Here is a 125992-nt window from a genome sequence, read left to right as displayed (position 1 = left end):
ACCGCTCTATTCCTGACTCTGAACTCTTCTTCCTTTTTGTCATCCTTCCGCCGATCGAGATTGTCCTTGAACTTTCTGTTCAACGCGAGGAGGCAAATGCCATTGCTGGAAGCGATTCTGCTCATGGCGATGCAAAGGTTGATGACTTTGCTGAAAGTCTGGATAATCTGCTCTGGTTTGGTCTCATGGTGGTGTCTATATGCAAATAGTGGAAGATCAGAGGACCGGTGAGCAAAGAGAGTTCAAATTGCTGGTTGGAGGCATAAAACTTTGGGTTTGATTTGTGGGGTTGAGGGGAATAAAAGGTGTCTTAAAGGGAAGGGATTTGTCGGCCGGAGAAAAAGAGAGCGGGGAGGGAGATGTCGACCGGAGAAAAAAGGGAAGACAACGAGGAAGAGGGGAGTGAGAGAGTGGGAAGGAAGAAGAAAACAAAAATGGTAGAAGTTTCGGGAAGAGATTGGAAAAGATAAATTAATAATATAATATTAATTTATACAAATTAAATAATATAATATTTATTATAAATAAAAAAATACTAATATTTTATTGTCTATTGCCAAGGTTATTCAAATGCAACGGTGGAGATGCAAAAGGCAGTTACTGTTCATTGGGTTGATTAAATAGTGAATAGCCTGGGGGAGGGTTTCCAACGATAGAACTACTCTAAGGGAGGGTAGTACTAGACTAGGGTTTGGTAATTGGGCTTTAAAAAGAATGAGTTTGGGCTTTCACAAAGGCCATGTATTGTTAAAAAAGTATATATATTTATAAATATATCGGTTTAGTCTGAACCGAACTCCAAAAGCCTGTTTCGTTTTGTTTTGGTTAACTCGATTTTCTTCAATTTTTTTTAGGAATAGGTTCCTTTCTAGATTCTCTTTGTAAGATTCGAAAAATCAATCAATCATATTAGTTCACCGAATATCGTGCTGTTAGAAATCTTTTTAAATTTTAAATTTAGAATCGAATCTCTACAAGAGAGGCTCCTCGTCCATTTTTTTAGTCTCAATTCAGTTCGGTTCGAGTTAACCAATGTGGGCCGGCCGAGGCGACTCACCCAAAAACCCCGAGTCAACCCACTTGGTCAGTAAAGAAAAAAACTCGGGAAAAAAAAAAGAAAAAAGAAAAGGGAAACGAAGCAAAACGTCGCTTTCGGACTGGGTTGTCGTCACGCAGGCGGCTATCTTCCCCTCAAAACCCCCAATCCCCAACTCCTCTCCCTCTTTTGTCTCTTCACTTCTCTCTCTCTCCAGAGAAGTGAAAATTCCTGAGAAAATCACCTCTTATTTTCTCGGTATCCAAACAGAAAATAAAAATTCAGAAACAGTAAGAAAAATCAAAAAAAATGTCGCACGCTGTGTTCCAGACGGCTCAAATTATGCCGATAAACACGCAGCTCCCGACGAAGCCGATGCTGGCGGTTCCGGCCCAGCTTCGGATGATGGAGCGGAGGGGCCTGGTGCTGAAGGCGAATTGCGCGCCGCCTCCGTCTACTTCCGATGCTGTTGACGGAGACTCCATGGCTATGCTGGAGCGCTGCTTCGTGGGGCCGTCGGTTCCCGGAGGGTTTGGTCCGGTTATGAAGGGACAGTACGGTGCGTTCGGTGCGGTTACTCTTGAGAAGGGCAAGCTCGATATGTCTCAGAAGCAATCCAAGTCTAGCCCCGAGGTCAGTCCCGCAGTGAAATTTTGAATGTTTCTTGCTTTTTTTGAGTTGATTGAGTTGTTTGGTTGGTGAAAAAATGTGGGAAATGGAAAAGAAACTCCCTTTAGAAATCTTTGACCTAGGTGCTGCATACTGGAGTAATCTAGAGATTGTAAACGAGATACGATTTTTTTAGGAGAATGAACGAAATTGCTTTTATCAAAATCAGGTGTAGTGTAGTATGCCTCCTCGCTAATTCATAGTTTTCGCAACGAAATTGGGAGTGGGGGATTGAGCTAAGCCACACACTGGGCCAACCATAATTTGATATCGAACTCGCCATTCATGGGAATCGAACCTAAAATCTCTCATGTACAAGTTAAGAAGAACACTACTAGACCATAGTGCTAGTGGCGAAATTGAGTGAATTTGGGTGTTTAAAGTGTTGGAAACATTGAACGAGCTAATATATGAAAATAGGATCCTAAAAGTTATACTAAGTTTCTATATGTTAAGCAATCTTCAACTTTTCCAAGATTTTGGTTGTTTTCTTGTGTATCAGAATTTTTTATTTTATTTTCTTTTATCATTCTTGTGTGTGAAATTGCAACTGATTTCATTTCATAATATTTTGATCATGCAAGTAGAAATGTATTAGAATTTGTAAATCGGATGCAGATTATGCATAAACACCTAATGAAATATGTCATTGTACCCTAAGAAAATATCAATATCAAGAAAACTGATTCTTAGACCAGAAATTGTTCTAAGGTTTCCTAACCATTCAAGTGCTACCAAGTTAGACAGTTGTAAATTCTTGACTCTCGTTCTGGCCTCTGATTACAATCAAGCAAGCCTGGCCATATAAGTTGGCATGTTATTGTTTAATTCCATTTAGTCTGTTCAGTATTTTGTGCTAATGCTAATAACTGAAATTGCAGACTGCTGTTGGGGGAGGTGGTGGAGATATTGGAAAGAGAATAAATAATGGTGGTGGTGATGGAGGTGATGATGATGGCGATGATGATGATTATTTTGATGACTTCGATGATGGCGACGAGGGAGATGAAGGTGGTCTGTTTAGAAGGAGGATGTTTCTTGAAGAGGTTGGGAATATCCTTTATTGACATAAACATTTTTGCATATTCGTTGAAAGATTTTTCTCTTTGGGTTATGTTAATTTGAAATTTATGGGTGTACTGATCATTTATGATATTTTCTGCAGCTCTTTGATCGAAAATTTGTGGATGCAGTATTGAATGAGTGGCAAAGGACAATGATGGATTTACCTGCTGGGTTCCGGCAAGCTTATGAAATGGTGCATGTTTTGTTTGAAGTCTTTCATTTAGATATTATGAACCGAAAAGACACAAATAAGGAGGAAACAGAACACTTTTGGCTTGATACTAACCGAAATATTGTCTTCAGGGATTGATCAGCTCTGCTCAAATGGTTAGATTTTTAGCGACCAATGCAAGGCCAACCACTACTAGGTTTATTTCTCGTGCGCTTCCTGATGGAATATCAAGAGCATTCATTGGCAGGTGATTTTATTTATTTTCAGAGCAGTTTCTTAAGTCTCAAGTCTATCCTTTTGCTAATTATGACCTACTGGACTTTCCTAATGCATACTATTTTTAGCATCTTTCAATAAACTTTTATTAATTATTTTGGTATTAAGCTTCCAATCTCATACCGATTAGTGTTTCCATACAGGACACTGTTTTTAGTGGTGGGAGCTGGAATATAAAACTGTAGAAAACTTTATCTGCAAACATCAAGACATTTTCATGACACCAATGCGGTGATAGATTAGATGTTAGCAGGCTATTAAGAAATCGAGTCTCTAAGATCCATTGAAGTACGGAGGTATCTTGTCATATTGTTGAAGTAACTCATTTTATCTGGGTGGTTTTTAAGAAAATAGCAAGAGAATGAAACACATTGACTGTAATCCTTGACGGATTTTACTTACATTAATCATAATTCCTATCGGATTTAGTGGATGAGTATCATGTCACAACTGTGAACTACCTATTAAAAAAGGTAACCAATTTTTATATTCCTAAATATTATAATAAATTTTATTCTTAAACATACCTGCGAGTTGGGGTTTAGGTGATACATATCCAGCTTGTTACATTCTTCTAAATAAAATAAAAAACTACAAAAATATAAAGAAGCTAAGAACACAAAACAAAAAACACGGAAGTACACTGGATTCTGCTTATGCTGCCCTAAATGGCTCAGCCATGCAACCTTGAATTAATGAAATTTAACAGCTCAACACGAGTAACCTCGTCTGATTAAGCAGCAGTGGACCAACATTTAAGCACCATAGCCGCCAAATATAACAAACAGCAGTTTCAGTAATGATCTTGTTGAACACCTGCAAGGAAAACGAAACATGTATCACACCAAGGGAATTTTTCCTGCAAAGGCCATGGTGGAAAACACAACAAAAATGAAGAGACAGAAATGAAAGTTAGTAATAATTGTATGAAGAATCAGATATCTAACGATACAAGAAAAGCAGCTATGGATAGATGGATATGATGTAATTCAGTGACAGTGCATATTCATATACCTTCCCTTGGAGATATATTTTGGTGTCATTGAATATTTAATAATGACGCTGATGGTTATTTGTATCCTTAGTATTGATGTGTATTATAATTTGTTGTGCAGAATGCTGGCAGATCCTGCTTTCTTATATAGGTTTCTTTTAGAGCAGGCTGCAACAATTGGTTCTTCAGTTTGGTGGGAGTTAAAGAATCGCAAGGGCAGGTGTGTGTCCATGTTATGACAAAAGCATGAAAATTTTCTGAAGCATTTTATTTATTAGACTCATTGATGTTGTTTTTTACTCTAAGAACAGGATAAAGAAAGAATGGGATTTGGCGCTTATAAACGTACTCACAGTAACAGCATGCAATGCTATTGTTGTTTGGTCACTTGCTCCTTGTCGTTCATACGGGAACACGTTCAAGTTTGATTTGCAAAATACGTTACAGAAGCTCCCCAACAATATATTTGAGAAGAGCTACCCACTAAGGGAATTTGACCTGCAAAAGAGAGTTCACTCTTTCTTCTACAAGGCTGCTGAGTTGTGTATGGTTGGACTAACTGCTGGAGCCGTGCAAGGTTCTTTAGCAAATTTTTTGGCCCATAAAAAAGAAGGAAGGTGAGCATTGTAATGTTAACCTGTTTTTGTTATCTCTACATCGATCATTAAAAGAACCATGAGTCCTATCCTATTTGTCTATGAACCCTTAGTCCATTTCCTAAAGCTTTAACAATTTCAGAATACTTTTGTCTGTCTTTTCTCCTTTTACTTTTTCTTAGGCACTTAATATTAATTACACACTAAGCAGGTGTAAGTAGGTGTTAGAGACGGATAATATCTTGTTAAAGTTGTTTGATTTAATGAAAGCTTCTTTGCAACATTATTGAATTATAAGTCACCTAGTAATAAAATATAAGTATGTTTTTATGATTTTGTGATTTAATATTTGTATATGATTTTGTGATTTAAGCTAGTCAATAACTTCATTATACAAAATTACAAATGACGTGCAATGTATTATTTTTTACTACAAGATCTTTATTTATTAAAATCATTTAGTGGAATAACTCTTTCTCCTTTTATTTTTCCCTCCTGTGTTTCTGTTCATATTCTTGCATCTGTTTTAGAATTTTCTCACCCTCATAAGAAAGTGTCATTATTCAGCACTAATTTGGATGTACCACTTTTTTGTGTTTTGGTAATTGAGTTCTGTTATCTGTGTTACTTAAACAGGAGAGTAGAACTATTAATTTAGTATTAAAGATGGATTTCTGAACAATAGGACTTGAGATAAATTTGATGGTTATAATTTGGTAATTGTCTTTTGCCATAAGAAGAGACATTTTCCCTCTCCCCTCTCCTATTATTAGTTCCAACTAATTTAATTCCTGTGCTAGCTCAAACAATTTAGTTCCTAGGTTTGTTGAAACATTTTCGTTCCTATTCAATTGTTAACTTGTTTGGCAGGTTATCTGTGACGATCCCATCTGTCAAAGCAAATGCACTTGGTTATGGTGCCTTCCTTGGACTATATGCGAACCTGAGATATCAGCTATTATGTGGATTTGACAGAGCAATGATGAATCATTTTGATGTTATTGGAGTGGCCCTATTTTTTAGCACGACACTGAGGTATGTTTTTCATTCTATTTGGGCACTTGTATTCAAATCATACACTGCTAAATTGCTTATACAAAGGCTTAGAAAGTTTTCCTTTCATGGTCATACATTCTTACAGTTATTACATATGAATCCTTCTTGTATTTAGTCTTTACATATGATAACTCGTTTCCCTTCTGTCCCTTTCTACCTTCCTCATTCTTCTCTGGCCACGTGTATTCCTTCTGCACTTAAAACTAAGCATTTAACCGAAAACGTAATTTCTGCCCTTAATACATCTAAAATGTTAAATCCAGAATCAAAAAATGTTTTAGCTCTGTCAGCTTTTGGGTTCGCTGGTGCCTGTTGGGGCCAGCATAGTGCCCCTTGTTTTCAAATTTAATCACACAATTCTGAGATCAATGAGAATCCCATGGAATAGGGTCTGCCCCTTTATCCAGATTTGTGGAGCAATCCCCAGTTTTTCTGAAGCTCTTAATCATGATCGCCTGAATCCCACCACCACTTCTTATTGACTTGGTACAGTAGTTAGTATGAGTACCTGGACCATTCCAGTGGGCTTTCTTTGGTCCTGAATGTCCTTCTCACCAGGGAATTCCCATGGCACATAACAAAAAGCTGCATAACATGAAAAACTCAAATTATCGCCGTAGTTCTGTAGAAATATAAAGATAACCTGAAAAGGGTAATTAATATGTCAATCATGGATGCCGTATTCTGTTCTTTCTAATCTGTAGTGTTGCTTTGCTTTAGAATTGGTTGAAATCTCACATATGGATTCCTAGTCAATAATATCCATGGTGCAGCAACATAGCAATTATTACCTTTTTGCACTGCAACTCCCCAAAGAAATGAAATTTGTGATTTTGTAACTCTCTTCAGAACAAAATGCTGCCTTGCAAGTAGAAATTTCAAAGAAAAACAGAATCATTTATACTCTTTTAGTTTTTCTGTATGTCAATCTAAGGGTTATTAGGGAAAAATAATAATCGATGTTTTTGAGACGTTAAATGCTAAGTTTAAAGTATAATTAGTACATGCTGCAGTGAGATAGCTAGTATTTCTCTTTTAAGTTGTACCTGTAACTTTGCATCTCTCGGTTCTGGTGGCATCATCCAGAGACATTTGGATTTCCTTCTTCCCTTTTCAGGACAGATTTATCTGTCATCATTATACCGAGGTCGTATTCGCATAATTCTTCTAGGTCTTGCTTTTTGTTGGGTAGATCTTACGTCTTGCTTTAAATAGTAAAATTGCTCCATCTAGAGCGATTCTTTGACTCTTAAATTGGAATGTGGACAGGATTTTGAATGTGCAATTAGGAGAGCGGTCGAGGTTGGCTTGGCTTGGGGTGGAGGCTGATCCCCTGGTTCACTCTGATGATCTTTTGAAGGTTTACAGTAGGCCTTCTGAAAATCTTGATCAGCCCTCGTCAAAATGGTTTATATCAAAGAACGCCATTGTTTCTGGCCTTGGACTCCTCGGCATCAAACAGGGGACTGTGGGCTCTGCCGACGGGGAAACATCAACCCCTAAGACACGCAGAAAGAGGATTGTCCGGAAGAAGGTGACTGCAAGTTCAGCGTAGTTTAATCGAATGTAATCACCAACAGAGTCCAATTTTGTTGCCCGACGGAGATACAACTGGCTCGCGAAACCGTTACATGGGAGGATCTTGAGAGGTGTTTTGTGCAGAAATTTCTGGCATCTCTGGAAAGAGGATTGCTGAATAACAAATTTAAGGAGAAGATTTCCATTTTTCAGCTTTTATATAGCTTTCCGCTTACCTTGATTGCAAGTGTATTGTACTGACAGATCTTGAAATTTTAGTAAATTAGAAGCTTTCATTTTTTGGAACGTTGCTTATATTTTAGTCCAGTTCTATATTTCTCCAAGTAGAGGGTGAGCCTTGGAGCACATAAAGGTTTCGAGTCATGGAAATAGTCTTCCTATAAATCAAGGGGTAAGGCTACGTATGATAGACATTCCTTCCGACCCTCTAAAAAGCGGAAAGCATAGTTAGCTTGCGGTCGCTCTTTTATATATCCAGTGAGTGGGTGGGACCTAGGTGCATGTATGTCGTGACATTTACTTTGTAGTTCTTTTAATACAAATGAAATTTCTATTCTAAACTACACTAAGAGGAGGGAGAATGATTTGAAACCAGAACACAATAAATTGAAGAGAACTGCGTTGACCAGCAAGGCAATTGACCACTTAGAGAAATGGAGAAAGAACAAAATAGGAGACTAATATTAATACGGTCAGTCGTCTACACGTGTGCCCTTGCAGGATACTTCACTGTTGATCAGTGTAGGATGAATTTGTCGATCAGTGTGGGATGAAAATTCGTTAGGCTGATTTGAGATCAGAACCAATGGTTAATTAGACTGATTTCATTGTTTGGTCCTGTAGTTTCTCTAAAGACAATCAACTTGGCAAGTGTTCTAATTCTCACTGGTGGTAGTAAATACAAAAAAATGGAGACGTGAGACTGGATTGTTGCAGACTTTGAATGAGTACGACATTGCACTAGACACACATCAACTTCAATCATTGACTGACAAGAGCACCAAAGATGACAAGGCAGAATTTGAGAGATGGACTACAGCTAACAAGGTGGCACTTTCCACATTGAGTGGCATGAAGGACACTCTGAGAGGAGGCATCAAAAAGCATGACCTAGCTGTGTATTATCGGAGAGCTATTGAAAACAAGTTCAAGGAGCCTGAGAAAGCTGAGATCAGTCACTGGATGAATGTCTTGACCACTTTCAAGTTTGATGTCACTGGTTTAATCGATACCATATGATGAAATCGATAAATGTTGCTGAGAAGTCGAACTCAATGGATGTAAATATCAGTGATAAGCAACTGGTTTTCATGATATTGCAAGCACGGCCGCCAAAATATAGGCAACTCAAAGTGTCATGCAACACTCAAAATAATAACTGGACTGTTGATGAACTCGTTTCTCAATGTGTTCAGAAGGAAAACAGGGAGAAGCAAGAAAATGGCAAGGAAGTGGATGCAGTGAACTTGTTGCATGCTGAAAGAGGCAAGAAAGGGACAGGGACCAATGGTGCTTCTGGTAAGAGTTCTAATTCTTCTAAGAACTCTTCTAAATCTGCCAAAACTACTGAATCCTCTAAGACACTGATAATCTTGAAGTTAAAATAAGGACATATATAACCAAACTCAAATGTTTCTGGTGCAAAACTAAAGGTCACTAAGAAAGATTGTGCAGTATTTAAGGACTGGCTTGAGAGTAAGGGTAAAACAGATATCTATGTGTGTGTGGAGTCTGATTGAAATTCCTGCAAATTCATGGTAGTTTGATATTGGTTGTTCTCTTCGCTTCACAAATACATTGCATGTTTTGAAAGAAATACTTACAATGTTTTTATTGGGGAGGGAACTAAGGTTGCAGTTGATGCCTATAAATATGATGACCTCTGCTCTCACAAAACCACGGTCTTATTGAATCGAAAGCCTATTGTCGGTTGAGCACGTATGAGTTTTGATAGAGAGGAGGAGGACTTTCATTGGATTTCAATCGTGGCTTCATCTTCTTCAAGTCCTGCAGGTATGGTTCTTGATTCTTGGTTAGTTTAGCATGTAATCGAATAAACATGAATGCGTTCTATTTGATTATATTGAATAGGCATGACAGAACTTTTACAAAAACTACAAATGGAGGTTTGTTATGTACATTATTAGCAAGAAACATGAACCTTTGCACAAACAAGTAATTATAGAAATAGATAATTACATGAATTGTGATGCACGAACTGCCTTCATAGAATATTTCAGTATACGACGAAATTCGTATATGTCAATACGAAACAATTACAATTGAAGACCCAGAGATTCCAAAGAGATTGCTTCATACAAAGAAAAATTGAAACAAATAACATTACAAAGATTGATAGTTCATTCTTTAAAACAAAAACCAAGAGAAAACGTAAATGGGAAACAATGTAAAATAATGAACCATTTACACTCATGGTCGTTTGGGGCTACACAAGTCTCCATTGTTTCCTAATAGCAATTGATGCCTTCACTCTCCTTTTCATAGGTCTCCACCATTTCTTAAGTCTAGGGTTTTCCTGTTAGACTCTCTAATTCTTCATCTAGTAGGGTTTTGGTTTTTTAGTTTATTTGGATATTAAATTTAAGGGTATTTGTGTCTACTTAACTGAGATTTTGTATATATTTGGCATAAACACAAATATCCTTAATTTCAAAAATGTCAGTTTTTATAAAAAATTTCAAATATAATTCAAATTTTTTTATAAAAACTGACATTTTAAGTACAAACAGACACTTATTTATACAATATATAATAAATTTACTTAAATCCGCTTAATCTGCCTAGGCCACTGCCTAGCTGCCTAAGCACTAGGCCCCTAACTCACTGCCCAATTATTGTCTAGCATCTTTTAGAAACTTGATGTAAACTCTATCAACTCATCGCACCTTTTACCCTCATATAAGTAGGTCTCATAAAACACCGAGCATGAATAATTATTAATTGAAATCTGCATACTTGATGGTATTTATCCACTAACCAATGTTTCATCTGTCTAGAGTGAATCATTCTCCTCTTCCGAACGCTACGAGTCCCTAACCAATAACCCCTATCCTCCAAATTTGCCGTCATTCACAACTACAAATAACAAATTCAGATCTCTCGTCCTTCTCGCAATCTCAGATCGCCATCTTTCTCGATTTTTCAAAGACTAAAACTCGAATGAGAACCTAATACTTTAAGACATGGACCACGACAATGTTGACCTATTATATTCCTGAACTCTGCCATATATCTACCAGTTGCCGAGTTTCTTCTTTTTCCATCTTCCTTCTTTTCAAGCGTCATTGAATTTCCAAGTTCAAATCTAATCGGACCATTAATTCAATAGTCCACTGTATCGTAGAAATCTTCTTATAGAAGAACAACAAAAAAGTAGTCCTGAGTCCCGACTCATGACCCGTAACGTTCCAAAATTAAATAGGGGAACGGGTGCTGGCTAGATCAAGAAATTACTTCGTATATTATGGTTGAGCTGAAGTTGTTAACAAGAAGCCCACATGATGACACTGACTTTAATTCTTTAGACATTAATTTTGTTAGTTTTGAATTGGTGAGATGGATTTGTTGGATGCATAGGGTTTCGTTCATAAAATGGGCACAACCGAGAGCTATCTATAGAAATCAAATTACGCAAAAGTAGAAGTAGAAAAGGTACGAATGCATTCCACATACAGGTGCAAAATGGTGTATTAATGCATGAAAATTACTCACACTCAACTAAGTGTCCAGTGTCAACCACTACATTAACATGTGAGAGGGTGAGAGGGTGAGAGAGTGAGAGATCACCCCTCCTCCCCCCTAACTCATTAAAAGCTAGAGGAAAGTCGGTAAATTTGGAACTACTAGCTACTTCCTCATGCGCCATCCCATCTTTATTTTACATGGTGGAAAAACTGGTTAGCTAGCTAGGGTTTTGCAATTGTCACATGCAGAAATAAATGGACTTCAGAGAGAGAGAGAGAGAGAAGTCGGTTCAGGGTTTTTGACTACAGGTTTCTACTGCAGCAAGCTTGCAGAGCTTCCACCTGCATTGGTGGGCCCTACTTTTGAAATGATGGTTATATTTTTGCCTCCTTAGAAATCCTCATCGCCCATTTGCTTCCCGCACTCCAAGACACAGACACTCCACTCCTCCCCGAAACCTACTTCCAGGGTCTCAACACTTTCTCCTCTCCTTCCTTGTTTGGTCTCATTCACTACTGTGTTAGGGCACCACCGTCACCGTCACCGTCACCTCTACTACTCGACAGACGGCCGAGGGCGGAAACTGGACCTCAACATGAACATCAACATCTCAAGTACCTTCCAGTATTGGTTGGTGAAGCACCCAGTGATCCTCCACTTCTCATGGAGCCCTGGAGAAACGCCGGCCTCCACCCCGCTTTTTCTCATTCTCACCATTATTTCCTACCTTGCCCTCACTTTCCTGCTCTCCCACCTCCCTCTCCCGCTCATCAAACCCCGCCGCCTCAAACCTATCACCGCCTTCCACAACCTCAACCTCCTCCTCCTCTCCCTCGTCATGGCCGTCGGTTCCTTGGTCACCATCTTCTCCTACGCGCCCTACCCCTTCTGGATCATCTGCTTCCCGCCTAAAACCCCGCCAACCGGGCCTCTCTTCTTCTGGGCGTACATTTTCTACCTCTCCAAAATCTACGAGTTCGTGGACACGTTCCTTATCATCCTCAGCGGGAGTTTCCAGCGGCTGACATTCCTCCACGTTTACCACCACACCATGGTGCTGGTCATGTGCTACATTTGGCTCCACACATCGCAGTCTCTGTTCCCGGCAGTGATCGTAGCAAATGCGACGGTTCACGTGGTGATGTATACCTACTACTTGTTGGCCGCGCTAGGGGCGAGGCCAAAGTGGAAGAGAAGGGTGACGGAGTTTCAGATATTTCAGTTCATGTCAAGCTTTGTTGGGTTGGTCTGGATGCTCATCTACCATTTCAATGGCTCTGGTTGCTGTGGGATCTGGGGTTGGTGCTTCAACATTTTTTTCTATGTTTCCCTTTTGGCTTTGTTCATGGACTTCCATCAGAAGAGTTATGGAAGCTCCAAGAAAGAGCTGTGATCATGATGATGAAGATGTGGATCTTCGAATCTACGGTGGATTATGATAATTATTTGATCCATCAAGACTCGAGACAGTAGTGCCCTCGATTTTATCCCTTTTAAGACTTTAAGTTATTGATTACATTAATGCAGGTTAAGTTGCATCAATTGCTTTCTGTTTCTCATATTTGAGAAATTTTTAATTTTTAATTAATAGAAAGTCGTTGGATGCCACATGTTATGCTATTCTCATCCTTTTTTGAAGAGAGAGGATCCTCGTCAGATCTCCTGAGATTCTCCAATCATATCCGTTTATCGTACATCGTGCGGCTAGTTTTCGTCAAATACTGTTTATCTTCAATTTTAAATAAAAAAATTTACAATAATTTCTAACCGCACGATATACGATGAACGAATAACAAAGATGAGCCGGCGAGGATCCTCATTCTTTTTTTAATATGTTTAGTGCATGATTATTGTTCAATATTAACAACAATTTTACTTAAGCCGCCTAATTATACGACCTAGCAGTACTCTTTCACTTATAAGTGAGAATTCTTATTGTTGGAACTAAATTTGTGTACCGTTGTGAGTGGTGGAGATGCTCAAACTCGTTAACCTATAAAAGAACGCACACAATTGTGAGTAAGCCAAAGACTAGGGGTGTGCCAGTCAAAGCCAAAGACCAGAGTTGTGCCGGTCAAAGGTTCGCCGATAGTCAAGTAAGTAAGTAATATTAAGACTTAAGCAGTGGGCAAGAGAATAAGTGTGCATATATTATGTTATCAAAGATGAACTCCAGAAGGACGTATTTATACCAGCTAAGGAGAGGGCCTTTTAGGATAGTAGAATCCTTATTATACCGAGAGAATCCCATAGAATATTTAGAAAGTAGATATTGCATCCTCCTAGGAGTATGATTACTTGTGACGCATGTTAATCCTTAGATTGTAAGGACTCCAAGATTATAGGAAACCTGCTGATTCCTTGTTGGATTAAATAGGTTCCCGAATCTTGCGGAACAAGCATGGTCTATCTCAACGAAGTCGTCGAACTTTGTCCATTGATTATGGAACATGATAATAGTGACATCACTGTTTCGTTTAGTCAGCTCTACATCAGAGGTTGTTGAGTCTACGATCGGACTTCTAAGGTATGCATATTCCGATCCATTTTAGTTTGGCCTGAAAATCATGGTCCCAGACTTATTTTCAGTACTAACGGACCCATGAAGGTAAGTGATGCAGCTACCCACACTTAGATGGAGAAATTGTGCTTGCAAGTACCAATGTATAGGAACAAACTACCCCAAAATGTTGTTTGTTAACATATCCAGCCCCCACAAGTACTCGTTAAAGAAACTTACCATTTACCCCAAAACTTACTATTCTTCTGATATCCATTAAGCAGGGAATGTCATATTTCAAAACACTAGATATATAGAGGTTAATTATAACATTATTGCAATCTCTCAATAACATTCAAACTTTAACATTTTATACCTAACTATATAACTTCATCAACTTTTTAACGCCCCCACTTAGACAAAATTCTAGGTCCGTTACTGATGTTTAAATCTCGTAAATGGTGAATCTAATATAAATTTGTTCTCCTAATTCATTAGTGTAAATATGCCGTTGTATCAATTCATTAATCTTTATATGAAGATCATCATTACAAAAAAAAAAAAATCATTCGAATCGAAAATCATTTAGTCATCTAAATGTACCACAAAAATAGATAATTCATCATGAATGTGTTACTTGGTACTCACACCGTTTGTTCATTACAAAAAGAATATCATGTAAATCGAAAATCATTTAGGCATCCAATTTACAAATTAAACGTTAAAATTGACTCAAAATATATGGACATAAAGATAACTTTCACCACCGCTTTTGGAGTCAAAGGATGACATATACATATCAACACAATCATCTAATAATTCACATAATCATTAATTGTATGTCGTTTAAGGTATTAATCTTCTATTTCTCCCTCTCTAAACCAAGCAGCCACTTTCTTGCAAGCTAAACCGACTCCAACTATCTCTTATGGACTTACCAGATACGTCCCTTTCATTATATAGAGGAATGACTTGTGGGAATTTGTTGATGGGTGTCACCTATTCCCCAGTCTCTGATTTTCTGAACGTATTCTTTCTGTGGTTGTTAGTCAATCCTCTTCCATGGCAAGCTATTTGGGACTGTTTGAATCGGCGCTCCTTATCTGCACTTAGAATAAATCAGTAGATAGCAAACACACCAATTATTTTGCATGTTAACTCATAGCAAAAGTTGCAAGTGGTGGATTGCCTTGGTCGTTAGAACCATTTTCAACCCAATGAATCATGGATTCAAGCTCTCATTCCGTCTCTTAGTGTAAATTAATGTACAATATTGCTCGTACTAAAAATAAATAAATAAACTCATAGCGGAAATGATTCACTAATAATTAAGTGATAAATGAGCATGGGTGAGTTGTCAAGCATCAAAGGTTAATTGTATGTCGTTTAGGTATTAATCTTCTATTTCTCCCTCTCTAAACCAAGTAGCCACTTTCTTGCAAGCTAAACCGACTCCAACTATCTCTTATGGACTTACCAGATACGTCCCTTTCATTATATAGAGGAATGACATGTGGAAATTTGTTGATGGGTGTCACCCATTCCCCAGTCTCTGATTCTCTGAACCTATTCTTTCTGTGGTTGTTAGTCAATCCTCTTCCATGGCATGCTATTTGGGATTGTTTGAATAGGCGCTCCTTATCTGCACTTAGAATAAATCAGTAGATAGCAAGCACACCAATTATTTTGCATGTTTACTCATAGGGAGAAGTTGCAAGTGTGGATTGCCTGGTCATTAGGACTTTCTTCAACCCAATGAATCATGGGTTTAAACTCTCATTCCGTCTCTTAGTGTAAATTAATGTAGAATATTGCTCATACAAAAAATAAATAAATAAACTCATAGCAGAAGTGATTCACTAATAATTAAGTGATAAATGAGCATGGGTGAGTTGGCAAGCATCAAAGGTTCAAATGTCTCGTGTAGTCATCAAACTACTGAACGAACAAAGATTTCTTATTTGTGCATATTTATATATGGAGCGGATCTGTTACACAACTATATAAATATATATATAATTTTTTTTTTTTACACAAGTTTTATGTGGCTTAGTCTATAATGTATTTTAACGATTTGAATTGCCTAACTTTTAGAATATAATCTGTAGATCATCTTTGCAAAAAATTAGACAAATCCAAAACTATTAAGACATTCATTTGTAGTGAAGAAAATAGACAAATGCGTTTCTACAAAGAAGCCCTAAACCCTTAATCCAACGGTCATATGGTTTCAGAGTTAGGTGATTTTTGTAAACATGATTTTTGAGAGAATACCTAAAAGATGGACCGTTCGAATTGTTGAAATGCATCAGAGAGTAGATCCTATAAAAACGCATGTAAAAAATTATATCACATATCGATGCCCCATATATATATATATATTTATCTGTATATGGTTAGAATGCAATGCAAAAAGCACATGATATGCATCATATCTACACGAGAAGAACTTACATAGAATAAGCTGAAAATCAAAATACGCATAACAATCTAACAAATTAATGAACAAATATACTATAAATGAATGTAATTTTATTAACTGAAAAAAAAAAAAAAAAAAAAAACGTCACGAAGGCTACAAACCAAGGGACTACATTCTGATCAACTAACTTATTTGTCAAAATATTATTACAGGCTATATTTATGGAGATCTAAGCCTAAGAAACTATAATACATAAAATATCAAATACCCAAACAATAGAATAAACCTTAAGTACTAATATTTTTCAACCGAATATGTTTATAGTCATCGTGGCGTTCCAATCCATCAATACAATATCATGTGTAAGTTTTTCTATAAAGGTAACGCTATTCACACACTCACTTTTATTTCTCATACATTTATCTCAATTTTCGATCATCGGATCAAACTTATTAAAGAAGATTAATGATAAAAAATTAATACTCTAAAAATAAAAATGAACGTGTGAATATCATTATTCTTTATTTACATGAACATTATATTATTAAATTAAAATTTCGCGGAAACCTGTTGTATGTATCTGGATCAAAAGAGTTGCCTTTCTTCTTCACAGTCTGATCAGATGAAGGTACGTGGCTGCAGAGGTCTTAAATGTTGGGTGGTGAGGAGTAGCAGCAGGCAGCTGTAGCTAATTATCGTTTATGGCCCGACTCCTGACATATCCTGTTTCTTGGTTTCCTTATTGTCATCCTGCAGTATCTTTTAAGACGTCATGATTATCCATCTACATGCTTATTTTAAGCATTAATGAAATGGTCCTGCTAATTTTTTTTTTAACTCTAGATAGTCGGGGTAAAAATCGAAAAATGAAGAAAAAAAAATTACTGTGAGAGATATTTTACAGTAAGAAAGACAAAGAAGTTTGAATTCGGAATACGGTGGATTGAAGATGAGAATCTTAACCGTCAGAGTTGAAAAGATAGAATCTATTCCACATATATAGTGAGAAATTACAGAATATATTATAAAATCTTAAATAAAAAAGTTCATCAAACCCTAGTAATTGTGATGAATCTTAAAAAATAAGGGCTCAAATCCTAGTAAATGCAATGACTGTGTAGTTAAGATATTATCTTGTTGGAAGTTGAAAGAGGATCTGATGAATCTAAACTCATGAGACTTGGGGGTTGTGGAGTGGTTGGGGGGAAATGGTAGGGGAAGGAGGGCTGCTTTAATTCTCCGGTAAGAGCAACTACACTCCTATAAATTGTCCTAACCTATAACCTATTAGGTGATTGTATTCCCCAACCCCTTCAAAATCTGCTCCAGCCCAAGTCAATTGCCCCACCTATTGAGTGGGCCCATCTCCCACTGAGCAAGCAGTCGTACGAGAATGGCTTGAGATCTTGCCTGAGGCTATCTGACGTCAATCATGGTTTATTTTATTCATTTATTTATTTATTTTGTGTCAGGCATGTGGTCCTCACGTGCGAGTGAGGGAGAGTGATCGACTTTGGATTTCTTAGTTCCGACAGTCAACATTAGTCTTCCTTTTTTAATTCAGAAAAAAATAAAATAAAAGAAAAGAGTCTGAAAAAGGGTAGAGCTCACGTAGCTAAACCTGGGGGTGTTGGATTGCAAAAAATTGTAATCCAATGGTCTATATTATTCATTTAGAAAAAAAATTAAAAAAAATATAAGAAAATGCAGAAAAATGAAAAAAAAAATTAAGAGAATTTGAAATTAAAAATATTATTAAGTTTTTTAATGGCAATTGTCCAGACAATTCATTTTCAAGAGATGCTTTCAGACAATTACTGCTCACTAAGACAATAATTGAAAATTACTCACTAGCCTAGGCGTCGCCTTAAGGGGTGGAGTTGCTCTAATGGTTAAGCAGTTATATATATTTATTGTACCAGTAAAGGCCAACACCACCCTCTTAACAAATTTGACAAAGACAATCCATGTTGCCTAGGGCTAGGGTTTGGTTATTATTATCGTTTCTGAAATAGCAAAATATTATTGAGACCAAGTGCGCCTACGATTAACGTTGATAGATATCCTATAAGCCTTTTAGGGCCTCAAACAGAATAGCATGAATAAATACACATGCAAAAACAAATAAACGGTTTGCCATAAGGATGCTACTTGTTATCAAAATCGTTGATTGGTTTAACACATATGGATTACTAGATGATCGTCAAATAAAATATTTTTTTGCAGATATATGAATTTTAGATGATGATAAAAAGAATGAACAGTTCCGATTATGATGTTCAAACGATAAAAGTTCATTAATTGTAAGTGGAGACAAGTGATTAAGTCCATGGCACACAAGCATTATCCTATATTATTATGGGAGTTTTAACAAAACACTCCTGGTACTGTACACTTTTAATGAAAAACCACATTTTTACCTTTTCTGGTATTATTCACTTACATCTTTATTTGTCATTTTTCATTAAAACTAAAGTTTTTTAGAACTTTTCGTTAGTTTTTCTTATTATAAAAGATGTTGATTGTGGGCAAAGTATTTAATTTCTAACAAATCATCCACCCTTTACATATACAGATTGGATGAGAAAATTTAACACTACAAAGGATTCAAAATGATGGAATTTGAAATTAAAAAATTTTGTTTTCTATTTGTGATTTTGTTTTTTTGTTTGGCTAGTTTAAAAAAACAATGAAATTCAAATCACGAATGTAATGTCTAGAGTCACTAATATAAAAATAAGAGAAATAGTCAAGAAATGTGACTATGGTGGTAGTGGTGACGATGATGGTGGTAGGTGGTGGCAATGGTAATGTTGGTGGGTGGAGGTGGCGGTGGAGATGGTGATGATGATGGTGCATGGGTGGTGACAGCGGCGGTAATGATGGTGGGTGAAGGTGGTGGCGCAGTGGTGACGATGGTAGGTGTGGTGGTACTGGCAACATTGGGGGTGACAATGGTGGGTGGTGGCGGCAACGATAGCATTGGTGGTGGTGGTGGGTGGTGGGTGGTGGTGGCAACGACGGTGATGATGGTGAGTGGTAGTGGTGATGTCAATGATGACTGTGGGATTGGTGGCAACAACAACAATGATGATGATGATGAATGGTTGTGGCGGCGTCAGTGATGATGATGGGTAAAAGTGGCGACAGTGATGAAGGGAGGTGGTGGTAGCAGGGGCAATAATGATGATGGTGGGTGGAGGCGGCAGCAATGATGGTAATGATGATGGTGGGTGGCGAGGTGGCAGCAATGGCGCTAATGATAAGTGATGGTGGTGGGTGGAGCGAGCGGTTGTGAAGGTGATGATGTTAAGTAGATGTTGGTCGCTGCATCCGTGATGACTGTAGGTTGTGGTGGTGGCGGCAATGGTCGTAATGGTGATGGCTGATAAATGTAATATGATCTCTCTCTATCACAAAACTCTTAATCACATTATTAGAGCACGGATGATGAATCAAACCCTAGTCCTAATGAGATTCTAATAACTCATGAGTCATTTAAGTTAATTGAGAAACTTTCTTCCCTCAATCATACTTAATACTTTAGCTTAAGATTTCAGAATCACATCTTAGAGTATTTTACCTTCACATATTGAAAGCTAGAGATTTCTTCTTGTATACTTATATGCCTCTATAAATAACTCCATTAACCTAAAGATACATTTGTCATGCCCAAACCGAAGCATGCCATGTTGCATTATCAAATTATAAAAGACCTATCGATAAGACAACTACAATGTCTCAAGTTTGAGAATTACTTGCATTATTGAAAATACTATAGAGTTACTTGCTTGACAAGTAGTAAAATACTCCATACGAGAACTCTTGTTTGATCACGTTGAATGTACTCCCCAACTATCGAGACACTACGCATGGAGTGTTTCTTGTTCATCCGGAGAAAACAATCTAAATCCCCTTCACTGTATTTCGTTCATGCGGCATTGTCAGATGATGAATGCTTACTAAGTTTATGATTTTGTGCCTCCATTCTCTCTTTTGTTTCTTTTGTGCACCGGCTTTGCATTCATTTAGTCAGATCTACTCGAATCAAACCACCCAACTGAGTGAATAAGAAATATATTGACACTAAATGGTTTCCAATTTTTGTACAATAATACAACAACGACAACAAAGCCTTATCCCACTAAGTGGGTCGGATGTATGAATCCTAGAACGCCATTGCGCACAGTTCAATTTCTGTACAAATAATGTAACGAGAAAACTCTAGTCGTATTTTTTTTCTCCAGAACTGAGATAGTATATGATTTAATTTGTGAAACTACCACATATACGCCTACAAGAATCTATACAGAACTGCTGCTGCCAAGGCTTCTTTCTGACTTTTCTGGGTCCTTGCTTTCCTTTGTATTCGGTTTTGGTGCTCGCTCCTCACTTCCAAAAGGCAATACAACTACAGGGGCTGCAGGCACTCTGTCCCAACGCTCCTTCAAGAGTTTCATAAACCTTTTAACCATTTCCCTCCTGAACTCAAGCTCCCGTGTGAACAGATCGAAGATAAAAAAGGCAAGAACATATTTGAAGGGGAAAATGAGGAGAATGGTTGCAGAAGATAACAACACCAGCGCAACCTCAGTCGTTATCTGATAAAAGTTTAAACAGATAAGATTACTTCTTGTTCAGCCCGAAGTAACTGCAAACTAAGCCATGAGATGACCATTTTTTTCCATAATTGTACGAATTTAAGCAATGAATACATACCTGAGGCTGACCAGAAAGGAAAACTGTATGTATTTTCAGAAGAGTGACATTCAGATTCTGTAAATAACTTTCCACATCGTGCATGGCATCTTTTACGGCTATAATTTTCTCAATGGTATTTGAAGGAGGCTGGTCACGGATAGTAATTTTTCCAAATGATCGTCCAAGGCGGCCTTGCTCCTTTAGCCCCTTCAATGTCAGCATGACAGCTGCCAAAATTATCAATGCCGTTGGGAATACATATGACAGCAAATTCCTGGCAAAGTAATCTCAACAGATTAGCCTATGGTAAGATCAAAGTGTGGAAATTTTAGGGAGTTAAAAAATAGAAGGTTCGGATCATTGAAGTTCAATGTGGAGTGGGTCAGACAGCAAATCCCCAATTTTTTTTGAAAAAAAAAATTGGGGATCCTTTCCCTTAAAGGCCCTAGTTAAAACAAAATGAAAAGTTCTCGATGCGAAAACATTGCCAAGGCACAAGGATGTATTTAAGGAGAGTGTTTAATAACTTAGTCATCTCCCAGTCAGTGTTCTTGTAAAGAAAATACAGACCAATATCTCTTTAACAAGCAATGCAACCATATCCATCAGTCAACTTTTTAGGGGTAACTTATACAATAACTGAACAAATTATAGCATCCAACAGAAAGCCAAAAGGCAATAGGTGGAGATGTATACTGCAATTCAAGCTTTACAATCCCATTGTGACACATAGACTCCTCATCTCAAGTTCTCAACACACACCCCTTACTTATGTTTGTAGGTTTTAACGCGGATTGTCTGATCCATTCCATTACCTAGTGGCAATCAGTGGAAAGGCCTAAGACATCATATACATTGCAATTTGCAACACAAGGATTTACATTCCTTTTGTGGGATATACTCTCAACAATAACTCTACCAGAAATGAACCTACCTGAAGATGACTGTATAGGCAAAGGCAAGAAAAGAAACGGTCGAATATGGCTCCTCCCAGCGCCTAAGTTTTTCGAAATTTCTCACAGTTATGGTCAGGGGAAACAGAAGTTCCTGCACAGGCAAAATGGCACCAGCATTGGTTACACTACGCTTCAAACAAATGATATAAGAAACTAAATGAAATGTTTAGTAAAACAAAGCCATTGAAGAAAAAAGCATGCTCACTGTGCAGTGAAGAAAGTAATAGAAAGTAGAGATTGCATTCATGGAGAAGCAATTTATAACCAACCTTGAATAGATCAATGTTACTTGGTATTCCCTTAAGCGTTGCAGCATCAATTGTGGCTTGAGTTGTTTCAGCTTCCTGCCATTTTTGTTTGCATGTTCTTGTTGCCCTTTCAACAAGGGACACATCGGCAACAACAAGATTTTTACTTAAAACTAGCCCCTGTCTTGTTGAAGTGTTCTTCCAAAAGGTAACAGAAGCACTTGAAGCCCAACATGGAGATCTCTTCCACTTGTGCAAGTAAACACTGCCATCCATGTCAAACACATGATTGCTGCTGCTTTCAATCATTTCATTAGAAGCCCTCACTCCTTGAGCTGGCTGGTAGTCCGTCTCTAAATACTTTGATATCAATGGTCCACCCCAATAATTTACTGCTAGAGTCTGAGAAACTACCTCACCAAATGGTGCATACTGTAAATATGTAAACTGAACAAGTTTGGTGGGATCATCCAACAACTTCCCCATAAATTGAAGAGCCTGTAGTCTGGCTATACTATTAATGGCAGTGGCCATAGCTCTTTCCTTCCCTTTGTGAGCACCATAAACATGAAATATGGATTCATCATCTTCCTCTGGTCCATAATCACTGATAAACTTGTGTACAGCATTAATTTCACTAATAAAAGCATGCCACACGTCTCGCCTCATTTCTCCACCTAAGTCCACAAATTCAAGCACCCATGTTTCTGATCTGTATAGTTTTATCTCAGAGATGAGCTTCTTAAGAAACATCAAATGAACAAAAAAGCATTTGTACAGAAAATTAGAGATAGCTTTTACAGTCATCGCTAACATGATTAATAGATCCTGAACGTGTCTTACATAAATTCAAACTCAGAAGATTTAAACTGAATGATATCAAAGAATTTATTAAGATGATCTTATAATGTGCGGTAGTGAAGCTTTAAACAATTTTTAGTATTTATTTCTTTTGTTTCTAACGGAGTCTGACTATCCAAAGTGAATATTCATAAACAACAATTTTTGAAATGTTTTCATATTTCATGCAAAAATGGTGACGAGATATAAAATGAAACATAGATGGTTAAGCACTCAGTAGAATAGAAAAACAAGAACAGGGAGTCTGACTGTCAAGAAGCTTACTCACTTGGGACCATATGATATAGAGACGGCAGAGTCGAAGAGACCAGAACCAAAAGGTCCAACTTTTGCTTTCTTAATCTGTAATCCTTGTTTTGTAAGATCCAATCTTATAGAATCCTTTTGCCCAGCAAGGCCAACGGCCTGCAGTATCAAATGAAAAATAAGACTGATTTGAGGCTAGCAATGCCACAACTCAACAAAAAGTTTAGAAAGAAGAAAACATAAACAGAAACATCTAGTTCGATTTGCAATGAAAGTATATCGTTTTCTAATTGATGAAATAAGAATGAATTGAGACCAGCGATGCCCAACTGGACAAATATGAGAAGGGAGAACCAGGCAATACTACTTCACAACACGAAAAGGGAAAACCAAACATAAATCAAGGAAGAACAAAAGTACAGTTACGAGTCTCAGGAAATGACCACTTAAGAAACTGCTATTTTACAATACATCATAAAGCATCTAAAAGCAATACCCTAAAGTACTAGCTATATTGGTTTTCGCTCGAAGAAACATCACAACATGAATTTTCAACCTGTTCCAAGTATCAAAACACTGCTAATTTACTAGCTCTACACTGGCTAACCAAAATCTCTACACCTCATACCATCAAAATTTAGGCGTAAAAGAGTAACAAGCACGAAGAGCCATAGTGCTTTCTTCTTATTTTTTGTTGAAGAGCCATAGTGCTTCCTTCTTTTTTGTCGAAGTGCCATAGTGCTTATACAGTTTACATTTTACCAATAACCCAATGGACTTAAATGGAAGAGGACATGAAGTTACCCCTCAAATTCCAATTCAACAATTTGATATTAAATGTCAGTGTAAAAAAATAAAACTCATAAACAGATTAGTTACCTCAAAATAAATTGCTTTATCCGTTAATGTAACTTTTCCTGGCCATGCCATATTGTTCTCCCATTTTAGGACAGGCCGCTTCCTGCTGGAACCAATGCATAAAATTCTCTCCTTAGAAACGTTGGAACTTGGTTGAGTCTGGTATGATTTTCTTCCTTCGTGAATCCTACACAAATAAGACTAGTTCAACTTGAGCTTCCTTCGTGAATCCTACACAATGAGGCATGAGCATAAACCTATAATGAAAATGTAATACCTGAGACATTCGTACACAATGTATGGAAATTAAAAGCAGGAAAAATGAAAAATTTGGAAAAGCATGACAAAGGTCATCTTGATCAAGCCATAGTTATGAATCTTCTGACCATGGCAGAGGGCTCCAGTTGTATCCCTGATTCCCTTGACCAACCCTTAGGCAGCTCCCTAGTACTTAAGGTTCTAAGGAGACTACTGGGGAATCTTCTCCACTGACATGGCAAGTGACTGGCAGACACAAATTCTCGTGCCAAACTAGGCGCATTCTATACATTGTTCGGGATGAGGAGGCCTGTACCATGAGTTGGAAACCATTCTAAAGCCTATTTTACAAATCAGTAAAGCAATCAACAGCTTTCAACTCTTCCTATCAAAACCATCAAAGGAATAGAAGAAAATTGATGTTAGGTACTTTTGTTCAAGACATTATGTAAATAAAAAAAAGCTCACTTTCACTGAAAGGTTTTTTCAATGGTTATATGTACGGAATTTTAATCTAGTTGCAGCTCACGATCATAAGTATATTGATTAATTGCTCTACTTGTCATAGTTATCAGAAGACTTATATGTTGTTAGTAAAATAACAGAAGTACGAAACTCACTTGAGAAGTTCATGAACATAAGTCAACCATGTGCTCAGAGAGATGCCCTGTTCATCACCGGCAAGGGCCTTAAATAGATTATGCGCTGTTGACCTATCAGCCACACCAGAAATAGCAGGAGCCATTCGAACAAAAGCCTCTTCTCTGACAAGCTTTCTCTGCTAACCAGAAATAAATAAATTTACTTTAACTGACCACTGTCGTCAAAACAATGTGAGCTTGTAAGTTTAACCATTTTCACAGGCTAGAACCATGTAGGTTTAACCATTTAGCCTTATTAAAGTAATTCCCTAGCATGTTCTCAGAGATGACATTTGTTATCCTAATTATCTCGTAGAGAATGATATCAATCATATCGTCCATGCCAAATTTGGCGCACCCCACTATGTTCATCTAACTCATGATAGTCACAATCAAAATTTCAGTTGTAACTCAAAGTGTGATGTAAGTATTTATTTGTTAACCATATTTGAAAGAAATTTCACTAGTTTCAAACGCTGGTTTATATAATTATATAAATAAATAGATATCTGAAGAATGAACCTGAAAGGAAGCCTTCTCCGAACCATTAGCAAGATCTTCTCGATAAGGATTCTCCCATGCAAGCATAGTTATAAATATAAGTCTTTGGAATGGAGGTTCCTGTAGATGCACCAACATTTTAGAGAAACAAGGACCAAATTACTACTTGTGCGAGATACTAATCTCAAAAGGGAAATTTTGCCGAACAGAATAAGAAAATAAAATAAGCTTCAACTACCATATCACCAAATTCAAAATTCCAAAATTCTAAAGACAACATCAGGTTTCTATGTTCAACACGCAAAAAAATAAATTAATACACATAAAGATGGTTACTATATGCACAATTCTTATACAGCATCGTAGTACCATTGAGGTCATCCATCATACTACATTAAACCTTTTATTCCAAGAATATCGCTTGCAAAATTGCTAAACAGTTGAAACAAGAGGACAAAAATAAAACAAAGGAAAACAAGTAATACTCGCGCAGATTGTAATATTATTCGCTCTATTTCATAACAAAAATGGTTAGACTTTAAACAGGTTAGTGAATTATATGTACTTCTAGATGGAAACACTCTAACAAAAGACTCCAATCTTTCCCTTCACCATACAACAGTAAGAATCTAAAAACTGGAATAGAGGCAACGAAATCAACGTATGAGATATTCAAGAAAGCAACATATGGATAAACAAATTCTTATTCTAGAGCGATGATAAATGAGTTTCACTTGCACTAAGTACTACTAACCTTGAGGGAAGGATGAATATCAGAATTATCCCTTGACAGAAACCTGAAGCAGCAATATTCTACCAAATTGCGAGCATCATTGTATGTAGACTCAGGAACAAGTGCTTTAAATATTTTCTGCATCTTCTGCCCCGTCAATCCATTCATCCTGCATATCTTAAGAGTCAAATGATAATTCTTCTGTCAGTTTGATACCTTGATAAGCCTATAAAACCAAGGAAGCTTTTGCATAGTGGATTTAAAACTTTCCCCAGTCAAGGCAATATGGGAATAAACCATATTAGAGTGCACAGGGCAGGAAAATTGAAAGCAAAACTGTCTCTGACATTTATACAAATTGGAGGCCAGTTTAATGCAGTAAGATGGTTTGTTGATGCATTGCAGTAGGATACTTCTTCCTTTTTAAAAATCCCTTACTTTCTTGGAGTAAAAAGTTTTTCATACCAAAAAAGAAAAAATACAGGTAATGTTAAAGCAGTTCATCTCACGGGCAAAATTTCATATTGCAAATAAAAAACCACGTCACAATGGAGACAGATGTAAAAACTTGAAGCCAAATATTTTGACTGACAAAGAAATTCGAACCAACAAATTCACCTGCTAAATTGCTCTATAGATACAACAGCAGCTAAAGAGAGAATTCCATTTGGTGTTCTGCTATTAATTGTCTGTTCTGCCATAAATATGTCCTCCATATCTTGTGTCTCTGAAGCATCTCTAGTGACAGGCTTTTTAGTCTGATCAGTTCTTGCCAATGGAGACGTGGACGCCACTTCATTTAAAAAACTTTGCGTCTTTACCAGCCATGAATTCAACTTTTCTTGTACTGCATCTGTCAAAATACGAAAATACAATAGTTTTAGACAGACAAAACTAGAAACAAGATAACAGAGACTATTTTTAAAAGTGTTTAACCTAGAGCTTATGATATCAATCATATCATAACCCTAAACAAGCAGTAGGTAACTATGCATTGTTTTCCTTATACTTTCACTTTCCGCATTGCAGACGTACTAATTGTTTGTACTTTTCTCTTTTATCCACCCTTAAAATTTCAAAATGAGAAGATTTTTAGATCATTCAGGAGTCTTATTATATTTCCCACAACAGAGAAATGATAAAGGCTACCATTTGCTATATTATACTTTACGAGACCAGAAGGTTCATGAGGCCTTTCCTTTGAAGATCAGAAAGGGACAACGGCGGAGAAATTATTTTTTGCCATTGCCTGCAAACTCATATGATTTCTCATAAGTTCAATCATTCTCTTGAGCATTCTAATTGAATGAATGAGACACTTATGACTCAAGAGCTAGCCAATGGTATTTTTTTTTCTCTTTCTTTTTCCATAAATTGGAAAGCTTTCCAACGAATTCGAGTTCAACCACACTTAAAACAAACATTTAGGAACCGTTCGATAACCAATTACGCAAAAGCTTTGGGACATAAAATTGCACTATATGAGATTATCAGTAGATCAAGAAACACATGGATTTTGTTCAATATGTGGTTTATGATATCCATAACTATCACCTAACCAAGTGAATCCCACAATTTAACTTCAATCAATGAAACATGAAGAATCAAGAAAACTAATGGAAACAATAATAAACAAGCAGACTCACTTGCATCAAAGTCATTGAGCTTCCACCTATCCCCGAGAGACTGCCCCACAATCCTGAACCGCAACTTGTTACGCTTTGAAGAATTCCCGGCACAATATCCAAGCCTAGGACGATTCCCACGCCATGAAAATCCAGAAACGGGTGCAGCAGGTGATGTTTTCAACTGGGTAACTGAGATTTTGGACAGCATCTTCTTCCTTTTCTCTCAAAATTTTCAGGATTCGAGCTCTGAAACCGAGTAAGCAGGAACTTGGTTGCTGTGGAAGCGTAGGAGAAAAACTTAGTGGACGAGTGGGCAGACAGAGAGAGAAACGGAAAGTGAGTGGCAGGCTAAGCTTATTCAGCATGCTAATCACTCCATGTGATATGGCTGATGAATGAGCAGATATCTCCAAGCTTCCGACATAAACATTAACAATTACTCGGAGGTAAATAGCTTCCTACCTTCCAAACAAACCACACACTTTTTTTCTTGGTTATATCCATTTTACCGTCCTCAAGTTTTCAATTTTCAGCTTTTCGTAGCCATAGTTTTTTTTTTCATCTCAATTTCGTACGGTCATTATTTTTTTTTTTTTTGAAAATTTTAACGGAAAATTCACGGTATTATTCATTTTAACGAAAAATCATATTTATACACTAAAAGTCAATCATGGTACTATTTATTTACTTTTTATTTTGTCCTTATCGTTAAAACTCAAAGTTTTTAAACCTTTTTCATTAGTTTTTTTTTTTTTTAAGACTTTTGTTAGTTAATTTGTTAAGTCTTGTGATTGCATGGTAGACCCTTAGCCGACCAAAAAAACTCTAAATTATTTTTAAAACTCATATTTTGTTTATGTAATTTTCACTTTATTGTCATAAGTTTCGCCAAAATCACATTTTATTGTACTTACTTTTTTGTCTTGCTTTTATAACTAAATTTGATTTTTCTGCCATTTTTAGACTTTCTTTAGACTTTCTGTTAGGAGTAAGCACGAGTCGAGCCGGATTTATTTTTAATGGATCAGAACTCGCCTTGTTTCTTTTTTGTAAATGAGTCTTAGCCGGTCATAGCTTCTGTATTTTTATTAGTAGAACCGGCTAGTTTGGATCCGTCTAATACGATCCAATTCCGTTTTCTATCATGTCGTACAACAAAATAACAATATAAAAACAATCTCTGCGTGCTTTTGTTAAGAAAGAATTACATCTAACAAAGTCAATAATACCAACAAATGTTCTAAAGGAAGACGCTTGTTCATCTTTTTACTTAGGGTTAGGTAGATATAAAATTATGGATCATGGGCTTCATTGTGGACCATTTATAAAATGACAAGTGCTAAGACAACCATTAAACAATCTGTGCCAAGTAACCTGCACATAAAAAGTTAAAAGTAAGAATAATATGGTTTTACATCGGGTTGGATAATACAATCCGAATCTAGGGTCCAAAGACCCGGATTTCCACCCCTATTTTTTGTCAAGTGTTTCGTTAATTGATGACATGACATAATTTTGACCTACCAAATTTGCCACGTAAAGCAACATATTAAATAGATATTAAAAATAATTAATTAATGGAAAAAAAAAGGGTCAAAATATATGTCAAAATAAAACCATAGCTAATTTAATAGGTAAAAGATGTACAAAATATACTCTTAAATATCAACATAACAATTTTTTCCGTTAAATTAGCTAATTTAAATGGTAAAAGCGTAGCTTTGACCCACTAAATTTGTCACATAAAACGATATATTGTTTTCCGTTATTATCAAATGAAAATTACATGTATTACAATTTTCGAAAGAGAAATTTAAAAGTCTTGAGTGTTTATTTTATATATATATATATATATATATATATATATATATATATATATATATGTCCAATACCCTAACTCGATGAAAATCCTAATCCTATATATACCTCCAAAACCCTACCTCGATGACAATTTGAAACCCGTATCATCATGATAAATGAAGAATATAATCACAGCTGCTTAGCTTTCCAATACTCTTCATTTATTCATGCCAATATAAAGAAATTAAAATCTTGCTTTGATTCGCAATTAGTTTTAGTGTTTCAAATTCTAATAGTTTTAATATATCAGTGTCTTATTAAAAAATATGGAACCATCACGAATAACAAACATCATTTTCTTCAAACATATTCCAGATGTGACCCAACGATTATTGGGCCGAGTTTAACTAGGAAAGCTGCTTACTTGGTGTATGATGTATCCGAAGGAATTGGAGTACAATAATAAGAATAATACTTGGCTACTTAAAGATAAATAGAAATTCTTACTCAAAATTCTTAGTGTTTTAATTGCAGAGCTTTGTGCTTATGATCAGAACCGTTCATATTATGAATCACATTGTAAATATTATCTCTACAAAAAAATAAATTAAAACTAAGGTCGTTTAGTCGGTCTATTGTAGTAAATACATAGATGATTTGTAATGTTTTTACCAATACCGTTCATTTGTTTGTAAATAGTTTAAAGACTAAGCGATCTTAGTTTTAATTGATTTTTCGCAGATGTGATCTTTATATAGTGATTTATAATAAGAGCAGTTCTGATTATAAACACGAAACTTCATAAATTGACAACGAACAATTTTGAGAAATTTTAAATAGAAATTCTTATTCATCTTTAAGTAGTCAAGTATTGTTGTAATAATAACGGCAAAAGTGCGATATGAGGATCGTATGTTTACTTGTACTGTTTACAAAAATTATTTTACCGCTTACATTGGGAGGGGCATCTGCTCACGCTTCTGCACGGAGGATTCACCATACACCAAATAATTTTCAATGAAGAAAAGTATTTGGTTGATGCTCTTAAAGGAATCAAACGGGTTAGAATCCGCGGTTTATGAAAGACATTAAATGTTCGTTTGGATGTGCTTTTAAAATAATTAAAAGCGTTTTTTGTGAAAGTATTTTTAAAACTCATTTTTAGTAAAGATGCAAGTAAATCCTGGAAAAGTACTTAAAGTGCTTTCTAGAAGAAGCAAATAACTGGTGTTTCTTGCAGAAAGCATTTTAAGTGCTTTTGGAACCCAAAAAAATTTCCCTAAAAATACTTTCAGTTATTTTAAAAGTACATATAAATGAGCCTTAAACAGTTGGAACTCAAATTCTATCTTGCAGTATAAATGAGAGAAATATAGCCACTGTTTGTGTGATTAAAGGTTTGAGGCAGTCATCACAGTTCTTCGATATTAAAAGAGAGTATTTAAACTAAAAATTATATCCTTCATATTGTTGGAATAACCTGCTAACATTGCCAGCCAAAATTGAAGAAAATCACGTGTTAAGACAATTTATTTCCTTGTGTAATCTTCTTCTTAAAGATGAATAGAGCTGAAAATTAAACTCTTGGAATTAATCTAATGGTTAAAAACATGTGTAAAAATATGTGTTAACAAGTTTGTTTTTTATCCTAACCCTATATAATATCTCTAAAAACCTACCTCGATGAAAATTTCAAAGCTGCTTAGCTTTCCAATATTCTTCATGTATTCATACCCTGATGAATCTTAATTCATTGCATCATGTCGATATAAATAAGGTACAAATGTATCTTGATTCGTTTTATCACATGATCAATTGTACTTTATATATACTACAAGGTTTGTGCCCAAGATTTATCATTGAGGCTCATCAAATTCTTCTCAACTTCTGCTTCATGTTTTCATCTTCTCTTGAATAATACTTTATGATAACCAGAGCCTTATGACTTATCGTCAATTTTTTTTTTTTAGCTTCTATCATTCATAGATGTTTTCCAATTCTACTTCTCTATTGCTTCCTCTGGTTCCTTTGATTCTGCCTTCCTGTATGTTTCTCATGCCATCACCATCAACCTCAATCAAACCAATTACCCTCTATGGATTGCACAAATTCTTCCTATTCTCAAAAGTCATTGGTTGATGACTTACATCGACGGTCCATGCCAACCTTGATGAAGTTTTGAAAGACGACAAAGAAAACTGTGAAGTCTAGACTTTTATGTTTGATTTTTTTTCGTCAAATCTTGTAAATGGTACCACACGTGCACTAGTTAGATTTAGGGGTTCAAAGGTTCAATGTCTCTATGGGATCATACTGTTGGAAACTATCAGACCATCACTTCAAAGGGTTGTTCATGCATATGCATTTCACGCCTAAATTCATACTGCATTTTGTCTAGTGATGTTGTCTAGTCAGAATTACTCTTTGTTGTCCAGCTAGCTGGGCATGCAATTTAAGACAGTCCACATGGGCTGACTGACAGTTTTTGTTCGAAGTTGAATTTTCAACCTTTGATATGCACAGATTGTTCTCTGTAATGACGAGTGTCCCTTTTCCTTGTTGCTGAAAATAAACATCCCATTTTTGCTTAAAACCTAGCTACTCTCATTTTGCTTTTTGGCTAGGAAATTTATATATTTTCTAGAGAGTGCTTTTATAGCCTTGGGGAGTACGTCTTGTGTTCATCATCAAAAACCCTAGCCACGAAACCATCTTCATTCATTAAACACCTAATCATTGCAAAATTATCTTAAGTTTCAAATCTATATATTGACACGTTTTTTTATTCTCGTTAGTTTCTTCTTTCAACTGTTTGATTGGAGAAATTGACTGATCATTGAATCCAGATTTTCATATTTTCATCATAACATCATTTGCATTAGTTGATTTGGTTTCGGTGCCACAAGGAGAAAAGTTCAAGGTAGGAGTTGCCTCCTCGTGAAGATCGAAGGGATCCTCATCTCATGCAAAGTAAGGTTGCACAAAGGTAAAACTGCTTTGTAGGACCGTAAATTAGGTCTAGGAATTGAGTTGTGCGTGGTAATTTGTAAGAACCTTATTCGTACTAGTGGATTGGACGCAGTGGAGAGTCCTTGGTTTTTTTAACCAAGAAGTAGGGTTTTCCAGCCAAAAACTCCATGTGTTGTTTATTGTTTTTCTAGTTACATATCTTACTCCTTGTAGATATATGACTACTATGATTTGCAAATAGATATGTCCATGCAACTAAATTTATCAAAGTTAGAATGTGCATTGAGTTGGACCTTAGTTAACTGGGAACACTTTAGTAAACCAAGTTGTTAATTGATTAATTCCGTTGTTGGTACACTTAACACATGATCTTAGTTGACTGGTGTTGCTAACTAGCCAGTCAAGCATATATATAAAAAATTTAATTGCAAGTTATTCCATGAATTGTGAGAGCTACTGGTATAGGGTGAATCTCACCATGAATTGTGATTGTGTTGCCCTCTCTTAAGACATTTACTTTTCCATTGCCAAATATTGCTTGTATAAAAGGACTATGTGTTTCAGAGATGAAAGAAGTGGGGAAGTGAAACACATGTCAAAAAAGGCTTTACCTAACCACCAAAGTATTCTTACCATTTTTCTAATAGAGATGAGATCCACATGTGTTGGTATGCCTTACTTCTATTAGAGAAATAATACAAATGATGATACAAATAAAAAAGACAGTCACTGAGAGTATGCATTAGATGCATGATTGATACTCTCTTTTACCACAAGGACTAAATTGACAAAATTGAAACCACGTCTAGGTTTTACCTTTGTAAACTACATGTAGCATTTAACTGGTTGCTTGCTTACCAAGCCATCCTGGCAAGCTCCTCCAGTTCGATTATTATTCTTGATTTGACCTATTATTACAAAAACTACTCACTATCAAAATGAAAGACGACCGATTATCTACCCAAGAAGATAAGAGAGTCCCACATAGGAGAAAAGGTCGATTTTAGTCTACTATAATATAAAAGAACACACTTTCAGGCTACAATGTATTGCAAATGGGGTAGGAGGTCAAAACCAACAAAGCCCCCGAGTTAAGCCGATTAGAATTCCTACAGATATTGTAATTTACACCCTAAACCGATGAAATTGTCCACCTTCCGATCAAGCTAATTCGACCTATATTAGTTTGTATATAATCTAAAGCGGAAAATTTACAAGCTCAAACCAAATTGTCTCGGTGCTTTCAAACACGACAACAAAAAACAGGCAACTATTAGAGCTCCCCTTTGCTAAAGGTCCGTAAGCTTAAGGATCTTCAGGTTCTTCATCCTTGTCTTCCGCATTGTCCCACCACCTAACAGGGCCAAGACCATCATAATCAATTGATCCCTGCAAAATACGAAACTTTACTTGGCGGCTCATAGAATTCATCGCAATCTACTTGCCAAAAGAGAACACCCAACTTAATTTGAACAAAGATTTAGAGCAACTAGACAATGGAACTAGAGTTACTCTATACTTGGTAATTAAATGGCCCGACCCCAAGCCAACAAGACTCTCTGCTTTGCGAGGGTCGGGGGATGAACATCTATTGTATGCAGCCTTACCCTTGTTTTGCAAAGAGGTTGTTTCCATGACTCGAACCCGTGACCTTTTGGTCACAAAGGCAACCTTTCCATTGTGCCAAGGCCAGCCCTCATACGTAGTAATTATCACATTTTATTAACGAAATGAAAAGTCTCATAAAGCTAGTTCATTGCCTTTGGAAAATTGTAAACAGAGATCAAGTGATGCTACAGCTAGATGCACAACCAGTCATGATAAGGTTCAGCACATAAACTTACAGTAACCACCATAGGAGCAAATGGTTTCGCGTCTTCCGGCTGCTCAATTGGAATTGGTGGATAGGTCACACTTTGAACTTGGAATCTTATCTGCTATTCGAAACTAAAAGTTAGCATGCATGTAGGCACCAGAAACTTATGTAGCCATAGATAAATCAAATCCTAACAATATGCACCTCATCCGTCCACTCAACAGCAAGATCATCTGCATCAGGACACTTCCATATCCAAATGACGTTGTTCCTGTATATCTCAGTAATATTAAAACCAAATATCCAACAGTAATTCAAACAATGAACCAATAAACAAGAATCCATCAACACAGACATGGAAGGGACATTCACCTCTTTTCTGGGTCAGGCTCGGAGCAAGATGGAGATGGCAAAAGATGTACTGGTACATAAATATCATCAAAAAATCCAAGCGACACTGCCAATTAAAGATTAAATTAGACTATGGACAAGAAATAGAGCCTGTCAATGTATTACTGCACAGTGGTGCATCTGTAGTGAGAATTACTTGCACAAAGACAACCTAAGAAGGAAAAAACTAATTGAAACCCAAGAACAGACTACAGTTAGTTCATATCATTAGAATACATACAGCGCAAACCATTTGCAGTAGATTCTTTAAGTTTTGCCGAAATTATCTCTCCCACAAATGGACGAAACATAATTAGTGTGAACTCCACCTGCAAATTGATAGGACATGATTGTCAACTTGTTGTATGAATTAGGAGTCTGAAAATACAACATGCTAATGGTTGAAAGAGAAACAGATGAGGAAATTAGAAATGAAGAAGAAGAAGTAACATTGCATAGCATACATAATTGGCCGTCGCATACTGAGCAACTGAACTGGAAATGAATTGAGGTATTTAGAAACTGAATAACGAACATAATACCAACAAGAAATATAAAACCGAAGGAGTACAGCAATTAACGCGAACATAACAACTTTGTATTCAAGAAAACAAAACAAGGTTAGAATATATACCCTAAAAGTTGGATGACCATCATTAGGTAGGATAAATCCATCTTTAATGGATTGAATACTGTGGACAGAAATGCAGAGCCCCAATTTGGCAATAACCTACATTCGAAGATTAGCGCAGTTAAAGAAAGCTCAACATTGTGAGTAAGAAACAAGGGCTCTATTCAAAATACATATTAAGAAACAATATAGAGAAGGCCATAAACCTTATCTAGGAAAATCTTCTCGATCTCTCCCTTAACCGCATCTTCTAGACGAAGGCTGAGCAGATGAGGTGGAAGACGGAGTGTGTGCTCAATTCGGCTGAGGTAGAACATCTGGGGTGCTCTACACAATTTGTATTCCAGAACCAAGTATGTAATTAACAAATTTTAGTTTGATTTTTCATCGACTAAAGAAGAAGATTCACAAATAGCTAGGTTTTCATAGTGGTGTGCGAGTACTAATTCAAATTTCAAAGTCAGAGGATTTGTGCAGACAATTCAATTTATAAAAAATAAAAATAAATAAAAAAAGCCTAACCAAGCAACATACAATTGGTATGCAAATGTAATTCTTTCTTACTTAGTGTTTTCAAAAGTGTAGCCCAACTGTTTCTTGAACTGCTCCAAAGATTAAGGTTTTCTGCCGATAGGCAGAAAACCCAATTCAGCGACTCTAAGATAAGGAGGACACAAACGTAAATAATCTTGCAGCACTGGGGGCGGTTGGGATGGTGTGTTGAGGGATGGAGGGCTCGTTTGGTGGGCCGGATGGGATTGGACTTGGTATTTAGGAAGGTTAGGATTGGATTGGCTAGGATGGCACTCTTGTCAAGTGTTTCGTGCAGACAACTAATTTGGACTGGTTCTGAATTAATCTACTTGTAAATAAATCCAAATTACACAATCCAAGAACACTGTCTGCAGACAGGTGCAGATTGGTGGTACTGAGATACGACCCCGCAACGCTGGTTCTTCAGAACAGCCACGCATTGTTGCTGAACAAGTACATTACGTCTTAGTTTCAAAGAAGCTCCAAGGAGACAGTTAGCACGGTTTGGAAGAAAATACGGATTAGAATGGAGGCGGAGAGATTGAGATGGGTTCCTAAAATAGTTGCTAGGTTGGCGGGATGTTATCTGAACGGTGTTCATCCTCGGAAAATAACCTTCGGGTGCCTTCTAACTCTCACATGAAGCGCTTCAAACTTCTCAACTCGCATCCTTTAAAGTGTCATTTAACAATTAGCCCGTATGAATTTGTCGAAAAATACGAAAACTAATTACAGAACCGGATAGTATAGCCCAATTACACATTAATCAGAAACAATGCAACAAAACCAATTAAACATCAAATAAACTCTGGATTGTGACGAAAATCGCAAAGGGTCGTGAATATTTAGGGGAAATGGTGGCTTTTATGGGTTCTAAAAATCCAACCAAAAAATTGGAAACGCATGAATTCACCAGAAAGCATTGAAAAAATTGAAGATTTTCAGATTACAATCCAAAAAGAAAGCAAAATGAGAGAGCAAATTTATGGTACTAATCTCCATGAACACAGAAAGCTGAGAGGAGGATATCGTACCCTGCTGCGTCGAGTTGTAAACTGTAGATTGTGATGAAGGAGGAGGGGCACAAAGGAGATGAACCCTTAAACCATCGGTTCTGAGTCGCCTTCTTCGTCGTAACCTCCTCTTTACGATTCTGGTTTTGGATTTGTTTGGGTTGATTGGCGGCAGAGATGAAGGACTGCAGTCTCAAAAACTGCTGAGACAGATACGATTTGGGGGTCGTCTTGGGATTGTGGGTTCTTCTTCAGATTCAGAGATTGACTGTGATTGGGTTGATGGGATTGATAAGGATGATTAGTTTATTTACGGGTTCATTGGAAGGACTGCAGGGATGGAGAGGCTGTTAGGTTTTTGCAGTGTCCTTTCAATTTTTTTTTTTATATAATTAAATTAATAGTGTTAAATTAAAGTTAAGTGAAGAAACATCTGTCAAAAAACTAACGAAGAGACATGGAGGAGACACATAATTAGGGGACAGCAAACCCTCAGCCTCCGTTGAGATGTGTCTCTTTCACATTTTTCTCTAAATAAAACAACTTTTTAGTGACGGAATAGTTATTTAGAAATAGTCAATAAAGTTATGAACTTGTTTACAGACAAAAAATCATTTGAAGGTGTAACCAAAAATCCTTCGCTATCATCATTATTTGAAAAAAAAAAAAGAAAAAAAAAAGGGGGGGGGGGGGGGGGATGGGGTGAACAACTAGCAACAAATCATAATTATATCTATTCTCGAAGCCGGGAAAACTCACAAAGACATTTCACCTTCCCTTTGGCCACAAGTTTGGCTTTCAGACTAGCAAACGATAATATCTACACTAAGGAGGATGAGGGTGAACTTAGCCTCACAATGGACTAGCAATAATTTAGTTCAAACTCGCATTTGGTTAGAATCGAACTTAAGACCATTTTATATTTTCTCTTTGTAAATTTTAGGATTAAGTAAAAAAATTTCTCCAACATTTAGTGCCATTCAAAATTAGTTTAATTTTTTTTAAATATTCCAACAAGTATCTAACATATTAAAAATGTCACATTCATTAAGCCAATTAAATTTCTGTTAAATAACTAGGGCATACTTCATCTCTAAAATCAATAGAAGGTCATGGAAGCATGGCTTCCGCAGCTCCGCTAACTAACAATCATGGAGACTGCTAAAATGGTATGGACACCATCTTCACCAATCACAAAGAAGAATTGGAAGCTGAAACAATTGACAGATTTTGAATATAAAGGTTGGGACGGGGTTTCGTTGGTCGTAGGTTCAGCTTGAAGGTGGCGGGGGTTTGATATATTCCGATATTTAATTTTGTTTTCCATTTTATTTGTGAATTTATTTATTTATTTTTTTTATTCATCTTCATTTTTTTTTTAAGTTATTTTAATTATTATTTTAATGTCCAAGTAACCTAAAAAGTGGGACTCATTGTTAGCAATACATTTACCGAAAAATTCAACTAGGAATTAACAGATATAACATTTTCTAAAAGTTAAGTACTTGTTTAGAATGTTTAAAAATATTGAAACCAATTTGAAATGACACTAAAAGGTTAAAGGGTTTTAGGTACTTAATCCTTAAGTTTTACTTTTCAAAGTTCTAATAAGCATACAGTTGCTAGCAGCAAACGGCACCGTATCAGGCTATCAGCCAATAGAATTCAAATTTCAAGAGCGGAAGCGGCACTCGAAAGAAATGGCGAAATAAAAAACGAGCAGAAGCAGCTGCAAGAGCAGAAAGACCAGTCCAACTGGGAATACGATGATTCCGATTAGTTTCTCCGAGTTGGAAAAGAACACAGCTTCTCGTAAGCTAGCAGCAGCAGCAGCAGCACCACCCCCCCCCCCCCCCCTCTCCAACCACCAGCGGTGTAAGCTATAACAATTCCCGGATACCCAGCTAACTGATGAACCCACTCTCCATTGCACCAAACAAATATAATGATGAGAATAAAACGCAGTAAAACTAGGGATCGACAAAAAATGACATGACATGATGTTGTGAACTTGCTTGTGCACAACTTCGGGGACCAACTAAGGTTAAATCCAAATGACACACAGCCTAGCGAAAAATATAATCGATGTAAAAAAAACGTGCGTAAAAGTGCCTTCCACATATATAAAACCTGAAATCCTGAAATTATTTACTCCACTAAATCATGATCTAAGTTAGCAGCTGACCAAAAGGACAAGTCACAGCTTCAGGAACTTGGTAAAACTGCTTCAATGCTCAAGATGGAATACATATTCTGTCAAGCTCTGCAATTTACTCACATCCAGTTTCTGCTCCTTGACAATAGGCTGCTTCTTCACAGTAACCATTTGCGAAGCAGGGTCCACAACCCAACCTTGCTGTAGTACATCTGCATACGACAACCATATCTCAGGAGTTTGAAACAAATGATGACGGGCCTATAAGTACGCAATTAAAAAACAAGTCCTAGCATATATTACTATCTCCGATACAAGGAGTCTTCATCAAAGACTTGGAAACTTTTTCAAGCAAAAACAACTGTTTTCGAGGTGAAAATAAGAAAATGAACGGAAAAATGTATTAAATAAGGGGTTCCTCCTAAGTTTCTTCTACAAGACTTACAAAAAAACTCTCATAGGCAGGACACCTTTTTTTTCTTCTAACTTAATTTACCCATCCGTATACACCTTTTGTTCAGTGACATTCGACCAAAAAATGCTACTCTTACCACATTCGTACCAACTCTCTTGTAGAGATGGAACCCACATGTGTTGGTGGGCTCTACTTGTATTAGAGAAGTGGAACAGATGTGTTATGAAAATTGTTAAGTGTATCATTAGTCGACATTCAACTCGTTTTTTATTCTTGATATCCTTTTACGTTTGTAAATCTCAACAAATAATCCTCCCACACTCTTTAAAGCAGCAGAACCTTTTTTTTCTTCCAGAAAACCTACTTATTCAGGATTAATAGACTTCAAAAAGGCTCATACCTCCAAAGCTGTTAAATGGTTACTTTCCCAAAGATCACTAAAAAGCAATGATAAAGATTTTATTTTCATTTTTTTTCGAAAAGGAAAATTAACCCTGAGGAATTTGGTAACAGATGAATTTGTGAAGACAGAAGCTTACAAGTTGTGACGTCATCCTCACTCATTCCCAAGAAGAGAGCTGTGTCTTGGATGCTTATTGTAGAATAAGCAGACTGCAGGAGCTGAAACATTTTCTTTGTGTAAAGATCTGCACGAAGTTAAGAAGACAATTAATGATGACCTTACTAAACATAAGAATTAGTACCCTATAAGCTCCGTTAAACACCAGAAAATAATGAAAGGAATCATTCGAGTGTTGACCGTTCAAAAGTACTCTACTCTCATCAGAATCAACCATAATTAAAGCCAATTACAAATGACACCTTACCAGCACAGCAATTTAGGTTTATGAAGGATGTGATCACAACAAACTTCGACAAATTGTTCAGCATTCTTTGACTATTGAACAATATCACTCACTTTTTAACGGATATATTTTTCGTAAATCTTCAAATTGAAGTATCACATGCGTGCAAAACATAAAGAATACAATTTTTGATCTAGTAAAACTTGCCTGAGAAGGCTGCAACAAGACCTTCAGCATCCTGACTCCATTCATATCCACGAATAGCTTCATACACACCCCCGAAGTCCCGCACCCACAACTTCTGACCAATTTTCCAAGCAGCAATGACTTCTGGATTGGTCTCTTTGACTGCAACAGGCATCGATTTCCAAAGAAACCGCGCACTATTACTGCATCATCATCACCCCACATATTAATTCCAAATAACAGAAAACCAACAACAAAGACAAACTCAGATTTAAGTCAGGATTCACCCCAAACGCCCAAACAACAATAATAGTAAAACGCGGAATCGTAAAACAACAAGTAATCAAAACCAAGAATACAAAAAGCATTGCTACGATACAGTAGATTGAGCTAAAAGAGAACAAATTCAACAAATTCAACAAAAAAAAAAAAAAAAAAACATAACTTCAAATACTTATTAGCTTCCAACGAATTGTCTTACTCGTTCTACTTAAACTCATCAACATGAACAGATTCAAAAGGCAGAATAAAATTAAACGAAAATTATGAAAATTAAAAACATACATATCACCAGCGTATATGAGAGCGAGAAGATGAATGGCGTAGGGCCAGTCGTCCTAAAAAGAAACGCCCTCCGCTGCGACCTGTGCGATCAGAGAGAGTGAGAGAAAGAGAGAGAGTGAGAAAACAAACGAAAGTTTTGAAATTTGAATGGATTGAAAGCGAAATGTAACCTGAAGCATGAGTTGGTCGCAGATATCGGCGAGCTTTCCATAGGATTTGGAGGCCAAGGCGTCTGAAAGGGGAGATAAATCCATGGCTGCTTTCTCTGCTATACGATTCGGAAGGAGAAGGACCTCTCCGTATGCTTAAACCCAGAGAGTCAGAGACCCAGAGGTGGAAAAGGAAAACCCACCCGTGTTACGCCCAAAAAAAAAAATTAACATAAAAGGAAAGGCCACCCTCGGCATTGGGCTGGTTTGGGTTGAATTGGGCTGGGTTGTAACCCAATAAAAGTTTGTATTTTCGAAAGCAGTTTACACTCTATTATTATTATTATTTTTTTTTTTTAAAAGAGGGACAACTGGTGGATTGTCCACCTTTTTCGGGGGCAGGAAGATTTATAGAAGTATTTTAACCTCTTCCTGACCACAAGTTTGGTTTTCACACCAACAACGGTTTTCAAACCCTAGACCTCCAATTTTTAGTTTTAAGAAAACCTCGTAATCCGTCATTTACCACTGGGGCACCAGCTCGTGGTTAGTTTCCACTCAATTAGATTTTGGTGTAATTAGATCAATTAATTTTATTTTGTATATAGATTGATTTGACTCATTTTGTTTTGTCGTTTTAACTTATTATTTTGATGTCTTAATTTATTTATACTTTCTATATTTTTAATTTATTTTATTTTGTATTGTCGTAGGATAATGGTGCTAACACTAAACAATCACCGACGGTTTCGTTTTTTATTAAAGCCCACTTGTTTTTTGTTTTTAATTCCTCGGTGATACATTTCGGGCAAACGTATTTTTTGTAAGATACAATTTTTGTTCCCAATATTCACGTAGGGTTTTCGAGCTGCGTATAGTTCGGTGAACTTTTTTACATGTTTGTGTGAAGTTTGATGAGGGGTGTAATACGGCTGCCGTATGGTCATTAGAGACATCTTGAATGCGAACCCAAAAACTAAAAACACAAAGTAGACATAATGCACGAGAAAATTAGCCAATAGGATGTAAAGGGTGGCATCTACACGTTCATTTGTACCTCTCACACACCCCACTCAATTTCCTGTCGTTAAATAGAATAAACTAAAAAAAAAAAAAAAAGCAATGGACAAAAATTAAAAAGATGACGTAAAAAAGGTGTGAATAGCACTACCAGACAGAAATTGCATTACAAATGCGCTAGTTTTTACACTTTACGCGCAGTCGTTGTTAGCAGCTTTAATTTAATTACCCTCCAAAAACTCCAAGTCATGAAAAACCAACGCCTAAAAATTGGGCAAAATCTTAGATAGAGAACCCTTTTCCTTCCTCTTTTGGTATTAAACTCTCTACTACTTCCCCTTTCACTTGGGGGAGCGGGGGCTTTCTTTGTTTTTACCCCTCCTCTTTACTTTTTACCTTCTTTTTTTTCATTTCTCTCCCAATTTGAAGAGTGAAAATCACAAGGGAAACAAAAATAAGCGACTCGAAAGTTACCGACAAGAAAGTTAAGTGAGCTGAGGGAGGAGCGTTTACACACTCAATCCATCAAATCCACACTGCTTGTATGTGAGAGACTGCTTCCTTGGACTTATGACAATTGCACAATCCACGGACACCTGCATTTCCCCACCATCACCACACACTTTCAGCCTTACTTCCAACCAAAATAATAGTGAACAAAAAAGGACAACAAAAACATACATAAGAAGAAAAGCATAACAAACAAGTCCTGAGTCCCTCGATTCAATCGTTGATTGCACTAAGTTCATCGGAATCAATCAACACTTAAATGCGTTAATTTCACCATACATATAGCGTTATCAATAACCAACCATAGTCTATGACATCACGTGACGTGGGACTTTAGACTAAATATATAATAAAATATAAAAAAAAGGGTCCTATGAACTCTCGGGCTGGGTTGGAGCATGAGGGCATGTTAAGATTTCTTCGTGCCTAAGTTATGGTGCTTTAATGGCACGACACAGCCAGAGAGACACACATTGTAGTAGTGTTACTAGTGATATGTAAAAGGCATTTGGAAGGGAAGAATCCATGAGGAAAGGTATCCAACCTGGCACCTATTTTTAACACCTATAAAAATCATAACTTCATTTTTGTACTTAAAAGAGGACCAGCCGATGGCCAAGCGACGACAATTCATCCTTCCAAGACAAAAAGACTTATTGAAACATTTCAGCATTTTCTTGACCACGATTATGTGATTCATCAGAATTAAAAATCTAACTCAGAATAAGCCGTGTGAAATACCTGCATAAAATTTGACTCTAACTAGGCCACCCGTGGTGGTTTATAAAAATCATAACGAAAAAAACAATAATTAGCTGACCCCACCACCGAAGTTTCCCACAAAAGTTTTTCAATTTTTAATAAATAGATAATTCTAGATTTATATTGTGCATCACCTCTCCCAGTTGTCCCAATGCAGCACAAACATATGGGCCCACCCACAAGGCCCACGCAAAGCCCTACTCACATGGCGGGCCCGGAAAGCTTTTTACTACCCCGTGAAGGGCAAATTAGTTTAGCCCCTGCCTTAACTATTTTTGCTTGCTTTCTTTCTTTTGTTCTAAGTTTTTGTTCCTAAAAGTATAAAAGTTATTTTCGTACACTCGTTGTCATAAACGTAACTGAAGTACCCAAATACGATGCGAAGAATTACCCAAAAATACATAATAAATGTAGTGAAAAATAAAGGGTAACAAATGTTTTTGAGACAGTAAAAGTTTTTAACGCAAAAGAATCAAACGCCTGTGAACCAAATGGTTCCATGGTGTAGTGGTTAGCACTCTGGACTTTGAATCCAGCGACCTGGGTTCGACTCCCGGTGGGACCTCCATTGAGAATTATTTTTAATTTTTTATTACTTTATTACTTTTTTTTCTTTTCTTTTCTTTTTTTTTTGAAACATTTTACTTCTTCTGTTTGACAAGAAGTAATTTGAACAAATGGCACAAATATAAAAATGGACACCGGCCCAAATATCCAGGAACATGCTCACTCAAACCAAAAACCAAATGGCACGCCTAATTCTCAGTTGCAACCACATGGACACATTGACAATTTTCGCATTAATATTTTTGTTGACAATCCTCACGTGATGGTCGCGGTGATTATCCTAATTAAATCATTCGATGAGTTTAAATTTCGAGAATTGTGTAGTAGATAAACACAAATTTCAAAATTAAAACTCATCTAACAATGATAAATAAGATGTTGAACATTACCACCACTTGAGGATGGTGAGCAAAAACGCACACAATGATACTAATGGTAACTAATGGGCAATGATATTTCATTAGAGAACTAAAATAATCTTAGAGTGAACAAAAACAAACACGTTGGCATGCCAACGTTCCTAACTTGCATTTTTACGCCCACCATAATATATGAATATATGGTTAAATAAAATTTGAACTTGAGTACAAGAAAACATACACGGCATGACCAACGAACCTAACTCCCGTATATGTTTGTTTAAATTATGGCTAATCAAAAGTAGAAGTAGCTCTTCTATAATTGGTGCGGCGTAAAGGGAACGCAATTACCACAACCATTAATATCGAAAGTCAAGCTTTATTGCCATTTCTCTCTAACCTTACCTTTTTCATTTATCCTTTTTCTAACAAACCAGATCACAGAATTCATTCAAAAATTGCAAACAAAGTAAAATGTAATTTGGAATTTTGGACCCGATCCAAGAACACAGGCAAATGTTGAAAATGCTGAGAAATGGAAGGGCATGAATGCAAAAAACGAAAAGAAAATCCTTTTCTCAACACAAAACCTATCTGGGTCTGCCAAGCGTAATATCATCAACTTATAGCGGGTTTCTGTGATTTTCTTAGTAGCCAAACAGAATTTAAGGGAAAATTGGGAAGTGGGTTTTAATCTAGGAAGCAAAATTGCGTATGGGTGGTGAGAAAAATTTAAATTGGGTGAGAGACTACTGACCTGAACGCCAGGGGAATCGAAGTTCAAGACGCGGATCTTGGCGCCAACGTCACCCAAGACCCTGAGCTCGACTCGGTCGTTGAGGGAAGCGTCTCGGACTAAATCGGCGGCGTCGGCTTGGAGCAAATTGACCCGATCGACGGCGATGGTGGCGACGACTTGGCGGACAGTGTGGGCGTCCTGGTAGAAGCCGGGGATGGAGGCCTTGCCCAATGGGATCCCGCGGTACATGACAGTGAACCTGGACTCGCCGTACTTGATCCCGACCTTGTTGGGGTTAGCAGCGGAGAAGAGCATGCGAATGTTGAGGGAGAGTGAGGCAGAGGTAGGGTTTTGGTTGGGGTCGGCGGTTGCGGTGGGATTGGGTGAGTTGATGCCCATGTACTGGACGCCGACTTGCTGGAGATCAAACTGCGGCTTCTTCGGCTTGATGGCGAGGACGATGACGAGGACGACGGCGAGGACGAGGAGGGCTAGGAAGGAGAAGAGTAAGAAAAGGCAGCAGCAGCAGCCCTTGAAGGAAGCGGAGGAGGAGGAGGAGGAGTATGACGACCTCGTCGGGTAGTAGTGGTGGTGGTTGCTGCTGCTGCGGGGGTTTGAGGAGGAGGAAGACGACGGCGGCGGTCGTGGCGGTGGGACGCGGGGTCTGTGGTCTCCGTTTGGGGTTGGGTTGTCTCTTGATGTCATTTTATTTTTGGGTTGCTTGCTTATTCACTCACGCACACTCTCTGTCCTCTGAGTGAGTGTGGAAGTGGCCTCTGTTTCTTCCTTCTTCTTCAGTGTGTCGCTTGATATTTGAAGAGAGAGAGAGAGAGAGAGAGAGAGAGAGAGGGAGGGAGCGAGAGCCGCTTTCGGTGACTTTGCTTGAGAGAAAGATAAAAAGGAGCACTTGATGATGGAGAAATTTTTTATTGTAACGAAGGTTACATCAAGTGTTTTTACGTAAATGGGGGAAAATTTTATTTTTTAAGTTATTAACATTTTCATATAAATTTTATCATTTATATTTATATAATGATATGTGATGTACTACTTTATGTGTCAATCACACTGAAAAATCTCTCGATTACGAGGATTAATGTTGCAGGATCTCTCGATGATGGGGATTAATGTTGCAGGACGTACTGCACTTTTTTGTATTTTGATTATTTTTTCGGCACTGTTTTATTTAGAAAAGATTACATCTAATCACTGCAAGTTCTATTCACATGATATGTTCGTGTTTAATTTTTACTGTTGATAAATTGCACGATGCAATTAAGAAAGGCTGAATGAATGATTAAAAAAAATTCTGCCTTGATGATGAAAAAAAGAGTATATGATATGGTGAGAGAATGATTGAAAAAAAAAAGAACAATGCTAGCAACCACCTTTGGGATGAGAGATATTTTTACATTTGGGATAAGAGATATTTTTAAGGGTGTGATATCCATGTATTTTATTTTACTTCTTACATATTTTTTTTAATTTTCGATCATCGGATCAGATGAATTAAAGAAGAACAACGGACAGAAATTATCAGAGGGTGTGTGAGAAACTAAATGAAGTATGTAGATAGCACACCTCTATTTTTAGTGTGTTTGGTACATGAGCACATACTCATATATTATTATACAAGCGAAATGATACTTGAAAGAAAATTTTTTTTCTATTTGTATAATAACATATCACGTATTGTTTCGTTTTCGAATAGATTAAGGACGCGTTTACGGAACTGTAATTGGAATCAAAACACGAAATTGAATTCTAATTATGGAGTATAACTTTGTTTACTAAACTTGGGATGTAAAAGAAAAGATGGGACCCACACAAAATTTTCGAATTCAATTCCAAGATTTGGAGGATTTGGATCCCTTAGATTAACATAGTATTTGGATTCCTAATTGCTTGGGCAATCGAAATGATAATTTTGTTTCCTTTATGCCCTTACTTACTTTTTTTTATTTCCAAGACTATCCTTTATAAACTCATTAACACTAGTTTAATTATGCACAACTTCTTACCCTTTTTTATTTCAATGCTCATTCATATTACGCACAACTCTATGCTCATTCATATTATGCACAACCTCATACATATGCCGAAGAGAATGATCTAACTTGACGAGAAAATTTAAATATTAAAGTAAATACTTAAATTTATAAAAAATAAAAAATAAACAAAAGCATTTTAGTGTGTCCATGAAATAAAAAAGTAATTTAATTTTTTTCTTACTATTATATATTATATCAAATTTTATTAAAAAAATTATACATATAATATTTGATTTGGGACAAGGGCATTTTAGTAATCATAATGGTTTATATTCTGATTCTGCTGAATTAGTAAACAACTTTATAAAATTAGTGTCATTTCTATTCCGATTTCAGAATATTTAAATAAACAGCTCCGATTCTAGCTTCTCCTCATCCCAACTCCTCCTCAATTCAATTCCACCTATTTTCATTACGGTTACGTAAATACATTATAAAAAAACCTCACCTCCTATAGGTCAGTTGCTAGCACACGCTGCGTATGTAATCGGCACGTGGCTTGCTTGTTTAAAAGCAAAAGATGGTATAATTTGTCTCTTGAAATCAACTTACTATTATACCCCCATTTTCTTTCTCCTCGGGTTTTCATTTCTTTTTCCGGAGGACAAGAAAGTAAATTTCTGGTTTGTTTAATGAAAACCAGCAAAATCACACACACACTGTTGAAAAAAAAAATATATTTTTAGTTTTTTTAAATATTTGTTTTTTAGTTTTTTTTTTTATGAGAGAAGTTATTTATTTTTAACAACTGGCAGACACCTAGCTGTGAGGTTTAGAATAAAAAACATTAATGATCACATTATTTTCTTTTCTAATATCTTCTTTCAATTTTGTATTAAAGGGTATAGTAGTAATTTTATTAGGTTTTGGTTGACAAAAATATGTAGTTTAGATGAAAACCATGTATAAATTTGGGAAAACAAGTGTTTTATTTGGAAAATAAAGAGAATGAAGTGTTTGTCTTGGACAGATATGGAAAACTAATATACAATCAAAATCCACACCATCAACTCCTTCCCTCACCGGCAACTCCCTTCCCCAACTCCTCTGTCGCCGGCGTCGGTGCCGTTTCGCCGACAACTCACTGCCCCCAATCCTCGACCTCCCTTACACCTTAAGCCCTAACCCAACACCAATCTACGAGATCCATTACCACACCGTCTTACTTGCTTTATGTTTCAAATAAGAAGAAACGAAAGAGCATTACCTAACTTGAGCTTCCTTAAATTCGGCAGAAATGCAACATATGCTTCATTCAAATTCAAAATATGCAGTAACAAATATCTGTTACTAGTATTCTTCAGCAACTACACTAAATAATTCAAATACACACGCGTGCTAAAGGGCGGGATGAAAAATAAGTTGACTCAAAAAGCGATACATAAATAGACACCGAGAAGAAACTGCATGACAGAAGGCTAACTAAATCAACTATAGATTTAGAGTATTCCAAGGAGACTCCAGCTTTGAAGAACAGGTGTGACGGGTGGCTAATCTCAACGCTACTCAACAGTATCTGCGTTTGGACTGGTATTACCTGCATCCGGTTTAGCTATTGCATCGCCCCTTCGATTGTTATCATCAACGTCAAGCACATCATCAATCATGTAGTCCTCTGCTACGTTAATATCTTCCACATCATCCTCATCTTCGTTGTTGCTTCCATCAGGGATGTTTCTTTTCTTGGGACCATGCTCAAGCCTGTGTGTGTCTAATTCTTTGTCCATTGTTTCCTGTAAGTTCATCACATCGTTGTTCGCTTTCCTTGGTTTCCTTGCATTTTGCCACCTTTCTAACTCCTTTTCAACATTGGCAATATACTGCTCCCCAATCTGCTTCTGATACTCGGTCAGTTCCTCTCTTCGTGCAGCTTTCCATGCTAGATACTCCTGATACAGTTTTGTACAGGAAGAATCAAGCAAAATAGACATATAAATGAAGATGTAATACATAACTGGTCCTGATGTATCGCAAGAGGGGCACCCCTCAAGCGCAAAACTGTAATCTCATTATCCTTGCTGCCGAGTTCTTACACTTATAAGCGGATATTTAAATTTAGTGCCCAATCAAATTTCCAGTTTTACTTAATTAGCAGCTTCACAGAACCACATTTTTTGTGAGACATTAGAAAAGACATTGGCTTCCATTGAAACCATAAGCCAGTGTCTCCAGGTATTCAGAAACAACGTGACAAGTCACAAGGAACTCACCTTTTCTTTTCGCTGTTCAGCTAGCGCAGCATCCTCTTCCAATGGTTTCTTGGGCAGATAATATATTGGAGGCTCTGCTTTAGTCCTAAAATCGAACAAATTTCCAACCAATCAAACATGAGTGAGAAACTAATATAGAAGAAAGCACTAATTAATTCTACCTAAAACCCCACAATAACGCATAAACATCCAGTCATCAGGTTGCTTCAACACTAATATTCGCATGAATAGAAACTTATCTTTGTCCCAATAAAATGTGAATATGGACACTTTTTTGGACCAAAATTAAAAATAACCTGCAAAAGAAAAAAACGACAGAGAATTACTTTTTAGAACATTTTTTTTGTGACAACCGTTTAAGTAAATTGACAGTTAGAAACCTTATACCTTATAAAATTCCCAAGTCTTTTATTATGCTCACTCCACTGAAGAAAAAGAAGTTCCAATTTCTTTTCTTCCGTCTTGGCATTAACGCGTGCCCGAAGAGTCTACAAAATAAGTGCAGGGATTAGCCAATAAGGATTAACGTGTTCCTCAAACAAAAAGTCATTTCTAGGCTACACTAATGTAGGTCAAAGTATTATTATCAGGAACTTAACAACGAACCAGATCTCTCCTCCGCTTTTCCGCAATTTGTTCACGCTCTTGTAGCCTAAGTCTTTCACTTTCTTCTCGTGCTCTTTGTTCAGCCTAGATATATTACAAAAAGCATTACAAGTTTCATCATTAAACTCACAATACTTTATAAATGAAAAGAAAAGAACAAAAATTCATGGAAAAAAGTGCTTGCAATGAGCATTAACGAGCGTCTCTATATGTCATATAAACAAAGTATTATTAAGAAAAAGTACAAAACAAAGGAAAATATGCCGACTCTACAAGACTACAATCCCTCCATGGCCAGAAAGTACAAACAATTTCAGTATTGCGCAAATATCCGTTTCATATAGAATTTCCCAAAATTACTAGCACCTTTCAGTAACTATATTCAGGCAATTTTATCTATTTAGTAACTCCCCAAAAATCCAGGAGACAAGAATCAAGCTAGATATGGTCTTCATATATTGATGCTCCAAGTGTACACATTTAGACTTTCATATAGCATAATATTTTTCAAAACAAGAGCAACCCAGATAAGAATAACAAAATGCACAACATCATTTGTTCTTTACTTCTTTTCATATTCCCTGTTCGCTCCCATTGACCTAGTTGAGTACCTTCCACTCCAGTACGAGAAAGGCCTTGTGTAAAGGGAGGATGATTAGCATGTAAGTGTTAAAGTGGGAGTGCCAGATATTAGTGGGTGAATAAATCGTCATCTTTTGCGTTAAAGTGGGAATGCCAGATTTTAGCATGTAAGTCCTGAAACTTCCAGCATGCCGACATTCATATAGAAATATTATTTTGCGCCATGGATATACACTAAAATAGGTACGTATTAAAGAAATCATTTATATACTCACCCTCTGTAAAGAATCTGATCTCCGCATGAATGCCTCTGTCCCTGAAAGTTGCAAGTCCTCTTTCCTGAATTTCTGCAACAGTTTCACCACCAGAGAAAATAAATAAGCATATGGAATTACAATATATAACTGTCATTAGAAAACATGTTGAGGGAAAAAAATTCAGCCTATGAAATATGATAGTTTTACACCTTAAGCAGACCATATGATATATTGTGCTTAATTAATATTGTAAGTGTTCAGAAATCTCTAAAATGCAAAATTGATTACAGTGGATGCCTAAGAATATCAACCAGTGGCTTCCCCTGTAGCAAGAGGTTCGTTTTGAAAAACATTTCATTTTAAGCATGTGGTTGTCACTTTTGTATTAGTGACAGAGGGGGAATACATGGGGCAAAGGAGGTATAAATAAGAGTAGATGAAAGATGGTGTGAGAGATATAAAAGAAAGCTTTAAGGAAAGGCACAGAAAATGAAAACCAGAAACCAAAAACTTTTTTGAGTGGTTTTCACTTTAAAAATTTTGTTTGAATTCGTTTTCAAAATTTTACGTCATTCTTCTTTATTTCTTCCCTACTCTTCCCACACCCTTCTTCATCCCTCCTTTCCCCATATACGTTCCTAATATATCAAGCAGTGAAAACTAAAAACGAAATGGTTATCAAATGGGCCCTAAGAAGGGCAACTAGTGATTTCCTCTTCAATATTTGGCACTTGTGAAGTGTTATGAAACATCCCTAATGCATATTGTGAAGTCCTATATAACCCTCAAGCGCTTAAAATAATATTCTCTAGACTACAGAGCCATGGAAAAATTCTATACACCTCAAAATTTGTTCACATTTTATGTATTCCTACATCAGAGTATGGATTGAATTAATACTAGCAAGTACCGCTTCGAGTGGCTTGACCTCAATTTGCACACAAACATAAAATGGTGACCACTCAAAAGACGAGAATTTGGTCAGTTAAAACAAAATTTCTTCTAATAATTTTGATGTTTACAAGAAGTATATTTTAGTTGTAACAATATAAATCAGTTTTAATCACTTGTTGCTTATGAAACCAATAGACTAAACTGCACATACCTCTAGAGTCCCCAAAAGTTGTCCTAGCATTCTTTTGTTCCTATTAACCAAGCTGGGGTCTTGTTCTTTTGGCAATACTCTCGGAACATGATCTGCTGCTGGAATTTCAAAATCCTAACCACAAAACAACAATCAAATTCAATAGAGATTTATGGTTTCAGAGCAACAATCCTCAGGAAAACGAGAAAGACGTAAAGTTACCTTCTTTGCTACTCCGTGATTTCCTTCCCTCCTTGACCAGCCACTTTGTTGGGAATTTGCCAACTTCCTATCACTCTGATCAGCCGTAGCTTCTACAGCTGAATCATTCATCTTCACATCCTTGGCCTCTTCAGCAGTTTCAGTGATTTCTCCATCCTCGACCTTTATCCAAAATCAAGAAATACGATTTTCAAACTGTTTTAGGAATACAAAGTTAACAACGCCGTCCTCAATAGTACCAAAATGTACCTCTTTTCTCAATTGACGCAGAATAATTATATCTATTACATACAATCATTACTTTTTCTTCCTTCCTAATTTCTCAGACTTCAAACGGAGGGTAAGATTAAGACCAATTACAATTAGCTCAAGTTAATCTAAACCACAACAGCCAGAGAAGAATTAGTTTATACAAAATGCAAGGGGTCTTACCTTGACAACCGCTGATGAAAGCCGGCGTTTTGCAGGACGTTGATCCTCTGCATCAGCTCTATCCGCCTGAAAATTACAATGGCCAATCACAACTCTAAATCAAAAAATAATGATTGTAAACTTATAAGTGACCTAATTTTATCAACACAAACGCAAAAATTCCCAAGAAATTTTCGCTGCGATTCGTTCCATGGAAACAAAAGATGAATTGAAACAAGCCAGCAAGTGGGTAAATTACAGGTCGAGTAAATCCACGCGGACGAACACCAGCACCATTGGCTGCAAAATTGCGAGGACCAGCGGCTACCAAGCCTCCCTTCCGGAGTCCCCTAGGGTCTCGAAGCCGTTCCGTAATCTGAAGATTAAGAAACAAGCACATATGAATTATATGTATATCTATATATATGTTTGTGTGTGTATATACATATAGAGAGGGAGAAGCAGACCTCGCGCTGTTGGCGTTGGAGTTCATCGATCTCCTTACGGAGCTCCTCCTGCGTTTTCTCAACTGCGGCGCTTCCCATGAGTCGATGAAGAAACCGAAAAGAGAATAAGAAGAATAGTGTGTTCACCAAAACCCTCGACCCGCGTCTTGTCTCGCTTTCCCCAAATTTTTATCATTCTAAAGCATGGTGGCACAAGCCATCACTTAATATTATGGTTTTGTAAGAGATTTTAAGTTCGACATATTATTATAACTAGTTCAGTGTGATATTCTTTTCTTTATCTTTTAAATGTAGATAATATCGTTTATTTAAAAAAAATGTTGCATAATTACCATCACCGGGTGACATAATGGTTGGGATAAATTTCAGACCCGTATTCAATATGTTCTGCGTTCGATTTCTGGTGCTGCTAAATTGCAAGATGGTGGTTGGAAGGCTCTTAGCTCCAGAAAAGGTAAACAACGTGCCGAAGCCACCAGCTGGTACCCTTTTTATATAATAATAAATAAATAAAACATGTAGCATAATAATGTTCTAGAGAGTAGGTAATAATATACGAAACCAGTATAATACATGTAAGTATGTACATGTATTATTTGACAACTTTATTAAAAATTTACATTTTCAATCTAATATTTATTTATTTAAATTAATTAATCACTTTTATTTCTTGAAAATATGTTAAAATACATGGAGTCAATTAAACTCCACTAGAATTCTATCAAACCTCATGGATTTATAACTTTTTTAAAAGTTGGGTATTCTGATGAGGAACTTTAAGGCTGTTTTGATATTGTTGTGCTTTGAAAAAAAACTGCTTATGTTGTGCTGTGAGAATAAGCTCATTCTTGCTGCTTCACATTTTCAGCTTTTTTTTAACCCAAAACTGTGAAAATAAGTTTTTTTTAAGTGTTTACCAAACACCTTTTTTAGCTTAGCTTTTTTTTTTATACCCACTTTTTATAAAAGCACCACAGTACCAAACCAGTACTTAATCCTCTTTCTTTAAGCATGTAGGCTCTGAAATTGTTGACAGGATCCCTAATGACTGCCTTGAGTCGTTCTTCACGATCTGTTGGGCTATATGGGGCTTAGAAATGGCAAACTCTGGAATGGAATTTGTGATTCTTCGGATGTGGTTGTTGCTCGCTACATCAAAATATAAATGTGATTCGCTTGAAAGGGGTTATCAAAATATTCTGTTTGAATGTGATTCACTTCAAATTGTGGATTCATTGAAGGGTCATTCTATTAATCTCTATTTCATTGGATAAATTATAGAGGATATTAAGGCTTTGCTTCCATCAGTCACTGGAGCTTCTTTTATCCACGTTTACCGCCAAGCTAACGGAACTGCCCACGGACTTGCTTGTCTCGATCTTACTATCATTTCCTTAAAAGAAAAAAACATCTCTCAATTGAAGACATCCCCTAGATGTGTATATGGGTGGGCAAACGGGTATAGGAATTGTGGGTCGAGGTAGATAATCAAGGTTCGAGGTGGGTACGGGCTGCTTCCTAATTTTTAAAAAGAGAAACAAGGGCGAGGCTTTGGAATTTTAGGGGTGGGCCGGGTCTATAAGTAGAAAAAAAAAAAAGGGTACCTAGACCAACTTGTTCATGTAACATCCCACTTCCTTTTGTTCCTCCCTATGACAGTTCTCACTTTCGAGAACATTGTCTCCTTGTCTCCATCTCTCTTATCTCGATGCACTTTCATCTTCGAGAACAAACACACACACACACCCCACTTCCCCGTGTTTCCCCCTTCCCCAATCTCTCAAACCTTCTCCCTCATTCCTCTCCTTGTTTTTTCTCCTCCATCTCTGCAACTCTCATTCCCGGAGCAAACACACCACATCCACACCCACACTCCACCGCGACCTCTACCACAGTGTTTCACACTTTCTCGAAGACTATTTTCTCCTCGGTCTCCTCCCTCTCGATCTCTCTCTCCCTTAGTCTATTTCTCTCCCCCGAAGCCTCTGTCTCCGATTTCTCACTCCTTTCGGATCTGTCGATTCTCAACCTCTTCCTTCTCGATCTTTCTCCCCAGTCTCTCTCTTTCTATCTCGATGCCTCTGTCTCCGATCTGCGCAACTTCACCGGTTTTCGTTCCCTCCCGAACCGAAGATCGTCCAAAGGGATCTCGATCGAGAGGTTTCGGATGCGGTGGAACAAGCAGAGGATCTGGGCGGGCGAATTCTGAGCAGGACTAGATCGGGTCGGGCTTGGCCAAGACGAGGTCTTGAAGCGATTTGAGGATGGAGTCTTACGACTACTTCTTCAAGTACATCATCATTGGCGACACATGTCTCAATTCCTCAAATCCACAGCCTTCTGATTTTTCTTGATTTTTTTTTTTGTTTGGTTGGTTTGAGAATTGAGTTTTTAAAACAATTGGGTTTTTGGTTTGGATTTGTAGGTGTCAGAAAATCTTGCTTGCTGTTGCAATTCAAGGATAAGAGGTTCCAACCTGTGCATGATTTTACCATCGGCGTCGAGTTCGAAGCTCCAATGGTCACCATCGATGGTCGTCCCTTCTTGTTTTCTGTTTGGCTACTGAGAAAATAGAATTTTCATGGTGAATTGGTTTTATGGTTTTGTACCAGATTTGGAAACGGCGCGGCAAGCAAATGTGGATCTTAATGTAGGAAACCGAGTTGAAGATCTGGAAAATGGCGAGTCTGGGAGGCAGTCAAAACTAGAAAAAAAAAAAAAAAAAGTAAGAAGGACCCATCCGGTTCCAGTGGTCAGATTTGCAACACCTAGCCCAGCTTGTCCCGTTTCCATTTTAAATGGATCGACCCAGAACTGGAACACCATTTCAGCTCTTATGACATTTTTGGTTATCAAAGCAAGACTACCATCAAAGACAAATTTGGTGGAGGATTATGGCGGGAAAGGTGGAGGTGAGGCTTCCTCTCAATCTTCATTGGGAACTTCAGCTCTACCTCTCCCGCCAAATAATTTTATACTAATTGTTTGCTTGTGGCATTTGGTACGCTATTTACGGCTTGAGAAACCTTGTCCTCCATTAATTTGGAGTGAGTAAGAAGAGGGTATGGAGTTCACTTGTGAAGCGGATGCTAGAAACTTCTACAGTGCATACGCTAGAAAAACCGGAATTGGTGTTCGTGCGAACTCACTATTGTTCGATGATTACATCTTAGACCGTTTTGTTATTCAAAACAAGGCTTGTGAACGTCATATTTGGAAATAATCTAGATCGCAAAGTCACCAAATTCAACATAAGTCAGTTACAGAGTCATTCCACCAACTCCTCATTCATTCAAATTCACGACCAAGTATCTACAATGCATACACTAAACAAATCCGAATTAGGGTACGGACTTGTCCCAATCTGCTAGGCGTTGTCCCAATCTACAACACACACAACAAACCGGAATTAGGGGATGGACTTGTCCGAATCTGCTAGGTGTTGTATCCACTGGATCCGAGCAATGAATGAGCCAGTGCATATTGGGATAACGACTGTCACGGCCGAAAACCCTAGAGGGAGGTGAGGGCCTTTAGGACCGTTTGAAAGACAATGTCGGAGCTGCAGAACAACATTCCAGGACTGAGGTTGGGACGGGGGGTGGAGCAGGTTGTCCTCGCGGAGAAGGAGCGTCTGGTCATCGTCCGATTTGGCCGCGTTGGGTTCGAGACTTGTACTTGTACGGAGGTGGCAACTTGAAACCCACACTAGATTTTATATTTATTTATTTGTTCATTTATCTTACTGATGACAGACATTTCACATTTTGAATCACTGTATGAGATGCGTTCTAATCACCAGGTCCCAGTTTTTCTCTACTTTTTCCAAGACAAGCAGCTTACTTGTATCAATAGTGATTTTGTCGTCACTCCAAAATTCTATTGGTTTTGGTAGGACGTAGATGGATTCATTGCCTTTGGTTAACCTTGTGTACCAGTTGGCAAGCAATGTTGCTTAATAGTTAGTTCGTTTCCAAACTTTTGTTAGATAATCTGATAGAAAGAAAGAGAACAATATTAACACTACTAGAAAAAGGGCTGTAGGACACCCTTCTTTACACACTAATGAAGATTCGTGCCTTTCTTAACTCTATATTCACCGAAGTTTATTATCAGTGGACTTTGAAATAGGGCCACTGACAATCGGTGTGGCTTATAGAAATATGATTAACAATTGGAATTTTGGCAATTTTTTACCTTCCTCTTCCGTGACAATTTCAAATAGATGGGTTGGAGTTTGTGCATCAGTGCCAAACTTGTCTATACAAATCTTTTTTTTTATTCTTTTGTTTTATCTCTTTAGATATTTTTTAAGTTTCTTTATTTCTTTATTCTCTCTCTCCTCCCTCCCACCTTCATTCTCTCTCTCCTCCCTTCGGTATCCTCTCTCTTCCTCTTCTCTCTCATGCAACAGCGCCACCGTCCCCCGTCACCAACGACCGTTAAATTCTACCTCTAGAATCCTCTTCCCTTCCTCTTTCCAACCCCCAAGTTAATTTCTACAAATTCGAAGCCGAATTTCCTCACAAACTAAGAGCATAAAATATGCTTGCTTAATATTGTTCTCTTTCTATTGGCTTATCTAACAAAAGTTTGAAAACGAACTAACTGTTAAGTCGCATTGCTTGCCAACTAGTAAACGAGGTTTGCCAATGCAATGAATCCATCTACGTCCTCCCAAAACCAATAGAATTTTGGAGTGATGACAAAATCACCGTTATAAAAAATAAGCTGCTTGTCTATGAAAAAGTAGAGAAAAACTGGGACTGGGCAATTAGAACGTACCTCATACCGTGATTCAAAATGTGGAACGTCTTCGATATCAGTGCAATACATTACAGCAATGTCTCGAAGGCTCTGAGCAGCAGACGTGATCATTGTATCAGCGTAATAGGTACGTACGTAATAGACAACCAAGAGAATAGGAAGGAAGACATTCAAATAAAGGTTTGCAAACCAAAAATACAGTAAAATGAACAAATTAAAAGGACTTTTTTCGCAACAAACAATATAAATTCAGAGGCGCGATTCCCTCGCCCCTAAGGTTTCTAACTTCAAAAACAAGGGAAAAGCTATCTTTAATCGGATTCTACTAAATTGGACATGTGCAATCGCTATGGATCAAGAGATTATTGATCTTGTGTATGTCGACCTATCCTTAAGGTCATTGCCAAATATCATACACGTCGTGAGACTAACTTTGGACAAGTGAGACCTACATTTGTATCACCTCTCAAATAGAGATGAGACCTACATTTGTAGATGAGCCCTATCTCTAATAAAAAGACAATACAAATGTAATATGAAAAATGTGATAAGTGTAACATTATTCATGCACATATGCATGATCAACTGTTCATCAAGTTTATTCATATGGGTGCTTTAAAGATGATGAATAATAATTGCATTTACAATAATCCATTACATAGTATATATTCCTAAGTAAATGGAACCAAATGGAGAAAGATAATGGCACATAATATTTTATGTGATTACCCATAAATTTCCCTTTGCACAAATGGATTTTTTTTTTTTGGTAATCTTGCACAAATGGATTATTAATTAAGAATATTACGTACAATTTAAAAGAACAAAAAAAACAAAAAAAAAAGGAAAAACATTAAGAAGAGGATTATTCTGAGGTGTTTTTGCGAATGAGCTTACCGTTGGATGAGAGATAATATTCATCAATAGCCCGAAGGTTGCTAGTAGATGAACTACCGTTGTTGTCTCCATGATCTCTTGGGGCAATAGCATTCGGCGCAGGATGACTAGTTGTTGTATGATTGTCTTTGTTAATAAGGGATGTGATAGCAGCTGCAACAGCAACCCTAAATTTGGGATCTGAAGCAATGGCACTTACATTTTCAGCCATGGACATATTTTCTTCCCCTGATCTCCAGTTACCTTTCTGATCGTCCCCTAGCGCCACTCTGGTTGATCTACTGCCGTTAGCCAAAGGACGGTTGGTGAGACTAGTACTGCTAGGGTAATTTGCAGATCTGCTGCTAGTGCTGTTCATCAACCAATTAGTACTAAAACCTGGAGGTACAGATGACGAGCTGCCACCCATGGTGTCATAGAAGTTGTTTGTGAGGTCAAGAACAAGTCCTTTGGAAGGGTCATGAGGATCGAAGCTTCGCAAGTTTGACGAGGGATGAGATGAAGGGTTCATGTTCATCATATGATGGTAAGGGAGGGATGCTTGGGTGTAAGTAGAGGGTGTGCCATCTGCTAAATGAAGATTACTTGAATCTAGTAACATGAAGGAAGCTGCAGCAGCAGCTGTTGAAGCCATGGCTGTTGCACCCATGGCCGTCGCACCAACTGGAAGAGGATGGTTGTGTGTTCCTTCATAAGTTGTTATAAGTATGGACATGTCCTCTTGGCATCTTTGGACCTACAACATATGCCATCCAAAACATCAACGTATATAGATTAGCCTACAAACCCTTTAAAATAAATGACATCGATACCCCTTAATCGAACAATGTTCGTGCATAACATCCTACCAGCACCTTTGCTTTTATATGATAATGTAGAATTTCCCCTATATATATACCTGTTTTCTGACAGGGCATCCCGCGACTACTGTGCAACGATAATAGGCTCGTGGGCAAGGGTTTCCTTTTGAGATTTTCTGCCCATATTTCCTCCAACTGCACCCATCATTTATCTGAAATATAGCTTAAAACATTAGCGATTAATAGATACTCTTACTTACTATATAGTCTATATTGTATGCATGAAGTTAAACTGAACGTAATATGCACAGAAGTTATCTTAAGAAATTGAGTAGTGCTTAATTAGTAGTAGTTGCAAATGGAACGTAGTGCTCACTGCGGCCGATTCACATCTTGATCTAACCGAAACCCTAGCTTTTCGATTGGGTTGGGAGCCACCGTGGCTTGTAGTTCCGGCCAATTCCGGCCGCTGTAACTTGTTTTGCAGTTGCACTGACGATGATGTAAGACTAGTAGTCCTCGTCAATCCTTCCTTGTTATTGATCTCTTCTTTATCATCATGATCTTCTTCTTCTTCTCTTCCCCTTAATTGACTGGCAGTAGTAGCAGAGCTGGTCAGCCTCAGTGACAACCCTAGTTGACTCTCATCATCACGTTTCGGTGACAGTGGAGACCTATGGCGAATATCTGACATCTTGGTAATCTTCCTGGGTCCTTGAACTGCGTTGGGATCGTTACCAGCAAGTGATAGAAAGGTTTGAGGATCCTAAATTAACGAAATTAAGATATGATTAATTAACAAAACTCTAATTCATTAATATTATTTCTTGTGGAAATACAAAACACGCAACTCGAGCAATAAAAAAGAAACTGTAATTATTCATCTAATTAAAAGGAAAAAAAAGAGAGGAGGATGTTAATAACAAAATTAAAATTGGATTAAACTAATTAAGTACCTTGTTTTGGCTACTTTGATGGAGAACCGTAAATTTCATTTGAAGATCATAATAATCTTTCATGGTTTGCTCTACGACCTTCCTCAAAGCCTTGTTTTCTTCTTTCATACGGCTCATCTCCATTTGTAAAACGCTTAACTAGTAAAACAACACATATGACAGTAATTTAGTTAATTAATTGGTTAATAAATTATCACAATTAAACTAAAACTTCTAATTTACCAAAAAAATATAGAACTACAAAACTTTTCTAATGCATCTCATATAGGTTTGCTGTATGTATAATTCTACCAGTACCTCCTGATCCGTCTTCATATTATTCTCCTGCACCGATGTTTCGACTACTGAGTCATCATCGTATTCCACTTCACCGGCCCCGGTTTCTGTTGTTTTTCGCCTCTTATTCTGCACTCCTGGTCCTTGCTCATCCTCCTTTTCTTCTGCTGCTGCTGCTTCAACGCCATCGTTGACGCGATAAGCATCTTCTTCTTCTTTTTCTTCCTCGCCGCCTACACCTTCTTCTTGGTTTTCTTCTTTGGCATCAATTTTGAGTGAGAGATCAACATCCAAGTCTTTCTCCTTGTCTCCATTCCCCATTGAGGTAAGACAAAGTTGCAGAATCTCTTCCCCTCTCTCTATCCTTCTGTTTTGATGCTCCTTTTTTGACACCGAAGTCAAATCTTCCGTCTCAACGACGTATTATTAGACGAACAAGGACCCATCTAAGCTTTGACTTTAATTGGGCCCTTGATTAATTAAGCTCCATTTATCAAAGACTAATGGAATCACATTACATTTTAATACTACCACTGACTTGGACACCCCACGCATATAAAAATGGAAAGGCGCTCATCATGGCGCAATGCCGATTCAGTCCTTCCCCATCTAAGTCCCAACTATACTCTTTCTTTTGTCCGCCCGCTTCGGCTTAGTTACTACGTGGCACTTAGTATTATGGGTGTTTTAGTTTTTTATTTTAAACAACTGTTAGATATTTTATTTTCAATTTCATCCATTCATTTTCAGCATCACCCAATGTTACATACCGTTTGAAGAAAAATTGCTTTCTTTTTATGAATATAATTAACATCGTAATTTGCTCTCTTAAAAAGAAAACAAAAATACTAGGTTAGTTGGCTTTCTTCGTGGCATGTTATATTAAATCCAGAGCAAAGCCATCTACTAGCTAGCCAATATACTCTTTTGGAAGTCAAAAAGACTTACAGAAACATTTCAACTTTCCTTTAGTAACCATCATACTATTCACACATTCAATTTTATATTATCTTATTTTAATAATCCGCCTACACAATACTTAAATGAGCTGCAATAGTAGTGCAGTTGCAACAGAACGAAAAAAAGGTACAGATATAACCTATATATGGACTTGGAAAGCCGTTAACCCTAATACTTAGGCAGCAGCCTAAGACACACACACACACACAGTTTGAATATAATAACGCCGTTCTGGCCGTGCACGCGTGGACATAATACATACAACTTCTACAACCCCAATTGTTATGCATTCATGCATGCAAGAATTTTCTTTCATCTTCCAGTTCCTCCTAACAAAAACCCTAAATGAGGACAAAACTAATTCAAAGTCTAATACGAACTTATTCGTTTGTTTTTAACTAATCCTAGTTATAAACAATTAAACCATTTAATTGTACTTACTTAACTTCATTGTATTTTTCAATTTTTACTTTACACAGTGTATGATCCATTAGGTTCTAATAGCGAGGCAGTAGACAATTAAAACTCTTACTAATCGATTGTATGTGGATTGAAACTATCTTTCAATTCTCCCTTTAATAAAGATTAGTGATTACTAATTTTCAGAGTTTCCATATGCCATGAATGACACCTAACAATCTGTGATGGCTAAACAGAAAATGCGGAGAACTTAATATATTTATTGTAAATATCTTTTATGAAGAAGACAATATATAGTATTTTTTTTAAACAAACAATATTATCTATAAAAGGGGAGGAGATTCCTCACAATTGGCTAGCAATAATATAGTTTAAATTCATTTTTAGCGAGAATCAAATATAAGACATCTCACATACAAACTAAGTGGCGACAATATATAGTGAATTATTTTATAACTACAAAATTTAGCCATGAACGAACTTTTATGAAGACGACCCCGAGCTTATTTAATTAGCATGAGACGTTTTATGTAACATATTAAAATGCTCGTTAGCTGATACTTAGTACCAGGCCTAATTAGCATGAAATATTATGATGAATTTAATACAAAATTATTATAACCGACCTGCGATGTAATTTATCATAAATCTCTCACATCTCCGAGAAAAAAAAATCTGCCTGTTAACAGGATCATCAAAATTGACGATCAAGAACTCGTGATCGATCCCTAAACACTGTATTTTGGGGCACTATTATATAGTTGCAATTAAAACTAGATCCAAATTGATACTTTTTAATTGAAAAACCAATTTAAAATATTGACATCATCTTCCTCTGTGCAACACGATCGCCCGGACGAAATCCTAAAAAACAAGAGAAACCTTGGGATCAGATCTTGAATTTGTCAACAAGAAGACCTCCCACATCCCCCGATAGACTGTTATATGTTTATAAACAATTATTTCTTATTTTACTTTTAACGTATCCGATCCCACTACCTCACACGTTAACTACGAAGACTTAAATATATACTAGCCTCTTCATACGCGTTCATGCACAAACGAGAGATATTTTTTTCATCACGGACGCTATACGTTCCTAAAAATGTGTTGGTTTAGTTGTTTTCATATTTGCCCATTCAAAGTTTTTGATTTTGAATGACTAACACTCATTTTTCCAACGAATTTGTGAGAGGCCAACATCCATAGTTTAACCCATTTTTTAATAGACACCTTCAACGTGCGAGAGACATTTTCTAGTCACAGGCGCATATATAACACCTCCAAAGATGTGTTTTCCTTAGTTGCTTTTCTTTGTAATTGTTAAGAAAGACTTCTTCATTGTCATGCACGATCGATATAAATATTTGTCAATTTTTTGTTTTCACTTTGCGTAAAATAATATTTTATTTTACATATATTCTTCCACTCTCCCTTGCGAGAGACTTTTTTTAATTATTGGCACTACGCGTTTTAATTGCGGTGGTGGTTTTTCATTGAAGTAGCCCTTCTGGTCCCGTCGGAAGTTATGGCTGCTCAGCCTGCTGTTTGGTTTCTGGGTTCCTACTTCCTGCTGCTGCAGTAGTGTTTTAAATTTTTTTTTTTTTTTTGTTTTGTTTAGAATATTCATAACCAAATGGTGCTGTTTCATTTAGGTGATTAAAAAATAAATTAAAGTGGGGACCATTGGTTCCCCCGTTACCACTGCCTTCACGCCATTAAGTCACTCCATTCCCTTTTGAAAACTAATTAATATAAATAATTAATATAGAATCATAATTATTGATTATTGATATTAATTAATTGAATTGAATTTTGGTTTATTGTATAGCTTATATGATTAGGAAACTGTTATTAACATTTCAAAAATCTCATTCTACACTCCTCATAAATATATTTTTCTTTCTAATTTTAGAAAGTTTGGAGTGCCAGCAATAACAATTCCCTATGATTAATGGTATTGATTAATTGAATTGTTGGTTTAATTAGTTAGTTGTCATATATTATATTTTACTCTAGGGTTAAGAGTCTAAGACTCTTTTTTTCTTATTATACAGTGACACAATAAAACGGTAATATGAAACAATGCTTAAATCATTCTTCAAATATTCCGGCCAGTTCTCCTTTGAATATTTTGGCTAGTCCTCCTTCGAATATTTCGACTAATCCTCTTTTGAATGTTTTGAATAGTTCTACTTTGAATATTCCTGATATTCTTTCTTCAAGTATTCTAGGTAGTTCCCAACAAATTGAGGTCACTGAGTTTACATAGATAAAGATGTATTTATTTTTATTGATAATGATCTATTATGCGACGTTTTCATGACATGAAACCTCACCGGCAACAATTGTAATTTGTTTGTATTGATAAATTATGAAAGACATTACCATATAAAAGGATTTAATTGTTGCCATTTTTTTGAACCTTGCACTCTTAAGTTTGCCCCTCCCCTCAACAATTCTTGACTTCGCCACTGGTTAGGATGTACCATTTACGTAAAGTCCAAAGCCGAGCTAACTCCTTTTCATTCTTTGTTTTATTCACGTTTTAAATATTTGAATATCGCATTGGCTTCCTCTGAATTTGAGGACCAAGCAAACTTCTTGTTTTTGTTAGTTTTTTTGTCTAACGTTTCAAATATACTGAATTGCTTAACTATTCTTCTCTAAGACCAAACTAACTTCTTGGTTTCAATTTTTTTCCTTTTTTTAGTATTTCTTATCCACATGCAGTGCATCTCACAAACATATGCGGGGAAAAAAATGAAGAGGAAAGAAAACCTAACAAAGAGGAAGTTTTTTTTTATAATACATCCATGAAAACTAAAGAAAACCTTATAATATGTTTCCAAGACATGTTGTAGTTACCAACATTAAAAATTAAATAAATAAATCCATCCATGAGTTAAAGTTTCATGCAACATCAACGTCATGGTTGCCACCCATTTGTCTTCACATGATGCTTCAAGTTTCATTGCGAATCTACAAACAATGAGAAAATTAGAAGTCTGACCATAAAAAAACAAAGCATCATTATATTAGTTGAGAGCAGTAGTAATACATGTACCTTTAAATTAGACAATTTACCTACAACAACACTTTTACTCCAATATGTTCCCTAATTTTTTTTATTTTATTATTTTTAAACTACCCCACCCTTTCATCTCGCACGGCTGCACGCTCTTTAGCACAAGATTTTGAGTTTCGCGTGTCTACCATTTCACCACCAAGGCATCTTGAAAGTGAATCGTATCCCATGAATATGATACCTATCCAGTGCGATGTATGAAATATATGACAAAGGTGGAGTGTTAGAGTATATCTATTGATAAGTCATGTCATATAGGCCCGAGTCGGACATCCAATTGATTTGATTTGAATTATCCAGATGATGCCTTAAATATATTATATCAAAAAAATGAAAAATATATTATTATATCAAAAAGATGGACAATCAAACCAATTTCTCAATTCAATAGAAGCCCAAAGAGGTGAGGTGAATAGGGTCCCATCCCAAATAACGAGAGATATGTAAAATGCAGGTCCAATACACCTATTCCTAATCCTAAATGGAATGTAACGATGTAGGGATCCATATGTAAACATAGTACCTATTTAGATACGCTCGAATGACCCATTCTCATAATTAGAATGTATATAACCTTATTCCGGTCTGGTCTGGTCCGGTATGGAATGAACTTATAATCATGGAATCGACTTGATCATCAGATTATAGATTATAAGTTCATAACCCTAACCCATTCCCATTTTGGGCGGAACAGATCTACAAATTATTTGATTCCATTTAGTAAGAAGGATCCTGAACTAAGAAATAGATTCTAGAAGCTAAAAAAAGGTATCCTAAGCAATTTCAATAATCAGGTTCATTGATATTCCTGGTATAGTAGATGTTATCACACATACAATCATACTCAATTCGATGGAATTGTTTGATCTTAAAGGGGATCTTCTATAATTTCGCACATGAGGGGTTATTTCTTGGTTTCGTTCAGTCATTAATAACTTGATTATTTTTAGATAATAGTAGATAGAAACAACGCTCATAAGGAGTCGTATTGAAATCAAGAAATATAGGCATGCCTGCCATCCACACCAGAATAAATGAAGTTTTCCAAAAAAACCTGCAAGTGGAGGAAAACCTCCTAAGGATAAGAGACATAGGGCTAAAGAGAGAGCCAAAAAAGGATACTTTGTGTATAATCCTGCATAATCTCGAATGTTATTAGTTCCGGTATGTAGACCAAATGATACAATGCAAGCAAAAGTTCCTAGATTCATGGAGATATAGAACAACATAAAAGTTATTATGTTGCATATCCATGAGTCTCCAACAATTATTCCAATAATTACATATCCAATTTGACCTATGTACGAATACACAAGTACACGTTTCATGCTTGTTTGAGTAACAGCAATGAGATTCCCCAATATCATGCTAAGAATAGCTTGGATTTCTAGAAGAAGATGTCATTCGTTTGATGAGAAATAAGAAGGAATATAAAAAATTTGAGTGGCTGAAGCTGAAGCAGCTACTTTTGAAGTAATAGAAATAAAAGCAACAACTGGAGCAGGAGAGTTAGAGTCGAAAAGAGGATTCCTCACTTCTTTCTCTCATTCAAAATCATGCACGAGACTTTTATCTCACACGGCTCCTAAGTGATAAAAGAAAGAAGAACTCATCTTCTTTCTTTTTTCCTTCTTTTTAGTATTTCTTATCCACATGCAATGCATCCCACAAACATATGCGGGGGGAAAAAATGAAAAGGAAAGAAAACCTAACAAAGAGGAAATTTTTTATAATACATCCATGAAAACTAAAGAAAACCTTATAATATGTTTCCAAGACACGTTTGTAGTTACCAACATTAAAAATTAAATAAATAAATAAATCCATCCATGAGTTAAAGTTTCATGCAACATCAACGCCATGGTTGCCATTCATTTGTCGCCACATGATGCTTAAAGTTTTCATTGCGAATCTACAAACAACGAGAAAATTAGAAGTCTGACTATAAAAAAACAAACCATCATTATATTAGTTGAGAGTAGTAGTAATACATGTACCTTTAAATTAGACAATTGACCTACAACAACACTTTTACTCCAATATGTTCCCTAGACTACCCCACACCTTACCCATACCCTCACCACTAGGCTAGCCCTAGTGGCTTGCAATATGTTCCCTGATAGTTGAATAAAAACATGAAGAAAGTAAAGTGTTAGAAATAATTCTTAAACGAAGAATAATAGGATACACTAAACTACGGTACAAAAGAAACAGTATTTCTAATAAAATCATCCTCCAGCTCTCAAAAGAATGCAGGAAAAAATCCATGAATATAGCCAAATAAATTAAGTACGCATCAAACCGCACTTCCTTTAAGTTCTGTTAGTAATCAAGTGTTCTGAGTTCTTCTATGACTTGATGCAAGGCTACCTTTTAATTAAGAGAATCTTAATGAAACATTTTTGGTATTGTTCACTTTTAACGTTAAAGATATTTTTACCTTGAAAAGTCACTTCTGATACTATTCACTTGCATCTTTATTTTGTCATTTTCGTTAAAAACTAAATTTTTTGAAGATTTTTCATTAGTTTTCTTTTTAATTAATGGCCATTATTGCGATTATTTAATTTGTGAAGTTGTGATTTTTATAGAAGCCTTAACACATTGGTATCACGTTTATGGCTAATTTCATTAGCAAGATTGCAAGAATATACATTTTATTGGAGAAGTACCTTAACACATTGGTATCACGTTTATGGGTTAATAGAAGACAAAATACCATGGCAACTCAGTTTCCAACAATAATCATTCCATAGATATCCCTATTAGAAGAAATTGAGCAAAGAAATAAGAAAAATATTCCAATTAAAATGCTTATTGTGTTGTAGCTTTTGCACCGCAAAGAACAATATGTATGAGAGAACAATAAAGAAACGATTAAATAGCAATGCAAAATGAAGGAATTTCTATGAAAAAATATGAATGCGTTTTCAAAAGCCTTCCTCACCTTTGATGCAGGGCGGACAACAGAAACATTATGTATGGATTAATGTCTTCAACTTCAATCACCTAATTCATATCACAAATCCATACATTTCTAAGAACGAGTACTCCCACCGCCATAGCTTTGTTGCTTTGGTATGTGTTTTCACTGAGAAGAAAATGAAATAGCATCATGAAACTAAATCAAAGGTTATCTTCGAATAAAAATAAAAAAAAGGAAAAACATTAATAAGAAAAATTCACATGTTATTACCTTACACTGGAGTAAAATTTACTCACCCATTATTGTTTCATCACACCAAAACAAAAATAAAGGAAGACTTCTAATCCCATAAATTAGCAAAAACTCTGCTATCCTAATCCCATTTGACTTTGCCGCCCCACACCTAATGTGCCTTGTCTCCTATTAGAGTAAATTGTAACAATGGTCCCTTAATTGAAAATTCATTACCATTGGTCCCTCAACTCATGAAAATGTGTAGCTAGCTATGGTCATTTTCGTCAACTTCGTTAGAATTTTGTCAAAATAAGTTGTGTTAAAAGGACCATTGCGACAATTGGGGTCCCTCAACTCATTAAAACGTGTAGCTATGATCATTTTCGTCAACTTCGTCAGAATTTTGTCAAAATGAGTTATGTTGGAAGGACCATTACTACAATTGGGTTAAAGTTGGGGGACCATTGCTCCAATTGGGTTAAAGGTGAGAGACCAATAGTAATGAATTTTTAGTTGAAGGACTATAACTGTACGTTTTGATGAGTTGAGGAACCAATGATGACGGATTTTTAGTTGAAGGACCATTACTCCAATTGAGTTAAAGTTAAAGAACCTTTGCTACAATTTACTCTATCCCATTATAACTGAAACACCCCAAATCACACCAGCCAGCCATACAAAGTCACCGCCCGCATCAAATATGAGGGCACGATTCAGGCAACAAATTCAAAGAACGGAGTTCAGATAACGAAATTCAAAGAACACGATACATATATAAACTTTAAAAACAGGATCCAGAGGATTTGAACCATATTGAGTTGAAAACTTATCGAAGAACGATGGTTCCAGGGCGGTGGCGGTGAGGCTCAACCTATACAAAATTAAAACAAACAGCCACTTAGATCCAATAATCTGATTTTTTTGATCTCGGCAAAAATCGCTTGCAATTATCAATTTCTAATTTTCTAGACATTGGAAACCCAAACGAAACAGTAAACACACCTTGGTGGCAAGTGCCTTCCTCGAAGCCTTACCCTGGTGGATTTCCAACCAGTTTGCTTCGTAGGACCCATTTCTTCACAAATGAATGACAAAAAATGCAAAGAATCTCAAGTAAGAGAGATGAAGAATCATCACAACTCAGAGGTTGCGAACACAACCGAGCAGATTGGTGGGCAAAAGTATTAACCGGCTATAGGGTGTTCAACCATATCGAATCCGGATCCCCGCCCGAACTCTAATGAGAGCCCTTGGATGATCAAAGGTGTTACGTGCAGCACAATATTCGAAGCTAGTGGAGCATCGTCATCATCATTGCAAAGTCAAGAAATTCATCACTGCAAAATTAGAAATTCAAATTGCAGTATAATAAATAATACAGTACATTAAATCAGGCAAAAAAGACAAACAAAAATAAACCGTACCCGACACCAATGGGGCCACCGGTCTCAGCGATAATGAAACTGAAGCCGCCAATATCCGGTTGGACGAAAGCTCAAGAATTTTGGCGGTTGAAGGTTTTTTGTAAAGATTGAGGAGAGAGACCGATATCAATGCAGAAATTGGCACTGTAAAACATTACCAACTACAGTAAAACAGAAACAACAACTGGTAAATGAGTAATTTCAGTAACTCCTATAAGTGTCTCTGTGCAACCGCTGCAACTGCTGGTCAAGAGTGTTTCGATTCTATTTGGAGTAGTTGTACATCGATTATCGTTTTTTCATATGGAGCAGTAACTGTATGCTTAGGGGAGAGTGTATTCAATTGATATTTTAAGAGATTTTAATTCTTTTAATAAATCTAGAGGTATTCAATCAGGATTTTCAGTTCAATTAGAATTTTAAGATAGTTTATTAAAATCCTTAGAAATCCGGATATATTCGATTAGTATTTTAAAGAAGTTTATAACATTCCAGGTGTATTCAATTAGAAATTGATTTTAAAGAATTTGATAAAGTTGAGGAATTAGAGGGAATTGGAGAGATTTCGTAGTGTATTTTAAGCATTCACAAATCTCACCTCTCCCCATGAGATTTCGAGGGAATTGAATCAAAATTTTATATGGAATCTCTACAAATCAATTAAACTCCATAAAAATCTATGGATTTATAAATCCAATAAAGTCTCTCAAATTCTCAATTGAATACACTCCCCTTAATCTAATGGATGAAAACTAATTTAAAGTGCAGGTGTTTTCATCCAATGGTCGAAATCATTGTTGAGATGGAATTTCATATTTTTACGTTTTTGACCCTATTTTATGGGCAGTTATGCATTGGTCATGCGTATGAAATGAGGATATTTTTGGCATTTCGGAATATGAAGTGAGGACATTTTTGGCATTTCGGAATGTTTCATCATTTTAGGGCTCTCATTATATATATATATATATATATATATATGATGTGAGGACATTTTTGGCATTTCAGATTGTTTCACCATTTGAGGGCTCTCAGAAAACATTGAAACTTTATCTTAACAATTAAATAAGGAAATGATTTCGGATTGAATTGAATTTTAACAAGAATAATCTATGCATTGAGACTTACAAAATAGACAATTCATATAGTTGAAGTTCAATATGAAGATGAGTCTCACAACTAATTACCATTAAGATGGGGAAACTTGATATAGGTCCAATTTTTTGAGTCAATAGTAGAAATAGTCCAATTTATTAAAATAAATCCAATTCCTTAAATCTTATTATTTTATTATCAATAATTATCTCTTAAATGATAAGATTTATTATAAAAATCAAATTTCTTCCTAATTATCTCTTTGATTATTTATTTATTTATGTTATTTCTTGTTCTTTATCCCGTTTTAAACCCCATTTATAGATTTTATTTTTTATTTTTATAATCAACCTATATCACAGGTTAATTATATTTATCTACCTATATGATAGATTCTTTTTTATAATCAAGTAAGATTCATGTGTCTTGCTTGTATATATATTATGTTTTCTTCTACCTTTTAGTTAAGTTTCATATCTTACTTATATGTATGATAAAAATTCATATATTTGTTACTTGAGTTAGGGTAGAATGATTTGCAGATAGATTTATGTCAATATATATATATATATATTTTTGTTATAAGATATTAATTATATTTTTTGGGGTTGAAAATTCATGATATTAGAAGATTTTAATTGATTTTTAATATTTTTAGAAAATATAAAATGAGCATTAAAAAAATAAATACATATAATTACGTAATTGGACTCACTCCTAAAAATCATCTATGTTTTTGGACTTGGATCTAAAAGCCCCTTTTTTTCTTTTTTTTTTTTTTAATGGAGATCATTTCCTAAGAGCTTGTGTGTGTGTGTGTGTGTATGGTGTGTGCCATTCTTTTTTTCTTTCTATTTCCATCTTTCAGATGCATGCATGTATATATTATACAGTCCACTATTACTATAAGGGAAAGTTTAAACTTTTTAGACTGAAGAGAAATTCAGTGCAAATGGATGGGAAAGTTTTTTAAAATGCATTGTAGAGACGAAAGATAAAACCTAGGTGGTAGTAGTCTTTGATTTGGCTGTAGAATGTTTCAAAAGTGACTCACATGAATTCAGTATGCTACTTAATTATGGATATCGCAATTTTGGTGGCATGCCTTTGTTGTAAAAGCCATTTTATTGAAAATATCATGTAATTACCTGAAAATTTCCATTATTCATGTAGCAAAAGAATTTTCATTGAAAAATATCAGATAACGTGAAAGTTTCCATTGTTTGATCCAAATGAAGTTTGATGCTTAACTACGTAATATTGGTGGCTTCACACACACACACACACAAATTATCTTAGCTAGGCTTCCATGCACTGAGGCCGTTCCATTGTTTCCATTTTTGGTTGGAAGTTGTCTACTTGGAGCGAAGAACTTGTATAGCACTGGTACGCTACCATGGTGATAGTTTATGTCAATAAAATAAAGAAAAGGGTAAGTTTTTATTTACATGTTCTTATTTTATTGATACGAAACATGACATAAAGTCGATAACGTTTCTTACTATTTGTGGCTAGAAGCTGTGTTGATTCGATCACTTATTACCTATTACCATATGGTGAGGGCGATGGTACATCCACAATAATCTGACATCGAATTCTTCATATGAAAGGCAAACTTATGACCATCCATTTGGAAGTGGAGAAGAATATAAACTCGTAGTAGACCGTACTTCATAGTATTAAATAGATTTATGAGGTTAGATCAAATATTAACAAATAAATAAATAAGTGAATTTTGTGAGCTTAAATATATAAATAGAAATTATGACAGTATTTTCAGGATAGTTTCATAAATATCCTCTTCCTACGTGGGTCGACTTTGAACCTTGCCACAATTCTACTAAATTTTTTTTTTATAAGAAATGAAAGCACAGGCTGGAAAGTTCTCCCAAACTTGTTTCCTAAGTATCTTCTAGCGGCATGTACATTTTTACTCTTGCCCTTAGATTAATTTAGAAGTTGTAATTGTACGTTTCCTTCATATTTTTTAGTCTCTCTCTAGGCGAATATTTTTCTCACCTATTTATTACGAGTTTAAATTTTGAGATCTGTATAGTGGAGTAGTTGGACTGTTTTCAGCATTCATGTGATAGATATAAATATCAAAATTTAAACTCATCCAATAATAATAAATAACATTGTTCTAAAAATTCCTGCTACCGCATGCGCCAAGTGGCATGCCACCTCCCCAATTAACTCCTAGTCCTAAGCATTTGAAACTTGAGAAAGAGCAAGTTTAGGCGCCTGTCTAGCCCACCTAGACTCGCCTAGGTGTCTGCTTAGGTCACAAATCTCACTTAAACAAAAAATAGATAATTTTCATTTTGTATTTTATGTTTTCAATAAATTGTAAAATACTTGTAATAAATATTTGAATAAACACTCATTCTATGTTTGTTCTCATGTTTTCAATATTTTCTAATACTTTATAATCTATAAGTTATTTTATTTTACAATTATGTATTTTTTTAAGTACAAGTAGACATTTATTTATATATTATATAATTTAATTAAAATTTTAAAAAAATGCATAAGCCGCTGCTAGGCGCTAAGCTCCTGCTCACCGCCCAATTAGCGTCTAACACGTTTTTGAACCTTAATAAATATGTGGTGAGCATTGCCATCACTTCAAGATGGTGAGCAAAATGCACCCCTCCACACACACACACACACCCCTATACACTTAGGGTGTGTTTGTTTCACCTTCTTAAGTGAGATTGGACTGGCTAGGATTATTGTCCCATGTTTGGTATGCTTGGGGACTAACTTAAATGAGACTAGCCCAGACTTGTGTGGACTCCGAGCCTCGTTAAGTCATCCAAATTAGTCCAGCATTGAACCATGGGATTGCTAAGAACTCATTCCTCACAACGTTGTCTCATTCGTCGTTCCTCATCTCTCTGTCTCTCCCTCTCCCTCTCTCTCTCTGCTCTTGCATCCTGTCTTTGTTCTTGTTCTTTCACTAATGCTTGCGTCCTTTCCCTCTCTCCTCGCCTCGAACCCAGATCACATCCTTTTCCTCTCTCTCCTCGTCCTGCTAGATGCCAAGCTGATCTGCACGACCCAACCCAGATCACATCCTCTCCATCTCTTTCTCGTCATGCTCGAATCAGAGTGTCGTTGCGTATACAAGGAACGCAATTGCGATTTCGATTTCAATTGAAATTGAGTTTCTGATTGTTTGTGTTTTGGGAGCTTTATCGATTCAAATGGAGGAGAAAGATGTGGTTGCAAGTAGTGAAATTTGGATGGAGAGCTTTATCAATTGAAATGAAGGAAAAGCCGTGATTGGAATCTATGAAGTTTGGACAGAAAAAAAAAAGGAGAGGGAAGAAAGGTTTCAGGTAAGAAAAAGAAATAGAAATAGAAAAAGAAAAAAAAGAATTATTTTTATTATTTTTATTATCCTACTTCTAGTTCGATACTGCACCAAATGTTTTACTAAGTTAGTCATACTTAGTCTAGTCTAAGTCAGTCCATCTTAATCCCTAAAGCTAATTCAGTCCGAAATAGTTCGATGCAACAAACGCACCCTTAGAAGCCAAATATATATATTCAGAAGGACTTGGAAATTTGGAGCTGTAGCTGTCCAAACGAGGAGATGATGAATCGAGGACAAGTGTCAGTGGAGACTGAAGACTCGTGCAATGTCAACAAGTTTTCATCCATCATTTGCAGATCGTATAATTTATTAGTTATTTTTGGTTTTGGTAAAGTCTTAAATTTCTATTTAATTTGTATGGAATTTATGAATTTCAACGTTTGTTCCAATTTCACATGTCATGACATGAGAAGAGAGGTTGTAGAATAAAAGAAGAAATTATGGGCTTCGAAGAAAAAGGAATATTCAATTCACTGTTTAGTTAAATATGATATAATTAGTACCCTTTCATAGAGTTAAACAGCCTTATTTGGACAGGGGATTAGTATTCTACTAAAAAATGCACAGGGTCTGGCTTTTGATATGGAAATCATTCCCTCTGTCAACAACATTATATTAATTTTTTGGAATCTGGAACGTAGTGGATTGCAAAAGAAAACACTGTGAACTAGGACAATTCATTACCTCCGAATTCATCTAATCTAAGAGAATTTACACCCTGCTAAGGCAATAATTGCCCGGTCAATTGAGCAAATGTAATTATTGTCTTAGTGAATGGTAATTGTTCCAGTGCATCCATACCCCGTAAATGAATTGTTCGGGCAATTGACATTTAAAATTTATTTTAAAATAAAAAAACCTATGTTTAATTTTGAATATGACTTTTTAACCAATACCTTCACACCACTTGTTATTATTTGAAATTACAATCTCATCTCAGTCACGCTACGGTTCATATTCTTTTTTTTTTTTTTTTCTGTATTTATAACTTTTAAATTTTTTTTAATAACAAATTTAATATGGGCCATTGGATAATATATATATATATATATTGCAATCCAAGCGTCTAGGTTGTGCCATGTAGACAAAATGTGGCACAAGAAGTCTTTTTCAAATATTTATTGTTTATTTTTGAAAATTAGGACTAAACACGGACCCTCGGATTTGCGAAATCCAACAGCCCATATTCGCATCAATCCTGACAGCTTGCATTGCGGGGCCCGCTACCTGCATTTTATATGACCACTTGCGCTCTTGCTCACGTGCGTCGCAAAAATGTTTATAATGTGGGTAAGACGTCACACGGCCTTACCACTGAGCAGTTGAACCCTGCTTCCTTTCACTGTAGCCCGATTGATTGGGTTTAAGGTGGAGAAGATTTTGTGAGTTTTGAGGGATTCAATCACTCGTATGCTTGAGCAATTGAGATGAGTGGACTTCCTCTAAACCAATAAGCTTTTATAGGACGAGTGATTTCCAACCGTTGACACAACACGAAGTTAGTAAAGATTACAAGCATAAATCATTGAAGAATAAAAGTTTGAAATCCACCAGTTTGATAGAAATCCCAAAGGATAATCTGATTAATTGATTGAAAATATGATTACAATAGAAGCCATCCCATGGCTTAAATAATCAGATTACAACCCCTGGGGTATCTCAAAGGGTAGGTAATTAAAACGAAAGCAAATGACATAATCGGACAAAAAACCAAAAGTCTGATTTTATGACAAACATTAAAATGCTGTGCTGGAAGCTTAAACAATAGTTTTTGGCCTTAAACGCATCGGGCTTATGACATGCCATGAGTCTTGTTCGGCTCATGATTCTCTTCAAAATCAACATATTACAAGCCCAATTCTGACACCAAAATATTTCTTGCTACCTTTTATGTTTCGATATCGATTTAATGAGATATTTTCCAACTTTAATTCTTCTTTTCTAAAATTTGAAAACACTTTATTTTCTTCATTTTTGTTTGTTCGAATAGACCCGTATCTTGTCATACATCAACCGAAAAAATCTCGAACTGACCCGAAAATTGCTTGGCCTTCAAGTCACTTAACAAAAAACAAAAGAAAATGATTATCCAATTGGAATTGGGCAAGAACAAAGCACAATCATATTGGGCTTAAGAGAAACCCATTTGCAATTTGATAACAACCCATCACCACCACCCTCTCCATGACGTCCAGGAACCTCGTTGCTCCTCCTTCCCTGTAAATTTGCCACTCTTTTCTCCATCCAACTTCTCCAAAAATGGAACCCCAACAAACTTCCTGCAAATCGGAGCACCACCACCAAAACCCCAAGTCCCCAGAATCTCCACCATCTTCCATCACCACCATCGCCACCGCCATTTCCACACCAACCTGCTGTAAATGCGGAGCCCCAACCCCCATGGCCGCTCCCCCACCCTCCTTCTCCGACATCTCCCCTCCCCCAAACTACCGCCCAATCCGAGCTCCCGCCATCAACCTCCCTCCAAACTCCAACTCCCAACAGGCCATCATCCTCACCCCTGTACCCCAACCCCTCTCTGTCCCCCAAATCTCCTCTCCCTTCCACTTCCAATCCCCCTCCAAAGTCATCCAGTCCCCCGACGACCTCCGCCGCTTCCACGACTCCTTCTCCGGCAAACACTTCGTCGGATTCGTCGCCGCCCTCTCTGAGTCCATCCGCGCCAAGAAAATCTCCGACTCCTGTCACCAATCCGACACCGTCAACACCATCGTCTCCATTCTAGAAACCCTAATTCAATGGGTCGACGAAATCCCACCCACCCAGCAAGCCGGCCGATACGGCAACGTTTCATTCCGCTCCTGGCACGAACGATTGTCCGAAACCAGCCACTCCCTCATGCTGCAGTTCCTCCCCGAGCATCTCCACCCTTCTACCATCGAGATGGTTCCGTATTTCACTGATAGCTTCGGGAACCCGAGCCGAATTGATTACGGTACAGGGCACGAGACCAACTTCGCTGCTTGGCTCTACTGCCTGGCGAGAATGGGGGTGATTAATGAAGAAGATTATCCGGCCGTCGTGGCTCGAGTCTTCGTCAAGTACTTGGACTTGATGAGGAAGCTGCAGTTGGTGTATTGCTTGGAGCCGGCGGGGTCTCACGGCGTTTGGGGCCTCGATGACTACCATTTCCTGCCTTTTATTTTCGGGGCGTCGCAGTTGATTGAGCATAAATATATGAAGCCTAAGTCAATTCACAATGATGATATCGTGGAGAATTTTTCGAAAGAATATTTGTATCTCTCGTGCATTCAGTTTGTGAAGAAGGTGAAGAAGGGTCCATTTTCGGAGCACTCGCCATTGTTGGATGATATCAGTGGAGTACCTAATTGGAACAAAGTGAATAGTGGGTTGCTTAAGATGTATAAGGCTGAGGTGTTGGGGAAGGTTCCGATTATGCAGCATTTTCTGTTTGGCTGGCTCATCAAGTGGTATGATCCTTGCCCATTTCCCTCTCTGTAAATGGTTTGAATATGATTGCTAGTTTCTGCAAATGTGGAAAGATATTTAGTAAATTTTTCATTTTACTGTGTAATCTAGTGATTGTTGATAGTTTAGCAAACTTAGGTTCGTAGGAACCACGCTTACGCTTGGCAGAATGTTGAAGCTAGTTTTCCTTACTTGGATGAACCACACTTAAACTACTAGGTCAGGTACTCGGTGTTGTGCAGCGTGCTTGGTTAAGCTTAGTAACTTGTTTTGGTTTGATTAAAAAATTTGTATGGAGGATGCTTCGAATTGGTCTATTTATTTCTACAACATTAGGCGAATGTCTAGCAGTTGTGGTAGTCCTTTATTTAATGTTATTGAATTACCTCCAATGGCTCATTTTTCACATTAGGTTGCATCCAAATTGTGCCTCTTTATGTTATTAACCTTCTTGTGTCAAATCAACGAGATTCCTGCTAGAGCAATTTTGGAGCAGGTTTAGCTGATCACATCAACTATTTCATCATTGTTAGCGGGGTGTTATTTTGGTTATCATATTCTAGTTATGATTTTCAAGTTACCTTTATGCTATTGATTGCACAACCCTTAAGAATGGTGACATTCTGTTTACCTTAAGTTTCAGAAATGGGAAATTCCAGTGTTGTTGTTTTTATTTTTTATTTTTTATTTTTTTTTATGTACTGTTAAGACAAAAAATGCAATTTATTAGGTGTTTCAGAGTTTCCTTTTTGAATACAAACATACTGGAATCCTGTTTTGATCACAGTCACGACAGGTTTTATGTGAATAAGATCTCTATTGCCATGAGAGAGACATCATTTACTAGGTCTTAAGTCTTAACTTGAGTTGGTTTCTCTCGTACCTTTTGATAGAACTGGGACATGCTAAACTGAGATTGATTGCCTAGTTGTGAGTGTATTGGGGATCATGGTACCCGCCAACAACCAGTCATTATTTGATGATTAAATAAAATATGGACTACATATCCCTCGAGGGTGCTTTCTGGGCTATATGCAGGCAGGAAAAAAAAGATTTTGAAGGTGAATTTGTTAGCAATGTGAAGTTGAGACTTGGTGGAATGGTATGGCTTGCACCAATGACCTGATTCGCTAAACAATCTAAGTTCCACTGCACTACTCTGTCCTACGTCACAACCTCTTGGGAAATAGGAGTGTCTGTGTCCATCTTGCTTCCCCAATACTGTGTGTTGGCAGGAGCCTTCACTTAGTTGTGATTATGAGCAATCTCATGTTGCAGTTAAATAGATTTATTTTCATAAGCCAGTAATGCTTAAAGGTGGCTTAAAGCTATACCAGGGAACATGATATGATCATTTCACTTTTCGTTAAACATAGGATAACCATCTGAAGTTCCTATGAAAAGGGGATAACTGCCAAAACAATATAATACCGTTCACCTTGGTTGACCTAAAGATGTTTTGTATCAGTAGTATTCATAATTTGTTTGCGTTTCCTGTTATCTTAGACTTTTCATTGGTTGATCTAAACGGAGATGTTAATTTCTGATACTGAATGTATCAATCGTGATTCGACAGTTAACTATCTAGACGGTCTTTTTAATTCAGCATTGTACATTTCAACTGTTGGAAGGCATATTTTCTTTGATAGCGTGACGATCAAATTGCAATTATATCCCTCCATCCCGCCCTGCGCGGATGGGTATTTGCAGCTTATTCTGTTTGTTAAGTGATTCATTTCCCAAATATTTTCTTCACAGGGAGTAGAAACATCGTGTCAGGTCTACCGGAGGCATCTGTTGTAGAAGAAAGAAGTCAAATTTCTAACAGGTTATAACCCATTATAAGAGCAGAATGTTACTAGATTGGAAGCGAATACTCGTCGTTTCTTATTTGTCTACTTGTTTTTGTTCTTTCAATGGTTACTGAGTATGCAGTCTTGGTGTCATGTTACTGCACTTTTCTTCTTTTGATGTTAGCATCTCGCTTTGACTGAAAATTGATTCCAAAAGAAGAAAAAGGCCCATAAAAAAAAGTGTAAATTAAATTTTGCCCCTCGGATTTTGTGGTCGGTTGAAATGAATAATAAATAAATGTATGCGGTTAAAATGTTTTAAAGATCTTGTATAAAATTGCAATTAACTCTAAACCTCAGAATGTGGGCTATTTGAATGTGGTCAGAGTGGGCTGAAATGTCTTCCCATTGAGAATTGGTCTTACCCTTCGAGATGTGGGAATACTTCACGCTTACTTCTTTTTTTTTAGCTAAGGCGAGCATGATGCTTATACAACAAATGATAAGAGAAAAAGAAGGTTACGTGTCATTGAAACAAGAATGAAAAAAGGGATGTGCTATCTACACATCTCATTTTACTTCTCACACACTCTGATAATTTCTGTCTGTTAATCTTCTTCAATTCATCCGATCCGACGGTCGAAAATTAAAAGGGTGTGTGAGAAGTAAAATAGGGTATGTGGATATCACATCCCTAAAAAAAGCCAACAGGATCCTATCTGTATCATTGTGAGGATCATGGAAATTCGTAAATCGTGTCCGTTCATCTTGCATTGTACGGTTAATTTTTGTTAGGTATTGTTTGTATTTAATTTTAAATAAAAAAATATTTAAAATGATTTTTGATCGCATGATGTATGATGAACTGATATGATTTACGGATTCTCGAATCCTCACAAAGAGGATCCGGCAAAGATCCATATTCTAAAAAAAGTAGATAGATTTCATATTATTATGACAAATCCATTTCTAAGGCGAAGTTGATCTATATTATTATGATAATCTCATTGCATATGCTTAGTTCACTCTCTCATTAGCATATATACTATCATTTGTTAAAACAATAATAATAATAATAATAATAATAATAATATTGCAAAACATCTATTTTTAATGATTGTACGAAACCGGTACATTCGAGAGACAGAAGAGATGGCAGGACAGGACGGGGGAGAGAGTGAGGGGAGGGTGAAGTGGAGAAATCTAGGCAAGAGGAAGGGTTTCAATTTATTTTATTTGTATTTTATTTTAAGTAATTTGGTTAAAATAGAAGAAATTGTTATAACAGTTTATATATCTTATTTTGCACTTTAAAATTTATATATATTTCAAAAGAAAAATACATTAAAAAAATATAAAATAAAATTATTGAAATGCAGTCCCTAAATAAATGACAAAATAGGAAAAAAAAAAAATGCCAAAGTCCAAATGACAAGCAAGACTCTTAAAATCCCCTTTTGTACATTTGATGAGGGGAAAGACAAAAATAGTAAAACTTTTTGTGCAAAGTTATTTTAATGCCCACAATTTTTTATTTTTGATGTGTTAACTCACATCCCTTTTATCAGGTACAATATTAAAAATATAAAATAGTCGATTTTTAGTTTGATATTGAACTAAATGCCTGATTATATAGTCAATACTATTATATGGATAGATTAGTCTATTTGACAAAAATAGCCAATACAATTTGACGTACCAAACGAGGCCTTAAGTAATTTATCGTATACCTTACTCACAAATACACTCCATCTTAATGGATTAGCTGACAAAACTTAGCACCACAACTAGAAATGTAACTTACATAGAATGAGTTAGCCTTCTATCACAAAAAAAAAAAAAAAAAATGATGGGCAATAATGTAAATTTACAGGTCCAAATTTTACTGTGTTTTATTGAAACTTCACCTACAAGTAATGTTAAAATACCTCTAATATTTATATTAAAAAAAAGAAACTAAAAACAAAAACCTTCCACTCCGTCATGTTCTCTCGCTCTCTCTCACTCTCTCCTCATTTTCTAAAATAATATGTTCATACATAAAAATGGGTAGGCAAATGGTATTGAATAAGAATCCCACGTGACCGTGAATCCATTTCATTTAACGTCCTCCACAAGAAGGCGTCAAAGGTGCCGCCAAGTGTCAGCGTTTTAGCTCTTTCTCTCTCGCTCTCTGATTGAAATTGAAATGTACCAGAACCGCGTTAGAGCGCCACTGGACAGCAGAAGCTAGAAAACAAAGCCGACCGTGAATGGCCTCCACACTTCCAACCCTCCAAGCTTCCAACTTGATACTTTGATGCTGCATAGCATATACCATACTATACTTGACGAAGAAGAAGAAGAAGAAGAAGCAGCATCGGCAGCAAATCATGGACGCCGCCAAGCAATCCGAACGTCCGAAACCCAAACTCGAACGCCGGAACGCCAGCAAGAACATCGACTACGACGCCTCTACCTCCTCCCTTTCCTCTTATTCTCCTTTCTACTCCTCCTCGCACGGCCGTCAGTCCCCTCTCTCCGACCAAACCAGCTTCCGTGTCAGAGGCATTGACGGCGAATTCGAACTCATCTGCCGCAGCCTTGGCCTTTCCGGCCCCGAAGACTTCGCCATCCCAATCGCAGCGTGGGAGGCCCAGCGGGCCCGCATAACCCCTCGCTCTCGCCTCCGCGAGCAGAATCATCATCCTCAGTTGCGAGACAGAGCAAACGTTGACGTTTTGGAGAAGAAGTCCGAAGCTAGGGTTAGGCAGCTCGACAGTGAAATTAAGGCTTCGAGTTTGGCGGAATTTGGGGGAAATGTGAAAAATGGTAGTGCTGGTGGAGGAATTAAAGGTCCCCGCCCGCCTCCGGTTGTTTTGAAATCTTTTCCCCCCTTGGAGGACCACATTGGTGTAAATTCGCCGATTTGCGTTGGCGATATGAGGTCGGATGAAGAGGAGCTTGCAGTTAAAGTAAATGGCGAGAGGGAAGCAGTAAACGAAGCAAATGACGAGTGTTTGTCATCCAACTCATCTCCATCCAATTACAGTAATGATGATCAAAATGCAGATGCCAGTGTTGGTTTTGTTGGCATTGTAAGATTGAACCCGGAGCCAATCCATAGTATTTTTTCTCCGAATGGGAAATTCAGGCGGAGTGTTTCGTCATCGTGGCAAAAGGGTCAGCTTTTGGGAAGTGGTTCTTATGGGACTGTGTATGAAGGCTTTACTGAGTAAGTGATCATCTTCCACCTCCATTTATCCAAAATGTTTTTTAATATTTACTCTAGCTTCCAAAACTTTATCAATTTTTGTTCCTGCCTTGTTGTACTTGTTGGTGATTAGCACTATGTTTGATTTAAACCCAATCTGAACAAGATTACTTTGAATTTGAAACAAAAATGAAAAAGAAATAACTATAATTTGGTAGGAGACTGGGAATTCGTTGAAGAACTTAGCGCTAACGAATAGAAACATAGGATATCAAGACTACCACCACTTTCATAACAAGGGGGACCACCATTCATGGTTAAATGATCCTCATTTCTAATTGTATAGTTTCTTGTACTGCTATCCATTTATACACTTGCTTGTTTTTAATCTTTTGCATAATGTACCCGAAAAACCTTTGAGGTAGTCTCGAAAACCTTTATCCCTGGCATTTTCCTTTAGCATTTCCCAATTGACTTGCCATTTTATCCTACATTTATTTTTCATACAGTAAGCATTCCATTGTACTTTAGGCGTTTCCACTCAAAGTGTTTAGAATTTTCTTAGCAAGAAATTGTAAAGTTAGAAAAAGGATGGAGAAGGTGAAGTTGGGATTGCATTAAACTGGGGCTATTCTGTTCAATAAAATTAACATGTTGGTCTCATTCTCTGTTTATCTGATGCTGCAATTGTTCTTTTGCAGTGATGGATTCTTTTTTGCTGTAAAGGAGGTTTCTTTACTGGATCAGGGGAGCCAGGGGAAGCAGAGCATAATCCAACTTGAGCAGGTCGAAAGAAGCAGTCTTGTTCTGATTTGTCTTAGTTCAGCTGCAAATTACTATCTAATGGCATTATTTTGTTTTTCAAAAAAGAACATCTAATGGCATTATTAAATGATTGAAACTTCATTCAGCTGCATAACTTTTTTTTCTTACTTAGTAGATACTATTTGTTTCCTGGACCCCTTAACATTCCTCCTTCTAATACGATTGTTGTTGTACAGGAGATTCATCTTTTAAGTCAGTTTGAACATGACAACATAGTTCAATATCTGGGCACGGACAAGGTATGCTTCTTTCTTTCTTGGTTTGCATTTCTATTTGGTTCCTGCCAGTTTGTTTGGTGGGAATTACAACTTTCTACCTATTGGGGAAGATTTATCTATTCATTTTGCATGTGTTCTTGTTGTTGTAGTTAGTGCATAGGTATTTGTACTTGTATGTGTGTATCAGTGTATGTATGTACATGTATTTGTAGAACCATAAAATGATCAATCTAAGAAATGCTTCAGCAATGCAATTACTCAAGCTGCAATCATAAGATAGAGTAGCTTGCAGTATTTTAATGTTAATTTAATATATTATTGAACTCTCCTGACTTGTACACTAATTGTTCATTGTAATCTTATTACAGGACGAAACTAAGCTCTATATCTTCCTTGAGCTTGTAACAAAAGGCTCACTTGCAAATCTATATCAAAAGTATCTCTTGAGGGATTCTCAAGTCTCTGTGTTTACAAGGCAGATTTTAAGCGGGTTGGCATATCTTCATGATCGTAATGTGGTTCACAGGTAATATACTTTGGTACGGGAATTTTTGCATTGTGAACTTTCTTTCTTGTCTTTTGTGGTTACATTGGAAGGGATTAACCATTGACCTATACTAATCTTAGTAGACAAAACTGTGAACAAGCAGTAGACCAAAATATAGGGGAGGGTTTGTGAAATGGGTTTGTATCATTAGGTACCCTATGTTTGGGTGAGGGCCTTCCAAATTCCAAGGCATTTAGGCAAAATGATGAAGAAATGGAACACAAAATGTTTGGTAGGAGGAATTAGAAATACATTACAAAAGGCATGATAGAGGAACTTGCAAATGACTACTTAGAAGGAGTCATTTACAAGTCCCTATCACATACCCTTGTAATGATCATGAGGTGCATTTTCTAATTCTTCTTATCTAACTTTTTGTGATCCATGTTGTCATCGCTATTGCTAAATCCCTTGAAATTTGGAAGTTCCTCACCCAAACATACCCTACAGGATTATGCAATAAGTTGGAACTGAATTACACCCGAAGATCTTCGCCTACAAATAATTGGATCCATCTCCTAGAATATAACTGTCTTCTTTAACACAAAATTATGAGAGCAATATTAAATATATAGGTATATCCAATTTTGTATCTTGTCACTTTTGGTGAGAATGAATTAAAACCTCTCCCATCATATAATGTGAAACATTTTATTTGTATCAATGCACACGAAAGTTACAAGGAATAGAGTGACTGGGAAAACATATTTGTCTTACAACATAAAGGCCCATTTAGAGATAAGACACAAATACGTAAAAATAATGAACCGAACAATCCTCATTTAACCTGCATTTGTATAATTCCCTTGGACATATTTTTCTGCTTTCTAGACTGTGTGTTTCCTATATTGATATTGAACTTGTAGAAGTTTAAAATTTACTTCTATCATCTATATTTATAAGATTATTTTTACCAGGGATATCAAATGTGCTAATATATTGGTGGATGCAAGTGGATCTGTGAAACTTGCGGACTTTGGGTTAGCCAAGGTATAATTCCCAATACTAACCTCTCTCTCATATTCATTTCATATTCATTTCTGTTTTATTGAAAAGTAAATTCATAGAATTTCTCATGCTGAATCATTCCACATTGACCTTCTGTTTTTCTAGGCAACCAAATTTAATGACGTGAACTCTTGCAAAGGGACTGCTTATTGGATGGCCCCTGAGGTTTGCCTCCTCTCTTTACAATAAATAAGTGTTTGTAAACATCAGATTGATATTTCAACAGACGCCTTGACATGGTAAAACTAGTAATGATGTAGAGTAATTCATCTAGTTGTGATTATCCATGTAGTTAGTGTAACTTCTATTGTTGTGCTGGATATACTTTTATTTTATGACTAGGATCTCCCGAATTGAAATTAGGATTTAACTGTTATTGTCCCGTTACTCTTTGACGTACAAAACTTAATTTTCATCATTTACCTTGCAATAGAAAACTTAATGACATCTTTATATTTCGTTTTTTCTGTTCTCATCCATAGATCAATTTTCTGTTGCAATGGTATAACTGGGAATAAGTTGCTCCGAGCATGCTTATCTGTTTCATGAATTTTGAGTTAACCTGTTGACCAGTAAGCTGTAAAATTGTAGGTCGTTAATCTAAGGAATCGTGGATATGGGCTTGCAGCTGACATATGGAGCCTTGGATGCGCTGTGTTAGAGATGTTAACCCGCCGGCCTCCATACTCTCACCTGGAAGGCGTATGTTCAACATTTCTGCACATTTAATCCTAATCTCTTACCCTTTCTCTCGTATAAGAAATGCATAACAATATGCCCACATTACATTTTGACCTAGATCATTGGATGTAGGAGCCAACCTCATGCCACACATCCCCCACCATGTGATTTTACCTGGATCATCTTACCTGTACTCGGCCTTTGTGCTACTTATTAACAATATGTTATTTACTCTTCCAAATAACTCGATTAAAATCAATGACATCTTAGCTCTGAAAGCTCTTAGAAGTCCCAGTTTCCTTTGTTCCCATTCCTAAATTCCTTAATCAAGTGTTTACCCCTTATAAAACCTGAATCCAGCGATTTCTTCTTTGACATTAGTGAAGATTAGGGTAACCTTAGTATTCTTAATCAATTTGGACCGTCACTCATGCGAGAAGGCTAAGACATATGAAAGACGTGGTAGATCACTAGATTGTCCCCTGTGGAGTCATATAAGAATCTGAGAAAAATCATGGTCTTGTTTGTGTTGATTGGCAGATGCAAGCTTTATTTCAGATTGGCCAGGGTGAACCTCCTCCAGTTCCTGATACCTTATCAAGAGATGCACGGGATTTCATTCTGAAATGTTTGCAAGTTAACCCTAATAGTCGACCTACTGCGGCTCAGCTATTGAACCATCCGTTTGTGGAAAGGCCGCTCCACGCTTCCTCTGTCCCAGCTTCTCCTCATTGCAACAGTTTACGTTCGTGAATGCTTTGGTCAACCAACCTTCATTGATATCGTAAGGTAATATAGAGGAACTTGTACTGCAAGTTACCACCCTTCATATGTGCTTAGTGTTTGAATCTATATACGTCGTCAATCCATGGTAGAACATTAACTTTCACGAACGTGGTTTGGGGAAGGGGATATGCTTCCAATATTAACAAACAAAGATGTCCGATTCGCTGAAATATATGGTTACATGGAAATGGCATAAACTTTGGACATACTATAAATACGGCTCTCATCCAATACTCGTCTGGAAACACATCGCTCTAAGAAACTTAGGATACCATCTGATTAGTAGAACTAATAAAACAGTAACAAAGAATGATCAAAAGATAAATTCAGATGACAGTTAATTACCCATCAGTTGAAATCACGGTAATTTCAGCACGAGAGTATAAAACCGGTAAGCAGCAAGGCAGGGAATCAAGTATGACAGCCTATTGGAGTGCTGTTTCTGATTGCTGGTTTGCATCCGACAGAAAACCAAATTGCGATTGCAAGCAACTTTTGTGAGTGTCTGATACAGCAACAGCTGTTTCTGAGACATCTTTCTTCATTTCAAAAATCTTAGACTGCACATATTCCTTGTACTTCGAGACCGAGTCAATTACCGCCATGAGTCCATAAGCGCACATCTGAGTTTCTTCTTCAGTTTGTTTGATTGCATCCTGCAATTTCAGTTTGGAGGTCTGCAAGAACAATGAGATTCGTTATGATATCAAACTTAACGATGTTCGTATGGCATGACAATTTGATGACCATAATGTAAAAACAACAAAAACAACTTGGAAGTTAACCATTCAAGAAAGAAGTTAAAGACAAACCTTCAGAATCTCGTTTGCTTCTCTTTCCACAATATCCAAGTTACGAGTCTCCCGTTCAACATCTTCCATCAAGTTTCTAGCTTCGGCTGCACATCTGGAAGTGTATTCCTGTATCTCTTTCTTCAACAAGTTCAGTTGTGCTTCCACCTAACGGGTAAATTATACACAAGTAAAATATACAGTCAAAAACAAAATCTTTGTAAAATTGCATTTCTTTCCCAAAGTCCGAACCATATTGGAGCAATAACCAACTACAGAAACTGAGGTCATGTATCACAACAGGTCTACAGTTTCGAAGTCTGACCATTAAACACCATATGATCAATTACCTTTACAGTTGATATTTTACTTTGTAAGACATACACCAGTTATCGAGTTCATAAGGTTAAATTAATATGTCTAAGGCTTAATCTTGAACCACTTACTTCACCGATGTGAGATTGAAGCGTCGCTATAAAATTTCGTTTGCCCTCAATCTGAGCAGAAAGTTCACTTGACTGTTTCTGAAGGGAAATCAACTCTTCCAGTTTTTCCACGGAGCTTTTCTTTATGTCTTCTGAGTAGGAGTCGAGCGCAGGCTTTAAAGTTGATTTGTAGTCAATCCCCATAATCTCAGCTGGCGTCGATCCCTTAGCATTCAATAAATACTGAAATCCATTACCAAGTTTCAACCTGCTACCACCAAAGAAAGAGAGAAATTGCAATGCATACAAAGATTATTAAATTTGTCGAAACTTGTAGCACCATCAGCTGTCATAAGCCAGCAAGCAATTCAAACAAACATAAACAAGTAGGCAAACAACGTCAAACAAATCACTAGCCATGACAAAGAGTTAATTGGCTCGACGCAAAATTGGATCAACATATCATTGTCATGCACTATCGAAGCCAATGATATGCACCGCGAAACAATCACACGAAAAAAAATTACATTTCTGTATCTATGACATCAATTGGCAAGAAAAGAAGATCACATGAAAAGGAGGGCAAACCTCCTCATTGCCTGGTTGCAGTCCATGGCCACAGCCTCAAGGTCCTTAAACTTATGGCTAAGCATGGTATCAATTTCCCAAGCCTTCTCCTCCCACGCATTCCTTTCGAGCTCTGCTTCCCCAATATCCCTCTCCACAGCCTGCAACTCCCTCTTCATTCTGTCCACATCCCTCGCATTGAAGGTCTGCAACTCCACTCTCTTATTCAACTCCGCATTCTCTTGGAAAATCCTCTTATTATCCACCACTTTGGCCTCCAATTCCTTCTCTCTCCCCTCCAACACCGCTTCCAAATTCGCAATACTCTTCTCCAGATTCCCTATGATTTCATTAAACTTGACCACATCCCCCTCCAATAAACCCCTCTCCTTCTCCAGCGCCTCCCTCCTGGACGGCTCCAACCGCATTGTTTCCACCCTCCCCTGCAGCTGCGTGGCGGTTGCCTCCAAAACCCTGACATTCTCCTCCGCATTCTCCTTCTCCCTATCCAACTTGTCCAAGAAATCCCGGTCCAAGGCCTCCACGGCATCGTCATTGCCGTGTATATAATGCAAGTAGCTCTCCAGGGCGTACTCGGACATGGCATTGTTCTCGACGAAGGCCCGGGAATCGGCGGCGAGATGGTCGGTGTAGAGCACAATCTGGAAGATCCAGTGGATGACCGCGAGCAGAGTGGGCCACTGGTGGGCGTTGACGGTGGGGTTTCGGAGCAAGGACTTGTTGGGCTTGAAGGGGCATTTCAGGAACTTGAGGAGGAGGGGGAGGTCGTCCTCGAGCTTGGGCGAAGGGTAGTCGAGCCGGGCGAGGAGGAATTTCAGGGTTTCGGTGATTTCCCGGGCGGAGGGGATTGGGAATTTGAGGGAGAATTGGAGGGAGTGGGAGGAAAGGTAGGAATTGACGGCGGAGACGGTGGACTGCTGGAAAGAGCGGTCTTTGTACAGGTCGAGGGCGGCGGTGGTGGGACCCATGCCCACCGAGGAAGGGCGGCTGCTTGCGAAGCTGGCATCGGAGTCTCGTTGGAGGCGGAAGTGGTCCAGCGGCGTCGCTGGTGGTGGCCGTGGGTTGAACGACTCCCTTGCTCGGCCGCGGCTTGTGCCTCTCATCTTTCTTTCCTTCTCTTCTCTTTCAAATTTCGGACTGCGTTTCCCGCTCCTCCGAGTAGTGGTAGGGACTAGCGAAAGACTCGGTATTCAAAAACAGAAATGGTCTCGCTCTCCGGACCATCTGATCTAAGCCGTCCACTCCAGATCGTGTGGCCTCTAATTGGTTTTACTGGTATATCTACCATGTGATCTAAGCTGTCGACTCCAAATCTACGGCCAAGAATTCTTGTAATGGATTATAACTTGGTACAATTTTTAATTATAGGTGTAGCTAATATTGCTGAAGCTTTTGGTATTGGGGTTTATTTTATTTTTAAAGGCTTATAGCGATTGTTGTGAATATATAATATACAATTAATTATTTTCCTTATTTAATATTTAATAGAAATACACATTGAATTTCGAACGACAAGACTTCAATTCGGTGGTTGTTTACATTGGACAATGAAATGTTGCTTTTTTTTTTTTCTCTTTCTTTTGGTACCTTCTTAGTATTTTCTTGTATTTTAATTCAAATTTTGCATCGTTGAATATTGTATTCAGTTTAAGTTTAAAACGAAGATTATTTTGTGGAGTTGAATTTAAGTTTTGACCAATTTATGAAATTGAAGTTAACTAGCTTTGATGCTATTTAACCTTTTTTTTTTTCAGTACAAAAGAAAAAACAAAATAGCATCAAGGCTAGTTAACTTCAAACTAAGTTGCTATATAATTGAACTCAAAAAAGTTGGACAAAGTTTGATTTATTTATAAAATTTAAGTTGACTAGCTTTGATCCTATTTGGCTTAAATTTTTAAGAATTCTAGCAAACTAAGTTGTTACAGGGTTAATCTCGAACAAGTTGAACGATTTGAATCCAACTCAAATGTAAACTTGAACTCAACTAAACTTATTATTTGCCTCGAATGAATCCAAATCAAACTCAACCCAAACCTGAACCCGAAACACAAAAATTGTGTAGGATTGGGTTTGCCTTCCAACCGGCCAACCTGTCGAGTTTCACCCCCATGTGAAATTGTGAATCTTAGAACGTGGACAAACATTTACGGAAAGAGATCCTCTTTGGATCTTTTCCACCAAGGTCACTGGATCAAGTGATCCGAATCTTTGAAATTTTATCCAACGGTCAAAAATTATTATAGCTTTTAAGTGATCAAAACAAGTGAGTCGTTAGATGAAATTTCAAAAATCTGAATCACTTAATATGATGACCTTAGTGAAAGAGATCCGAAGATGATGTCTTTCCGACATTTACCACACAGCACGACGACGCGTGACAGCGCGACCGCTTTAAACCGGTGAAACTGAGCGTGCTCGCCAGCCGCCCAAGCAGCGCGTGGATTCCAAATCAAAGCAGCTGCCCCACGTCTCCAATCACGAATCAGAGGAGAGAGAAAATGAGGGAGGAGAGAGATAGAGTAGCGTAGAAATAACTCGAAATTGACGAAAAGCTTGGAGCTTTCTCTCTCCTCCTCTCTCTTTCTAGAAAATTAAATAAACCTCGCGACTACGAACAGCTTTTGTGATTATTTGCTTTTCATTTCGCTGCCTCCCGCGCTCTCCCGCTTATCCCTCAATCGCGTATTAGCTTCGCCTCCTCTGAAACCCTAATCCCCTTCTTCTCTCCCAAATCCAAAATCCATATCCAAATTGCTCTTACTCCGACCCGCTTTAACGTCTCTGAAGTTTCAACACTCGAATAGTACATATATAATTCTGGTGCGATTTCTATGCTTTTTCAATTTCTCTCTTATCAGATGGTTTTGTACTTTTGTTCTTCCTTCATTCTTGAGCTTGAGAGTCTGTTTGGTTGCCGGGAAATGTTAGAAAAATCATGGAAAATCATTCAGTTATGTAGTTATTCTCTCTTCCTTTGTTTTTCATTTTTGTTTACTTTTCAAATAAAAAAAATTGGAAATTTGGAATTTTGAAAGCTGGGTTATCCTTTGCGTGCAAAATTGAGCAACCACAAGTCTACGACTTTCATTTCTGAGTAAAATTGGAGATTTTCACCTTTTTCTTTGGATTTTTACAAAAGATTCTTAATATAGTTAAATTTGAATATTAATTAATATTTTTGTGGATCTCTCTCAAATGGATGATGGGTCAGCTGCCATGTGCTTTGCTTCAAGCTTTGGGTTTTTATTTGATTAATTTATTAACTTCTTAAACACGTTGGTCTGTGTATAAATCTCTGACCTGTTTCTGTTTCTCTTGCCATTGTATGCAACTGACTTATTTTGGATCCGGAATTGCTCTGACCTCGGCTCAGGTGAGGCTTTCTGGTTTTCAGTTTCAATTGCGAAAGATTATATCTTTAGCTGGAATGAAATACATGTGTTTCTGGGTATAATTGGCTTCGAATCAAGACTCGAGCTGTTTCTGGCTCTGCCCAAGTTTTTAATCTTCACTAATCACATAGTTTTTGGTGATATCTATTTACTTTAGTAGTTCAATGATTCAAGATTCAATTTCATACTAGTGTGGTTATCACTGATCAGAGAGTTGATCTCGGGGGTTCTTTGTTCTTTCTTCATAGGGTTTGATAGTTGATTTCAAATTCAAGGCTTATCGACGTTATCGTCCTAGTTTAGAATTCAATTGCTACAATAAATTTGCTAGTGTATTTAGGAAAACGGGTTTTTATCACAAACAATCCTTTATGTTTTACCAACTCATCAGTTTGGTCCTTTATTCGTCCTTTATGTATTGACTCACACATCGATGTAGTCCTTACTGTAAGACTCCTTTAAAAATTCTGTTAAGATGCTTCTGTGTGTGCTTTTTGACCACTTGTATGGTGTGTTTATGTGATAATCTGATCTAAAAATTGGTGATTGAAATGCGTACTATGGTTTCCTTTCGAATTTAAAGTTCTGATATATTGTTTTTCTTTGAGACTTTGACAATTGAAGCACAGGATTGGCATCTGCAGTAATAGGGTGAACTTTATTCTATTAACGTTGGTGTGGACGTTCCTGGTTTTTGTCCTGTATGTGTGTGTATTTGTAGCCGAATAATTTTAAAGTTCCATGTATGTATATCTGGACTGTCATGGTTCTGGTATAACTTTTGCAATGTGATTTGCAGGTAGATCTTAGAAATGGCAAAAGGCAGCCGGGGACGACGCAGAATTGCTTCCCGACGATACAGACCAACTCCATATCCATTGCGGAACAGTCAAGATCTATTGGAGGATCTGTGCTCGAAGAAATGCAGAGATTTGGAAAAAAAAGACTGGGAGGATGCAACATGTTCCGTGTGCATGGAGTATCCTCACAATGCTGTTCTTCTCCTTTGTTCTTCTCATGACAAAGGTTGCCGTCCCTACATGTGTGGAACTAGTTTCCGACATTCCAATTGTCTTGGCCAGTACAAGAAAGCTTATACTAAAATTGTGTCATCTGATCTTGGACAACCATTGCTTGGCTCCAACAACGATCCAATTATGGTAACAGATGCTGGATGGCCAGTACAAAAGTGTGAAGTCACGGAACTTGCATGCCCCCTCTGTAGGGGCCAGGTGAAGGGCTGGACTGTTCTTGAACCAGCACGAGATTATCTAAATACAAAAAGGAGAAGCTGCATGCAAGAAAATTGTTCATTTGTCGGAAATTACAAGGAGCTTAAAAGGCATGTGAAGGAAGAGCACCCCTCTGCACGCCCACGAGAAGTGGATCCAGACCTCGAAGAGAAATGGAGAAGTCTTGAACATGAGCGTGAGACGAACGATCTGATGAGCACAATCCAGTCTTCCATGCCAGGTGCAATGGTTTTTGGAGATTATGTAATTGAAAGAAATAATTATGGTTTGGATATGGACGAAGAGGATGGTGGCTTTAATGCAGATGCTCCAGAAAGAAATGGGGGGTTCGGGCTGGGATTCGATGGCAATCTGGTGAACTTCTTTTTCCTATTACATGCATTTGGGCCATCAAGGACTGACCTGACAAGACGTCTAAGACCGCCTGAGAGGGCCTTCCACCACTCATTGGACAACAGTGCTGCTGGCATCCGGCACACAACTCCTGTTGGCGGTTTGGATTCCTCTGATCAAGATGAAGAGAATGATAGTGATGGTGATGATGACGGCGGTGGCATGTCATTCGCGAGCCGCCTTCGGCGTCATGGCAGGGTGTTGTTGGGACGTTCTGGGAGGAGACGTATGCGTAGAGAAGGAAACAGTGATGAAAGATAAGGAAGTTAGGAACACTTGTTTAGGCACACAAATTTAGTAGTGATTGCACAAAAACAGAAGTTATGATTTTAACTTTCTCGGATTTGCATTGGATTTAAGTCTCATTGAAATTGAATGGCTGTAAAAAAGGAAAATGGAGATGAAGTTGTTCCTTTTCCCTTTGTTCTGTTGTGTAATATATTTTCAAAATCTAATTTTACTTCTTACTTTTTACCTTCTTCAATGTTCGAATATAGTTTTCTTCATGTATGTGGTTCTCTCTCTTGGGATGAGGATATATGGATCCTCTTTGATAGGATCTTAGGAATCAATTTATTTAGCTGTTCAGTTTTCGTTATATACTCTTTGTATTCAATTTTAAATAAAAAATTCAAAATGATTTCTGACGTAGGATGATTGATGAATTGATTTCTAGGATCCTCACCCTTGTATCAACATTCCATTTTGGTCAATGTGCCTGAATTTGTTTTGACAGGCAGGATTTGAAATTTCACTTTGCTCGCTTGGTTTTTAACATTTGTAAATCTTATTTTGGTAGAAACATTTGTAAATCTTAATCACTGTAATAAGAGTTGGTTTGAAAATACTTTTAAAATGACCAAAAACGTTTTTAGAGAAAATGTTTTTGGATTCCAAACGTATTGAAAGTGCTTCATTCAAGAAGTATCAGTTATGTGTTTCTTCTAAGAAGCACTTTAGATGCTTTTTCAAGATACAATTGCAATGTTACTAAAGTTTAGTTCCATAAATATTTTCTTAAAAACGCTACAAGTCAATTTCAAGATACATTATTTTTAAGTTAAAAGTGCATAATTCTTTCATTTTAAAACTTGGAAACACATTTTTAAAATACAGCAAGATCAAGTCTTAAAAAAAAGAAAAACAAACACTCATGAATCAATTTAAAGAACCTTTATTTTTCCTATAATAGCATTAAACTAATCAAAGCGTTGAGAGGGGAATATGAACTCGAGTGCATAAGGAGAAACACATCTACGCTAGCCACTACGGCATCACCTGAATGCAATTTGATTTATCAAACATTTAAATGAATAATAATAGTTTAACAACCATTTGATTTCTCTCCCAGTGTTCTAATAGTTCAACAACACAGCAAATGACACTATGAACGAAAAATTATGTACAAATTCCATCTTCCATTTACACTGCACATTAACCTGCATTTCCGAACTCTGCTCTACAAAATGGCGGAAACGAAAAATTTTAGAAATTAGTGCGTATTGACATGTTTGCTAGACAACATGTTTGCTGATTCTTGCTAGAACACACACCTTAAGTTTCCATCCTGTAATTGGTTGCTAAAATCGGAGACTTGAAACTTAAAGCTCGCCCGCGGCATTGATGAACTTGGAGAGCATGCCATTTTCCACATGACGGTGCTATGAATCTTTTCTCCGTATGCCTGTAGGAACACACCATAACATACCGGTGAGCTCCAATCAAGAAAGGGAGACTGCAAGCTTCACGAGCCTGACTCGTGAATGATCCAATCTTCAGCCTATGATCACAAGAAATCGTTGTTGGATCACTTCCACAAGCTTCAGGCGATTTCTTTCTCAAGACTTTCTTGGCATTACCTTGACGGCCCCTAATGCTCAAGGCCTCAAATTCTTCTGCTTTGCATTGGGCACAACCCTGAGAGGAACTCGATCTTTCTTCTAGCCAACCATCAAGCATGGCCTTTGCAAATCGGTTAATATCCTTGTCCGTCACTTCCCATAAATGGTGACAGGAGAACCGGCTAGCAGATAAGATAGTGCAGGACCGTGTGGAATATAACAACCATTCAGTGTCAGACAACCACTACTACATCCCATCAAAAGAGTAGCAGCGCAGTTTTCCAGACTCTGAATCTGATGCATGGGAACGTACTTCACCGCTGCATCACAAGACATACGGGCACAAATGTTCAGTTTGACGTTTTAAAAACTTTTTATGCCAAACACAAAAAAGCCAGAATAATCAAACATACCACTTCCATGGCCGATATATATAACTAGGTCGTGGCTTTTCATGGCTTCAGCCAATTCTTCAGCTGTGCAGGGTATTCAAATGAAAGGTTACTTATGGAAACATATAGATTTGTGCTTATATGTATACAGATAATATATGCCACATCCTCGTGCATCTAATTTCCGACACTGGTGAGGAATGTTTCAGAATTCCCCAGAGGGCATGCGATAAGCGTCCTGGTTTCATAGTATTACTCACAACTTGATCTTGATGGTAGTTCTTCTCCAGTGTTGCAAAGATGCTTCCAACAGAAGGCGTGCGGGATAAACAGTGTTACAAATCCTTCAAGTTGTTGAATAGACTCAGGTGCAAGCCTGCATCAGGGACAAACAAATCGTGTTAGAATAGTTCATCGACAGACACCCTCTATGTTGTATAGTGACAAAAACAACCTGAGTAGATTCGTTTTTTTCTGATCCCAAACAAATTGAGCCAGTAACAAGTGAAGCCTGAGGATTTAACAACAATTAACTTATTAGTATGTGTTAAAGAAAGGAAACAAACATTAAGGTTGCTATGCAAATACAACAATCTGGAATGCTAATCAGCAGAAGAAAATATGAAGACTAGAAAACTTTAAAAACAAATGGCAGCATGCATTTGCATCGGGGAGGTAATTCCAAATGATGGTTCATTCACTACTAAACAGGATATTCAAGTGGCAGACAATACTTGTTCGTAATTACGCAAGAACAGACCGATAATATACCATCTGCATTTATCTTGGGTGCTAAGACCCACATTCAAGTAATTGATATAAGCCCCCGAGTTTAAAAATCTGGCATATAGATTGATTAGTATGCATGTAGCTTGATTAATTGCTTATATAAATAGACTAAATAAAAAGAACCAAAGTATGTATACATACCTCATTGTTTATAAGGTGTTGAACATTAGATATCCCAGGTATATTCGTGAAAAATTGGCAACTAAATAAACACAGATGGGTGTGTTAGACCATGCAATCCAATTTGACAAGAGCTGACCCTGGTGAGTTTGATGACATTACTAGGTTCATAGTGTATTGAAGTTGGGTGATTTCTTAACTGCAGTCTTCAAGTGCAGGAACTGTGGAACTTGCAATGGTTGGCAAGCATTGCAGTGTACCATGTCTAGAGGATCAGGGAGGGTGTAATGCCAAGTGAAGAATTACACCTTGAAAAGGTAGACTTTCCTTCATTTAGATTTTGACCTCTATGTCTAGAAAATAAGGTTTGGGATTTTGGTATGCATATGTGGTTCTTGGTTCCAAGAACAAAAGTTACTTTTGTTTTGAAATTGCAATTTAGTTGATGACTGTGTCTGTGGTTTGTGAATTTGTTTTTAGGACCAAAGTTACATTGCTTTTCATTCATTCAAAAGTAGGAAAAAAAATGGGATTTTTAGTTGGTTTATATAATCTTTTATACAAAGCCTTAAAAATGTCATGCTTGATTCATTCAAAAGTAAGAAAAAAAAGGAAAATTTTCCGTGAAATTGTCCTGTTTTGGTTCAATGATTTAGGCAGTATGGATAAAAGTTACATTGGTTTTCAAATGGTATGCTCGATTCATTCAAAAGGAGCAGAGAATTAACTGTTCTCATAAGTAATTCCTCATTCTGAGAACTTGAAACCTTGGACTGATATGCATTTCTAAGATTTATTTTTATTTTTTTATAGAATATTTAAAGGTGGTTTTGAAATTTTAATGTAATTATAAAAGTATGCGTCTTTGATTCCATAAAAATTGCTGTTTATATATGTGAATTCAAGAGGGGATCATTTGTATGTGGATGTAATACAGAGAGGGTGCCCTTGAGAACGTTTGGCTATCTATTTCATATTGATACACTTCATCTGAAGTCTAAAGTCCTACAAAAATTAATTTGAGATCTTTGACTTTCTATGATGGATTAGGTGATGTTGAAAACTTCTAAGCGTAAATTTAATTCCAAATTTAGTGATACTGTGACGTAAGAGATGTGAGATGTTAAAAAATGATGATATGAATTGATACACAATAATTTAGTTCCTGAGAAAGTAACGTTGAATTTACTCTTACTATATGTTCAATTTATAATCTAATCTTAATTTGTCTTCAATTTCTTTTAGAAATAGGAATTTCAATTTTTATACTGAGGTAAAAGTCTCAACCCTTCTAACATAGTAGTATGTATATGATCATTTATTTTTAAATACAACCGTCTTATCTTAAAGTGCCAATTGCTGAAATATAGGAATCCAATCCATTTTTAAAACTATTGAGAAGCATGCTATAAGACAATTTGGTTCTTCAGTCCACCATCTTCTAGGATATTATTCCACATATATGCCATTCTCCAGTACAACATTGTACATCAATGTCTTCTCTATTTTAACAATTTGGTTCTTCAGTCCACCATCTTTTAGGAAATTGTTTTTTTTTTTTTGAAGTGGCATTGAGTAAAAAAATAAAAAATAAAATAAAAAAAAATCAAAATTCATAAATCGCGACTCCCCATCTCCCCTAGAAAAGGTGAAAAAATGAAAGGTGGTTTCACTTTTCACTCCCCCAGAAAATCGAGACCCCCCCATCTCCGTTCGAAACCTACCAACGGGCCGTCACTCGACCTCGCCATTGCTCCACCTCACACACTGTCGTACGTTGTGCACACGTTTCTGGGAAAGATTGTCATGAAGCCATCGTTGATGATGGGGTGGGAAAAAAGGAGGATCGAAGTGGGTGAAACACCACTTTATTGTAAGTAACCTACCTTTTTCGAAGTGTAGATAATATGGGTTTAGGTTTTCTGATTTTTCAATTTTGAATTTAAGGATTAGGGATCTGTGAGTTCCAATCCCATTTTTTTTTTTTCTATGGTTTCTGGAATTGTGTTTTGTAGTGGGTTGTGCATGTGGTTTTGTCTTCAATCATGGTCCCCATGGTTTTGTTTTCAACTTTTTTCCTCATGGTCCTACTAGTGTTTTCACCTTTTTCCCCATTTGCCTCCAGGATTATATGTTATTTTCACCTTTCTCCTTGACTTTGCAGGCATGCCCGAATTATTTAGCCTTAAAATTAACCACGGTGGGAAATGGTCTGAAAGTGCGTATACATGAGGGTTTGAGGCTTGGTTTGATTATGTAGTCAAAGACTTCATGTTTTTTTTTTTCGAGATTGATGTGGTTAAGGAGTTAGGATATGATGGGTTTATGTTGTATCACTATAGGATTCTTGGAATGTCTTATTGGGAAGGATTAAGGCTTATTGAACGGGATCAAAATGTGGGTGAAATGTGCAAGTATGTTCCAGGGGTTAGGGAAATAGAAATGTACCTAGAACATCTAAGTCCGAAGCAAGCTACCTTGAAACATAAGCTTTTGATGAATCTAGATAAGAGTGCCATATTAAAAAAGGTGTCATTATAGAAGATATTGAGGAATTGAGGGTGGCGATTTCGATTACAAAGGGAAGTGGATCAAAACTAAAGAAGGGTAGAGCAAAAAGGGGTGCGGATGACTTAGAAAAACGGCTATGTCTTTTAAATGACATAGCCTACAATGGTGATGATGAACATGAGGCTGAAGCAACAGAAGGAGGACAAGGAAGTCGATATGAGGCTGAAGATGGTCCTCTCAATGCTGATAATGAAGGTGATGAAGATGATGAAGGTGATGAAACTGAAGAAGGTTACGAAGCTGAAGAAGTTAATGAAGGGACCAAAGTAGAAGCTAATGAAGATAAAATTTTTGAAACATTTATTTTTACAATTTTAATTTCAATATTCAATTATTTTTGCAAAGTTTAGGTTTTTAACAAATATGCATTGTTTGTGGCAGTAAATGCAGATGATGACACTACAGATAGTGAGTTTGTGGACAGTGACTATAATTTGGAAGATGATGATCGTCGTGCAGTAGATGATACAACTGTAGAAAGTGTCGTTGGAGATGCTGAAAGGAGTGAAGGGGTTGGGAACCAACATTCATAAGACGTTATTGATGCAAAAGATGTAAAAGACTTTCCCCTTGATGATGATAGATAAGACTCAGATGGCCTGCACAGTGTTGAGGATTCGGGTTTAGACTGTGATGAGAAGGTCATCTACCCTGAGTTTATTGAAGAAGCCGATAGGGATGCTCCAAAGTTTGAAAATGGATTGAAGTTCAGAGATACTGCACAGTTGAGAGAGGCAATGTGGTCTCACTCCATTAAGCATGGTGCACCTTCTATTAAGCTAAAAGGGAATGAGAAATGGAAGATTAGTGCAAGGTGTGAGAAAAACTGTCCATGGAAATTGTATGCTTCCAGGATGTACAATGAAGATTCAATGCACGTGAAAACCTATGTTGGGAAACATGAATGTCTAAGTATTTAGAGGGAAAATCCTAACTGCAAAGTGGCATGGCTTATGAAAAGGTATGTGGACAAGTTCAGACTCAACCTAAGCATGCCCATCATTACATTTATGGAGATAGTGAAGGAAGAAATAATGGTTGAGATCCACCTCAAGACAACCTACATAATGAAAGCACAGTGTTTGAAAATCCTTGAGGGGAGTAACATGGATCAGTACACAAAGTTGTGGGAGTACTGTGATGAGCTTAAGCGAACAAACCTGGGTAGCATAGTTCAGATGAAGGTGTTGCCCTATGATGATGCTCATGTGATATTTTAGAGGATTTATATTTGTTTAGGGGCTTGCAAAAATGGATTTAAGTATGGAGGTAGGCAGCTTGTAGGGTTGGATGGTTGTCACTAGAAGAGAGTGTTCAAGGGCCAGTTACTATCTGTAGTGGGAATGGATGCAAATAACCAAAAATGGATGCAAATAACCAAACTTGGGTTATTGCATATGCTATAGTAGAGCTCAAGAACAAGGACAGTTGGGTTTGGTTTCTGGAACTGCTAGCTGCTGACTTGGGAATTGTGAACCGGCATGCTTGGACTTCATTTCTGACAAACAAAAGAGTTTAATATCAGCTTTTGAGAAGGTGCTGCCGAATTGTAATTATCGGTTTTGTGTTAGGCACTTATACACCAACTACAAGGCATATGGCCTCGTGGAATGCTGCCAAGGCAACAACCCTTGCTGATTTTAGAGAGAGTATGGTTGAGGTGAATAGGCTGAATGAAGAAGCTTATAAATGGTTGGAGAAAAGGCCAGCCTTGCATTGGAGTAGGTCACACTTTGAGACACACACTCAGTGTGACATTCTCTTAAACAACCTCTGTGAAAGCTTCAATTCTTTTATCCTAAGGTCTAGGGACAAGCCTATTATTACCATGCTGGAAACTATAAAGAGTTTTATTGATGAAGATGATATGGTTGAGAAGAGATGCAATGAGGAAGGATAAAGGAACTATCTGCCCAAAAATCGAGAAGAAGTTGGAGGAGTACAAACTGAAAAACTCACACACTATAGCTACATGGTTTGGAGGAGAAAATTTTGAAGTGGATAAGGGCAGAGGCAATATATTTGTGGTGGATTTGAATGGGTGCACTTGCTCATGCAGAAGATGAGATTTGACAAGCTTTCCTTGCATATATGGTTGCTTGGCCATCTATTATGTAAGAAGACAGCCTAAGGAATTTGTTTCCTCTTTGTACAAGAAGGAGAAGTACTTTGAAGCTTACGAAAACTTGATTCAACCTGTCCAAGGCATGAAATTTTGGGAGCCATCTGAAAACAAATGCATTCTTCTTCCAACTTTTAAAAGGTAGTCGGGGAGACCAAAAAAGAGGAGACATAGGGAGGGTGATGAAAATGAATTTAGGTTAAGCAAGAGAGGGCAAAAAAGTGTGAAGTGTAGAGTTTGCAAGGCCTCAGGACACAACAAGGCCAGATGCCCTACCACTCATCCTCCTTCAGCTGCTAGAAAAGGAAGAAAAAGCAAGAAAAATGAGGTATAATTTTGATATTTTTTGTTGATTTTTCATTTCTTAAGTGAATTTGTTAATTGTGAAGTGTAGTATCTGTCAGTGCTAATGCTATATGGGTTCTTTACTTAGGCCTCAACATCTAAGGCATCACAACCCTCTCAATCATCGTAGCCATGCACTCAGGAAGCTCCACAACCTTCATCTCAACCAACTCAAGTCTCTCAAACCACTTCAAAGTCTATTGCAAGAGATCAGAAAAGGAGGAGGAATGTTCCATGATGCTGCTTTAATGCTTTAGGTTGTTTAAGGATTCATTCTGTTATGCCCTTAGTTTTTTTGGAAACTTTCCGATAAATCTTTAGTGTTTTGGGTAGAGTTCAATTAGTTTTAAAGTTGACCCATTAGTGTTTTGGACAGATCTTTAGTGTTTTTGGAAGAACACCTTGACCCATTAGTTCTAAAAGTTGTGGTATGTCGATACTTTTGTGTGAATTGGAGGATGTATATTGAACTTTGTTGTGAATTGAAAGTTGTTGACAATTGAACTTTGTTGATAGTTTAAATGATGAATTTGCAGATTTAGAATTCAAAGTTTGTTTGGAATTGAATTTGTAGATTTGGAATAGAAAGTTGTTGTTTTTTGCCTATTTAATTTAATTTTTTTTTCCAAAAAATTTTGGCTGGAAAAAATGTAAGGTTTGTGGAAAAAAAATTTGGGCGGGAAAATTCTTTTTTGAACCCGTAAATTTTTTTTTTTAATTTTTTTTTCACTCAACGCCACTTAAAAAAAAAATCCACGTGGACCCACATGGCACCTAATCATTTTCCACATGGACGCCACGTCACAGATAACAGGAAATTTAACAATTTGACTAACAGATGTACGAGACTGTCCCAAAATTTACAATTTAGGTATAACTCTAGAACGAAAAAAATTTGATGTACTAAATGTTGAAAACCATGAAACATAAGGATAGTAAATAAGAATTTATCCTAAAATTTATTTATAAGTTAATAATATTGTCTTAAATGTTATTCTTAAAACCCACGGCAAAGAACGGGCATCCATGATCTTATCACCCAAAGCCAAAACGTTCATAACAAAGAAGTTGTACGGTCATAATTCTTGTCTTTCATATTTGATCAATTTCAATTTATTATAGAAAATCATTGGTCGACAGAAACAAGATCCATTTGCTAGCGAAACGCCATCTGTACACATACTTAACCAACCCCAGATTATTCCGTTTTATCATCTTACGCGACAAGTCACAAAGCATTCACCTCATTTTCTTCCATAAAAAACCCGAAAACCCAATTACAAAACAAAACAAAATATCTCCGGCGACTCCGATGGACTCTAAACCCTCCAGCAGCGAAGTATCATTCGAGTTCCCTACCCTCTTCCGAATCTATAACGACGGCCGAACCGAGAGACTCATGGGCACCGAAACCGTCCCACCCTCCACCGACCCGACAACCGGGGTGCAATCCAAAGACATCGTCCTCTCGCCACAATCCGGGCTCTCTGCCCGCGTGTTTCTCCCCAAGCTCCCCGACCCGACCCGCAAACTCCCTCTCCTTATTTTCATCCACGGCGGCGCTTTCGTCATCGAGTCCCCCTACTCTCCTCTCTACCACAACCACGTCTCGTTACTGGCTTCCGAAGCGAACGTCGTGGCTTTGTCGGTGCACTACAGGCGGGCGCCGGAGCACCCACTCCCCGTTGCTTTTGAAGACTCCTGGGATGCAGTCCAATGGGCCGCGGCCCATTCCAATCGTAACGGGCCCGAGGCCTGGCTCAACGATCGCGTTGACTTTGACCGTGTTTTTATTGGTGGCGACAGCGCTGGTGCCACTCTAACGCATCACGTGGTGCGCCAGGCCGGGCTCTACGGTTTGGGTGGCACCAGGATAGTGGGGATGATTTTGTTTCACCCCTTCTTCGTGAATGACAAGCCCGGTAAGTTGTTGGAGGTTATTTATCCGACATGTGGGGGGTCGGATGACGCGAGGGTGTGGCCGGGTAAGGATCCGAAATTGGGTGAGATTGGGTGTGGGAGGGTGTTGGTTTTCGTGGCTGAGAAGGATTTCTTGAGGGACAGGGGCTGGGCATACTACGAGGCATTGAAGAAGAGTGGGTATGGTGGGGTGGTTGAGATTGTGGAGAGTGAAGGGGAGGGCCACGTCTTTCATTTGTTTAACCCAAGTTGTGACAAAGCTGTGGACTTGGTGAGAAAGGTGGTTTTTTTCATAAATCAAGACTAATCTACGGCCCAAGTGTGAAGATATGGGATTTTATGGTGACAAAAACGGTCAGATGATGTAATTTTTGGGTTATAACAAGAATTATCCATGGTATTATAAAAGATAGATACACAAGCATATATTATCCTCATACAGCAACCGTCAGATGATGCAATTTTTTCGTGTTATAATAAGCATTATCCATTGTATTGTAGACTACAGGTATACATTATCCATTTTATTAGAACTAAAGTTATTGCTTTGAATTGCCAAACATGTCATGATTCCAACATAGTTTTGCTGCAAATGCATGTTACATCACACCCAAAAACGACCTCACAACTTTTTAAATCCAATAGAAAATCCCTCTTACTAAAAGTATCAGGACAATCACACTCACTTTTTCCTTGCAACTGCTTTGAAGGATCAAGCTGGGTGATGCCATTACCACTTATGCTATGGTTCTGAGAAGATCAATATCTAGACTGAGTTGACCTCAAATTGTACTCAGGTACTGACACTTGATCCTTCACCCTGGGTTTTGGTGCATTTTTAGTCTTTTAAAACTTTTTAGCATCCATCTTGCCTTTCAGCCCCTCCTTGGTGGTTCTCCTAATTTCCTGCTGTTTGTCTTCAGAATGAGTAAGTATACGACAAGCTCCAAAGTCTTTAAGACTAGCTTTTCTAAGCATTGTCCACTCAACACGCTCTTCTTCAGGACAACTAACAGAATTTGCCACTCAGAAAGATTTAGTTTGGCAATGGCTGATTTATACAGGTTTTCAGCATGAGATAACTTATCTGAAGATGTACTTCTTGTATTTTCAAAAATGCTTTGGAATAAATCCCCAAGGTTCTGATTAACAGTTGCTTCCAGCATCAATCTGCACTTCAAACAAGAAATATCAGGTCTGCTATCCCCCAAATATTCCTTGCCACTTTGAAGTTCCTTTTGTGCCAAATCCCAAAACTGCTGCTTATGGTACAGCTTTCCTAAAGACAAAAAATTATACTGTAAGTTAGCCAGTTGTTACAATCTAATTCTTTTGAAACCAGCGGTGAATGTAGATATAATTGTGATACATGAACAACAAATGAAGAGAAGTTGTTATACCCAAGACAGTAGAAAAAACAATGGTAAATTGTGGTAAGCTTTGTGAGCAGGAAAAAGCTTTTCCAAATTGTTAAAAACCTTCGGCCTCAGCTCCATTACCAATTATTTTAAGGATAACCCCCACCTGCAGGTTATTTTGGAGATCCAAATTCAAATCCAATCTCAGTAGAGAAAGTTCCAGACTTTAATTTTAATAAAATGATTGACTGAGAGAGGAAGAGAAAACTGCAGAGTGCTTTCAAGATAACATTGGAGTGCATTCCATGGGCTCAGATAACAGCTTTCCTGGTCACATGAACTAGTATCAAAAAGCCAAACTTCACTAACAACTGATCTTTGCATATGCATGTCATGAATGCTATATGTTAACTCCTGACAGATACCTCCAATTTCATTGTACTTTTTGGGCTGTCACTTCGAAGAAAACATAAATTTCCCTCCAAATAGCTTAGCACGTAAGTTGTGAGCTTCTTTGGCATATGAGAGAGCCTGTAGGATATGAGTCATAACAAACACAAATCAAATAGTTGGACAAAATTGTAAAATGACACTTGAACATATAGAAATAGCATATGAAGCTTTTTAGCATTAAATCAAACTTGGGAAATAACCTTCATGAATTAGCACCCTTGAGTTGGGTTCAGCTTCCTGGGTAGAAAGTGCACGTAAGCAATATGCCACAGCTAATTGATGGCAAGGAGAAATTTCATGGATACCATCATACATCTCACTCTGATACAGTAGCTTATTAATGTCAGCAAGAAATCCAACTTCCAAACAAACAAAGCGTTACCCGGAAAAGGCGAGTTATTGAAATTCATAAAAGAAAAAATAAACAAAAACACAAAAACTAAAATCAAAATTACTTAAGTAAACATATTGCATCTGATAAACACTGAATACAGTCCTTCAGACCTCTAATACACTGAATCAAAATTACTTACAAGTTTACATCAAGATGTCACTCAGTAAAAGAGACAAGATAAAGTACTAAAAGTCTGCCTATGAAATGGTAATTTCACTTTAACGTTGTAATGCAATGTTGACCCAAAAAAAAAAGAGTTGTAATACAACTAAGAAAACAAGTATGCTCAATCTTAAGAAAACAATGGCAATCAAATCAGAGGAATAAAACATACCAAGTGGATACAACAAATAAAAAATCTGCTTGATCCGATGTCTAATTCCCAAGACATCATACATTTTCAAAAGGGGCAAAACACTTTGAATCCATAAGATATGGCAACCTTTTAAGCTTAATCATTGTATGGTATTTCAAAGTTCAAGAATTACAAATAAAAAGATGCGAGAGAGCATGAATCTGTCATCTCGAGACAAGAACAAAGATGAACATAATGTACGGGCAAACTGTATGAACAAAAGACAGTTACTGATTAGATACATGCATGAAATTTTTTATAAATCACGACTATAAAATCAAAACATAGGCTACCTTGAACATTGTATCTTTCATTGACGACTTGACATACTCAGCCATGGTTACAAGGCAGAACTTTTGCACAAGATCCCCGTTGAACGATGATAGCTCCCCAACTTAAAATCGAGTACACATACTCAGGTAGACAACGAGATTCCTGTGCAACTTCTCACATGTGCTTGCATCTAATACCATGAGATCATATCAGGTACACCAATCAGTAAACTACATATCATAGCTGTAAAATCATAAATAATGTTAAATTACTCGAAATGCAGTTAGACTGTGCCTGCTCGGATAAATTTATATTCTGTGGAAAGCGAAAATCGGATGACTTACTCACCAGGACCACGGCACAACCTCCTCAACCAAACAAAGCACCCGCCCGTACACCTCACTATCCTTACTCTGACTCATGGCCGCACATTTCACAAGCGCCACCACAATTTCTCCCAACAAAGACCCAGACTCTTCATCTCCTCCCCCCTTCTTCACATCTGGCACAAATCTCCTGTCCGATTTCACCAATTTCTTCGATTCAAATTCAATCGCCTTAAGGCTCTCCAAAATCCTATACCCCTCACTCTCCGCATCCTCGTACCGCCCACATGCCACCAGGCAACTCACCATCCTCACCCTCTGGGAGTGAAACGATCACGGAGAAGCGGACAACACAGGGGACACGGCGGCCAGGCGGTCGAGGCAAAGCCAGTAAATATCGAAGAGTTCGAGGGCAAATTCGTCATCTAACTTTGAGGGGTCGGCGAGGCGTTTGGGGAGAACGGATAGCTCGCGGTTGAGGAAGGGGAGGAATTTCTTGGCTAGGGAGCGGAGGGTTTGGTGGGCTTGGGATTCGATTGATTTTTTGGTTTTTGGGGGTTCTGGAGTTGGGTGAACGACTGAAGGTAGGCGGCGACGAGGGGATGAAGGCTTGTGGAGCTGGAAGCTTCAAGTTTTGAAATGATGGCGGTCTCCTCCATGGGTGGTGGAGAGAGAGAGAGAGTGTTGCGGGTTTCGCGTTTAGGGATGCCATGTCTGTCTGGTTTTCGGTCTTTGGGCGCCAAGACCGCCCCTCGTGGCTTATTTCAAAATTTTAGAGCAGCTCCGCCCCATTGGGGTAGGCCGGCTCAAAGTCTCCAAAACAGGCCAGCCTCCCAATTTTTTGCTCCAGCCCAAGCAGTATCTAGACCGGCCCAGAATGTGCTGAGCCAAGGGACGGCCTATGTGACGTCACACTGACATCAACATAACATTACAAGCCAGTTTGAATTTTTTTGCTCCAGTCGCATGGGAAACACACGCAAGTGGGCGTGCATTCTCTACCAAAAAAAGGCGGTGGAGCCCGCAGTTGTAGAGCACCAATGGATACCGGTGAGTGGTCACGTGGCTCATTCTGGACCGTTGGATTTCCAACGTCTAGTTTTCTAGACCACTGGATTTCCAACTGTCACAAAATTTTGAATTTCCAAACCAATGGCTACTGACGTGGCGTGATCTAGGCCGTTCGATCCAGAGATCAACAGTCCACAATTTTCGGCCAAAAACGAAAAGAAAAAAAAAAACCAAACGGTCAGAATGATGACGTTGGCCATGTGTCCATATTTGGGCTGTTGGATTTGAATCTTTTTCAAATCCAACAGTAAATTATTAAAAATTGTTTAAAAATACATCAAAAAAATTTATAAAAAAAATTATTAATTTTTTCTATAAATACTTAACCATCATCTTCTACCTTACACCACATTTCAATATTTTCAACATTTTCAACCAAAGCTTTCATATACTTTTTTGTGAAAAAAATGGTTACGTGGAAGCTCATCGAAGATGTTATGTTGTATCAATGCTGAGTTCAAATTACTCATGACCCGCTTACAGGAATGAGATGGAGTTGCGAGAAATGTGGAGTAAGCGTTTTGTAATAGGCTTGGAGATCGCCTAAGAAGTAGTCAAGGTCTTCAAGGTCTTCAAGGTCATTGGAAAAAACTCAACATATCCTTCACTTGTTGAAAAAACGCTCTCTCTCATGCTTCCACTAATCTGCGTGGTGTGACAAGTTTAGCGGATCAAGTGACAATAATTTTATTTATGTATATGTATTCCACCCACATCAATATTTTAATTTATTTATTTGTGTTACACCCATATTTTATAATATTGTCTGATCCCACATTTTATAGACATTACAAGCACACACATTCTACAATGCGAAGAACAACAAGATTGGTTAAAAATATAATCGAAATCTTGACTAAATTATTGTAAACAGATAGTGACATGTGGGGCGTTGAGATTTGTTGAAAATTTTATCGAACATCTATCCACAAAATAGTACTTTCGAATAATGACACATGGCTTGACAAGATTAGTTAAAAATCATAACCAAAATTAAAACTATTTTATTATTATTTTATAATAATATTTTAAATGGGATAGGTGCCAGTGCATTTTGTAGGGATGGAGATGCATTTGTGCCAGTGAATTTTTTAGGGGTGGAGATGCTTTTGGCTAATTACTGTTTATTGGGGTCAATCACTTTTCATTGAGTGGATTAAATGGGTTGGGTGCCAACGCATTTTTTAGGGTTGAAGTTGCTCTTAGCAATTAAGATCATTTTCATGGTTCCATAATTATTGTTATTCTAAACTATATATTAATAGAATCCTCACTAAAAGAGAATGAAAAGACTATTTAATCTTCTATCACAACAAAAAAAATTAAGGATAGTAATGTAATTTGACATAACAAAATTTGGCTGTTTTCTGTTTAACCCTTACCTACAAGTAATTTTTACATTTCCAATCTAACGTTCTCTCACACTCTCTGCCACATCCCGACCGGGCCCCCACCACATCCCGAGTTGGACTCCACCGTAGCACGATATTGTCCGCTTTGGGCCTTGACCATGCCCTCATGGTTTTGTTTATAGGAACTCACACGAGAACTTACTAGTGGGTCACTCATCTTGGGATTGCTCCCGAGCGAACTCGCTTAACTTCGGAGTTCCTACGGAACCCAAAGCCAGTGAGCTCCCAAAAGGCCTCGTGCTAGGTAGAGATGAGAATATACATAAAAGGCTTATAGGATCCACTCCCCTGGACGATGTGGAATGTTACACCCTCTTCCTTCTCCTTCAATTTTAAAAACGAAAAATAAAAAATTTCACACACTTTATGTGTGGACATATACTAATATATTGTTAAAATTGTTGAGTTCGAATTCAAACACTACAATAAATATTATTAATGTATTGTTAGAATTGTAACTTTTTATTAATTATATACAATAAAAATAAAAATAAAATAAAAAAAAACTAAACTAACACGCAAACTCTTAGGCCATCTCCAACTGAAGGGTCCAGAGGGTCAGAGGGCTGAAAATAGTCCGAAAATCGTCTCCAATCGAGGGTTAGGCCAGAGCGCTTATGGGCCCCACGGAATCTGAAAGGGCTAAAGGGCCAACCGGTTGGCCCAAAGGAGCTAGCCAGCCAGCCAGCCCCGAGCTGGGCCAAGAATTTAAGAATTGTTGTCAGATATAACCGACAACAATTCTGTCGGTTATATCCGAAATTAATTTGCTTTAATGTTTGTAATTATATTTTCTAGGTAGGCCAAGTGAATGAATTGTATATGAAGGGCAGCTTGAAACCCTTTCAATTTCACAGTTGTTAGGAAATTTATAAATGGCGGGTGTTATTTAAAGATCCACCTCAACATAGGTCCTATGCCGGTGGTCAGAACTACATCCTCAGCTACAGATATAGATGAAGATGGATCTCCTACCATTCAAAAAACAAGGGTAGAAAATCAGTCTTCGGGTGAAGGTTCCATACCTAGCGCTATGGGATGAAACAAGGAACAAAGGTTGAAGGAAAAGGGCAAGGCAAATGATGATTACGCCGTTCAACAAGAAGTGGCGGCCTCATTGCGATTAATGGCGAAGCAAACTGCCCTTGAGGCAAAATAAATGATCTGTAGGCATGAAGAACGGGCCAAACAAATACAAGAAAAGATGGATGATAAGAATATGGAAATGAACATTTCGAATTATACTCTAATGAGTAAGGCCTATTTTGATACTGAAAAAAAGAAAAAGAAATTATGATCCGACGACAGTTGTTTACCTCTAACTATACTCCTACAATGGCGGATGATGAAGATGATGTTGATTATGGATATTAAATTTAAGTTGTTGTAGTTTTTAAATTTAAGTTAATGTTGTTTTTAAATTTAATTTGTAATTTTTAAATCTAATTTGTCATTTTTATATTTAAGTTGTAGTTTTTTAATTTAAGTTATTGTAGTTTTTAAATTTAAATAATAAATTATGTTTGACCCTTTGGCCCCTCAATTGGAGACCCTTTTTTGTGATAGGGCTAAAACGAGCCCTATGGCCCTTTGGCCCTCAGTTGGAGATGGAAACAAATATGGTCCTATACTGTTCATTAAAGTATTAATTTCTTGGAGGACCAGAGTGTTGGAAATGTGCCCTAAAACCAATCATATGATGATACTTTATGGACATTTCACATGTTAAACTAATCTAGTTTAATATTAAGAGCAAACATTATTGTTTGAGCCGTCTCATATAAATGTTATATGCTTAAACGATAAGTCCAAGGAATATGTAATTGGAAGAATGCGATCTAAAGAAGTTAGATTCATGAGACCATTCTTTCGTTGACACATCCTAAACGTTCCTGATCATAGGATTGTCAATTGGGCATTGACAGTCCGTTAAGATCAGTACGTGCTATGTCTTCTCTTAGGGAGAGTGACTAGTCTCGAGTCATTGGTGTGTGTGACATCAAGACAAGTACGTAGGTGCTCAATAGAGAATGAGTTCACTAAACACGATCAACGAAGAGTTCTCATATTCATGTCACATGAGAACTCATGGTTGGGATAATGCAAATTAGTCTTTTGACCTGAGGCATCACAGTTGTCTTGTGGTTAGGTCCTTAATCTTTGATTATGTCAAAGTCACTCCATCATGAGGGTGTCCATGACATCGTTGGGGTTAAGCCACTTAGCCATGGAGGCAAGTGAATGCGCAACAAGGGATCTCTAACCTTCAAACTGTTTGAGGGAGAATACTCTATGATATGATTAAGAATCTTTGGCCAAAGTATGAATGAGATTTAGGAATGTGTTCCAAATCTCATTCAAGGTAATCATATAAGCACAAGACTCACATTGGATAGTAGACATGAATAAACTATCAAACCAAACAATGTGGTCAAGAGTATTGTATTAGAGAAAGACCGTATTGCATTTGTAATCCTAAAACTGAATAGGTTCTCCACCTCTTCTGATTAGCTTGGGTAACCATGACATGCTGCTAGGCGTCAACCATGGTTTGTGGAAGCCCTAAAAGTGTATTATCACTAACGGGAGAATTGAAAGTAAGTTTCAATTCACAATCGATTAGAAAGAGTTTTAATCGCCCACTGCCTCGCTAAAAGGAACCTAATGGATCGTTCACCGAGTAAGGTAGAGTTTGAAGAAACAACGGAGATGAGTAAGAATAATTAAATGGTTTAATTGTTTATCTAAGGCTAGGATTAATTAATATGTTAATTAATCAAACGAATAAGTTCGTTAAAGACCTCGGGTTAGTTTTGGGCCGCAAGGCCCAATGGGATTTGAATGTCAAGCCCATTAACTCAAGTTGTATGACAACTTGAATAAACAAAGGGCTTGAAAGCCCAATAAACCCTATAGGCTTGCCATGTTAGAAGAATAGGGCTTTTGGTCCATTAGGTCACTTATTTGAAGGGACTATATAAAGGACTTTATAGCCTAAAATTTACAAATGGTAATTTTTGGGGAAAGGATGAGAACACAAGCTCTCCTTTCTCTCTAAAATTTAGGCCACCTTGGAGGGATCATCTAGCAATCAAACTCCTCCAAGGTCACTCATTTCTTCTTCATTATGCCTTGGTGATGAATCATTAGAGGTTCTCAATTTTGGGAACTTGGAGAAACCTTTTCATCCATCCAAATCCATGGATCTAAGATGCAAGGAATAAAGGCCCTCTCTTTGGGTGATTAGCCTTTGCTTATGCAAAGAGGAATCTACAAAGGTATTGATTTCTCAACTCACTTTGTTTTGAGTTGAGTCTTGATTCACCTATCTACTAGGCTTTGAATTTCATGGGTAAATGTTTTGTTTTTGAGTGCATATAAACATGATTCCGCCTTTTAATTGTTAATTGCATGTTATTGATGTTGCTTAAATGAACATGTTTTTCACAAATCTTCCTTCAAGTGGTATCAAGAGCCTAAGTCTAGTAGTTGGTGAATCCTTTTGGGTTTTGTAGTTCATAGTTTGTGATTTGAATGTTGTAATTGTTACAAGCTTTATTCTTACTTCTTTGAATTTAATTTTTTTAGAAAATTTGCCATCTCAAATGTTGTAGATGTAGTTCATATGAGCATGAATTTTAGAGCTAAAATTTGGTGCCATGTTTTTGGGGAAAGTTTGACTTGTTAAAAGTGTTTTAAAGTGACTTTTGGAACCCCTATGTACCCTAGTATGGTTGTATGTTATTTCCCTTAAGTTTGAGTGGTTTTGGTATGTTTTTGGGTGAAGAATGTTCATGGAGCTCTTATGGGTTTTCATGAATGTTCTTCATTGTTCTTGATATGTTCTTGCCAAGAACAAAAGGTTTGGTATTTTGATTCAAAGTTTTGATTTATTTCATAAAGTTTTTGTTTTGAAATATTTCTTATGTTTAAATATATTAGATATTTATTTTGAAAAATTAAAGAAATTTTAGTGGGTTGGTGTGTAATGATTTATTCCATTACACACACCCCACTTACAAAAACGTTGAAATTTTTATACATTTTGTTTCAAATGGCCGGCCACCCTACTCAATTAGGGTCCTTGTGGGGCTTTTATGCAATTACATAAAGTTTTGATACTTTTGTGTATTTGCATTTTGACCCAAAAGTTTACGTTTTTACGTAAAGGTCCAAAATCACTAAAAGGACAAATTGTTTTGCTCCTTTAATGAAGTTTTATTTTTTGTGGAAATTTTTGGGTTCTAGTTGTAATTACATGAAGTAGTGGACTTTTGTGTTTTTACAAAGTGACCCCAAAAGTTTAAGTTTTTGCAAAATAGCCCAAAAGTTGAGGTTAATTGCACTATGGCCCAAACAAGTTGAGGTCATAGCATTTTGGCCCAAATTAGGTAGAGAACAAAAATTGTTTTGTCTCTTTAAATGAGAATTGGATTTTCATTTCATTTAGCTCCATCTAAATCAATTCTATGGATACAAAAACCAAATGAAAATGTTGCATTCAAGTTTAATTAGTTAAAGCGTTAATTAATTAAAGAAAGGGTGATTATGAACCTTAGCCTACGATAATTGAGCTATGTGAATGGCCGTTTCAAATTTGTTTGAACCATGAGAATGTGTAGATTAAATTTTGGTTGTAATTTGATATGATCAATTGTTGTAAAAGAGCATAAGCTCTTCTTTACTTTAAAGTAATTTGATTTGATCAATTGTTGTAAAAGAGCATAAGCTCTTATTTACTTTGAAGTACTCCTTTCTTGTTTTATTCGATATGCATGAAATTGGAGTAGTTGGGTCCAACGCCCAATAAGACAACACGCCTTAATGTGATTAAACGCGTAACTAAAATCAATCACCATCCCTAGACCGAGATTCAACACTAGGCTCGTGTTGAATCGAATCAAAGGTTCATAGTCATCCTAAGGCCCTAAGGCAACTATATAGTCCATCAATGAATGCAAACCTTATGTTAGTAGTATTATATACTCTTGCTTTAAAAATCGTTTTAAAAGCTTAGTGGGAGTATTATATACAACTAAATCAATCAAATGGACCAATAGTTGTAATAGGACCAAAATGTTTTAATTGGATTAAAATGTATGTTTATATGTGATGAGACTAAAAACCCTCAACCAAATCAATATTAAGTTGATAAGGGAGAGATGCTTTGAATATCTCTTCGTGACCTTCCACCGTGGTAGGCTCCAATCGTTTGTGACTTGTACACTGGCTTCACCCTATAATGGGGGAGTACAAAGTGCATGCTTACATTCAGGAGGAGTCTATACGCATATGATGAGGTGAGTGTAGACAACGAGTATGACCAACATGATATAATTCTGAGGTTGTGCTTAAACCTCTACATAAACTAAGCATGGTGGGAATAACTTAACTAAGTGCAATGGTGCCAACATGATATAATTCTGAGGCATTCATTCTCTAGAGGCCAAACTAGATGGGTAATTACAAGAGTTGTAAATGACTAAAGTGTTATTCTCTCATCATTATTTTTGCTAACCAAAATGATATAATTCTGAGGTGGGCTTGGTAATGGTGAGTCTCCCATACCCCGCTAAGAGTTCAACAAAACTCTCGAATTCCGATGAGGGATATAGAATTTGCCAAAAATAGTGGGTGGTGCTATTTGATTTAAAGACCCGAATCAAATGGCTTAAAATCAATCAATTTATATTCGTTATGTATTTGTTTACCAATATATTTGCAAACGCTGTCCAAAACTTGACAAAGAAAAGCCGAATGCTTTAATTTCCGGACTTAGTTCTACAATCCCATAGATTGTCTTTAATGGCTTGTAGATGTAACTAAGTAGTCTCATCCTCACAATCTTCCTATTGATAATGTATCATTGGAAGAATATGATAGATAAGTCTAAACATGAGAAGGACAACACTTTTAACGTCATAATTCTTCAAATACAAATTGTTGTATGAAGAAATAAGAGTTGCTTTGAACAACCCTTAATCAACACAAACTTTAGTGCTTGTTTCTTTGTTACATAAACAAGGAACTCTTGAAGTAAGCACAAGGGCATGGACGCTTTATGTGCCATGATTCTTCACTTACAAATTGTTGTATGAAGAAATGAGAGTTGTCTTGAACAACTCTTGAAAGTTTGTTATTATGTTTAGAACATAATGGTTGGTTGACAAAAATAGTCCATTTATATGGACTTATGATGATTTTGAATCATTGAGTGTTGAAGTGTTAAACCACTTAACGAGACGGAAACTAGGCAAGGACTTCACCTTTGTGTCCCTATCCTAATGGTTCACTAAGTTTATTGTAAACTATATAGTGAACAATAACCGCACGCTCTCCAAATCGTTTGATGTGTATAACACATTTGAAATAAGTTTCAAGAGAGATAGTAGGAGTTTAGGGACCATGACTATTGTAATCAAAAGGGAAGTCAAATGAAGAAGGCAAAATAACTCCAAGGGAACAAACTTTCTTTATGAAAGGATGGACATTGGAAGGGGTATTTGCAAGAAATGTCTTGCAAGTTTCAAGAACACACATTTCGAAGGTATTGTAAAATGTTCTTGAAAAGTTCATAACAGTTGGTTCTTCTACTTGAATGCATGATTCTGTATTAGTAACTATGTTTTACAATTGTTGTAAAAGTGTGCTAATAAGAAGTAGAAGATTAATGAGAGAAGAGAAAGTACTTCACAATCCAAACGTGAATCGAATATAGATCTCTGCGAAAGCGGATTGTACTTACTTCCTCATATGAACTACCAAAGAAATTGGAAAATACTAAAGATTGTCTTTACATTCCAATTTTAAGGTACTTAAATCCGTCACTATAGTAAAGATGGATGAATGTTTTGTTTGACAAAACATTGTTCTTTATTAATCAATAATTAGATTATTGTAATTTAATTGGTTGTCTCTATAGTAGAGATGATGTGGTAGTTTAACTGTTTAGAATACGATGATGCTTAAAACCCAAAAGGTTGCAAGGGAGTGACTAATCCCAACTGAGTTGTGACACCTCTAAAACATAAGTTACGAGTTGGTCATGGATGGATGCTTTGGATCGTTAGATCCGGATCCAATACCTTCTTGTTAAAATTGTATAGAGGCGAAATGTTCGAATCTTTATTCTTTTGGAAAGAAGAAAGAATCACAAAGTTGTTGAGGTTAATTCACTTAGATGTTAGTGGCACTTATCCACAACATAATACTACTCATGTTATATGACATTCACCGAAGATCACTCTCGGTTGGACTATAGTTTATTTTGAATAAACACAAGTCCGAATACTTTGCAAAAGGTTTCAAAGAATTCAAGAAATGTAAGTAGATGAGTAAGACGTCTAAAGTATTTACCTCCTTAGATTTGATCCAAGGTAAAAGTAACACTTTAGATTAATTTCCTTGAAAAATATCAAGGAAAGTAGCATCGTAAGATAATGAATTTCTCCATTAGGAGAAGAATGAACATGAATAAGATTTAGTTCGTTGGACATTATCAATTACCCATATATATATGATATATACTTCTAAGACAACCTAGTTCCTATACCACAAGCTCCAAGGTTTATAAACCGTCTCAGTTGAATGGTTTGGACATAATATGGGTTTCCGAAACCATTATTAAGATAGTCTTGATAATATATGTCTAAAACAATAAATCACAAGACAGGTTAGTTGTAAAGATCCATCCATCATGGATCTTAGCAAGCTAGTGGGAGCTATAAGCGTCTTATGAGAAAAGATCAATTGTTTGATTTCTCATAAAGATGTAAATGAATCTTTTGTTTACTAGGTTTACAAAAGATTAGTGGGAGTTGATCATATTCCTAAATTTGAATATATACATGATATATATTAATTTTGAAAATGAAAGGAATTCTTCATTGTTAAAGTTATGACTTTAAACATTCTATAATGATAGAATGTATATGGGAGACATAGTCTATATACATGGGATGGAAATCTATAATGATAGATTTCAAGATATAATTGGATTATATCAATCCCTAAAATAGACAATGAGATGCTAGGAAGTTTCTCATATGATGATAAACTTCAAATTAGAATGACAATTCTAGTGAGACTAGGAAGTTGTTCTTCTCAAAGGGAATGTACCCTTTGACTCCCAAAGAAATAATGCGTAAATAGAATCCTTTATGCATACGCAGAAAGGTGATTTATGTATTTCATATTGTATGAAAACATTAATATAAGTTGTACCTAGAACGGTACAAGATGATATCAGTGCAAGCCCAGGATCAGAACCATGGCAATTGTCAAGTGAATCCTTAGGTATTTAAGAAATACTAAGGATGGATTCCTCAAGAATGAGGAAGAATTAGAGTAACGTAATGGAAGCGTAAATGTATTAGATTATGAATCTAATCCATCATAGAATATCTCTTCATTATGAATGAAGTGATAATGAGATATCTCTTTATTATGACTAAAGAGATATTTGGGTGGAAACGTTAAAAGTAATGACTTTAATGTGTTCCATCATGTATGCAAAATATATTGCCATATAGAAGCTTACAACATTGTTGTTTGGATGGGAAAGTTCATTCATGAACTCTCCATTCGGTTCCAACCAGAAAGTGTATGACACTAATGGGGCGATAGCTCAAGCCAGGGAATCAAGGTCTCATCAAGGTCTGAACTCAAATGAGAGACTGAACCACATGATTGAGAATCATGTATAATGGTGACGTCGTTATTCTCAAGGTTGCTTCTATGGATAACATATAGATATCCATTGTCTAGGCCTACTACTCAGCCATTTATGAAATGACTACAGAAGAGGTATCATCACTGATGACTAAGCTGATTGGCTCTAGTGCAAGTGGGAGATTGTTGGAAATGTGCCCTAAAACCAATCATATGATGATACTTTATGGACATTTCACATGTTAAACTAATCTAGTTTAATATTAAGGGCAAACATTATTGTTTGAGCCGTCTCATATAAATATTATATGCTTAAACGATAAGTCCAACGAATATGTGATTGGAAGAATGCGATCTAAAGAAGTTAGATTCATGAGACCATTCTTTCGTTGACACATCCTAAACGTTCCTGATCATAGGATTGTCAATTGGGCATTGACAGTCCGTTAAGATCAGTACGTGCTATGTCTTCTTTAGATCATTGGTGTGTGTGACATCAAGACAAGTACGTAGGTGCTCAATAGAGAATGAGTTCACTAAACACGATCAACGAAGAGTTCTCATATTCATGTCACATGAGAACTCATGGTTGGGATAATGCAAATTAGTCTTTTGACCTGATGCATCACAGTTGTCTTGTGGTTAGGTCCTTAATCTTTGATTATGTCAAAGTCACTCCATCATGAGGGTGTCCATGACATCGTTGGGGTTAAGCCACTTAGCCATGGAGGCAAGTGAATGCGCAACAAGGGATCTCTAACCTTCAAACTGTTTGAGGGAGAATACTCTATGATATGATTAAGAATCTTTGGCCAAAGTATGAATGAGATTTAGGAATGTGTTCCAAATCTCATTCAAGGTAATCATATAAGCACAAGACTCACATTGGATAGTAGACATGAATAAACTATCAAACCAAACAATGTGGTCAAGAGTATTGTATTAGAGAAAGACCGTATTGCATTTGTAATCCTAAAACTGAATAGGTTCTCCACCTCTTCTGATTAGCTTGGGTAACCATGACATGCTGCTAGGCGTCAACCATGGTTTGTGGAAGCCCTAAAAGTGTATTATCACTAACGGGAGAATTGAAAGTAAGTTTCAATTCACAATCGATTAGAAAGAGTTTTAATCGCCCACTGCCTCGCTAAAAGGAACCTAATGGATCGTTCACCGAGTAAGGTAGAGTTTGAAGAAACAACGGAGATGAGTAAGAATAATTAAATGGTTTAATTGTTTATCTAAGGCTAGGATTAATTAATATGTTAATTAATCAAACGAATAAGTTCGTTAAAGACCTCGGGTTAGTTTTGGGCCGCAAGGCCCAATGGGATTTGAATGTCAAGCCCATTAACTCAAGTTGTATGACAACTTGAATAAACAAAGGGCTTGAAAGCCCAATAAACCCTATAGGCTTGCCATGTTATAAGAATAGGGCTTTTGGTCCATTAGGTCACTTATTTGAAGGGACTATATAAAGGACTTTATAGCCTAAAATTTACAAATGGTAATTTTTGGGGAAAGGATGAGAACACAAGCTCTCATTTCTCTCTAAAATTTAGGCCACCTTGGAGGGATCATCTAGCAATCAAACTCCTCCAAGGTCACTCATTTCTTCTTCATTATGCCTTGGTGATGAATCATTAGAGGTTCTCAATTTTGGGAACTTGGAGAAACCTTTTCATCCATCCAAATCCATGGATCTAAGATGCAAGGAATGAAGGCCCTCTCTTTGGGTGATTAGCCTTTGCTTATGCAAAGAGGAATCTACAAAGGTATTGATTTCTCAACTCACTTTGTTTTGAGTTGAGTCTTGGTTCACCTATCTACTAGGCTTTGAATTTCATGGGTAAATGTTTTGTTTTTGAGTGCATATAAACATGATTCCGCCTTTTAATTGTTAATTGCATGTTATTGATGTTGCTTAAATGAACATGTTTTTCACAAATCTTCCTTCACAGAGGGCTAAAACGAATCATCTGGCCAGCATTCGGTGGGAGATGACCTTACGTCCCACCATTCTACTGTCACCCCAACCCAATCTCCCTGGTATTTTTCACTTGTCACCATCAACTTTCTCTCGCTCCTTTCTACTCTCACCTCTCCCCAATCTCTCTCTCCCCTGTCACCTTACCGAGTCCTTGTCCCAACTAGTTTACTATTGCACTCACACTATGTTCTTCCTCATTCACAACGCCCAGCTCCACTCCCCGGTAGTTGACCTTTCCTCTTTGCAAAGTCCAGTTCTTAGTCCTCAAATTACCATCAATATTAGGATGGATTCTATGGAACTAGGTTTCTTTCAGGTACATGCATACATATATATACTTCCTGCTGTTGTGCATTTGCATATCATGCACCTTGTATCTTATAATATACGTAATTATATATAATATTTTCCAACCCAAAATTGTCAAAATTACTAAAATACTACGTCTTTCATATATTGCATGTCATGTGTTATATGTCAATGTAGTACATGGTGCCCACTATTTCTAAAAATAGTGTCATTATCTAGAAATGGTGACCACTATTTCTAGAAATATTATTACTTAGTTTGTTTTAAATGATGGAAGGTTGTATTATTTAACTCAAAAGACATGACATAAACTCAAAAATTTGCCCAAACTAAAGTGTTGTTTCCAAATTAAAATCAACACTCATTAAAGCTCCCTAATTAGCATGCCCAACCTCGATATCCTCCAAATACCCGGAGTAGGCACGTGCTGGTCGACACCTGAAGGTGATGAAGCCATACTAATATGCATGAGAACCTATGAATATAAATAAAAGTTATGAATTTAAATATAATGAATATGCAAATTAGGAAGTTGTTCAAAGCATACAACTAACTAGAACACTAAAAACAAATAATATAAAATTGAATGGACAAAGGAGTGGGTCCTACATCGAGAGGACTTGAAGATGCCGATGTGGGAGTGCCTTGACGCAGAGATTGTATGCCTCGATTCTAAGTCCTGAGGGGGCGCAAAACAAACATGAGTGGACTAAGTTGATAAATAAATAGTAATAAAATAGTTATTCAATAACGTACTATCCCCCAAAGTGTTATGAAAACTATTAGCATAATATGTGATATGTTTTCCGAAAACCCTAGCATGCCATAAAACCTTTCATAAAACATATATCATATATGGTGTGCTAAATTGTGGTATCAGTATCAGTATCTCACGACCGAAGCCACCAACCTACGCCCGGCCGAAGCCAATATATGTATCAACGCTCGTAGGCAGAACAATGACCACTAGATAAGAACAAAACGTTGAATATAGTCTTCCCATAAAACATATATCATATATCTCAAAACCTCTTCATAGTATATAGTCATCCAACCATATATACTATAAAGAGTGTGTAAAAACATGTTCATAAATTGACACGGCCCGATCCCGATATCCAATGGACATTGGGATGGTCACGTGCTGGCCAACACCAGAGGGTGACGAAAGCCATTTAATGAATGCATACGCTAAGAACACGTGAAATATGCATAAAAATTCCACACGTCACTATGCTATATAGTATTCAACATAAGTCTTACAAAATACAATAATAATATTCAACTGCCAATATGAATCTAATGATAATGCATGACATGTTCAGAGCATACAACTAATTCAGAGTACAAGCGGAAAGTAAAGCAGAGAAGTGCTATTACAATAGATGTCAAAAGTAGGGAAGATGACAAGATATCATTGGTAGGGGAATGCCTCGTATGTCAGATCGTAGTCCTCGTTCCTATGTCCTGAGGGGGTGCAAAATAAACATGAGTGGACCAAGTTGATATATATAATAATATAGAAACAATTATCAACATTCTAACCCCCAAAGTTTTATGAAAACTAATAGCATAATAAGTGATAGGTTTCTGAAACCCTAGCATGCCATAAAACATTTTATAAAACATATCTCGTATATAGTGTGCTAAATAAAGATATCAGTAACAATATCTTTCGACCCAATGCCAGCTATACCATATCTCTCAACCCGAAGCGAGAGATTATTTTCTCCCTGCCCTATGCCAGCTATACCATGTATTTTGACCCGAAGTCAAGGATTATTTCTCCTGGCCCTCAGCTAACACCGTTTCCTCACCCCTGGTAGAATAGTGACCACTAGATACGTACAAAATCATTGAACATAGTCTTTCCAAACATAGGTATATATATCTCAAAAACATCTTCATAGTATAAAGTTATCCATCATCTATACTATAAAGAAGTGTGTAAAAACATGTTCTAAATAGTATATCATCACCCATAAGATATTCTACAAAGAACATGTGTTCGATAGAAAATATGGTATTCCAAAATATTCTAAGTAAGCATGATAATCATATAAGGTAACTCCAATTTACTAAACAAATGTTTCATAAAACGTGCTCATTAAATCATGCTTTTCATATATGCATTTTTACTATTAAAACATGCATTTTAGAAGGGGTCCACTCACAGATACTCCGTCGTAGAAGAGTTGTACGAAATAGGAAGAATTGGATCTCTGCTAATCATTGCACATAAGCACATAAAGGTTGAATTTGGGAAGACGAACGTCAAAAACGGATCCACGATGTCGAAATTAGCCTAGGAGAGGTCCCAGACAAAAACCCGAAAAAAGTCAACATTGATCGATCAAAGTCAACGATCCGAGTTAGTCAAACCGGATATGGGCTGGGTTCAACTCGGGCTGGGCCTAGGGCTTAAGAGTTTCGGGCTTGGGTTCTAAAGCCCAAGGGTTTAGGGTTTTGGGTAAACAAGCCAAAGGCCCAGGTTCTCATGGCTCAAGGCCTAAGGGTCCTAATGTTCTAAAAGGGTTTGGGCTTGGATGCAAAGGCACGTAGGCCTAATCCTATGCGGCCCTAAGGCCTGAGCTTGAAGGGTCAAAGGGTTTTGGGGGCTAACAGGCTTAAGGCCCTAACATAAATGGCTCCATGGCCTTTGGGTTTTATAAAAGTAAATAAAAATAAAATAAAGGATTTGGGTTGGTTTTAGGTCTAACGGGCCTAAAGCCCGAGTTCTAAACGGCTCAAAAGGCCTAGGAGCCTTCCGTGCTCCGGTCAACAACAAAATGAAACCCTATACTCCGATCTAGGTGTCAAATTGAAGAGGGAGGTGAGAGGAGTAAGTTGGTACCTAGGGTTAGCCATGGAACGGCCGGTGATGGCCATAATCTCGCTCGGAAGGTATGGGGCTCGCTGGAGAGATTTGGGTGCCACTAGGTGTCTTAGAGCTTGCAGAGACAAGGGAGAGTGAGAGAGAGGGTCCACGAAGGTGGTTGTGGTGGTGCGCCGTCATGGGGGTGGGTCGTGTGTGACGGTGAGTTTGTGAAGGGAAATTGAGGAGAGTGAGTGCGAGGGTGGTCTGAGAGAGATGAAAGAGTGAGTGAGAGGGATAGATAGCTGAGAGAGAGAGAGATTGGGGAAAGAGAGAGAAGTAAGTTTAGGGGCTGCCACGTGGTAGCTAAACAAAGGGAGAGAATCCAAAAAGTGGATTTGGATAGGGTAAGTAAGTGGGGACCAAATTGCACATTTCATAAACTTCTAAGGGAAATTAATGAAAGTACAATAATTTGGGGGAGGGGTTTTACATAAATAGTATATAATCATCCATCATATATACTACAAAGAATATAAATTCAATAAAGTATAGTATTCCAAAATATTCTCTGTAAAGCATGATAATTATAAAGTGTAAATCCAATTTACATGTAAAACGTTTCATAAAATGTAAACATTAAATCATGCTTTTTAAGTATGCATTTTTACTATTAAAACATGCATTTTAGAAGGGGTCCACTCACAGATACTCTATCGTCAAAGAGCCGTACGAAATAGGAATGATGGAATCGCCCCTAATAATCGCACCTAAGCACATAAAGGGTACAATTAATAAAACTCTACTCAAATGATTGAATTTCAGAAAATGGACGTCAAAACAGATTTAGGACATTAAAATTAGCTTAGGAGGGGTCATGACCAAAACCTGAAAAAGTCAACAGAAAATCAACGTTGACCGGTCGCAAAGTCGTAAAGTCGCCCCTCACATGATACAACATTCACTTATTATTGCTCTTTAAAAATACAAAAAGTACGTTTCTCTTAGTCGCAAAGTCATCCCTCACATAAAGATTGTCTTTACCAACCTTAAAAAAAATTGTCTTTACCAGCAATTGTTTAAGAGTACCCTAAATTCTATCCGTAGGGGGTTGAATTCTACGTTCACATTCATCACGACGCAAGCCCATATAAACCACATGATTCATATGTCTCTACCAGTAATCGTTTATGAGTACCCTAAAACTTGATCGGTAGGGGGTTGAATTCTACATTTGCATTCATCACACCAATTCAATTCATCATGACACAAGCCCATATAAACCACGTGACTCATATATCCCACTCACAGTTTGCAGTGCATGATATATATCAATCAATTACAATAATATCAACAAGAAGTTCATGTGATCTCATGCACATTATCCAAGTAATTAAAGCGATTGAATGAAAGCTAAACAGTCGTTTCAAATTAATGATTCCGATTATCCAAACAAATATCAAGATGTAAGTTCACAAATATTAATAAACACAGGTTACATCACGCTGGTGGATGGTGATCTAGATAATAGATGCAATAAAACTGCTTCTTATTTTAGGAATAATGGGCAGCTGCACAGTTTACCGGCATGCGGTGTAGCCACCGTAGTAATGATATTATATATCTCATTTAAAGAAACGAAAGGCGTCCGCTCCATGTTTCTTAATCGAGGGGAAAGCATTTTTACATTCCACGTCACCTTCCCTGTTCAGCACCACCACCGCAGGCTTACCGTTGTAATTCCACTTCTCCTTCATGTCCTTGATGCCTGGTATGGTTGAAAAACACTTCAATGTGTACCACGGCATCTTCAACCTCGACATCTCAAGTTGTTTTTCTTTGTCTTGGTTCCACTGCTCCACAACGGGAACCCAGATAATCTGATGCGTTTGGTATTTTCTTATTCTCTCATAAACTGGTTTGAGATATGAAATGTAATTATCAGTAATGCCTACGTCGGAGAGTAACAAAAACAGACCCTTACACTTCAGCTCCTTGTTGATATCAACCTGTTTGAAAGAAAATTCCAGCACAGTTAATGATAATTTGTGACAAGATTCTTTAACTTTTAACGCGGAATCCGACCTGGATAATTTGACAATTTTTAACGCCAAATCGTGGCTAGACTATTAATATAGAATGAGAACAAACCTGCTTGTTTCCATCAAGAAGAATAGGCCTCGCAGCAGCGACTTGCCTAGGATAAGTCAACCTCTTCAACACCTCCACAGCGTCAAGAGTTACACGCCTACGAGCTCCTGAGCTGAAATCATCGTACCCTGGTTAAAACAATTAATAAAAAGGAGAAACAAAATCATTAGCTTTAGCAATGCCAACACAATTTTATGTGCTCTTCCTACCAAGGAAAAATGGCCTGTAGTGATGCACATATTCCTTTTCGTATTTCAACGTTAAGCAAAGCAATTGCCTCCGTTGCTTGTGTCCGAATCAAGTCGATTATGTTGGTGTTTACCACGTTTCCTATCTGGTTCATCACCACCACCATAGGATTACCTTCAAAGTTCCACCGCCGCTCAAGGTACCCAATGGCCGGGGGCGAAAAATATTGCACCGCGTACCATGGCATCTTAGACCTCCATTCCTCAAACTGCTCTCCTCCTCTTTCAGTCCAGTCCTCAACAACAGGGATCCACACAATCACACACTTGTTATGCTTTTCGATTCCCTCATACACTTCTTTGAGACATGAAATATCTTGATCAGAAACATTGTCCAGCCTTGAAATGTAAAATAACACACACTTCCCCACTAGCACATTGATGTTAAAAGCCTGTACGTGAAAAATAGATAAAAGAAGATAACTACAATTAAATTAGTTCCTGAGTAGTATTACATATATGATAAAAATCAATGTCCTAGGTAGACCTGGTGCGGAATTTGACGGTGGAAAGATAAATATGATTGTTGGTATTTTCGGTTCAATAGCCGGGTTACTCA

At 37.1% G+C, this 125992-nt stretch overlaps 14 protein-coding genes, 2 long non-coding RNA genes, 1 other non-coding gene and 2 pseudogenes across 27 annotated transcripts in view; 8 read left to right on the top strand and 11 right to left on the bottom strand.

The window, feature by feature from the left end:
- Positions 1 to 1235: 1235 nt before the first annotated feature.
- LOC125476020 (protein RETICULATA-RELATED 1, chloroplastic-like) lies at positions 1236 to 7683 on the top strand. Its single transcript, XM_048581624.1, has 8 exons — positions 1236 to 1669; positions 2587 to 2751; positions 2871 to 2963; positions 3074 to 3189; positions 4334 to 4432; positions 4524 to 4829; positions 5679 to 5843; positions 7134 to 7683. Exons 1-8 carry the CDS (start codon positions 1346 to 1348, stop codon positions 7417 to 7419), a joined length of 1554 nt encoding a protein of 517 aa, XP_048437581.1. The 5' UTR covers positions 1236 to 1345; the 3' UTR covers positions 7420 to 7683.
- A 3576-nt stretch (positions 7684 to 11259) lies between these two features.
- Positions 11260 to 12716, top strand: LOC125476056 (elongation of fatty acids protein A-like). Its single transcript, XM_048581783.1, has one exon. The coding sequence runs from the start codon at positions 11704 to 11706 to the stop codon at positions 12499 to 12501; it is 798 nt and encodes a 265-aa protein (XP_048437740.1). The 5' UTR covers positions 11260 to 11703; the 3' UTR covers positions 12502 to 12716.
- A 7375-nt stretch (positions 12717 to 20091) lies between these two features.
- LOC125476019 lies at positions 20092 to 28131 on the bottom strand. Of its 3 annotated transcripts, none has more exons than XM_048581622.1 (11): positions 27680 to 28131; positions 26652 to 26886; positions 26055 to 26202; positions 25322 to 25420; positions 24779 to 24936; positions 23922 to 24087; positions 23065 to 23177; positions 21957 to 22647; positions 21666 to 21778; positions 20750 to 21005; positions 20092 to 20631 (listed from the first exon to the last, which is right to left on the bottom strand). In XM_048581622.1, exons 1-11 carry the CDS (start codon positions 27867 to 27869, stop codon positions 20335 to 20337), a joined length of 2466 nt encoding a protein of 821 aa, XP_048437579.1. In that variant the 5' UTR covers positions 27870 to 28131; the 3' UTR covers positions 20092 to 20334. The 3 variants fall into 3 exon arrangements, with proteins under 3 accessions (XP_048437579.1, XP_048437578.1, XP_048437580.1); XM_048581621.1 differs by having other exon boundaries at positions 23065 to 23201; positions 27680 to 28130; XM_048581623.1 differs by lacking the exon at positions 27680 to 28131 and having other exon boundaries at positions 23065 to 23201; positions 26055 to 26210; positions 26652 to 26791.
- A 5285-nt stretch (positions 28132 to 33416) lies between these two features.
- Positions 33417 to 37022, bottom strand: LOC125476018 (DNA-directed RNA polymerase III subunit RPC8). 2 transcript variants are annotated; one of them, XM_048581619.1, is made up of 8 exons: positions 36837 to 37022; positions 35475 to 35595; positions 35272 to 35367; positions 34879 to 34966; positions 34620 to 34704; positions 34452 to 34518; positions 34276 to 34365; positions 33417 to 33820 (listed from the first exon to the last, which is right to left on the bottom strand). In XM_048581619.1, the coding sequence occupies exons 2-8, from the start codon at positions 35583 to 35585 to the stop codon at positions 33737 to 33739; spliced, it is 621 nt and encodes a 206-aa protein (XP_048437576.1). In that variant the 5' UTR covers positions 35586 to 35595; positions 36837 to 37022; the 3' UTR covers positions 33417 to 33736. The 2 variants fall into 2 exon arrangements, with proteins under 2 accessions (XP_048437576.1, XP_048437575.1); XM_048581618.1 differs by lacking the exon at positions 36837 to 37022 and adding an exon at positions 35833 to 36224.
- Positions 37023 to 38859: 1837 nt separating this feature from the next.
- Positions 38860 to 41272, bottom strand: LOC125476017 (annotated as a pseudogene).
- A 960-nt stretch (positions 41273 to 42232) lies between these two features.
- On the bottom strand, positions 42233 to 45946 carry LOC125476016. Its single transcript, XM_048581617.1, has 2 exons — positions 45066 to 45946; positions 42233 to 42706 (listed from the first exon to the last, which is right to left on the bottom strand). The coding sequence occupies exons 1-2, from the start codon at positions 45750 to 45752 to the stop codon at positions 42620 to 42622; spliced, it is 774 nt and encodes a 257-aa protein (XP_048437574.1). The 5' UTR covers positions 45753 to 45946; the 3' UTR covers positions 42233 to 42619.
- Positions 43876 to 43947, top strand: TRNAQ-UUG. The gene has a single exon. It is a non-coding gene; the product is annotated as a tRNA-Gln (tRNA).
- A 2379-nt stretch (positions 45947 to 48325) lies between the features above and the next one.
- Positions 48326 to 53107, bottom strand: LOC125476015 (pinin-like). Its single transcript, XM_048581616.1, has 10 exons — positions 52938 to 53107; positions 52730 to 52846; positions 52492 to 52557; positions 52060 to 52221; positions 51859 to 51972; positions 50772 to 50843; positions 49915 to 49998; positions 49696 to 49796; positions 49309 to 49393; positions 48326 to 48987 (listed from the first exon to the last, which is right to left on the bottom strand). The coding sequence occupies exons 1-10, from the start codon at positions 53013 to 53015 to the stop codon at positions 48601 to 48603; spliced, it is 1266 nt and encodes a 421-aa protein (XP_048437573.1). The 5' UTR covers positions 53016 to 53107; the 3' UTR covers positions 48326 to 48600.
- A 1533-nt stretch (positions 53108 to 54640) lies between these two features.
- Positions 54641 to 56756, top strand: LOC125476076. The gene is made up of 2 exons (XR_007257426.1): positions 54641 to 55227; positions 55363 to 56756. It is a non-coding gene; the product is annotated as an uncharacterized LOC125476076 (long non-coding RNA).
- Positions 56757 to 58315: 1559 nt separating this feature from the next.
- Positions 58316 to 61040, bottom strand: LOC125476065 (probable WRKY transcription factor 9). Its single transcript, XM_048581796.1, has 5 exons — positions 60655 to 61040; positions 60358 to 60495; positions 59778 to 60167; positions 59500 to 59613; positions 58316 to 59337 (listed from the first exon to the last, which is right to left on the bottom strand). The coding sequence occupies exons 1-5, from the start codon at positions 60952 to 60954 to the stop codon at positions 58570 to 58572; spliced, it is 1710 nt and encodes a 569-aa protein (XP_048437753.1). The 5' UTR covers positions 60955 to 61040; the 3' UTR covers positions 58316 to 58569.
- A 4819-nt stretch (positions 61041 to 65859) lies between these two features.
- On the bottom strand, positions 65860 to 69334 carry LOC125476044 (annotated as a pseudogene).
- Positions 69335 to 76335: 7001 nt separating this feature from the next.
- LOC125476014 (serine/threonine-protein phosphatase 2A activator-like) lies at positions 76336 to 79558 on the top strand. The gene is made up of 2 exons (XM_048581615.1): positions 76336 to 77614; positions 79371 to 79558. The coding sequence occupies exons 1-2, from the start codon at positions 76422 to 76424 to the stop codon at positions 79375 to 79377; spliced, it is 1200 nt and encodes a 399-aa protein (XP_048437572.1). The 5' UTR covers positions 76336 to 76421; the 3' UTR covers positions 79378 to 79558.
- Positions 79559 to 81536: 1978 nt separating this feature from the next.
- On the top strand, positions 81537 to 86766 carry LOC125476013 (mitogen-activated protein kinase kinase kinase 1-like). The gene is made up of 8 exons (XM_048581614.1): positions 81537 to 82619; positions 83300 to 83384; positions 83600 to 83662; positions 84010 to 84167; positions 85106 to 85178; positions 85302 to 85361; positions 85788 to 85898; positions 86418 to 86766. The coding sequence occupies exons 1-8, from the start codon at positions 81778 to 81780 to the stop codon at positions 86628 to 86630; spliced, it is 1605 nt and encodes a 534-aa protein (XP_048437571.1). The 5' UTR covers positions 81537 to 81777; the 3' UTR covers positions 86631 to 86766.
- A 180-nt stretch (positions 86767 to 86946) lies between these two features.
- Positions 86947 to 89982, bottom strand: LOC125476012 (kinetochore protein NDC80 homolog). The gene is made up of 4 exons (XM_048581613.1): positions 88468 to 89982; positions 87901 to 88147; positions 87476 to 87622; positions 86947 to 87340 (listed from the first exon to the last, which is right to left on the bottom strand). Exons 1-4 carry the CDS (start codon positions 89568 to 89570, stop codon positions 87089 to 87091), a joined length of 1749 nt encoding a protein of 582 aa, XP_048437570.1. The 5' UTR covers positions 89571 to 89982; the 3' UTR covers positions 86947 to 87088.
- A 1036-nt stretch (positions 89983 to 91018) lies between these two features.
- Positions 91019 to 93982, top strand: LOC125476011. Of its 8 annotated transcripts, none has more exons than XM_048581610.1 (3): positions 91020 to 91290; positions 92471 to 92563; positions 92662 to 93982. In XM_048581610.1, exon 3 carries the CDS (start codon positions 92675 to 92677, stop codon positions 93767 to 93769), a length of 1095 nt encoding a protein of 364 aa, XP_048437567.1. In that variant the 5' UTR covers positions 91020 to 91290; positions 92471 to 92563; positions 92662 to 92674; the 3' UTR covers positions 93770 to 93982. The 8 variants fall into 8 exon arrangements, with proteins under 8 accessions (XP_048437562.1, XP_048437567.1, XP_048437568.1 ...); XM_048581611.1 differs by lacking the exon at positions 92471 to 92563 and adding an exon at positions 91844 to 91918; XM_048581605.1 differs by lacking the exon at positions 92471 to 92563 and having other exon boundaries at positions 91019 to 91843; positions 92666 to 93982.
- Positions 93983 to 95499: 1517 nt separating this feature from the next.
- On the bottom strand, positions 95500 to 96676 carry LOC125476043 (separase-like). The gene is made up of 4 exons (XM_048581763.1): positions 96672 to 96676; positions 96002 to 96117; positions 95763 to 95825; positions 95500 to 95669 (listed from the first exon to the last, which is right to left on the bottom strand). Exons 1-4 carry the CDS (start codon positions 96674 to 96676, stop codon positions 95500 to 95502), a joined length of 354 nt encoding a protein of 117 aa, XP_048437720.1.
- Positions 96677 to 102926: 6250 nt separating this feature from the next.
- On the top strand, positions 102927 to 104160 carry LOC103942255 (probable carboxylesterase 12). Its single transcript, XM_048581604.1, has one exon. The coding sequence runs from the start codon at positions 103001 to 103003 to the stop codon at positions 103913 to 103915; it is 915 nt and encodes a 304-aa protein (XP_048437561.1). The 5' UTR covers positions 102927 to 103000; the 3' UTR covers positions 103916 to 104160.
- A 1458-nt stretch (positions 104161 to 105618) lies between these two features.
- On the bottom strand, positions 105619 to 107501 carry LOC125475912. Its single transcript, XR_007257276.1, has 3 exons — positions 106790 to 107501; positions 106462 to 106631; positions 105619 to 105740 (listed from the first exon to the last, which is right to left on the bottom strand). It is a non-coding gene; the product is annotated as an uncharacterized LOC125475912 (long non-coding RNA).
- A 16940-nt stretch (positions 107502 to 124441) lies between these two features.
- LOC125476051 (protein SIEVE ELEMENT OCCLUSION B-like) overlaps positions 124442 to 125992 on the bottom strand; it is a 4242-nt gene continuing 2691 nt past the window's right edge. Inside the window, exons 6-8 of the mRNA XM_048581767.1 lie at positions 125395 to 125825; positions 125186 to 125297; positions 124442 to 125043 (exon numbers count right to left, since the gene is read on the bottom strand). Of these exons, the coding sequence (XP_048437724.1) occupies positions 124660 to 125043; positions 125186 to 125297; positions 125395 to 125825 (927 nt within the window). The 3' untranslated portion in view covers positions 124442 to 124659. The remainder of the gene's footprint in view (positions 125044 to 125185; positions 125298 to 125394; positions 125826 to 125992) is intronic.

Source organism: the organism of the source record quoted next, unplaced genomic scaffold (assembly GCF_019419815.1).
Source record: "Pyrus x bretschneideri cultivar Hongxiangsu unplaced genomic scaffold, Pyrus_bretschneideri_v1 Contig17, whole genome shotgun sequence".
Taxonomy (NCBI): domain Eukaryota; kingdom Viridiplantae; phylum Streptophyta; class Magnoliopsida; order Rosales; family Rosaceae; genus Pyrus; species Pyrus x bretschneideri.
The sequence above is the reverse complement of the archived record's forward strand: the minus strand, read 5'-3'. Positions and strand labels throughout refer to the sequence as shown.

What these genes read in the sequence shown, in the direction of transcription:
- LOC125476020 (XM_048581624.1), top strand. Translation starts at nt 1,346, where the DNA reads ATGTCGCACGCTGTGTTCCAGACGGCTCAAATTATGCCGATAAACACG. An exon ending in TCCGGCAAGCTTATGAAATG is followed by an intron (nt 2,964 to 3,073) that starts GTGCATGTTTTG and finishes TATTGTCTTCAG; the next exon opens with GGATTGATCAGCTCTGCTCA. An exon ending in TTTTTTAGCACGACACTGAG is followed by an intron (nt 5,844 to 7,133) that starts GTATGTTTTTCA and finishes GAATGTGGACAG; the next exon opens with GATTTTGAATGTGCAATTAG.
- LOC125476056 (XM_048581783.1), top strand. Translation starts at nt 11,704, where the DNA reads ATGAACATCAACATCTCAAGTACCTTCCAGTATTGGTTGGTGAAGCAC.
- LOC125476019 (XM_048581621.1), bottom strand. Translation starts at nt 27,869, where the DNA reads ATGCTGTCCAAAATCTCAGTTACCCAGTTGAAAACATCACCTGCTGCA. An exon ending in ATATTCATCCTTCCCTCAAG is followed by an intron (nt 25,421 to 26,054) that starts GTTAGTAGTACT and finishes GTGCATCTACAG; the next exon opens with GAACCTCCATTCCAAAGACT. An exon ending in TCCTTTCTGGTCAGCCTCAG is followed by an intron (nt 20,632 to 20,749) that starts GTATGTATTCAT and finishes AACTTTTATCAG; the next exon opens with ATAACGACTGAGGTTGCGCT.
- LOC125476018 (XM_048581619.1), bottom strand. Translation starts at nt 35,585, where the DNA reads ATGTTCTACCTCAGCCGAATTGAGCACACACTCCGTCTTCCACCTCAT. An exon ending in ATGGTCATCCAACTTTTAGG is followed by an intron (nt 34,967 to 35,271) that starts GTATATATTCTA and finishes ATCAATTTGCAG; the next exon opens with GTGGAGTTCACACTAATTAT. An exon ending in CTGTTGAGTGGACGGATGAG is followed by an intron (nt 34,366 to 34,451) that starts GTGCATATTGTT and finishes TTCGAATAGCAG; the next exon opens with ATAAGATTCCAAGTTCAAAG.
- LOC125476016 (XM_048581617.1), bottom strand. Translation starts at nt 45,752, where the DNA reads ATGACATCAAGAGACAACCCAACCCCAAACGGAGACCACAGACCCCGC. An exon ending in TCGATTCCCCTGGCGTTCAG is followed by an intron (nt 42,707 to 45,065) that starts GTCAGTAGTCTC and finishes GGGGAAATGCAG; the next exon opens with GTGTCCGTGGATTGTGCAAT.
- LOC125476015 (XM_048581616.1), bottom strand. Translation starts at nt 53,015, where the DNA reads ATGGGAAGCGCCGCAGTTGAGAAAACGCAGGAGGAGCTCCGTAAGGAG. An exon ending in AACTTTTGGGGACTCTAGAG is followed by an intron (nt 50,844 to 51,858) that starts GTATGTGCAGTT and finishes AAACTGTTGCAG; the next exon opens with AAATTCAGGAAAGAGGACTT. An exon ending in AGACTTGGGAATTTTATAAG is followed by an intron (nt 49,394 to 49,695) that starts GTATAAGGTTTC and finishes GTTCGATTTTAG; the next exon opens with GACTAAAGCAGAGCCTCCAA.
- LOC125476065 (XM_048581796.1), bottom strand. Translation starts at nt 60,954, where the DNA reads ATGGGGAATGGAGACAAGGAGAAAGACTTGGATGTTGATCTCTCACTC. An exon ending in ATATGAAGACGGATCAGGAG is followed by an intron (nt 60,496 to 60,654) that starts GTACTGGTAGAA and finishes TTGTTTTACTAG; the next exon opens with TTAAGCGTTTTACAAATGGA. An exon ending in ATCAAAGTAGCCAAAACAAG is followed by an intron (nt 60,168 to 60,357) that starts GTACTTAATTAG and finishes TCGTTAATTTAG; the next exon opens with GATCCTCAAACCTTTCTATC.
- LOC125476014 (XM_048581615.1), top strand. Translation starts at nt 76,422, where the DNA reads ATGGAACCCCAACAAACTTCCTGCAAATCGGAGCACCACCACCAAAAC.
- LOC125476013 (XM_048581614.1), top strand. Translation starts at nt 81,778, where the DNA reads ATGGACGCCGCCAAGCAATCCGAACGTCCGAAACCCAAACTCGAACGC. An exon ending in AATATCTGGGCACGGACAAG is followed by an intron (nt 83,663 to 84,009) that starts GTATGCTTCTTT and finishes ATCTTATTACAG; the next exon opens with GACGAAACTAAGCTCTATAT. An exon ending in CTTATTGGATGGCCCCTGAG is followed by an intron (nt 85,362 to 85,787) that starts GTTTGCCTCCTC and finishes GTAAAATTGTAG; the next exon opens with GTCGTTAATCTAAGGAATCG.
- LOC125476012 (XM_048581613.1), bottom strand. Translation starts at nt 89,570, where the DNA reads ATGAGAGGCACAAGCCGCGGCCGAGCAAGGGAGTCGTTCAACCCACGG. An exon ending in TGCAACCAGGCAATGAGGAG is followed by an intron (nt 88,148 to 88,467) that starts GTTTGCCCTCCT and finishes TGGTGGTAGCAG; the next exon opens with GTTGAAACTTGGTAATGGAT. An exon ending in AAGCAAACGAGATTCTGAAG is followed by an intron (nt 87,341 to 87,475) that starts GTTTGTCTTTAA and finishes TTGTTCTTGCAG; the next exon opens with ACCTCCAAACTGAAATTGCA.
- LOC125476011 (XM_048581605.1), top strand. Translation starts at nt 91,796, where the DNA reads ATGCAACTGACTTATTTTGGATCCGGAATTGCTCTGACCTCGGCTCAG. An exon ending in TTGCTCTGACCTCGGCTCAG is followed by an intron (nt 91,844 to 92,665) that starts GTGAGGCTTTCT and finishes ATTTGCAGGTAG; the next exon opens with ATCTTAGAAATGGCAAAAGG.
- LOC125476043 (XM_048581763.1), bottom strand. An exon ending in ACTACCATCAAGATCAAGTT is followed by an intron (nt 95,826 to 96,001) that starts GTGAGTAATACT and finishes TACCCTGCACAG; the next exon opens with CTGAAGAATTGGCTGAAGCC. An exon ending in ATATATCGGCCATGGAAGTG is followed by an intron (nt 95,670 to 95,762) that starts GTATGTTTGATT and finishes CTTGTGATGCAG; the next exon opens with CGGTGAAGTACGTTCCCATG.
- LOC103942255 (XM_048581604.1), top strand. Translation starts at nt 103,001, where the DNA reads ATGGACTCTAAACCCTCCAGCAGCGAAGTATCATTCGAGTTCCCTACC.